General features: G+C 41.5%; 1 protein-coding gene across 1 annotated transcript; it reads left to right on the forward strand.

Annotated features, from left to right (window-relative positions):
* Positions 1-741: 741 nt before the first annotated feature.
* CPA6 (carboxypeptidase A6) lies at positions 742-91,701 on the forward strand. Its single transcript, XM_076328952.1, has 11 exons — positions 742-839; positions 40,206-40,281; positions 53,701-53,825; positions 57,344-57,458; positions 58,422-58,523; positions 59,325-59,429; positions 76,007-76,117; positions 76,365-76,455; positions 81,121-81,323; positions 89,761-89,845; positions 91,486-91,701. Exons 1-11 carry the CDS (start codon positions 742-744, stop codon positions 91,671-91,673), a joined length of 1,299 nt encoding a protein of 432 aa, XP_076185067.1. The 3' UTR covers positions 91,674-91,701.
* Positions 91,702-102,023: the final 10,322 nt, after the last annotated feature.

Genomic DNA, 102,023 nt, shown 5'->3' on the forward strand with positions numbered 1-102,023 from the left:
ATGTGGATCTTTCACCGTCACCAGTGTGGAAAAAGAGACTGCAAACCCCCGGTTTTCAAAAACAATGGTGAGGTTTTATTTTATGTTATTATGGCAGTCTCCCTTCCCCTTCCCACTACTCAGGCCCAAGATTTTTGGCAACGCTGGTAACTTGAAATCCCACTTTCTTCTCCCTTCGCGGTTCCTAATGGACTCCCCACCGCTTATGTTTTATGTACGCGTATCTCTGCCCTCCCACCAGACTCAACTCTTTTGCCCAACCGGGAAAATCGCGGCGATAGACCCCCCCGATGCCACTTGCTGCGCGTTAACCGGCCCTTGGCCGGCTGCCTTGGCGCAGCACCTGCAGGCGAAGCCCGCCCCGCGGCACCCCTCTTCCCGGCAGTCCCGACGGAGCCGCCGCCGCGCCCGCGGGGGGCTGCTCGCCGCCCCCCCCCCGGCCCTTGCCAGCCCCCGGCCCCCCCGGAGCAGAGCAGGGAAGCGGCGGGGGTGCGCACCCCCCGCACCCCTCAGCCCTCCCAGGCGGGCGGGCGCCTCCCCGCCCCGTCCCGTCGCCGTCCCCGTACCCAGGCGCGGCGGGGCTGCGGGCGACGTCCTCCCCCGACTTTCTCCCCTCGCCGCTGGCGACCAGCGACACCTCCGACCGCCCCGCTCCTCCCGGCCCCCGCCTCCGCGCCGGCTTTGTGTGCGCGGCAGCCGCCACCTGAGGCGGGCGCGGCGGCGGCGGCGCGGCTCCGCACCATGCCGCTCCGCGGGCGCCCCGCCGCGCTCCTGCCCCTTTGTCTGCTCTGCCTCCAGGCTGCGCTGCCGCTCCGCGGCCACCGCGGCCGCTACGCCGGGTAAGTCCGCCCGCCGCCCCTCTCCGCCCCGGCGGGGCAGCGCGGGGGCGCGGCGGCCGCAGCAGCACCGCGGCCGCGCTCCCTCCGCGAACCTTCCGCAACGCCGCTAGCAAGAACCGGCTTGTATGTACGCGTTCGGGCTTTTCTTCCCGCTGCTGAGCTGTTTGTTTGCTTGTCTCCATTCAGTTGTAGCATGCCCCGGCGCTTTCTTGCAATAGCTGCTGAAAGTCTCTGCTAGCAATAGGAAGGATGCTACATTGGGGGGGGGGGGGGGGGGTTAGTGTCCTTGTAGAAAGAGAAACTGCGATTATACAGGGGGAAAAAAGTTTTAGAGGCTTCACCGTGCTCTGAAATGAGTGAAGGTTTGTATTTTCCTTTAGGGGACAATTTTAATGGGACTTAAAACTGTTTTAAAAAAAAGTTGAACAATGTGCAGTCCTACTGAATGCATAAAAAGCTCAACCAATAAGGGAACTTGATTAACCTTACTGTAAGCAAGTGAAGACTTTTACATGTAGGGGTGGTTTTTTTTTTTCATTTGAAGTTCAAATTTGTGTTAGAAAGGGAAAGATTGAACTAAGTAGTAGTAAAAGGCAAACTGTGGTATCATTGCTAGGCTTTGCCTCCAAAGTGTATGTTCTTTTTGCCTGATTTAGAGACTTTGTTTTTAGCAAGTATTTACCAAAATAGATAGATTTATGATGCAGATGAAAAGACAGCCAAACATAGGAGCATTAGAAGCCAGTGGCATCTTTTCACATACAGTCTAAAATTCGTTCAAACTGACCAGCAAATTCCTCAGGATAAGCACACCTCCTTGTGGAAGTAGGAGCTGTATTATTCTTTTTATTTTATTAAAGTAGCCAAGCCAGGCATGTAAATTCCACTACTGAAATGAAATTTAAAAAAAAACATTCCCTGAGCTTCAAGGATCTGGTAACGTGATATGAAGCCATTCACCCCTGGGTCGCTATTAGTGATAGAAAGTAGTTAAACAATTGACAGCTGTTTCACCATCTCTGTTCAGTTATCGGGTCCCGGTATCTATCTGCACCGCGAAACCAAACCGGCCACCCCAGGCAGGAGCCCTCCTGGCAGTGCCAGAAAGGAACAGGACAGAAAACTAAACTGTTCTTTAAAGCCAGGGTCTTGTCATAAGTTTTGTGCAGCAGCGCTGTTCTCTCTGTCTGGAGCCCATTGCACAGTCATGGTCTCGGTAAGACCCAAGTTTTTTAAATTCAAGACTGTACTCAATTTGTTTGCAGACGACATTGAGATGAATAACACATTCCCAATGCTGGTACATAACTTTTTCTGAATATTGGTTACATGAGCTATCTATTGATCGATGTATGAGATGTCAAAATACACATTTTAATATCCTCTAGGTTTAAGTGAGATTGTCAATCTATAGTCAAGTTGGTTAAAATAGAAAAAAATGCACACAGATTCGAGTATTGTACCTCTGCTCATTTATGTGATTCACCAATTTTGTTAAAGTCTTAAAAACAAGTTTCTTGTTTAAGCATTTTATGTGCCCTGGTTGACGTGTGAAAGAACACCCAAACTCTCCCTGTTGATCCCTGTCCTAGAAGCTTTCGCACAGAGTCTAGTCCAGAAAAATGAGACTGCTCATCAGCTTCCAGAATTTGGGCAAGCACAACAAAAATCACTACTCAAAAAAAAGGCTAGAGTTCATTATAAAAACTCTTGGTCAATAGGCAATTGTAGTAGGGGGCCAAGATACATTTACAAGCCTTGCTGAAAATGTGGTCACATTTGTAACAGAAACCAGAATGCGTACCACATGTGCAATGCAAAGTGGAAAAACAACCTGATATTTTTCCCACTCTACTAATCTTTTCCATTTCTACTACCCTGGCATTATTTGTGTCAATAAAAGATGATGAAAAATAAGTTTGAAGCGGGATGAAGGTTTCTTCAGAATTACAAATGTATCTTGTCCTTCTGAGGCCCAGTGTCAGCCTGTGTCCTGGGCAGGATCATTTAATTTCCTCTGTGTGTGCAATTGATTAGAAACAGTTGAGCAGGTATTGCCATCTCTACTGAACCTGGTCATCACCCAAAGGGAAAAAAATTTTGGTAGGTTTTTTTTGAGAAAGGCAATCAGGAGGTGAATATAGTTTTCTAATGTTCATCGTTAAAAGGGGTGTCCCAACCACGTGACTTCATTTTGTGCTAAGAAATGCATGTCGATCCTAGTCATTTCTATCGTGTCAGAAGCTGTACCATATAGGGGAAAGACATAAATACAATTAGGGCAAAAGGATGAGAGAAAAAAAGAACAAAAAAGGCAATGGAAAACATTTCTCATAAACTCAGGCCAGCACTAGGAGGCACAGAGCAATTGTAGCTCTTTAGCTGAGGACTCGTGACCGAAGACAATTAATTGGTATTGCACATGTTTCCCCAAACTAACTTCTCCAAACTGTGTTCAGAGCAGGCCAGGTATGCCATATGGACGCACCTTTAAGCAAATGCATTCCAGATACCTTTGGGAAGTCAACAAACAGTTGGGAAGTCTCAGCAAAGAGGCAGCAAAGTTCACTGAGTTCTCGCAAAGACTGAGGAACAGGTGTATTTGCCTTCTGCTGCCTCACACAACACGCAGGAGCTCAGCCCGCCTTTGTGCTCTTGTGCCTGCAGGAACTCAAGAGGAGCTTGGAGCTACTGCCTTCGCCTCTCAGTGTCTTTTACACTGCTAATCAGCTACCCTACAGGAAACTCAAAACTGTACTCACACACACACATTTTTCCTTCTCCCATTTGCGTGCTCTGTCCGAAGGTTCCAGGGGAGATAGGCAAGAGGGGGGGACACATCAGGGTTTGGACAGAGTAGATGTGCTGTATTCAAGAGGATTTTCCAGGAGGCCATTACCAGAGGTTCAAACAGGGGCAACAAGGATAACCAAATGTGTGAAATGGTTTAAGTGCCTGAAATAACCACGTAATCTAGGACTCTCTGGTTTCTAATAGAAACAAGTTAGGGCCTAACAGATGTCTACAGGCTTTGAGTGACATGGAGGTGGTGGATAGAGATCAGTTGTTCACTGTTTCTTCCAGTTACAAGAAGTAGGAGGCATAAAACGAATCTAGTAGGAACCAGGTTGAAAATAAGCTTCTTCACCCCACAGGTGTGAGACTTGTGGAAATGCTTGCTGAAGGATGTGAAATGTTTACAAGGATTCAAGGGGGCTTGACAGGTCCATGGAAGGGCGAGTTACTAGGTATGCTACTGAAGTGACATCCAGCCCAGGAGATCACTGTGTTGAAAGTAACTGTAGGTTGGGAGGGTACTTAGTGGTAATATCATATACTTTTGCCTCGTTGTTACTCTTCCTTGGGTAGTTGTCTTTTGACAGTTTTCCAGAGTAGGGTACTGGAACACATGGACTTTTTGTGGGTTTTTTGACCAAATGCAGCAATCTTCATACTCTCAGGAATCCTATGAAGAAGGAGATGGCTTCCCATTAGCAGGTCAAGATTTCTTAGGACAAAAAGCATCTCTCTCATTTGTTCTTTAAAAATCACTACTAAGATCTTTTTACTCCAGCTCATCTACCTCCACCTGTACATGGCGGTTGGGCACGTTCCCTCCATTTTCTATCCCACCTCCTGTTCTTCCAAAGCCTTTTCAGAAGTGTGCTTCATCTCACCTCTTCTCTCACCTCAAATGACCAAATGCAGGCAAAGGCTGAAAAAACTTGGCCAGTTCTTCGCTAACGTTTTTGCTGGAGGTTTTGGAGTCTTTTTAAATATTGGATCGAGATGTTAGCTCCTCCAAAATGTCCTTCTGTGGATTGCAGTGCTGCAGATAATTGTCATTTCTCTTGGTCAGGTGAAGGCTACAGTACATGCTTACATTATTGTGTAACAACTGCATAAAATAATGTAGGAGTGATGTTGAGGTGGGTAACAAGGAAACTGAAAACAGTAAAGAAGTGTTCTGTAATCCAAGATATAATATGCTGCAGCTACTGGGACATCACATCCTGAAAATTGCATAAACCAACTGTTCATGTAGATAAGCACAGATATCAAATCTGAGAGCATTCAGCAAATTTCAAGTATGTTAATGCCCATTAATATCCCTACATACCATAGCTAAGTGCCTCTGATCCCACAATACCTTACACACAATAGCTGGCAATTGTTCTGTCTCATGGAAAAAACACATGGGAGTGTGACGAAAATGAGTTGCTGAGGGAATTGAGAAGTGGAAAGGAACTCCTTCTGTGCTACTCCCCTCTGCAGATTTTTTCCAAATGTTTTAATCAGGGACTAAAAGATCTGCTTTGCTGTGTAAAAAATGTCCTTTCTCTCTGCTGCTCAGCCCTCCTTCCCCACCCCCAAGTCAAAGTAAAATGTCATACACACAACTGGCAAAAAAAGCATTTGGAAAGCACACCGCCAGCATTAGCTGAAAGTTAATCATATTCATTCAGATGAAAACCACACCTAGTGCTTCTCTGGATGGTGTCAGGGAGCTTCTAAAAGGTGAAAAGCTGTGAGCTCTCTAGCACAAACAATTTTAAGTATTCTCTTTTCAAATAACCAATAATTCTGTAATCAAAGCACCACTGATTCATAAAAAGAGCACAGATCAGTGAAATCCACAACAACTCTGGGACCTCCATACCCATTCTTGTCCCAACACCACAACTCTAATTTTGTGCTTTCTCATCACGTGATACTCCCCCTGCACAATATCATTTATGTTCTCCTAGAGGAAAAAAAAAATACTGCCAAGTTTTGATTCTTCTGTAAGTCCAGGCATGATAAATTTACCTTTTAAAGCCTCTCTGCCCTCCTCATTATAAATGAGAAATACGAAGTGTTTCAGTTGCTCGCTCTTTCCCTTTTTTACCTTTTTTTTTTTTAATAATTGGAACAACAGTGCACATCCACATTACCCAGGTGAAGTGAATGCCAGGCAAGGAGGCTCCCAGTTCATTATGGCTGTGTCTAAACTGATCTCCAGGTTCATGTCACCATGTGAGCCTGGTCCCATACTTGTCCAAATTGGGACCCCATTGGGTGGTTTGTGGTTCCTGTCTGGCCTCTGCAGGTGGAAGAGAGGGGCAGAAAGCATGGGGAGTAAGGGAAGACATAAAAAATCAGGACATGGACAAAGCTTGCACCCATACTTGGGAGCTCTGAACCTTTCCTAGGTTTCCTTCATTAGATGCAACCTATGGTCTTCCCGTAAGAATGATTCTTTGGGACGTGTAAAACCAATTCCAGTAAACACTTACACTTTCCTCATTTTTAAAAGTATATATGTTACGAATGGGAATGTAGTATATTATTAAAGAAAATTCATGTTCAGGCTTGGGTTTTAGTCCAACAATTATGTTCTGCAAAAAACAGGATACATTTAAGGTGTACTTAGACCAAGATACTTACAAAAAAACAGAATTCACGTATCAAATCCATCTAGACCCACAGTCTAAAGCATCCACTTTGAATCCACCAGCTTCACTGTCTCATGGAAATAAGCAGGCAAAGAAATACAGCTTTTCCCAGAGCTTCTGGTACTAGTTGCAGGGAACTCCAAAGCTCCCACTTCTACGCTGTACCCACTTCCAGCTCCTGCTGCTGTGAATTCACTCTCCCGGAGTCACTCATGGGCTTTTGAAAATGAAGTTCTAAACTCTGAATATTTTGTACAGCACTTTAACAAGCACTTAACAGGGGACAGATACTATATAAATTACATACATACTGATTTTTTTATTTAAAAAATTGGAATCTAAAATATATGAGCAATTCACATGAAAGACGGTGGAACTTACTTTTAGTCCAGAAGGAAAATCACGGTTCTGGAAAGAGCAAATTTGAAAAAGGGAAGCTAAAAGTCTGCTTTTCTTGAATACATTGCTAATAATTTGTAGGGAACTCTAGTTTCATGCACTGCATAGGATTGTATCCCACACTGCACAATAAACGGGATCCCAAGGTCTCCTGAAATTCTAGTATCTGTAAAAATGTCATCCATATGTCTGAAATGGCCTTACATGGTCAAAATGCCATAGGAAACGTTTATTGCTCTATCCAGTTGAAGGTGAATGGCCACCATTAATAATTTCTCACTATCTCCAGGAGGTAAACTCTGTCATCTCTGTTTTGCAGAGCTGTCATTCACTTATCTTTTCTCCTTAATTTTACCCCTGAATACGTAACAGAAATTGTTCTCCCTCTTCTATTGTAGAACATAGTATTTAACAGTGCGCTGTGTGCATGATGTTCAGGCAAAAATGAAGAAAGAAACAGATACGTTGATCATATATTGGGCATCTGTTCAGTAGTCCTGTAAGCAAAACCTGCTGTGAGGATGCATATAGCAGTAAAAACTGAAAACAGGCAGTGTAGTTCACCATTCAGGTTTTTTTACTGTTCAAGCAGTATGATTTGTTTTGCTCCCAGGCAGGAGATAAGGAGAATTTTCCTGCAGTTTGACCCTCTACACAAAAAAAATAGCACTGTTACTGTCTCCTGGCCACCTAGCTTACATATTTATGCTATCAGTGTTATTTTTCATGCAGAAAACAACTTTCAGTGAATCCTGTACTCTCCATTCTATTTACAATGATAAGCAGGTTTGGTTGCAAAATGAGAACCAATAATTACAATTATACATTAGACCTCTCTCTGAAAACCCCGCAGGCAAAACTCCTTGCAGAACTTAACAGGACTTCTGCTGGTCTCAGATTTGCAGGAACAGACCTACAGTCAGCAAACTTCTGGAGACAATTAAGCCCAATCCTATTTTTTTTTTCAGTAAATTTTGATTCTGATTTAAAGGCTTTGTACACATGGTTGAGTACAAAGATGTGGTTCTGATTTGATACTGGTGTTATAGCAAAACATGCATGGATTTTAAGGGTGCTACTAATTTACACCTCAGTATATCAGATCAGAATCGGACCTTAAACAGACACTGACACAGACATCTGCAAAGAAAACTCTAAAACTGCTTTTTGTGCAAGGCACCTGAGGGTAGGTGAACCAAAGTACTCTGAATTGAAAAGTTATTCACACCAACAAATGGATGGGGCCAATATATTCCATTTTTTCTAATACTTTGCACCTTTTGAGCTTGCCAAATGAGGAGGAAGGCCAAGGACTTTCTTGTGAAACTAAAAGCCAGACATTGCGCATCACCCAGGAGGAGCAAGGACACCTGGCTTTGGGGTGGGTGCTGACACCGGCTGGCATACAGCAGCAGGCAGGGAGCACGAACCCGTTCCTTCTGCCTGTGCCTGCTCAGTGCAGGCTGAATGCTCTGGAGAACAAGGTTCTGCTGAGCCCTCTCTTCCCCTGGGGAACGATGAGACTTGCAAGTGTGCTTATATAAAGAGAAGCCACACCATAAAGTTACCAGGCAAAGCAATACACAGAACACCACTTGCTAAGGAGAAGATGTTCTAGACTTCTTAAATACAGCCATGAAAAAATGAGAAGTATCTTATCTAATCAAAACATTTTTTCTTTTCTTTATGTTCTGCAGCTCGGTTAAGGCCTTTATACAGGGAAGGCTACCAAAGCAGGACCTTGAAAATGAGTTTGTAGGGGGATTATTACAGTAAGGTTATTCTAAGAAAAACTTACTGTTTCTTATACCATACCGTATTTCAAATACCTTCAGGAGAGTAATGATACAGTTTGCAGCACCTCATGGTTGACTCAGAGAGAGAAAAAGAGGCTCTTTTTATTTTCAATTTAGATTTTTGTGTTGCATTTGGATAATAACTCATGGTTACAGTATCCTACAGGTTTGAAAGCCTCAGGTAAGCAGCATAAAAGGTGGTACATCTTAAATACAAGACAACATAACAGCTTGTTAGGCCAGAAGACTAGAATACTTTTTTTTCTTTCTTTTTTTTTTTTTTGAGGGACAGGTAGCATACATGATAAAACTGTAGTCTGTAGATTGATTTTAAATGTGAATGTTTTGGCCATTTTCATTTTTTTTCTCCCAAAGCACTGAAGGTGTTAACTTAGTTGAAATAAATTAACAGATTAATGCACTGAAGTCAGGCATTGGATTATATAAGTATGGGATAGGACCCTGAAAGAAAATCAAGCCTTGAGGACAGATGTGAGAAATTACTTTAGCAGGCCTGATGAAAAACTGGTGCACCCTTTGATTTACTCCACTGTATTCCTACCAAGATTACCACCAGATGCTACTCTTAAGGCTGCAGTGCAGTGATACAGCCAAACCCCGCCAACCCTCGCTAATGGCCGGCTGCTGCCAGGGCAGGTGGTTGTGCTCCCGCTGTTCCAGATGTGCAGTTGCTGCTCAGGGACTGGCACTCCTCTGCCTACAGCAAGCAAATTCCAGGAGGAAAGAGAGCAAAATGCACTTCTGCCCTTTATTTTCTCCCCCTTTTTTCCCCCCTGGACAACTTTCAGCTTGTCAGGCTGTGATCTGGCTGCTGCAGAGCCTCTGGGGTGTTCATTTTGGCACAGGCAAGGGGCGGAGTGGCTGGTTTTTCAGTATCTGCCTGCGTACCTCAAGCCTCTCAGTCTCCCTGTGCACATATGCACTGGAGAGGGTTGTGTGAAACCAGTTAATTCCAGGTCTGAACTCCAAGGAGCACACTGTGGTTTTACCTCAGCAGAATTTGGCTTCCTGATTAGTCCCAACTGCCAGATTCCTCTCCAGACCAATGTCAATGGAACAATCCCAAACGAGTGTTTCAGGCTCATGGAGAGAAGAGTGGGATGCTTATTTTCAAATAAGCACCTTCCTAAAAGTGCAAAACCAAAGAAAAAGTTAACCTTGGTACTACCCATCATCACATGTAGGTTTTTGAAGCAAAGGGACTTCATCGTTCCTATAGTCTGAAGAAGCTGTATGTCCTTCTTTACATAACAGACAAGACTGACATGATAGTGTCTACAGAAAAGTAACCTCTAAATTTATTAAATAGGTTGGTGTTAAGCAAACAATAGCTGTATTTGTCAAGGAAACAGGGAAGACATTTAAATAAGGATGTTTTATTAAGAGGTCTGCCTTTCTTGTCACAGTGCAGTTTCAACAGGGAAATAAACCTTGGCTTCCCTTGAACTGTATAGGACAGGCAGCCAAGAACATACTCTGCCTAAAATTTATACCAAATAACAAGAGTCGCCATGTAAGCACGCTGCCAAGTCTGGGCTAGTAAGCCCAGTATCTCAGCAGAACGAGCTCGTGTCTTTGCCGGCAGTACACAGTGTAAACATACCCCGTGGCACAAAGACAGCACGTCGTGTCTTTATTCCACTCCGTTATCAACAGGCTGGATCCCTGGTTTGTCTGCCCATGGTAGTGACAATGCTAAAAAATATATATGGAGATAGTTAATAGAACATGAAGTCTAAGTAATTTGCTTTCTTTGTGAAAAATTAAATAGCTTCATCTTTAGTCTGTTTAGCTGACATTCTTTTGTTTTGCTTTTACTAAAAGCAGTTATCTTAGTTTTGATACAGTCTTAAAGTCGTGGCCTATACAAAAAAGCTTCAGAGGAAATGAAAGCGTTGGAGTATAAAGGGTAAAAGCTTTTATATTCACTGTCCAACAGCATAAAAATAATTCCTGATGTATTTTCTGAGGCCTAGCCTAGAATTGTAACTGCAGTGAAATATGTAATAATGCAGGTTTTGATCCCTGCTGCAAGAGTTGTTTCTGTTCAAAGCTAAGTTGTCCTGAGGGAGAGTGGTGGTTCTCCCTCTGAAGCAGCTGCAAGGAGCGGGAAGCGCAGGAACCCAGGGCTTCTCTGCTCAGTAGAAGGGCAACCACGTCTTGTGAGGAACCCTGTCTGCTTGGCATGGACTATGCAGTGGCTGAGCACGTTTGGTGTATCGTATCTCTTAGAGGCCCCAGATAAAGAAACATCATCTGGTCAACATCGTCAACCTCTGTCAGACACAAGACGCTGATCTGCTCTTGCCGGACAGTTCTGGGCCAACGTGGAGACAGAAATGTGGGTATTTCAGGCTCAGATTTGGTGAGGGAGGACTCAGGGGCTTCAGCCTTTCCTCCCTTCTACGATGTATACTGTTTGTCACATGAGGTAGTTATGCCTTTCAAGGCCTTGCATCTAGCCTCACCTGCCAAAAATGTATATCAAATTAGGAACTAGGTGTCCAGTGAGTTCAAGTGCTTTTGCAGTTCAGAAGCAGGTTAGCAGGTGTCACAGACCTGGAGACTTTAGGACCATCAATGTCTCACCCTAATCCAGGCCCTCCATGTATGCTTAGTCCTTAGCCAGTGGGCGGCACGCAACCCATTGGTGTGTTATTTTTCCTATGTCCATCCCTCTTTCCTTGGACCTATCATCTCTTCTCCGTAAGATAACTGGCATTTTTTGGCTATATGATGAGTGATGGACAAAAAGGCACCCAAAAAGTCTGGTAGTCAGCACAGGCTGCCCCTGCCTGACCAAAGTGGAGAACAATTTGTAATGATTAGCATGTATCACCCACAAACAGATGGGAAAACAGTACAAAACCCTAGAAAGATTAATTAGCTTAAGCCTCTGCGAGATGATGGAAAAGTGAAGTAAAGCCAGTCTCCTACATGGTAAGGAGTCAGTATAGACTAGTGCTCAAGATGAGTTAAGCCTTACGTCTCCTTTTTATGAGGGGCGTCCTCTCCAAATGCTATAAAAGCTCCACCGAGGAGGGTGGGTGGAGGGGTCCAGGGACCAGGAAAACCTGATCTTTTGCTTCTGCTGAATGAAACTGTAAGAGTGAGGAGAAAACCTGCAGATTTTACCTTGTCAGACCAGATCAGTCATACCAATTTGCAGTCAGCGAGACAGTGCCATGAAACAGTTCAGAGTACAGAATTATAGAGAACAAGGGATCCACACTGTGGTCTGTGAAATCTGATCTTTCTGCATTGTTTTTCTTTAATCCAGCATCCATTATCTCTGCTGAAAAAATACACATGAGCTTTTATGTATGGCAACTGCACTGGGGGTGGTCTTTGAATTAGAAGGCATTTGTTCGCGGAGCCTGCAGCAAGTCACGCCGGCTGCAGGCTGCACAGTTAGACTGGAAAAAAAGAAGTAAACAGGAGACAGAAAGCATTCTCCTGGATGGTTAAAGAGGACAGGTCCGTGAAAACTAGGAGGTCTGAGGAAAGAGGTTTCTAATATTCAGGTGTATTTACTGTGAAGTGGCATTAACTGAGATACAACATTTTAAAGGTTTATTCTACGGGTAATGGATCTACCAGATTTCAGTTATCTTGTTAGAGCTAATTGAAATACAGTCTTAATGATGGAGTAGCTAATAGCTGGCCAATAAAAATGGTAAATAATCGTTCTGTTAAAACATATAAAATAAACAGAACAAAAAAAGGACTTTATGCAGAGGAAAATGCAGGGATCTCACTGGGAGGACCAGTTTCACAGCAGCCAATGGAAAACATAATTATTAGGGTGTATTTAGCAACTGACAGTCCCTCTGCCCCTCTGGAAAACATTACTTTCTTCAGGAGAAAAAATAACACAAACTTCAAGCAAACAAAGAAGGAATTTTTAAATTAGTTGTATAAAGAACTTTGCTGCTTACAAGAATAAATAAATGGGCGAATTTAAGGTAATGTTTTTAAAGTTATCAAATTGCATGCAGAGTATTTATTTTTAAACTGCATGGCTATAAAACACCAGATGTTGTACAATGAAGTAATGTCAGAAGAAGACTAGAATCTGTTGTCTATGAGGAGCAGGCAGATGCTCGCTTTTAGCAGCGACATCTTGCTCATAAAACTTGCTTTCAGTGCAAGGACACCAAACACTTTTCATTGCATTCAAGACTTGTGTCCCCATTGCCTGTGGGGTTTTGTTGTTTTAAGCTTAATTATTACTCATGTGAAACAGGGAAGGGGGAGTTTAAAATCAGAGTTTATGGTGGAAGAAGTAAGAGTTGTCTTATCTTACGGTAGGGATTAACCAAAGGAAACATTGCCTGTTGGATGGGCACTGCAGCCAAAGCTGAGAGGCCTTGCTGTTCTGGCCACACATTGTCTTGATGTATGGCTTAGGTCACTCCACTCTCTATTTTCCAAAAGAAAAATGGAAGTACAACAAAGAGAGAAATTTTTCATTTGTGATGGAAAAAACAAAATCCTGATAGAAACGCAAAGTATCACCTCATATATTGTGCTGCTTCTTGCATAATATAAGTTTTTGGCAGCTTATTCATAGCCATGTAGCATGCCAACTCCATTTTCTATGAAACTTTATGTAAGGATAGCTGGGCACAAAAAGAGTATAACAAGAAAGAAGCTGCAGAAATATGGAGCTGACAATTTAATGGTTTTGTACAGCTCTAAATTTGTGTGGTATTAATTCACATAACATATCAAGTGTAGCTCAGTGTGCACATATTTTGCACATCACAGCTTTATAGACTGAAGTAATTGCAAATGGAAATTAATTCACTTTATGAATTTATCTCAGTGTACAATGTAAAAAAGACAATTCAGAGTGTAAGTGTATATTCATATAAAAGCAGAGAATGTGATTTTAGCTGGATTTTAAAAAATTACCTAGCAGCAAAAATAAACACAGCTCTGTATCTGGGTTCTGATTTTAGTGTTTGATTTTAAGACATGTACTGTTGCTGCTAATTTCCAAAAAAACCCCTTCAGTTTATAATTTTGCTAAATCCCATTCCTTCAGGCATATCAAAGCAGCTGTCCTCTTCTAGGACAAAATACAGAGCAAGGCTGAGGTTCAATATTGATCACAGGTTTCAAAATTTGTGCACTCAAGATAGCGTAAGCCGATACAAACATTATATATTTCTCCATGTGAAATTTCATCTCACTCTTTTAGTCCATTTCAGCCAAATTGAGCTACATCCTATTTATCTACCAAAAACTCAGCAAAAGTAAATAGGCCAACCAAATCTTTCCCTTCCCTTCCTCCAGCATTTCACCTTTAGATGGGGAGCAAGTACATTAGAGGCTCTATCTGATAAAATCGCTGGGTGCTACGGCAGCAGAAGCAGATTTTTAGAGAAAATGCTTGGGGGACATATCTTGGGAAGCAACAGCTCCCTGATGCAAACAGCATTTGGCATCAAAAGTTCTTTCACAGAAGGCCTATGTACATAGTTTCTCAGTTGTTGTTTTCAAAGGACCTTTCCTTTTGCTGGCTGTGCAGGTGCTGAGCTGAGATTACAGCCTGCTGTGTAAAAACCTGCTCATTTTCCTCGTACCTGCCTCTGAGTTCTCACCCCCCTTCTACTTCATTGTCCTCATGTCTCGTCGTAAACAGCCTGCAGAACCGTTCTGGGTTGGGACTGGCATTTTACCACCTGCTGGATCAGCAGATAACTCCAGGTCTTTGTTGTCTTGTGTCTGCAGTATAATCAAGTAATAGCAGTTTCCGCTCTAACACAGGTCTTTTGGACAGTGGATCCAGCCAGTATGATAAACAGCGGTCTTATACTGGTGCAAGTAAGCTTAACAATTTTTTATTAATATGGATGCTTTCAGTTTAGGGATTTGTTTTCAGTTGGACAGAAGGCAACAAGTGCTGATGAGATGATTTGTTTAAGGAGCTAGCAACTCTCTTCAGCATTTTGTTAATTTTTGTGAATTATAATAGCAGGAAACAACCTAAATTGCATTTATGAAATAAACTGATCGTTTCCATCAAGTATTAACAGACAAAGCTCTGTTTCTTAACATGTTGACGTGAGCAAGCTTGAGAAATAGCTAATACCTGAGTGCAAGACTCTACTGACACCCTTTGAATTTGGTATCTTGTTCTCCTCGATCCCTTTGGGTTTTCTCGATTTATTTGCTTGGCTTTAGTAGTTTTCTGGATGTGAGAGTTGGAAATTGTGATCAATTAAGCGATGAGTGAGCAGGAGGTCATAAACAATAGCTCTAAGAGACATTATCTACCCTGTTTGTTTCAGCCCAAGGTAACTCTCACCCTGGATGAAGTTGATAGCAGTGTCCTTTTTCACTAAAAATTACATGTATTTTTATACATTCACACAACTATGTGCATCAACATTTCTGAAATGTGAAAGGCATCCATTATACGTCCAAACCTGTTAAGTCAAAGCAACACACACAAAGGTAACTGTCTTTCATACAGGAAGTATGAATAGCATGATGTCATTCAGTAAGGTAGACTAAACAATCTGTCTCTTTTAGATAAAAACTGTAAAACCTTTAGACACATTTACTGTATCAGGTATCTGATGAAAATTACAGTAATAAATCTGAGATGGTTTAGAAACCATATTCCCAGGACAATTACAGAATGCCCTAGGCTTTTGCTGTCTGCCTGCTGTTAGGCAGAACATGTTTGCACCATGTTTCATAAATTCAACTTTTGCAGCATGGAGTGTTTTCTTCTAAGGGCACAGCAGTGAATTGTCTAAACAAAATGAAATCAGAATCTAGCCAAAAATGAACGCTCCTTAATTTGAGGAAAAAGTGATTACCAGGCAAATAGGTGAGATTTTTACAAGTCACTTCAGAGTATTAAGCCTTTTGTAACCTGGGTGGAAACAAAAACCTTACCATCTAATAAAAACTCTGGCTTTTTCATTTAGCAGAGCTCCCCAAAAGTAGATTACGTTTCTTTTCTTGGTAGCATAAGGGAATCCCAAACCCTACTGCATTAATTCTCTGCTTAAAGAATGTTTTTCAAGTCACACTTCTTCTTCAAGCTTATAACTTTGTTGTTCCTTTAGATGACGTGAATAACACTGCCACCTTATCTTCTGATTTTTTATTTACCTATTGAATTGCTGGGGGAAAATGCAGACATTTATTCAGGAATCTGAACAATTCTGGGGAATATTGGCTCAGGAAGTTCATGGTTTGGACAGTTGGTAGTAAACAAGCTGTTTTCTCCAAAAGTTACAAAATTCTCCAAAGTGAAGGAAACTGTAATGCATTTTAATTCATGTTGTGACCAGAACTTCCCAACCTCACCCCACACCTCTACACAAATATTTATATTATCTAGCCATAAACTGACTTTATTAAATTAAATAAGAAACTCCATACTCCATTTTACAAACATTTCTCCATAAATTAAGTCGTATTGGTAACAGATTCTGAGCCCACAGAAGTCCAAAGCACTATTTGAAGTAGTAAGATGAACTATTTAAAGGGTCATTTTCATGTTTCTTAACAATTTTCTAATTGTTAAGAAAGATTTTCAACCTTTCGTTTAAAAAAAAAAAAAAAAGAAAAAGGAAGAGCTCTTAGGTGTGCCAGTGGCCACAGTACCTCACATCAGATTGGGAGTGGTTTATGCTGTCCTTTTGGTATATCAATCACAGGACCCATTAGCAAAGAGTCAGTAAAGGAAAGAGAGTCTTCCAGGCATGAGACATCTGGTTCTTTGGCAGCCTACGCGGACTTTATATTGCCAGCTTTAAATTGGGCCTTTGAGTTTGCCTCATGCTTTAACTGACGATGGGCTCTCTGGACTGCCACGTGTTCCTGGTTGCAGTAGCTTTAACATTTAATGTTTAGGCTTATTCCCCTCCCTTCTCTCTCTTGAGGATCTCTGCGTCGGTAAAGCTTCACGCTCAGCCCTAGTATTTAGGGCTTACAACATTGCTCTTCTAAACGTCTAAATATGCATTTCTAATTGGTTTTCTAAGGACTGGAACAAATTTGCAGTACTACAAGAATTACGATCCTGAATATTCCTGTGCATCATCTGAAGTTCTACACTTGCAGAAATTCAAAAGAAGTAATTAGAAGATTTCCCAACCACAAGACCATTAACACATCCATTGACTGGTCAGAAACTTCTCGGTCGCTTACTTTACTAAACTGAGTCTGAAGTATATATAATTGTTTGTAGCTTAGTGTCAGGCTCAATTATCCAAAATCTATTACTAGAGGAAGTCAGCTGGAGGAATTGTGTTTGTCAGTTATGAAAATGAGGTCTAGGATCAAACTGAGCATGTCATCTGAAACACAGGTTGTAAATAGTCCCATTTATCTATATCTTGATTTAAGGTATTCTGCAAAGAAGCCCCTTACTGCTTGTAGAAGTAGAAGAAGCTGCTGTTAGGGAGAAAAAGAATTCTGATAGTTATCTCTTGGATATAAAACCCTAATAAAAACATTAAATTGCTTAGAAGGAGCACCAGTAGTTTCCAGATGAAGTGAGCTAGGAAATAGAGGAATCGAGATAGTTCATTCTTAATCTATTCCATTTGTGTGTTGGTTACAGCGTCCTAGTACTCTTGCCCCTACATCTGACACTTCAAGCGTGTATATGACGTACCTGCTCTGCTGAATGGTTTAGGGCCATCGTATCGTTAGGCCTTCTGGAGTCACGGAGCCAGTTATATTCATGCTGATCTTAAGAATTAGTTGGGTTTTTTTGTTTTCTGCTCACATGATGCAATCAAGAGAATATCTAGTCATCTGAAATGTCATGGAAAATGGCTCTCCTCTGTGAACCTTTGTACTCAAACCCAGCAGATAAATAGCCTAATGCTCTTGTTTTCCTTTGCTCATAATTTTTTAAATTTCTTTTAGAGTCTGCACAAACTGTTTGAATACTCTAAGTCAGCAACAACTGGAAAGGGGAAGAGCATCAGGCCAGAGGATTGCAGTTAGCACTCCTCTCTGGCTCTGTGTGCTATTTATCGCAGGTATCACTGACTTCTCCTGTACCCCAGAAAATGATTAAATGCCAGTAAGTTATGCTGAGTGACAGTCAAGCGTTTTCGTACAAATGCCTTCTAACCTCTACAGACAGACCTTCTTCCCCAATTGTATATTCTATAAAGACATAAAACCTTCTGTCTTTATGCCAGTCCCTCTGTCTGTCTGCCCACCTCTTCATGTCCAGATTCCCATTTTCTACTTCTTCACTTCTGTTGCTGCTGAGCCCTGCCCCAGCCTCCATCTTTTGCAGTGCCCTCCCTGCTCTTGTGATAATGATGCCCCACTTCTCTTCAAGTTTAGTGCTCATTTAGAAATCGCTACTGCCCTCGAACCTTCGACCAGTGATGGGCCACACAATGGATTATGAATCTTTCATAATCTGATATAAAAAACATTGTAGTGTGATATTACTAAGCATGCTATTAAACTGATTTGAAAACCATTAAAATAGTTTCACTTATAATATTGGTATCAAAGGGAGCGTAAATAAAAGGGCTTCTGCGTCTTCCCTTGTTTTCACTGTGAACAACAGTGGGACAAGGGAAGTCAGCAGCTACTCTGCTCTTTAGAGGATGCCCAAAGGCAAGTTTTAAGTGTTGCTCATTAAGTGTGAGCATTAAGGAGACTTACAGCATCAGGAATCTCTTCACTTTCACATCCAAAGTGACAGCAAATGGCAAGCTAGCAGCCACCCTGCTCTGCTCCCTAAAACAGCCATGGTTCCGGTGCATTTCTGTGTTTTACTGTATTTATCTGGTCATGTGTGATAGCACGGTCATTTACAACAGTAATAACACAGCACCCGGATGCCACTTACTGCTGCGGCAAACTGTACCAAGCTCTAGCAGATTACCAGGCTTCCTGCGGACAAATAGCACCCAAATATTCATCTACCCAGGGAATTAGGCATCTGTTCACTTTACCTACCGAACTGATAGCCTCTTTGTTACACAGTTCATTCTCTTGGCAATTGACTTTCAGAATAAATGTGAAATGCAAACCTCGGAGCATATAAAGAGCCTCTAAAATCTATCAAATCACTTAGTAAAATCCATCACTTTTGGCTCAAAGTACTTCCTAATTTAAGGCTGACATTTATGTGTTACTCAAAAATAGCTAAACATGAATACTGAAAAGAGGAAGGAAGCTAGAAGCATCAGAATTAGTAGTTAAACTTTTACAGCACTTAATTTTAAAAGTTAGGCTAATGGCATGAGATTCTAAAATCTGTGAGAACAGAGGATTTATGGTTTTGCAAAAGACCTTTAGAAAGCTATGTTCGTGTGTAGCTGGATCATTAAAATATTTTATGGAGAAGTGTTGAAGAAGAGTGCTTCAGTTTCATTGGCACTTGCTTAAAACTGTAGTATTTCACATAACAGTCTAATATGGAACTGAGAAAGCTTATTTTACGCATTTAAGTATGTACCGACTTTGATAGCATTCAGATCTCAACACTTGTATAACGTAGTGCCCCTGTAGGCAGAAAACATCTGTCAAGTAGAGCTGGTAAAAACCAAAGTTGTTACTCTGGGTGTTTTTTGATGAAATTGGCCTTCCACAGAATAGAAATTTCTGTGAGAGTTTTTCCATGCTTTCACTGGCCCCAAAAAAGAGGCAGCAGAGGTATTTAAAATATAATTTAATAAAAATCTTCTGGAAGCTAAATAGATTGACTTCCTTCTTATTACTTCTCTGGAAATAAATAAATTTCCTGAGCAGTTATTGGCAAATCAGGATTTACCTCAATTATGACAATAGTCTGAGGGTGAAACTTCTCTCATCAGAAGGCGGGATGACTTGAAGCTCATGTGTTAATGACATGGATTTGAGTGGGGAAAAATGTTTTCCACAAGCAGTAGTGTAGGATGTACATCCACACTCTCAAACACAATCTTCTGTTGTAAAAAAATGCCCTCCAGTAATTATACTACCTTCGGTAAATTTAGAGTATGACTTTTGGTTAAATTTAAACCTGAGCAAAGATCTACTTATAAGTCTTGGCATATTGAGTCAAAATAACCATCCTTTCAGGTTATGTCTATGTTGGCGAGTAGTGCTATGTAGACACGCCGATGAGACTGGATCAGTTGGTGCTGAGGAGTAGACCTTCTCCACACTATATGAATCTGGTTGGGTTTTGCTTTGGACTGGCTGATCGGATCCCATGGGCTGAAAGCCCGTTCGTGGTTAGGGCACATTACATGCACCCCAAGTGCATCTCAGTTCATGTTCAGTCCAGTTCATGCACCTTGAGACCGGTCCATCGTGTGACATGCACCCAGAGGCTGCTTCGTAGTGCGAACCATGTGTTGGTAAGAACGGACACTCAGGCTCACTTCGGAAGTGCACATCTGATCTGAAATAAAATCATAGAATCATAGAATCATTAAGGTTGGAAAAGACCTCTAAGATCATCGAGTCCAACCGTCAACCCAACACCACCATGCCCACTAAACCATGTCTCTAAGCGATGTTTATGATATTTAAATGTTTATGTAGCTTCTGTCCCTCTCCCAGCACTAAGTCCTAAAGAATAAAATGTCTGAAACACTGCAGCTGTTAAATAGCATGCCTGCAGTGAAGGTTTCTTCCTCATCTCCATCATTTATCATTGATAGAGAGACTGAAATCTCTGAGTTGTCTTGGAGGAGGATACAAAATTGCTGTATTTGTGATTAGTTGTTTTTATAATTTGTGGGCATAATGGGGAACGATCCACGATTCCTTTCTTTGTACATTTTCTAAAAGCTTTACTCAACCGTTGGTTCCTTTTTCAGAAGAGTACTTTTCCATTATAATCAGATTTGTATTGCCTAAAAATGAAGTCATTGCCTGCTCTGTACCAGGAATGTATTTAAACTAGCAAAATTTTTCCTCTCCTTTGCTTTGTGGCCCAGACATGATAACTGCAGAAGCAAATGTAGTTACTATAAAACATTGCTATATACCGTCTGTTTGTTGGGACCTGTACACTGAAGGATGTCGTGTCGGTAATTATCTGGATTGCCTCAAATCACTGTCCTCAGAGATTAGAAATCAGCTGGCTGACGAACGACTGAAGCAGTTCAGGATCATCCATACCTTTTATTTTGTTAGCTGAGGACTGAAGTGAGTCATACTTAGTGAACAGTATTTGTCCTTCAGTAACAAATTGTATTGGGGGAAACAAAATGTTTACCTGTGTGTACCTGAGCCACCCATCTGAGTGGACTTTGAAGAAATGCCCCGTCAGCCTTGGCCTGTGCGGCAGGTCTCGCGTGGCTGGGGAGAGCTGCGCAGTGCGTTGGGGTCCGTGGCTGTGACCGCGCCACGGTGCCCACCTGGCACTGTCTCACTGGGTGCTCTCTGCCTTCTCAGCTCCTGCCATGCAACAGCTGTGCATCACCATAAACCAGCCTCATATATGTTAGCTATGTATACACCACACCCAACACAAAAATAGCAAAGCATGAACTCTCAGTATCCATTTTTTCCTTGAATTCACTTGCAGAAGGTGTCTTTTGAACCCCTCCTTTACGGAAACCAAGACACCAGTAACAAGAAATACAAATTCTCCAATAACAAAAGTGGTTAATACCAGGCTTTCGCTTTTGAAGTTACTATAAACGGAGTCGTATTACCATGAGCGGGCTTAAGAAATGTAGGGCAAGTCCCAACAGCCCTGGAGAGGGACTGAGGCTGGGCTGAAGATTTAAGAGAAGACACAAACTTGTCTGGCGTTGGCAGCTTCCCTTGTAGTAAACTGAGCACAACTGTTCACAGCTTCTCGCTTGAGGGCAGAGGGTGGAAAACTTCCCCTTACACACCACACGGTGTTATTCTCCACATTACTTTGGTTTTACGGTTTACTGAAAAAAACTGAACAGATTCTGCGAGGGCAATTCAAAGTGCTTCAGCATCGCACTGCTGTTCCTCACGCAGGTGACGCTGTACAACCGAGCGGTCAGCTGGCTGTCACCTACTGCAGGTACGTCCTGCTGACTCTGGGCTAGAAGGCTGGTCCAAAATAGAGAGCTCTTCGTGAGATGCTTTGGTAAAGATAACCACCTTTTGACCCATGCTAACGTTCAGAGAATCTCAAAGCAATTTTATATTGCGTATGCCTTCTGGAAGCACATCAAGAGGTATTTAAGGAAATTAAAGTACTTGAGGCATTAAGGAAAGGAAAAGGGAAGTGTCCTGCTGTAGGCACCATGGCAGAAACAGTTGCTGGAGGCAGGAAACTGGCTCTGATCAGGGCAAGTGGGATTACTGCGGATATCTGAGGCTCCTGCAGTATGGTCCTTCATACAGCGATGCTGGACGCTTCACTAGATCTGTACTGTGGCAGTCGATCATTTAATACTTATTTGTACATTCAGTCATTCACTATGTGTTTCTTAATGTTCAAGACTGTACTCCTTGAGCTAAAATGCTACCTCAGAGTTTTCTGTTTACAAAAAGAGACAAAAAAATTCACTGCTTTTCTCTTTTTTCTTTCACGTTTTTCAGCAGTTCCTTATTGTTGTGCTGAAACTGCTTTACCCAGCTTCTACTTGACATCATTTTGATGTGAACATTTTGATCTGCTACTTCCTTGCATTGTTCACTTTTACTGTGCACTATTTTCCAGTTGAGTGGTATTAAAAAGTTTGGAAATCTACTACTAAAAAAAATACTTTATTAATATTTATTAATTTTAACTTTATTAATTTTAATATTTGTTGGATCTATGTACAATATTAATAAGATTTAATAACATAATCTTTGCTGTTCCTGTAAAAAGATAATAAAAAACAGATGATCTAACATCCTTCTGTAATTTATTTTCCTGTACAGCTTGCAAAGGTTTGTCCTTACCAGAAAAGGATTTAGAAAAGACTAGCTTGACTTTTCACCATTTTCATAAAATCAAAATGCTAAACGTGATAGATGAGCTAAATGCGAACAATGAGGTCTAAAAGCAGACTTTTTTTTGCTCTGGCAAATGGGCAGATCTGAACGGCTTTATTGTAACACTCACTCGAAGCACTTTATGCCTGTATTAACAGACCACATAACATACGTAATTGCCATGTTAAGCACAGCTATATGGATCTGTTAGCAACAGGCTACAAAGTCATTTGCATTAGTCCAACATTCATAGTATAACCTAATCATTACTGATCTTGCTACAGCCTCTTTTATGAGAACTCAGAAGACTGTTACTCCTTATTTCATGCAGACTGCATTAGTATGGATGATTCCCAATCATAGAATAGTTTGGGTTGGAAGGGACCTCTAAAGGTCATCTAGTCCAAGCCCCCTGCCATGGGCAGGGGCATCTTCAACGAGATCAGGTTGCTCAGAGCCCTGTCCAACCTGACCTTGAACGTTTCCAGGGATGGGGCATCCACCACCTCTCTGGGCAACCTGTGCCCGTGTTTCACCACCCTCAGCGTAAAACATTTCTTCCTTATATCTAGTCTAAATCTACCCCCCTTTAGTTTAAAGCCATTCCCCCTTGTCCTGTCGCAACAGGCCCTGCTAAAAAGTTTGCCGCCATCTTTTTTATAAGCCCCCTTGAAGTACTGATAGGCTGCAGTAAGGTCTCCCTGAAGCCTTCTCTTCTCTAGGCTGGACAACCCCAACTCTCTCAGCCTTTCTTCATAGGAGAGGTGTTCCATCCCCCTGATCATTTTCGTGGCCCTCTTCTGGACCCGCTCCAACAGGTCCGTGTCTTTCCTGTGCTGAGGGCTCCAGAGCTGGACACAGTACTCCAGGTGGGGTCTCACCAGAGCAGAGTAGAGGGGCAGAATCCCCTCCCTCGACCTGCTGGCCACGCTTCTTTTGATGCAGCCCAGGATACGATTGGCCTTCTGGACTGCGACCGCACATTGCTGGCTCATGTCCATCTTTTCATCCACCAGTACTGTCAAGTCCTTCTTGGCAGAGCTGCTCTCAATCCCTTCATCCCCCAGCCTGTATTGATACTGGGGGTTGCCCCAATCCAGGTGCAGGACCTTGCATTTGGCCTTGTTAAACCTCATGAGGTTCACACAGGCCCACTTCTCAAGCTTATCCACGTCCCTCTGGATGGCATCCCGTCCCTCTGGCGTGTCAACCACACCATTCAGCTTGGTGTCATCTGCAAACTTGCTGAGGGTGCGCTCGATCCCACTGTCTATGTCACTGATGAAGATATTAAACAGTACTGGTCCCAATACGGACCCCTGTGGGACGCCACTCATCACCAATCTCCATCTGGACATTGAGCCATTGACCACTACCCTCTGGATGTGACCATCCAACCAATTCCTCACCCTTTACCGGACAGTCCACCCATCAAAGCCATACCTCTCCAGTTTAGAGAGAAGGATGTTGTGGGGGACTGTGTCAAAGGCCTTACAGAGGTCCAGATAGACGGCATCTGTAGCCCTTCCCTTGTCCACTGATGTAGTCACTCCATCATAGAAGGCCAGTAGGTTGGTCAGGCAGGACTTGCCCTTGGTGAAGCCATGCTGGCTGTCTCGAATCACCTCCCTGCCCTCCATGTGCCTTAGCATAGCTTCCAGGAGGATGTGTTCCATGATCTTCCCAGGCACAGATGTGAGACTGACTGGCCTGTAGCTCTCCAGGTCTTCCTTTTTTCCCTTTTTAAAAATGGGGGTTCTGTTTCCCCTTTTCCAGTCAGTGGGAACTTCACTGGACTGCCACGACCTCTCAAATACGATGGATAGTGGCTTAGCAACGTCATCTGCCAGTTCCCTCAGGACCCACAGATGGATCTCATTGGGTCCCATGGACTTGTGCACCTTCAGGTGCCTTAGATGGTCTCAAACCTGATGTTCTCCCACAGTGGGCAGCTCTTCATTCTCCCAGTCCCTGCCTTTGCCTTCTGCAGCTTGGGCGGTGAGGCTCGAGCACGGGCCAGTGAAGACCAAGGCAAAAAAGTCATTGAGTACCTCAGCCTTCTCTGTGTCCCTGGTAACCAGGTCTCCCGTTTCGTTCCAGAGAGGGCCCACATTTTCCCTTGTCTTCGTTTTATCCCCGACATACCTATAGAGTCTTTTCTTGTTGCCCTTGACGTCCCTGGCCAGATTTAATTCTATCAGGGCTTTAGCTTTCCTAACCTGATCCCTGGCTGCTCGGACAACTTCTCTGTATTCCTCCCAGGCTGCCTGTCCTTGCTTCCACCCTCTGTAGGCTTCCTTTTTGTGTTTGAGTTTGTCCAGGAGCTAATCTATTCCTAGAGCCCCTTTCTGCCACAGAGGACGAGAACAGCCTGTGAGAAGTTTCAAACTAAAACTGAACAGTGAAAACAAAAAAAATCCTTAAAATACACTGTACTTCGGATGTTCCTGTGATGTGGTAAACTCCCTTCACTATGTCATTAAGACCAGACACCTAAATAGGAGTTTTTACATGCTGCCTGATTTATATCCATGCTATTCTGGGCTACTAAGTCTTTCTGTTGGATTTAAAATAGAAAAGTTTTAATTCTCTCTCCATGCAGAATGGGAAGGTTTCTGGAATCTCCCATCGTTTCCCACTTACCCAAAATTGTCATCATTGTCAAATGGTGTTTCAGGTGTAGACTGTTACTCCAATGTGCTTCAGCTCAGTAAGCCTTCTGGTATCATGGGGAGAACCTCGGTGTTAGCAGCTTTGTTGGGTATTACATCTAACTCACCCTACAATCAGGACATTTTTAAACAGAAAAAAAAAAGGAAAGCCATCAGGATTGAAAATGTTGCTGTGAGGGCTGTACTGCAGAAGGATTTATTTGCCCATGCAAGGTAGGTATCTTTTAAATGAGTACCAATAATGAACTTACTTACAAATTGCAGGGCAATAAACATCCTGCAATAAACATTTTGCCCTAACATTTGCACATCACAGATGTCAGCAGATATGGAAACTCAAGACCAGATTCTCAGTTTATGCAAGCAGGCGTAACTCCATTGACTTGAGTAAAACAATGTATATTAACACCAACAAAAAAGAAAAGAATACCAAGTTCTTTTGGAAGATATTTTAAGAAACAGTTTATTATTTAAATATGCAGTATAAATCTTTCTCCTTACAGTCATAAACACAGATTGCCAAGAAGTTAAATATCAGCGTCACAACACAGCTATAATATATGGACTGCATTTATTCCTTGGTGAAGCATTCTACCTCACTTTGGTTAGGTAAATAACCTCACCAAGACCTGTTAATTGATTCATTGCCTGTTATTGCTTATTTGTCACCCTTGTTTTAAAAATATACATTTATCTTGTCCTAATGAGGAACAGGAATAAAAGCCATTCTCAGCTGATTCAAGGAAGCATGTCAGAATGTGCAGAGTGGTTAGGTTAGTGTGCAAAGCTCAAAATAAAATGCTCAAAGCAATCATATCCCTGGAATCAGAGAACAGCAAGTTTGGGTTCCTTAAAGGGAGGAAAAAGGCAATAAAACAGATAGCCCTAACGTAAAGCCGCCAGAGGAAGAGAATATAAAATAGCTTAAATATATTGTGCTCTATACTGTATTGGTTCTTCTGCAAGTATTTCACTGTGTAGATGATGGAGAGAGGACTTCCAGAGGGTGATTCGTATCTTTAGCAGCCTGAATAGTCTCGAGATGCCCGTCTCTCATTATGGGCTCTATAGGATCAGGTGGCCTAGCACAATGTGGAATGGACCTGGGCCTGCAACACAGGTGCTGCGAACACCTGCTAGAAGACAGCTGTTCAAGAGGTGCTTTGCCAAGATACCTGCCTAAGGTCTTTCTTTTTACAAAGTACTTCCTCTCAGCAATTCAGATTTCAGTTTTGTGGCTGGTCTATTCATGAACTTGTGTTGGTAGAAAGGGGCAACATTTTTAATATTAGATACCTACAAAGATCATCTCCCATGTATCTTCCGACTGTCACGATCTAACAAAATTATCCTGTCTATTCACAGCACTCTGCTGGAAGTTGAGGGAGTGTTACAGTACTGCTCAGGGAAGACCTGTAGAGTTGGCCTCATTTTCAGTTGTATTGAAATTACACGCAGCTAGATAGGTGCAGTTAAACTATCTTAACCACATTATCTTACTATCTTAACCACAAGCAGACTTACCACTTTTTTGCGTAGGGAAATCTTAGTACGGCATCCTCTAAGGTCAGGGTATTAGCAAACTGAGAGGCACAGAAGTTTCTGTAGGATTCCAAGTCGTCCCGCACAAACAACTATTAATACAATAAAGAAGTAAATCCCAAGATTTTACCTCCATAATTATGCAACATGTATCTCCAATATTCCCTTAAGTCAGAAGTGATTTTGTGAAGAACTGACACGGCATTAATCTAGTGGAGAAAAATTATTTCTCAAGCAGCTTATGAAAACGGCAAAATATAATTGCCTTAATGGCTGGTGCAGCTGCCTTACAGGAACTGTCTTCAGAGAATAAATAATTTCATTGCCACTAAAATATTTATTTCCCTCCCCAAGCCTTCAGTTTGATGTTGTTTTTTAAATAGTATTCCTCATTTGGTGTGCTTTGGTTTTCTTCAGCACTATAGGTTCCATTTTTCAATGATAGGATAGCAGATCAGTTCTTTGTAAGATACTCAGGACTGGTTTGTGCTATGAGGAAAAACAAGAAAAGAATTTGTTTTAGAAAATCCGGATCAAAGGAGAGTCAGATTGCGTATATGCATATCAAGACTAAGTTCAAAGATTCAGACCCATCAAATTATGCATCGCTATCTTGTTTGTGTGTGTGACTGTGTTATACACTTCCTTCCCATTCGTTGCCCGCTTATGTTAAGTGAGACTGCAAACTTGTGAACTACTATAAACATGTTTAAATTTAGCATCCTGAAGTCTTTTTTATCAAGACATATGATAAAGTTAAGTGTGTGCAAGAACTGTGATGTATGTATTACAACATCACTAGGGCTTAAGACTGTCTTATGGGCCTACACAGCGCCTCTCACAAGAAAATACTAAATACCACTTGAAGAAATGTACTGCCCTGAGAAGCAGCTGCAATCACATCATGAGCAGAGCTCGCTTGGGTCACCGTTCGTTTTCTGGGGAGCCTGGCTGGGAAACCCCTTTGCTCTAATTCTTCCCCACCACTTTCTCTACATTACTTATCAGTTTTGTTTGGTTTCTTTTTTAAGCTTTCACTTTTGACACTGAAAAACAAAACAGGTTGGATCTAGCTGAATGAACAATAAAATGTATGGCAGCCAATCTCAACAAGTAATTGGCCAGCACATACGTCAGTCCTACTCATCGCAATGTTGCATGGGTAGTCTGCCCCTGAGAAACCTTGTGCCAAGTTGGAACCTAAATTTATGGCTAAAAAAATGCATGAGAAGGATAAAATGTAGTATCCTGATCGGCTAGACAAATGCAAAGGTGTTAGGAGTCTTGCACAGCCTTTATGAAGGGAGCCCCATGTCCAGCAAAGTGAGTCTGGTTGGCTTCCACACCCCAACTCCTAAATACAGCTGACCTCAGGCTTTCCATGGGTGCATCTGAATGGCCCTTACCAATACTTAAAACCACTTTCCTTTTAAAACAAAAAAACCAACAAAAAACCCACTTTCCCCCTTCCTTAAAAAATAACCAAACAAAATCCAGTGTGTTCAAAATGGAGGTTATCAAAGCAATGGCTATTGTACTGATTTTCACAGCCTATAAAATAAGTAATGAAGAAGAAGATATTTATGATGATCACATTAAACACACTTTTTGGCTGTTGTTTTTTAATCCGCTGATATATACAAATACCTCCTAATGTTCAGATCCTGAAAGCAATTAGGTGTAGTATTAATTTTACTGATGTGTAAGGTGACGTGTATTTACACACAGGTCCTAGATTTGGTTCCAGTGAAATATCAACGTATATTTTCTGTCTTTATTCTTATCTTATTTATGCTTTTGACAAAATACTGATAGAAGTGCTGCAAGCATCATCTGAATAGCTGCTGGCCTGTGAGCAGTGAGTGTGGCAGGAAGGACTGCCTGCACGCACCCGGGCTGGCAGCACCGGCTCTCCAGAGTGGCCGGTTCCTCCCTTTGGGCAGATTATCACGCAACTCCTATGGTATGAGAAACAAATTGGGTAAGGTATAAAAGGATGTAAAACCCGTATTTCCAAACAAAAAGGCTCAGGCAATAAGTTACAGAGCCTGAAACTAGCTTAAATGTATGTATAAGCAAAAAGACTATATGCATCCGGAAAGCTGTGTGGAGCAGCTGGATAAGTGTTTTCTTGTTTGTGTGCTGAAAACGTCCCACCGTGGAAGGTTTCTAAACCTTGTCTATAAATTCATCACCGTGAAAAAGTGGTCCTCAGGAGAGGACATGCTGTGAGTCGTGAGGTTTCTCTTTGTAGTACTACATCTAGTTCCAAAATGTTGTTTTGAACTCTCACGTTAAAAAAAAATCTGACCTTTATCTGAAAATTATAAAAATGTGAACATTAAAAACCTGTTATAGTTAGTAAAATAACACTTCATACTGCAGGCAGATGCGTACTTAATTTGCCATCACAGGTAATTGGATTGATTTCAGTAAGGGAAGATGGTTCAGTAAATACACTGCAATTTGAAGTATATGTGGTGCAGAATTGGAGCTGCATTTTTCAGTGTATAGTTCTTTAAAGCTCTAGATTTCTGTGACATGACTGATTAGAAACCAAAAAATTTTCATCAAAATTACTTCTCTCTCCTCCTGCCTCACATTTGGTTTCCATGCTTACTGAAAATGTAATTAAACATTTTTATTTTCATATTTATTTCAAAAAATATTTTTGAAAGTTGATTTAAGGAAAACCCATTACGTAATTAAACATTCAAAAACACTTCCAAATTTTTCAAAACATTTTATTGCACAAAACCTGACAATGGTAAATGAAAAGCGCATTTGGTGGGATTTGTGTATATTGGTTCCCCGACGATGTAGGTTGCTTCCAGTGTATACGCAGGCTCCCATCGGTGACGTGCACCTTGCATCCTTTCGCAGGGAAACGATGGTTGAACGCAGTGCAGCGCAGTCACTCGGGATTCAGCTTGAAGCCGAGATACATCCAGGTTGTGCGTTAAACTGGGAAGTACTCCCAGGTATAGCTGTAGCTTTTGCAGGCAGCTCGAGTTACTGCTAGGTTTGTCTCATTGGTCTCTTTATTCAAGGCAGTTGGTAGAGAGCAAAAATGACACTATGTACCAGGGATCATGGAGAGCAACTGTTTGGCATTTTTATTTCAAAGACTCTGTCTTACATCTCTGCTTTATATATATTTAATCTGCTCCTTTCCTGCAGTATCATTTTCAGCTGATGGGACGATATTCTGCTGTACAGACTGTTCGAAGACAAATTTGCAAATACCATTTCACCTCGGTCTAGGTGTGCAAGATGTCCCCTTGCTGAGGGACTCTCCTCGTCCCCATTGTCAGAGACACTCCACCTGGGCACAAAGTATTGCCATCTCAGGTCAACATCGTCACCTTGTTCATGTCCCTGTGGGGAAAATACGAGGGCTCCCTGTGAGACTCTCGGTCGTCTGCTGTTGTAGGATTTAGCAGTTAACATCATGTATAGTAACATAAGCCCATGTTCCTGGGCTTAGTGCTTGCAGATTTACAATTTCTTCTTCAAAATAGCATACTAAGTTAATGAACAGTTCAGCACCCAGGTATCTGTTACCCTTATCTGAAACACAGGAATAACTGATTGTCCTGTCATGAAAAAAATGCCTGCTGCTTTTTTCTTGCTTAACCTAGCAAGAAGAGGTATATCCTTTGAAATCAATGGAATTACACCAGCCTACTGCAGTAACACCAGCAAAAAGAGAAGTAGACCCAGGATTTTCCTTACTACACTCAGTAAATTTGGTGTATTCCCCAGCTTTGAAATCTATGGATCCTGTCCTCCTGCGAAACTGTGGAGAGGCATGTCCTGTTTGTCCGTATTTGTACGGTGACATTAAAGGTGTCCTATCCGTTAATTTAAATACAAAATCACTCTGTGGAAGCAAACTAGGTAATAAGTCATGACAGAACAGTTTGGGGAAGCTTAACATGCTACAGACATCTCGATGCAACAGTATTTCAACGCCATAATATTTTTTTTTACTCCATAAATATTTTCATCTTTCTTGCTGTAACTTGCATAAATGAATAAATACATAGAAAACACTAATGATAAGTCCTAAATTAAAACTAAACTCACCATCTTGACATTTACTTTTTAAAATATGTATGAGACAATTCCTCTGATCTCTTTTTTATACACTTACAAACTCACAACTTACCAGTTATTTGTGTTTCTATGCCAGGTACAGTAATGAGTACAGAATTCCTCCTGCTAACGCTGAAAGCCTTTATACATTCATGAGAGCTTGAGGATCAAGATCTTAAATTGAGCTCAAGAGATTGCCTAGCAGGAATAACCAAATACTTCCAGACTTTGTCCCATTCAGCAACAGGAATTGCTTCATGCTTTTATCCCTCATTCTCTATGCCTTGAGTTATCATTACCCACAAAAATACAAAGAGTTTTTCTTTATCTCCAATTTATTTTCTCAAGTTATTTATGCAAGGAAGGTTCTAGACATGTGTTAGAAAAACTTGATGGACTTAATGACTGAATTAAAAGACCTAGGATGAAATTCAATAGTTCAAATTTAAAGATCATACATACAGGAATTTCTCCTATAACTGCAAATCCTTGGGTTGGATCAAGGAGAAAAAAAATAGCAATGTAGTTTTCAGCCATAGGATGACTGCGAGCTCCAGTGTGTTAGGACCATAAAATTGAGTTTGTAGGAGTGGAAACTTTTCAAAGGAGTAACAAAGTTTACACAGCACTTTTGGTCCATGTTCAAAAGCAGAAAACCAGGAACAGGTACAGAGAAGAGCTACAAGGGTATCTGATGGCATGATCTCCAGATATCCCATCAACCAAAATTATTCTGTTACTCTATGAAATTACTTCTCCAAAGATGGTAATAATTTTGGATTGAATTCATTACAAACAATGAGAGGAACAGACTACTAGAAAAGACCTGTTGGTCATAAGATCTTCCTGTTTGCTCTTAAAGGAAACTACGTGATAAATTATATGGGCCTCCTATAGAGATTCTGTTCAAATTATTAAAAAAAAAAATACACATTTAAGTGAAGAGCATGACTCATGAAAACAAAAATAACAATTTCTTCCTTTCTGTTTTTCAAAGATTGAAGTATTGTCTGGTCATCAAGGCAGATAAATTACATACCCCATTCAGTGGTTGTCACACAGTTGGAAACGTGCAGGTATTCGACTGAAAGGTTCCCTTCTTCAGTTGTGGCAGGTCAAGTAAAACCATAGCTCCTAAAAAGTGAAGTCCACATAGTTTCTATTCTATAAATTAAGGATTTTCTATGAACTTCAAACATTCTAAAGGAAGGTTTTAGACCTTACATTTCTGTGTGGTAAGTTACTTATTACTATCAGAAAAAATAGTTATTCTACTTACTTCTAGGTATATGAGAATTTTAATATAAACACTTTTTAAAACAGTATATGGCAAATCAATTTTACCATGTTTTTTTCATGGTAAAATATTAGGGTTTAGTATGCAGTAGTGACAACTTACGCAATTTTATCAGAAAGCCACCAGTCTTTAAAATTTTCTTTAAAGACTGTAGAAGACTGCTTTCACTGAAGATGTAGTACTTCATATTTTCCAGGTTTGTAGCTTCCCTGAACAATCAAAAATGGTGGTTATTTCCAACGTTTGAGCATATTTGACTATTTCATACCTGTCTCCTAAGCAAGAGAGCATGGACATCTCTTGTTTGGACTCTTTGCTGTTCGTTATTTTACAAATATCAATTATTGTCTGTGGAAAAGCATAAAAGGAAGGAAGTACAGCACCTATTAATTTTTCACTGAACTTTGAAAGTCAGGATCCTCTGCACACCCTCTTTGAATACAGACAAGACTTTGGCAAATTATCTATGTTATCAGGAGACTCGTATATGGAAAAAGCTCAAGACGTGGAAAATATTTGATTATTTGAAAAAAAGCTTTTACAGGATATTGAAAAAAGTATGAAGTTGAAAAAAGGATGCAAAGGAGTAGCACCAAATAACAAAGCATCACTACTAAATTTTTTAAAAGACATAAATTGTAGCTGAACATTGCTTACTTTCTTTGTGCAGATTAGTCTTGATTTTTTTTAGTCTCAAACAGATTTACTAGAAAAGCCAAAGCCATGTCCACGTGGTGTGATAGTACTTTGGCTTTAATAAAAGCAAAGTTGTCAAGGAATAGTGAGGTTTAAACTTCTGAGAAAGGATGTAGTTTTCAGGTGACCAGGCAGAAATGCTGATTTTTATTTCCCCACCATGAATGAATCATGAGCAATGGCATTTACTGTCTTTCTGAGGCATTATAAGACCTGCTGGGCAAATGATGCCTTTGCCCAGTTTCATGCAGTACAGTCTTTGATAACTAGGGGATAACTAGGGGAAAATATAACCATTAGAACAAATAAAATGCTGTTCTGCCTCTTGTGTGTGTGTGTGTGTCTGTAATAGAAAACAGGGCCTGAAGAAGCCTGGTCCTTTTCTCAGCATTGTACATGTCTGAGTGTATCTGCTTCTCTATTAAGATCAAAGGCAAGCAGAGGAAACTGAGAGCTGCATGGCAAGTCAGACCTATGGACCACTGGAGGTTTGATATTTTTCTAGGCTTAGAGGTGATCTCTTACAGTGCTTGTGACACCATTGAAGTCTATCGGGTAAATGCACAATGTTTCAAGACTTAAAAAGGGTTGCAGAATTTTGGTCCTTAGCTTCTGTAAAATGTGTATTTACTGCTTTCCGTCTGTGGTCCCTGCATTGCTCCCATTACCATAGCCATCTGGAAGCTTAAAAGTCACGAATTTGTTTATTGTCTTAATACCCCCACAAGTTTAAAAGATGCTATCATCCCCATTTATAGAGGTGGGGAGCTGAGCCAGGTTTATACTGGCAGCTAAGCATAGCTCTAAGCCTAAGCTTGTCCATCATGCTTTACAGGCAAGCGTGCACTCAGCTTACAGAGTCAGGCTGAATGCCACGCTTTTGCAAATACCCGTGCTTCAAGCACACCCACCAGGATAGAGCGCAGGCTCTCGCTCAGACCATTGGAATGGATGGGGCAGAGAGGGACCAAACAAACGGGTCCACCAGCAAATATCTCTAACCAAATACACAGTGTGTGGTTTTTACAACTGAATGACAGCCAGCAATGTGGATATAAAGCATATGGAGCTCAGTATAAGAAACCTTCTGCCAAGCCTGCACTTAACCTCACTTGTAGATGACCTGTGATGGTTTTCTCAAGGTCTTAAAGGAAGTTGTAGTGCAAGAAGTCTAATGTAGACCTCTAACAATGAACCATTTGCCCCTTCAGCCTTCTGCTCTCGATACCTAAATTCTGTAACAACCCTCTTTCAGACTTGGTGTTCTTTCTTTGATTTCAGTGAGGTCAAGAGCAAATCTGTTGCGCAGAGTCCCGAGATATTTAATTTGAAATAGTTGCTGCAGTTGTCTGAAAACATACGTGGGGCTTAGAATGGACTGAAGCAATTTTGAAGTTCAGAAAAGCATATGAGCTTCTGTGTGGACTTTTAGCTTGGAGGAGGGCTGGGGCTGCAGGCACGTGCAGGCTGTGGACTAGACCCTGGCCTGAGGTTAAGCTAACCGGTCAGGATGTGGATGAACTATGGGACATGCCATGAGAAATTGCTGGATATGACAATATGAGAAGCTGACAAAAATTTCAGATAGCACTGTGAAGGACAGATGGATCTTGCAGGAGGTAAAGGAGGACTTATGTGAGAAATGGTTGAATTTCACAGGTAAATGAAGGGGAGTACTGGGGACATTTTGCGGGCAACAATACCTAGGTAACCCTATCAGTAATACCATATGAGGCTGAGATTACCTAGAAATACCAAATTTGAGTACAGATGTAGCAAAGCTGGGACCAGTTGGGAAAAAGTAATTAGGGCTGAGTTGTTTATTTGAGAGGAAATGGACAGAGAAAGCAAGGTACAAGCATGGTGAAAGGGAGGGTCAAGAATGGGAAAAGGGATAAAAATATATGCAACTGATGTAATCAGGTCTGTCCAGGGGCACTGGCTGGGCAGCCCTGTGCTTGATTGCCACAACCTAATCAGGACAGTAAACCAAGCTTGTCTGGCCACACCACGCAAGTCCAACATGCCTCTGCAGTCAGGATGAAGACGGAGGATGGGGGGAAGCTTTCCTGTTTGGGCAGGGTAGCACCCAGATGGACAGATAAGCATCCTGGTACTGGCAGGCCCATGCCAGGCCCGACGGCATCGCCATCTACTCATCACTTCCTTACAAAGCACAGAGCAACTCACTGGAGAAATATATGAGCCATGGGAATAAAGAAGCAGATGGGGTTATAGCAGAAGCTCCTTTCAATAATCTCTGTTGCTGGAATGATGATGGTCCTTTCTTTAAAAGTAGCTGTGCTTGATATAATATGTAATTGGAAGGATTACATCCAAGCTGAACAATCATCAGCTGTTCCATGCAAAGATGTTACTACAATATGTTTCCTAGGAAGTGAATTCAAATGAGTATACATGCTTCATTCATGTTTCATTGAAGCAGACTACTGCAGCCTTGGGTCAAAATGGGCATCTCCCAAGTTTTTGCATACCTTAATCCTGCACAGTTAGCACCATATCTCCTTGTCGTCTACTTTCTTACTTTGGCCTGTTTGTTTCTCTTAAGTGTGTATTTGTCTTGTTACTTCTGATTTTATTTTCTGCCCTGAGTAACTGTCTTCTTTCTCTCTTACATTTGTATACGACTGGATGACACTTGGTGAAGCAAGGTGGTATCCATGACCGTACACACGCTTTTTTTTTTTCTGAGACAGACATGCATTGAAGCAACTGGTTCCCACTTTTTTAGTGTTTGAGCTAGATGGCTGTATATGCAATGTTCACGAGTCATTGGAGGCCAACTTTGCGTGGAAAAGCATTGTTCCTTAGCTGGAATGAAAACTGGAATTTCTGCTGACATTCAGTTTTCCAGACCATCTGTCTCTGGAATGAAGCTATTTAAAGGAGGAGTGCTAGTAATATAGCATTGGTTTAGTCCCTAAAGTTTCCTGCTTTGGTAAAGTAGGAAACTCTTTTTGCACCTGAAAGGCATCTATGAAATTCAGATATCCCATGACTGGGAATTAGTGGGCAACTTGCATAGAAATTCAGTTTTCAGAGAAGTCATCTGTGCTATACTGATAAATATCATGCAATAACATATTTTGCCTCCTCAGTATTTCTGCCTACATTACCCAAGCAAATCTTTTTCATTCAAAATTATAGATTAGCTATCTCTTCCTTATACCAGGAATAACAACAGTTTTCCTGCCTCAATAACTAAAAGGCAGAAAATATATATACTGCTATCTAGAAAATACAAATGGTGCTCTCTTCTGTTTGGATCAGCATCTGCTCTAATACAGAAAACCACAAAGAAGGGCTCAGGAAGTTTTGTAAAGTTCCCTTTCCAGATGTCCCCATCAGGTCTCAGGAAGGAGCCCAACCTTATTTGAGTAAGTAGTTTTTGTAACAATATTGAGTCCCTGGTTGAAACTCTTCATCCCAGTAATGAAGAGGGATAAAAAAATTACCGTTTGAATATTTCTTAACATTTTGACTAGCAGAAGAGTTTAGCAGAGAAAAGGGAATGAAGCAATCGATCTTTCATCACAAATGATATCTGATGGCATATTGGGAGCTGGCAAGAGGCTTTCACGCTGTAGCTTTTTTCAGATGTGTCTTTTGTTGTGTAACTAGTTCCCAAGCCTTAATGAACCACTTAAGTGCAGCAGCTATGGCAGCTTGTTCTCAAGAACTATAATCCCTCCTCTACCGTTAGGAATGGATGCTTGTAAGTGGGGATTTATTTTCTTTCCAATTTTTTCTATAGGTATTTGATTTATAACATATCGTTCCTCAAACTGTGTTTAAAACACTTGTAAAGCCTTTGTAAACATACTTTTATTGAATTCCATGGGAGAGGAGAGAGCTGATTAAGGTTCACATTAGTCAGGAAAATAAAACAATAAGAAAGATTTTCCTGAAGGAAATGAGGAATTTACATAAATGCAGTTCATGCCATGTGACTTCAGCAGGAAAGTTTCATGAGAGGGAACTACTACTTCCATCAGTAAAGAAGTTGTGCATGTGCTGCAGAATGGTTTCATTGAATCCATCTGGTCTGTTCATAGACACGCAAAACTATGAAGTCAATGAAAAAAAGTAAATTGAAAGAGCCAAAGAAATAAACCAATAGGTTTTAGTCCCCATTGGCGGCAGGGAATATCACGCTTCCCAGGACCACGTAGTATATTCTGTGTTTCAAAAGCAGCTGTGTCATTTTTCATGCTGTTCTTGAAAATATAAGGGGGTAATGAAGGAAAAAAAAAGTCATTGCATGTCAGTGCTAGCCAACAGCTGGTCACCCATTTTGCTCAGACACGAGGCTGTCCCTGGGGACACCAGCAGTCTGGCTTCTACTCTTTGCTCGCCACTCTCATCTGGTCAGTTTATTTCATAAAGCTTGTGTATTGCTCTTTGCAAAGGCTTTCAACTGTGTTTATACAAAATTCAAATGTTCTCACTAAGTCCTAGCTTTAAATACCATTAGTCTAGTTGCTGGGGTAAATTGCAACTGGTGGATGTAAAGTTCTATATTAATTTCTACAAAATATATCCCATCTTGCTGTTTGTTTAGAAATTTTAAAAAAATAGACTTTAAAAAAAAAGTTTAGAGACATTATGGTTAGAAAAACAACCTTGCCTGCATAAATCAGCAGAGTGCTGACATATGTCTGCAAGCAACACAACTTTCCCTGGATGTATACGTGATCGCTTGCTTCTTTCTTCTCAACAGCTAGACATGAGGGATGGCAGGGGACTTCACCAAGGGGTGGTTCTGAGTGTTTGGGTACAGCTGCCATTTATCAGCCACATTAGTCCCTGATCTGGTAGACTTTGTTGTTGGCTCTGGGTAGGCTGTTGGATTTCTACTCTAAATTCAATGGGTATTGCATAGTGTTTAAGGTATAATTTCTTTAGTGTGAAATGTAACTAGGAAAGCTGTAAAGCTAAAAAGTAACCTTAGGACTGTGTTCTTTGGTAGATATCAGGAGTAAAGCCGGATTTGGTATCTGTGCTTTTTTGAAGAACATATGATGATTATCCACCGGCTGGCTAGCCTACAGAAGTGGGTGTTAGCAGATAGTTCTCAGGAATTCAGTGTATTCCTGCATCTTGCATGCAAAACAATGAAACTGCCTTGTCATAATGGCTTAACCGTCTTTTCATAAAATACTAACGGTACCAGGTATGCTAAACTGCTTGCTATGAGCTCTCTAGCAGCAGACCTAGCCACAGCTTGAGGCATTTCCCAACAATGTGTCAAGTGATCAATCTGTCACAGCACCAATATTTTCCTCTTTAAGGCAGGTCTTTCATCACGTTGGAAATGACATTGTTGCTGAGCTAATCCAAGACAGATTAGAGTGATGTGTATTAATTCAAGACCGTACCTAAGTGATATCTGTTCCTTCGAAATTCCATTACAGCTGCGTAACACATGCTTAGCTACTTACTTCATTAAAATCTGGTTTTTATATGTCCGTTGTCCCAATCCTTCCAGAAATGTCCAATGAATCTTTATTAATTACTTCACCTTCACATGTCCTGGGCAATCATTACTTCTTTTTACCCATTTCCTTCTTAACAGCAAGTTAATACTCTGAAAGAAATGAGTAATGGGAAAGAATATTACTGTTGTATATATGATAAATTAAAAGCGTCTATTTTCCTTGAAAAGATGCAGCAGTTGTAGTACTCTAAGGGGCTTATTCGTTTCTGTGTAAGTTCCTATACAGGAGGTTAAACTTGGCTTGGAAGCATAGTAATTTCCTCTAAAATTTTAGAGCTGCCAAATTATAACAAGAGTGCTTTCAGAAATCTTCCTTCTTAGGCATAGACCATTTGTCAAGTAAGGTCAACAGCAGCCAAGCAGAATGGACTGAGGTCCACATCTCTGGGTACATCAGTGTTATTGCAGCCATAACCTGGAGTCTAACTGGACCAAAAGCTTTAAGGCCATGAAGCTGTTGGAAGACTTAGGAGTTTTAAGGCATGGGACCTGTCTACAGGGAAAGCTCAGCAGGAGTGAGAACCAAAACTGAAGAGCTCAGACAGAAAGAAGGATCAGAGGCTAACCAAGGGGAGCAGATGTTGACTGGAGAGAAAAGACTAAGGAAGAATGGGGGAAGGGAAAACAGCTGCCAGAAAGAGGCAGAGTAAGCCATTTCAGAATTCAGTATTTATTAGTAGTACTGAACCCAACAACCAGTGCATTCTTTGAAACCACTTACTGACAATATTTAATGCTTACCTATATATGCATTAAGGAATTATTGCAATAAAGGTGAGTCCTACCAGAGCTGTAGCTGCAGTACACCAAAGGCAAGACCTGGTGCCACCTTGCTGAGAACAGCAGCAGCTTGGGACCCTTCCTAAAACAATGAGGCTGGCAAATGCACACTCACCGGTGTTGCTTCTAGTTGGCCAAATACCTTCTGAGCAGACTCAGAAGCTTCAGGAAAGTAGAAGAGTTCACAATATATTTAAGGGACAAACTTCTCTCAATGTCAAGGGAAATTCTACTGCATAAAATTCCCAGATAATGACGAAACTGGAGATAAAGAAATTTTTTAAAAGGGGGTTCTGGCTAGTGGATGGAACTGTAGAAATAAAGATACGCATGACCTCCAAGGTCTCTTGGGAGAGGAGAAGTACTGATTATCAACAGTACAAATCCAAAAACTCAAAATGTAGGAAAGTGCCGGAATTAGCATTGGCCATGCAAATTTATTTCAGCCTTCTTGTGTATGAATTATGATGGTGATGTCTTAGTTACATGATCACCCCCTATATTTTCTATGGTCTCCAGCCTCCCATAGTTCATGACACGGATGGTGGTCATTGAATGGACAGCTATTCGGTTTCTTGTTTCCTATTTGCAAAGTTATGTTCATTGAGATCTGCTAAAGAAAGTGCATAAAATGAGCTGCTATTATCTAGAACCTTCTGAGCATGTATGAACAGCTATTTACTTCACAAAATTCGTGCAAGCTTTAATGGCTAAAGCAAAAGGCATGTCCCTGATATGAAGGTCACCTCTCTTCTAAAGTCAAGTCTCCTCTTTAACGCATGACAACACTGGACTCTTCAAAGCCCATTAAATGTTTAAACATACAAAAGCAATGGATCTTACCTAATCTTGTCCTCAGAAATAGATTATTTGTTTTGGCAAAAAAAATAATTGTTTTGATCTAAGGCAGATACTCAGTATGGAAGATGTCAGCCTGAATGGTTTAAATTAGAGGGAATGAACAAAAGCATTTACATAGATACGGAGGGTCAAGCTGACACCATGAGCTGTGAAGAGCAAATGATTTCTATGGAAGTGCACAATCCAGGGAGCAAGTTTAGAAGCAGAGCTCCAGTTCATCCGACATTTTGCAGATGCTGAAAAAGAGCACAAGTACGGTAGCTTTCTGAACCTATTTACTGTTGCATTGTGCTGCTGCAAAGATCCTTAAAGTGTCAATTCAATGTTCTGTTATTGGCAGTGATAAAGTCATACGAGTTGTTCCTGAGAGCGAGAGGGAAACACAGATCCTGAGGGCTGCATTTAACAGGCTTAAGGTGAGTTTGATTATTCTCATCTTCTTTTTCTGATCTTTGTTGAAGACTGTAGCGGGTTAACTGTCATGACTTTCATTTGGCACTTTACTTCAAGCTATTTTATAATCTGGAAAGCAGCCTTTGCCCATTAAATTCCTAATTTTCCAATAAAATAGCATAGGAATTATATTCATCATGCCTGACAATTTTAACAAGAAACACTTATTGCCTTAAAATAATATAGGTGCCACACTTGCAAATTTGCTTTTTTCACTTCTTGCTAGCATACATAGTTGCATGCTTCATTATCTGGCTGATGGTTTTATTTAAAACACTGAGTTAATTCAAGATGTGAACACACACAGGAATAGGAAAAAGGAAGTGCCTTCAGTTTGAGAATCTCTCTGGCAGAGTAATTTTCTAGAGGCAGTTGAGAGAGTGTCTACGAGACTCACTAGCAAGCCAAAAACTTTCTTCCCTGGCCTTTTCCTGCAGATATAAATGAAATGCAATGGTGCCACTGTAGCAGCGCAGCACAAGAGCACTCTGCAGCGCGCTGCTTTGCTGGCACAGCTAACGAAGGCACAGGCAGTCTTTCCACAGCAGTGTGGCCCATTATCTCAGAGGAGGATGGGCAGTACCTGTAAGCAAGGTCTCTGGCCCCTGCGACAGCATGGAAGGGACTGCACTATGCACAGGCGCTGCCCTCAGGCACTGGGGGAGGGACAAGCCTCATTAATAGTCTCCAAAACACAGCCTAACCAGAGCAGAACCAGGGAAGTAACAACTTGATCACTATGTTGAGTTTGTTCCAGGAGTTGAACGCGGGTCCCAGGCTCTGCCTCTTCCCCTGTGTTAGTTCATACTCTGCTTGAGCCCGGCGGGCAACAGTTGACTTCTCCCTGTACCTATGAAGGTAAAGGAGTTTGATGGGCAGCCTTACAGGCAGCACAGGCACAAGCTAATGTCATTTGGCACAGCAAATTCAAGCCTTCGTTTGTGTCTGGCTGAAAAAAGCTGTATGGACATAGACAAAGGAACACATTGGTAACTTTGGCAGTCCTGTGACATACAGTTTTGGGTCACAGCAGAACACCAGTGGTACCAAAGTGATGGGAGCATGTGCTAAACCTCTGGGTTGCCCACTGCCTTCAACTCCAGCAAACTATTAGGCAGTCTGTGATGTATCTCCGTCTCCGTTGTTGAAACCTCATGTAAATGATTGTGTTCTCACTGAGGCAAAGAATGAAGGTGCATATAATTTTCTAGTCCAATAGTTAACATCTGGGATACAAGTAAATCAAATCTCAGTCCACATACCAAATCAAGCAAAATGAAGATCTTAGAAGAGCTCTTACGCCCTCCTGAAAAGCATTCCATCTTCCAGTTATGACGAGGCTTTCTTGCTACCATTTTTTAAGAAAGTGGACAGAGCTGCCTTAGGTACCTCAGCCCAGGAGAAGGCTTACTGCTGCGAATACTCCAGCAGTCAAGACATTGATGCCTTACTAGCTTTAAGGAGGAAGGCTGAGGCTCTCTTCATCACCTCTGTGTTTTTTAACGATATGTTCAGTTAGTCCCCCACTCAAGATGCTATCTTTTGTAAATCCCATTCTCGAGACATCCAACCTGTGCGCATGTTCCATGAGGAATTTCAATGTTCAACAGAGGCAGTGTCGCAATGCTATGTATTATACCACTTTGTACTGTAATGCCCAACTCTCCTAAAGAATATTGTCTTATATTTGTTTCTGCAGTGCTTATTAAGGGCCTGACCCTCAACTGTGAATGTTACTGTAATACCCTAAAAAGGATAATTGTTTTACTCCCAATTAGGAAAAAAAATCTAACCATAAACCCAAGAAGTACATGTGGAAGCTGGTTTTTGCATTAATTTCTTCCCCCTGGATGCTGGAACATAAAGATGGAGCACATGTGTTTTTTCCTTTCTCCTCATATTGCAAACCCTGCGAAGCAAAAGGGTTACTCACCTTCCTGCAACTGTTTCTCATTACAGAGCTCCCTTAGGCTCCCAGAAAGAGATTCCTTCACCCAATCCCATCAAAATGGGAGCAGTAGAAACTTGAATAAATAATTGCATGCTATAACTCTGAGAGCAGGATAATAAAATTTTGGCAAACTGCATCAGAATCTGACTAGTTAATTAGAAAGTGATTGATTCTGATGAGGTAGTAAGCTGAGGAGGTTGAAGGGAAAATTCAAAAAAGAGAGTATTGACACCCAGTTTCATGAAAACAGGCTGGGTTTGGCTGCACTTCAGGTCTTGGGGCTCTCCCATCTGCAGCTGCTTCACTGCCCATCTACATGGGGACAGACAGAAAGAGACACCTGGGGGGCTAACAAGTAATGGGTATGTTTAACATTAACTTATCATTATCTTTTCTCACCCCCAAAAAAATCCCAAGTTACTCACTCATGAAAGAGTGGATCGACAACGACACTTCTTAGAAGTGCCAAGTACTCACAATACCAGCAAAAGTCAGTAGCGGCTGCAAGTCATCAGCCCCTCTGAAGAACCATGTATTGAGAGTTGTGCAATTTTTTAAGTCTCCATGTCAGTCTTCCCTGTCCTTCTCCTGCCCCCAGACTTCCAGAGTTGGAAACTCAATGGACAGTGGACTTACGTTCAATTTTTTAAATATGAGTCTTTAAGCACAATGCTGATAATGTGCTCAGGAGAAAATAGAAGACAGTGCACCAATAAAAATGCAATAGTGCAAAATAAGCTACAGACAAAGCCCAGATATAGTCCTGTTGCTGTCTTAACACAGTATGCCTGACAAACAACAGAGATATGAAAAAGGGGGTCAACAGAGATATACAAATTGCTACAATTACAAGTACCGCGCTTTGGATTTTTACCTTTTAGAGTCAGAAAACCAGAACTGCTTTAAGACACATTCCCTTTGAATCCATTTTGGTTTGAGCAGTAAATTAATACCAACGTGTCATATTACTCACATGTTCTGTTCCTCAAGGGAAGAATAAAGCTGGAACCAGGATCCTTCCAAGACACAACAGTTTTGTACCTAAATAACCATCAAATAGCACCAATTTCACTTTTTTTTCAGAGAAAGTATTTTGGGATTAACTGCAAGTAGTTGGTCTATTGAAGAACGTTAATATTTTATTTAAGGCCATTTGAAGACTTCAACCTGAGTTACGGTATGGCCTGATAGTATTCTCCACTATAGTCAGTATTAGAAGAACAAGAAAAGACAGTGAAAATAAAAGTTACATCACTTCGTTCTCAAAGTGAGATGTATACCTGCACTTGGGTTTAATTTCAGACATAAGTTTCTCTACCCTGGCAAGTTGGTCTATTAAAGATGAGGTATATTTCAAAGGTACCAGAAGTTATGCTCTCTAGTGATGTCAGGATGACTCCCCATTAGTCAACCCAAAGAAACACAGAAATTGCAGTGCAAAAGTCAAGTTTGGGTAGCCCAGTTCGTGCCCAGCGTGATCCATGCACAACTTAAATGTTTTGAATAAATTCCCAGGACAGTGCAAACACAGAGTAGATTCTGCACAAATGGATCATATTCTCATTGCAGGATTTCCTTGCATACAACCATCTATGCTAGCAAGGGAAAGAGAAGACAATCCCTCCTGTCCCAGGCTCCCTTCTCGCTGTGTCTGGTGGAGGGAGCTTTACTACAGAATTGTGGTGTTCTGTGTTTATTCCAGCCATTTCCTTCTGCCTTTAAAATCTACACTTGTAAGGCAGAGTCACTTAGCCTTTGCCTCTGGCCTATCTTTCATAATCCAAAGAATTAAAAGGAAAACTCATCTCTGTCCAGTTCAAATGAGTGTATCCTCCTGAAGGGCTTTATCACAAAGAAGTTTGAGAAAATTGTCCTGATGGTCCTATTACAAAGCAGTGTATTTCGGTGTCAGGCAGAGAATAAAGCAAATGCAAAGATTCCCCTTCTTATCGCCCACTGATTTGGACAAAAGGAAAACAATCAGGAAGAAAATAAACGGGCACTGGAAAGAGTGGCAATGTATCTTTTCACTCATTCTGTTTTATCTGCCTGTTTCTTAATGACTGCCCTTATCACTGATTTTTCTTGAGTAGATTTTGTCATTTACAGTCTGGTGTAGCTGCTTTCTTTCAAAAAGAAACACCAGGGCAGTGGGGAAAAAAGTGGGGAGAGCTTTGCCTTCTGCCACGCTGAAGCCAATGCCATAGAAGTCAGCAGGTTGCAAGATCCATCCCTTTTGGGAAGAGGATCAGACACACGTCCTTTCTTGAATGTGCATTTACAGAAACCTGCACTGAGACATACTTGAAGGATCATCTTGGAATTGGCTATATGTCTTGATGTATTTGAAGTATCTTAGAATATGCCTCCAGTAATTAACTTGGGCAGCAGTGGCAGTCTAGCCACAGCGTAAGCGACAAAACTCGCTGAAGAAGTTGGATGACTACTCGGGGGCTTTAGTCCACATGGAAACCTTTTGATCTCAAACAAGACTGCACTTCTACCAATACCTGAGCTGTAAGGTTAACTCATGCACTTTTACAGAAGGCGTAGTCCCTTCAGACTTTTTAAATTTAGCATCTGGAGCTCTTTAGGAGGTATATTTGCCCCTTTTTTTTTTAAGAAAAAAAAAGTCCATGTAATGCTTAGTGTAATAAACCCCTGAAACCTGCCTGAAGTGTATAGGCTCTGCTACAGTACAAATGCCATTGCCTATACTGAGTGAATAATGGATAATGAATGTTTCATTCCACACATTTAACTTTTGGTTCATGAATTGCCCAAAGGCAAATCGCATTAGTCATAATCACTTGCTGAGTAATTTCCACAAATTAGTTTTGGTCTGTAGCTCCATTGCCCACAGTGCTTTGTTATTAATCATTATTATAAATTGATTCCTTCATTGGCTGGTTCTATTAACTTGTAGGTGACAAAATATTGCTTTTTTCCCTGATAGGGTGAACATAGTGCATAGACCTGCACTGCCAGTAAAAATAGCCAGCCTTACAGATTAAAATTTGTCTGTTGTGAGTTCTGTAAAGTTGCTTAAACTTGCATGTATTCAACCAATACTCATCCACAGTAATGAAGCAAAAAGGAAGCCTAAATGTACTGAGTACAATCAGCCACCATCCCAGCCTGCAAAGCAGCAGGAGGTGGCTCTGGCCCTGACCGCTCTTGCCCCAGCCCAGCAGAGCAGGGTCCCCCGCACTCCCCCTGCCAGCCCCCCCCTCTAGGACCACAGGATCACCATCTCTCCAGAGCAAGTTCTCAGAAAGCTTTTACACGTCGTGCACTGCCGTGTATGCAACTGTTTCTTAGGGCAATACGTGTCTGAGGTCGTAAGAAATGAGGCAGGTGGGGAACAGGGAGTCATGCTCTTTTTCAAGGCAGGAGATGCCAGTTTCTGGTTTTCACTAAGTGCCAAAGGTAGTAGCAGCTGGGAGGTGCCATCAGTATGTACACAGCAGTATGTATCTCTTGTCTCCAGCATGTTCCTACATAAAGTTTCTTTCAGTTTCTGTGGGGAAGAAAAATAAGAGCCTGGTAACTGTTCTTCCCACCAGCAGCACCACCCCACACCCTTGAACACCTTTTGCACAGTCGCTGTGCCAAAGACCACTGGAGCAGATATGACGGCGAGTATGACAGAGGTAAATGATGGTGGAGCTCCTCCTCCAACTTTCATGTAAGATGACACATATGTTGCATAGCAGTGTTAAGGAACATTTTCATACGGTTGTGATTGGTAGACTAAAATGCAGCAAATTCCTTAGCAATTCAAGTACAAACTCATGGAGATACTTATTTTTCTAGCTATAGATCACTGTCACAGTTTTTGGATTGGCTGCTGCTCTGACGCAATCACAGGCACCTATCTTAAATTTTACATGTTCTGCTGCAGTCCTTTGCTTTTATAAATACTATCTCTTTTTATGGATATGGTACAAATCTTTGTTCCTGACCCAGTGTTTAAGACCAGAAATACCTTTTTGCAGGTTCACTGTTTCACACTAATCATTTGCAAATCATTACAGTAATCAACAAACGAAAGAGAAATATTTAGGATGATAGTACCACAATGACCTGAGTATTACAGAACTGCCCGCTCTCTGTCCCCCAGGGCTCCTCTTGTCCGTCCGTTGTCCCTCTGCCTCGTACACCTCTCCAATGATTGGCTATTGTCTCCTGCTCTTTCTTGTTTAGGAGACAATTTGAGGAGCCTGTTGCTGATTTATGAGCCTTTTCATGGTTTTAATTCTGTTGGACCTGACTGACAGAAACAAATGTCACATTCCCAAGTGCTTTGCAAAGAAACCGGGTTTTGCTCGGGTCCTCAGACCCAGCAGAGTCTGTTTATCTGCCCTGGAATTTTCCTTTGTAAGCATTATTTTTGAAGTGCTACTTCATTTGAGCCTTGACTGATAACTTCTACTCCATCGGTGGTCTACAAGCACTTTTTATCACATATGCCTGACTGGGACCGGGTCTGTTTGTATAGGTAGCAAAGAAGCTACTGCTCCGTGAACATTCCTGGCATAATAGAGTTAGACCACTCATTCTTCAGTAGTTTTTACAAAAGAAATTCCTGGGCACAGCCAGGCACTTCTTTAACTTTGGGAGGAGCCAGCCTAGCAGGCCTTGAAGCCACAACTCCATTCCCTTTTGTTTGTTTTCTAGCCCCTACAGCAGCTGCTTATCCATTGTAATCCCTGAATTGATCCTGTCATTGCAGTTCAGGGAATCAGAAAAATATCTCATAGGGGAAAAAGATCACTTGGCTATAAATCTGGTCATTTACAGCTCCATAGGCAAATGCTGAAAAAGGCTTCAGAGAACAAAAGCCCGTCTGAAAATGCAGTAAGAAAGCCTGTCAGCCCAAATGGAGCTATTCCTACTTTGCGGAAGGGAAGAATTAGCTCTGTAGCCAGGGCTGTGTGCATTTTACTTTGCACATACAGCAAATATATCTATATAGTCAGATGCTTTAGTCAACAGTCTAGATTTTACCCTAACTCATAGTTAGGGTTCCACTCACATAGGCGTAGAATATTTCAGATACACAGGGAACATCAGGTGACAACAGAGGTTATTCATCAATATATCAGAATACGTGTCTGTAAACCACTTGCCAGGCTCAGAAGGAAAATGTTGTTCCAGGAAAACTTTAGTAGGAAGACGCAGGATAGAACAGGAGAGCCCAGGTAGCGAGTGTATTGTTCTCAGAAGACACAGAAAGCCTGGACTTTCTGAGATGGGAGGGATCTGCTTCCTCTTTTACTGGTGAGGAAGCCTGAGTCTGAGCTCAACAAAGTCATCAGCACAGCCCCAGTGGGAACAGGATCAGACCCAGGGCTTACTATTCCATTTCTTATGCAGTGCAGCAACAACTACAAAATGAACCAAGCCATAAATAGTTTAATAAGAAACAAAATAGGGGTTTGGTTGGGTTTTTTTAATGAGTCTGTTAAAAACTGTTTCACGTCTTTCAAATATACTTAGCCCAGTGGCATCTGTACTTGTAAGAACGGATATTCAATTACCGTATAATTGTGTATGGGTTTTTCCTCAGTGACTCTCTTGAGGAATAGTCTACGAGTTCTTTTCTGCAGTATAGAGCCCTGTGTAAAATTACACCGGTGTAAGTAGAGTGGCAAGACCATTACTGTGTTACAGTTCCACAAAGATCTGCAAAACTCAAAACTTCAAGCTGTGCATTGTTTGCATTCTGTTCCTGTCAGTGTTATGGCTGCTGCAATCCTGTGAATCAATCCCGATTTATTGGCACAATTATTCTTACCAGCCTCACTGAAAAGCAAATAAATACTGAAAAGTTAAAGCCAATTAAATGTCTAGTGTGCTCAATCAGAAACTCAAATTACTTTGCACCAGCAACTAGGACTACCTTATAAGTCCTTCTAGAAAGTACAGGGAATCCCACACTTAATTGCCACTGGACCATTTTGCTGCACATAAAGGGCAGCTGAAGGAGATTTGCAGTCCGGACTGTCAATTAAGTTCCTTATTTGGCAGGAGCAAGTGAGGATGAAATCAGTCCTGATCCTGAAAATAATGTGCAAGGGTGAAGACATTGGAGAGGAGCAGTTCTACTCTTTCCAGGTGAACTACAGCACAGCTATAATTATCCGTCTATACATGAGCATATGGATGTAAATGGAAAACCCATACATCCTGAGAGAGCCCATGAAACGCTGATAGAGCCCATGAGCAAAGAGCATCACTGCTTGCATTACTGACTGCATATTCCCTTTTACAGGAGGAGTAGAAATGCCAAGCCATTTCTACTGATGGCATCATAACAATAATTATATTCTGAACTTTACAGTTGAGAGTATTTCTCAAAGAAATCTGTTCATAGTGATCTAAGGTCAAGGCCAGCTTTGGCACATGTATTGCTGTATACAAGTCAATAAGTATAAAGGATGCAATTGCTAGGTAATAAAGCATAACAAAATTACTGTCTTCATGGGGTATAACACAAATAAATCATATAAACATTTTTTTCCAGATACTAAATGTAAATTATGGCAGAGTTATTCTAGTTATTTTCAATGACAAGCATCAGTCATCTCTTTTGATCAATACACGATCGCAGACCTGATGAGAGCGCTAAGCATCTTCCTTTCAGGCTAAATGGAAGAAGAAATTAAATACCCGTTTACGAAAGAGTAGTGAGGAACAACTGGAGGCTACTGCCCAAGAAAATGGCTTTAATTACAAAGTATGAGCTGGACTAAGCCCTGTGGTCTAAAGAAGCTGGGGATTTCTTTCAGTGACTTGAATGGAAAAAAGGACTGTGGGATTTATGCAGCCATGAGTGTGTTTCTGGGGAAAAGCAAGGAGACTCCTTTCTTCTCCTCCTCCTTTTTAGCCTGGAGAAAAGGAGGCTGAGGGGAGACCTCATCGCTCTCTACAACTACCTGAAAGGAGGTTGTAGCGAGGTGGGTGTTGGTCTTTTCTCCGAAGTAACTAGCGATAGGACGAGAGGAAATGGCCTCAAGTTGCGGCAGGGGAGGTTTAGATTGGATGTAAGGAAAAATTTCTTTACTGAAAGAGTGGTGAAACATTGGAACAGGCTGCCCAGGGAAGTGGTTGAGTCCCCATCCCTGGAGGTTTTTAAAAGACGTGTAGATGAGGCGCTTAGGGACATGGTTTAGTGGGCATGGTGGTGTTGGGTTGACGGTTGGACTCGATGATCTTAGAGGTCTTTTCCAACCTCAATGATTCTATGATTCTATGATTCTCGGGCTCCCTTTCCACAGGCACAGAACAAGCTGGAGGAAAACCTGGAACTAGTGAAGAAAAAAACTCCCTGCTCTGGTTTCTGTCTTGGCAGGGCAACAGAGCTTTGTGTACACCATTTGTGATATGTAGGATTATACCAATGAAACATTTGGATTCTTGGAAAATTATTTGCATTATTTTTAATTCTGGAAGAAATTCTGAATTCTCTTAGCTCAGCACCCAAATCTTTTTAAAATATTTGTCCCTTTGCCTTGTGCTGAGTTTTCATCACCATACTGACCAAAAGCTAGAGATGTAACTGAGTTCAGGGTTGCTGTAGCTTGGAAGGTGTCCAGGTAAGAGCTGATACATTTATACTCTTGAGCTGTCTGTAACACCTCGGTTTAAAGAGAAACTGCCTACAAGGAAACTCAAGGAGCGTTGGCCTTCCTAAGCACAAGCTGAATCCCAGGAACTTTTATGGGACAAGTGAGGTTGAAAAAAGACTGTGCAGTTAAAAAAGAATACTTACTATGTAGTCAGGATTAATAATCTCTTATACGTTCTTTGTTAAATAAAGTAATAATGTGTTTAAATCCTCTGGGAAAAGGGAGCTGTCTGTATGCTTTTACATACCATTTCTTCTCATAGAAAGCAAGTCAGAATGCTTGTGCCTCCAGTGAGATTCTGGGAAAGAGCATTCACTGGGCATCTGTGGAGCCACCACTGTCCCTGAGAACAGGTACCCAGAGTCACACCTGAGTGCAGCAGCAGGTGCCGAGTAATTGGTCTCCAGGTCCCAAGTCTGAGTCTGCTGAAAAATCCTGCCTGGGCTCTGCTTATTGTCCAGAGGCTTAAAACATCCCAAGACCCTCTAAAGGCAACTTGCTGCCTGACAGATAGGGAGAGGCGTGCAAAGGAGACAGTTCTGCAAAGGAGATGAGAATATTTAGGCTTGCAGACATACTCTAAAGCATATCTCTTTTCCTCTAGCCTCAAGATACCAGGTGAATTTTGAGGTTCAAGTATTTGGCTGTGTGTTCAGGGGGTTCTGTAGGATTTCTGCATTTGTTCGTTTTGTAGCTGGAGAATCTTCCCCCCACCTAGCAAATCCCACCACCCACACAGCAAATAAATGTCTTTTGGCACTGACTGGTACACCATCCATAATACTATATAATAGCTAATGTGTAATGTGTGGGGATAGCAACACCCCATCGCAGATAGTAAAGAGGATAGGAGAACAATTAATAGCACTACCATTCGCCAGCCAGCGGAGCCCAGCGTGGAAATCAAGGCATGCTTGCCAGAGGAATGATGCTCAAAGAAGAGCGATGACTCCAATGGAGCCCTCAGTATCCATGGGAGATGCAATGGTGAAGTCTCCTAAAGTTGACAGCGAGTAACTGGACTTGCTCAGTTCAAACATGCCTGCTCTGAAATCCCTCTTCTATTTGTCAGTTTTCATGCACTGTCTCTATGTCATGCCAAGGACAGGCTGAAAGCTGCAATATAAATAAGATGTCTGTTGGAGAGATGTGGTTTTTGTTATATGCTTCATAAAGCAAAATCAAGTCAGCAGTTGAAGTGATGTTCTGGACAGCACAGGTAACATCTCCCAGATGGGCACTGAATGCTTCGTTTACATTGCAAAGGATGAGAAGTGGGAGTCAAATGACACCAAACTACCCAAACAGGGAACTGAGCTGAAGAGGAGTGGTTTGCATTCTAAAAATGGTGTCTCACTTCCAGGAGTGAAATACTGCATTTTCGCCAAAAGAGGATAGCGGTGTGCAGTATACTGCTGATTTCACTAGTGAAAGGAAGATTGCTTCTGCTTTTGATATTCCCTTGCAGCCAGTAATGTGAGGGACAATTAGAATACCTCAGAAATTAAAACACTTGATGTTGTAACCAATAGTGTGAATATTGGTTGGTTTATCCCCTCCACGATGATGGAGAAATTTGCCAAAATTAATCCTGAGTAACTATCAAGAACAAAGACAAGTTTCAGGTATATCTCAATTGTGAATTTTTTTTTTTCATTTTTGTAACTTCTATTTCCAGTTTTGTGTGCTTAGATATTGCAGTTGGCCAGGAGACACTTCATTTCAGTTGCTCTTGGCTTGTGTATAACAATTTGTTGTTATTTTTATAAAGATGGCTCAAGCTGAGCTTCATTGATACGCTGTTACTCCAAGAGCAACAAGTTTACCCTCTGTGATGTGTATTTCTAGGGATAAATCTTAAAAGTCAAATAAACATTTCTAATTAACCAGGTGTGAAATCAACTATGTTGAATTAGGGGGGGATTTCACTGGATGCCTATAATTAATCAAAATACAAAAGATAGATAAACTAACAAACATAAGGTGTTAGCACAGTGAGAGGATCTTGATTTATAAGCAGCATTTAGCACCATTTAATTCATGAGTTCAGTTTCTGCTGACCATCTGTCATAGCTGCTGTCAGCCTCACAAGCCTCATGAACTTTGCCAGTCCTGGTGTTAGGCTTCAAAAGATGCTGCGCCCACCCGCCACTATCACACGGATCCATAGACCATATTGTGGCAGCATGAAACAAAGAGTGGTTTTGGCAGGAATAGAAGAGGCTGCCCCTGTGTTTCAGTTTTTCTCCTTCCAAAGTAGCAGGTATTTAATTGGACTCCAATTGGATTCCAATTGGACTCCAACTGGACTGAAGTCACTACTGCTTGAGGAGGTAGCATCAGGGTCAGCATCAGATGCCTTCTTGGTAATCAGAATATTCTTACTCGGGGCCATTTGAGAAATGGTGGGAACTAAACCCCTGTTGCAAGATTGTACTCTCTTCTCAAACGAGGTTCATAGCAAGACCAGGTGAAGTGCATTAGATATCCCAAAATAGCTTGTATGGCATAGAAGAAGTCAGGAGCTTTCAAAACACAGATTTTAAAAACCTTCTTAGAATCCTGGAAAGAAAGTAAGGCAAGGGACACTCATGAGCTGTATCCATGACTTTCATCAATGCAGTCTAGCACAGCTGATTGCAATAAACTTAAAAAGACATTTATCAAGTATTAATTCTTTCTAAATTCTTTTTAAGAAATGTGGGGACAGGGTAGTCCCTATCAATTCCCCTCTTTATATTCAGCTCACAAACTTACATATTTTTAAGGCCTGTGGATCTTGACATGCATATTTGTCACATTGACACAGAGGTTGTTGCTGATACTCCTTTCCATAGTCTCCTGTGACTATCCAGCAGCTCTGGGAAGAGGTTCGTTAGCTTGTGTTCTCGCCGCTGTCCTCACACTGGCTGAGGAGGAACTGTTCTCACCTCTGTTGAAGAGTATGGGCATCTGTTGTTGGTATGGCTGAGCAGTACAACACCATTTTGCTACAGGGTGCAGAACACCGAGTTTCAAATCTCTGTTTGCAAACTTTCTTGCTTTCTTGAAAATTCATGTTCTAGGCTAAAATTTCCAAGTGTATTTTAGATTTGGCAACAAAAGACAGTAAAAGTGGACAAGAAGCATCCCTTAGGTATGTTCAGGTATAGATAGCACATTAATAATTGTGGTATCATTTGGTAGCTATCGTTTTTTACAAGATTGTAATCATTTGATTATCTTAATCCTGTTATTTTGACATTTCATATAAAATTATTGCGTAGATCACAGCTTCCTTCATAGTATTGGTGACCTTCTGTTACTGACCTCTGATCTGCTTATTATCAAGAATAAAACTTGGGTACACTTTGCAAACAACACTGGTATATGCTACGCTTTCTATCTCTCTTTAGCATTCTTTTCTTTTACTGTCCTAGTGAACATAGAAAATACCTTGTGAAATAAAAAAGACTCATGGACTCCGTAGGAGCTAATGCATAGGGAATGTATAGTAGTCTGAGGAGGCGCATGAAGTTGGAGGTAGCTTTTGTTTCGAGCTGTTTGAGGAGGCACATTCCTGAGACTGTTCTCTCTTCCCTTTGGCAAATTTCCCATGAGAGTTGTGGTAAGCTGGACGCAATCATTCCTCAAAATCTGCTCCATTAGCGTAGATGTCGGGCTGGGCCAGCCAATACAGTTTTATTGTCTATACCGTGCCTAGAGTGTTTGCCTACATAGCTTCAAGTGTGCCATCTCCTGGATTTCCCCACCTACACTGAATGCATGTGAATTACAGGTTGGTTCCTGCACTACAGGTGGACCTGTGGCAGCCCAGCAGCCCCTTCCACATCGTCGAAGGTACGGTTACCGACGTGCGAGTACCACAGAACACGTCCCGAAGTCTGCTGCCCTACCTCCAGCAAGCAAACATCCAGTACACGTAAGCCTGTGCTTCACTTTCTGTGCCTCGCTCCAGAGATCTGGCCTCCAAGGCAGGTCTGCGTCTACCACGCCAAGTGCGCTTGAAAATATGTTCCACATCATAGCAATTAGACTGGCAGACAGCTAGACATTGCCAAGAAAACAACCATTTTAATGGGAGAACAGAAAATCTCCCACAGGCAGGCAGTTTTAATGAAATGTCCTCCTTTGGAGTCAAGCTGAAGTATTTTCAGTGTATATGAAATCACATCTGTTAAGAGAGGGATGGTGATTACTAATTCTACAGCCTGCTTTGCCTCTCTCTGTATTTAACAGGAGCAAGGTTTGTTTACAAGTGTGCTGCAAATGTGGAGGCAAGCCTTCTTCATGAATTAGAAAGGAATGTACTAGTTCTGTTTTATAAGTCTCCATTCCTTGTGACCCAATGCAAGTCATACAGAACAAATACACGCTAAGGATCACACATCATTTATAGCGTTTCTTAAAAGCATTCAAGACAGTTTTGGAGTATACTTATCATTTCATATTTATCAATATGATATACTAGACAAGAGTAATGATCTTGTCATTAAAGCCTTTTCAGTGAGATGCTGAAGCATCTGAATAATCAACTGATGAGTTATTTGAATTCTCAAACATTTGCTGAATAAAGCCCTACGTGAGGCTATTTATACTTACTGAGAAAAGGATGGCACAAATCATATTGTATATTATATGTACTCTTATCAGAATTCCATTTTTATAACAACAATGGTCTCTTATGAATTTGTCGTTCTAAAAATACAAAAACAAACACAAGGAAATTAATGACGCAGGCCCGGTAGCTGAAGTTCAGAGTGACTTTCATGTGGGTTCAACACTGCTTCAGTTTTGTTTGTGTTTAAAAATGAGATGGGGATTTCTGTAATTGTTTTCCGGTGCTTATACAAAAATGTCCCCTAATTACTGTGCCCCGGCAGTTGTATTCACGTCTGCTGCTGTTCCTGCTCACAGTAATCACCTTTAATGAAATGACAGAAGGCCATTTTATATGTGTTATAAACACTCCCTGTACTTGAACCTTTACTTAGGTTGCAGAGCAGAGCATGCAAGGGCAAGAACTGTGAGAGCGAAGGGTCTCTGCAGTTTACCTGAAACAACGTGCTACAAATACTAGGGCAAAATTACATTAACTTTCCACAGGGAAAATTTCCCTCTCTGACATTTGGCGCGCAAGTTGTGCGTGCTTAGAAGGAAGCGGAGCAGCATTTTGTCAGCTCCAGACTGTTTCTTTGCTCTTCCTCTTCTTCTCCCCGCTGCCCATTTCAGACTCCTTGTCTGCTGGGTCCCAGCCATCAGAAGCAAAACCCTGCAAAGCCTCGGATGAGCATGCTTGTCCTGACAAGCCTCCTGAGATCTGTAACTCCACAAGAGCTGGCAGGATTCGCCATGAGAGCAGCAACAGATGTAATCGGGGAGCGGCAGGAGCGGGGCTGCCGGGGCAGCCGGGCAGAGCCATGCCCACAGCACAGCTGGGGTGGGGACCACAGCCCTGAGCTGAAGTGCAGCTCCACAGCCAAGGGGCTGAGGCGCCAGGCAAGGTTTCATACAGCTCCTTTTCCCATGGCTGTTTTTCACAATATTTTATTTTATTTTTGATACACTATTTGCAAAGGAGTTAAATTGCTACATCCCTTTTGGAACTGGAAAATCTGAGGCAAACACCATGTAAAACTTCAGCCTGGCGGAGTGACACTTGCCTAAATTATGACAAATTTCTAAAGACAGGAAGCATTAAGCAGCCCTAATAATGAAGAAGGTGACCAGGCTTATCTGCCCCAGTGTTTGACACTATGACAAGAAGACGGTCATGAAAACAAGCCAGGCATCAGATAAACTCTTACTGCACCTAGTTGCCTTGGTTGTAAGTTCTCTGTCAATGAAGTCGCTTAGGTTGTATTCAGACCTGAGGGACTTAAGAGCCTTTGTGTTATAAGCACACACAGTACACAGTTACTTAAGAGTAAAGAAAGATTATCAAGTCTCATTTGGAGTACAGACACATAAACAATCAGGAGTTGTGAAATTAAATCTATTATTGTAAAAGTGAACAAACAGAGCTTGATCCTGGTAGGTACTTACACTAATCAGAATTCAGCAAAGCAGGCAAGTAATTTTTTAACAGATTAGATGTCCTAATAACTTGAATAAAACCACTGCTTTACTCCAACTACAGGCTTAAATGCTTGACAGTACTGGTCTTAGAGCGTATAGCACTTTGCAAGTCAAGACTATAAGCTCTTAGTTTGCTTAATGAAAGTTGCTGATGTAGAACAATGTAATTCCTAATTATACAATTACTTCACTAATACATTTGAAGATGGGGATAACCTTTACTTTGATATTTTATGTAGGTAGACCTATTATCTTTGAGGTATCTGCTGCACAGTTGAGTTAGGATCAGAGCGAACGCAGTTTCTTTCCATCTTTTTCCAGTCATTTAAGCTAATGCCTATAAAACTTTAAAAGGTTGAATGTGACCATCGTTTTACAGGAATGATGAATTAGTGGTACGGTGATTACACATTGCCATGCTTTAGGAGAAGGTGGTATACAAGGATGATTCTCAGTTTTACAGTGATGTTGTTACTGATGTCAGTGATGATATTCCCAGCTCCTGCCCCTGTGTGATGGAAAGGATAGATGCTCCAACTTCTTCAATATAATTCTTTTTAGATGTTTTCCATATTATATTTTTATATTTGTATCATTATTTGGTTTTGCCATAAAATAGGAAAGTTTTCAGCTTATACCACTGTTTCTGCATTTTGCTCTTAATGCAAAGAACCTCTCACTTTTTATGCAAGCATATTTAATTTTCACTTAGTATTGTTTCATGTTTTTCGTGAGTTATTTTAAAATAACTGGCAAACAACTATTGCAGAGTAGATAATGTAAACAACAAACCACACAAGATTTTTTCTTTGCTTGTTTTTTGTTGTGTTTCAGACAGAATGATAATGCTGCCAAGTTCTTCTTTTTGTTGTTTTGCCTCTACAGCTTGTAGGTATATGTAATGTTCCATGCCAGTACAATAACTCCCTAGAGAAAGTATGTGCATGTTTTTCTAAGCCCCAAAAGATTTTTTTTTATGGTTTTGAAATCAATTTTTGAAGATCCATGATCACGGAGTAGTATAACTGGATTATAAAAGAAGACAGCAAATGCTGCTCCATAAACAAATGAAAGTGGCTGCTTCTTCACATTGGCTACGTTATTTACATCACTCTGTTTTATTTGCTTAACAAGCTCATTGTGTTTTTTGAAGGCACTGTTACATTTCGAAGCAGCTGGAGTATTTATTTGGCAGCATATATTCAAATAAGCCTGAAGCACTCTATTCTCAAAATATAACAGATGAAGTAACGTCAGGATGGTTTAACTCCTGCTGTATTTCTTCTAAATGTGATTGTTGTTCTGCTTTAGCCTGTGTGTTCTACTAGTTTTTCAGTAATACCGCTATCTTTTTTTACCCAGGATTCTTATATCAGACCTACAGAAGGCAATAGAAAACCAAACTGGACTGAGGTCATATAGGAATCGAAGGTCCCTCTCTGGGTATAACTATGAAGTGTATCACTCCCTGGAAGAAGTACGTGAAAATTTATAGTATTCCTCTTATCCGCTACACTGTTATTTTTAATAAGGCCAAGATTTCACTCTCTCTACAAGTTATGGTTACTTGTTCATCTTCAGAAGTGTTCTAAATGTTTCTTCTTCAAAAATAGGCACCTTCTTGAAAATATATATGGATTCAATACAAATACATAATATTTGTATTCAAGGCTTATCTTTACATGTAACTATCTTTGACAGCTTCTGAGTTTTGTTTTTAAAGTAGGTCTTTTTCTCTGATGGAATAAGAGATTTCAGTGAGTGATCAGTCTCACTGAGTCATTGAAGTAAGCAATATGAGCAAATGCTTAAGTATTTGCACAAGAGGCCCAAAAACTTAAAAACACTTAGATACAAATTCATGTATAAGGGATACTATCCTGGAAGATAGCTGGGTAAACAATTTCTGTTGACTTCAGTGTGCTCACATACACAGTTTCCATCTGCACCAAAACGAAGTCACTAGGGCTGAGCGTGGAGGGTGCTGCACCTCAACGAGATCTGGTGCCTGTGAAACAAATACTGCAGGTAGCACTGAATCCTGCAGGTCAATCCGTTCGCCATTCTGTGTCCTGGCAGGCAGACTCAGGGACCTTCTTTCTTCATTCCATTAATATTTAGTGGGAATGGTGGATTAGCCCCATCCCCAGATTTTCGATGGACAGCTAATGCATTCCAGTAATATCCAACAATAAAAATGGGAAAAAACATCCCATCTGGCTGAAGGCTGCATCCAGCCTCTGGCAGTAGAGCTATGAGAGGCCAATGATAGTTGAAGTGTGAAAACAAAAACAAACAAACAAACAAACAAAAAGACAAAAATAAAAACTACAGGAAAATCCAAAAACAGATGACTGAGAGCTGAGATTAATAAATGTGTTACAGTTGCTTCCCATGAAATGCAAAGATTGAAGCAGCAATTTTATTTCTGTATTTGCAGATCCAGGGTTGGATGCATCATCTGAACAAAACTCATTCAGATCTTGTTCACATGTTCTCTGTTGGAAAATCCTATGAAGGGAGACCACTGTTTGTACTCAAGGTAAAGGTTAAATAGTCATTAATCAGACTAAAATCTGGAATCAGGGACAGACACTTTGTTACTTATGTTACAGCGTGTACACCGGAGAGGCAGCTTTACAGTGTTTCCTAAGGATGAGTTGCTAAGATCTAAATATCTCTCTGAATGTCATCTTTGATGAACAAAAAATAAAAAGCTGGAAAACTAAAAGCCAAATCCTATCTACCTGGATTGGATATGCATGGAGATAGACTACAGGACAAGTTCAATTAGCAGGATTTGGATTTAAGGGAATTGGAAAGTTTTGTGTTTATAGACAACTTGGAAAGCAGTTATGGTGGAGAGGGACCCCAGAGGACTCTGGAGCCCTTCTCAGCACGTGCCACATATGCTTCTTCTTCAGCTACTGACAAGATTTCAGAGCTGTGTGCTCTCAACTCACATTATTAGGACCACAAATTAGAGGGTGTCAGCAAGACGCAAAAAAAATTTTACTTTCAGTGTACTTTCTTTTCATCTGCTGTTGCAGAGTTTTTCCTCACCCTGCTCCATGTGATATTTAAGGATATCATTCTTAATAAAAGAGGAATTGACAGATCTCACTTCTCCTGTAATTTTTTTTCCCGTGGATCAGCTTCATTATCTTGGCATACCTGCATGTCGTTATCTTGGCCATACCTTTGAAAACAATAAAATTGTGTTCCTTTACATGAGGAAATTCAAAATGGTTTAGTGTTTCTAGTATTCTAGTATTTTCTCATTATTGTGCCTCATTAATGTCATGAGATCTATTGATATTTCTATGAATATTCACACTTCAAGTTAGGTAAAAGATCACGGCCCTACAAGAAAGCTGTCTGGATAGACTGTGGGATTCATGCAAGAGAGTGGATTGGACCTGCCTTTTGCCAGTGGTTCGTGAAAGAAGTAAGTGTTTAATGATTTACAGTCATGCAGTTCCTTCAGTTCAAAAAACATTGTGCTTTTGCTATAATGGATATAACGTATTATGAATAAGAAAAATAACTACCTATTATACCGTTTTTTTTTTTTATTTGTAGAACACTTAAGTGCTTCATAAACAAAGCTGATAGCGACAGCCAGACACAGCTAGGCACAGGACAAAAATATGCCAGACACAAACTGGCAGAGATATGAAGTAGGATTTTATTCCAAGACCTAAAAATGTGAAGATTGTAATTCTGGTAAATCAGTGCCAGTGTGTACTGCTTCAGATCAGTTCAGCAATATCTTTGCTTTAAGGACTTAGATTAAGACAGACATTTCTCTTTTGTGTAATTTCATAGGAATAGGAAGCTAAAATCATAGAATCATAGAATCATAGAATTGTTTAGGTTGGAAAAGACCTTTAAGGTCATTGAGTCCAACTGTTAACCTGGCACTGCCAAGTCCACCACTAAACCATGTCCGGAAGCACCACATCTACATGTCTTTTAAATGCCTCCAGGGATGGGGACTCAACCACTTCCCTGGGCAGCCTGTTCCAATGCTTGACAACCCTTTCGGTGAAGAAATTTTTCCTCATATCCAATCTAAACCTCCCCTGGTGCAACTTGAGGCCGTTTCCTCTTGTCCTATCACTTGTTACTTGGGAGAAGAGACCGACACCCACCTCGCTACAACCTCCTTTCAGGTAGTTGTTGAGAGCGATAAGGCCTCCCCTGAGCCTGCTTTTCTCCAGGCTAAACAACCCCAGTTCCCTCAGCCACTCCTCATAAGACTTGTGCTCTAGACCCTTCACCAGCTTCGTTGCCCTTCTCTGGACACGCTCCAGGACCTCAATGTCTTTCTTGTAGTGAGGGGCCCAAAACTGAACGCAGTATTTGAGGTGCAGCCTCACCAGTGCTGAGTACAGGGGCACGATCACTTCCCTACTCCTGCTGGCCACACTGTTTCTGATACAAGCCAGGATGCCATTGGCCTTCTTGGCTACCTGGGCACACTGCCGGCTCATATTCAGCCGGCTGTCAACCAACACCCCCAGGTCCTTTTCCGCCAGGCAGCTTTCCAGCCACTCTTCCCCAAGCCTGTAGCGCTGCATGGGGTTGTTGTGACCCAAGTGCAGGACCTCACACTTGGCCTTGTTGAACCTCATACAATTGGCTTTGGCCCATCGATTCAGCCTGTCCAGATCCCTCTGCAGAGCCTTCCTACCCTCAAGCAGATCAACACTCCCACCCAGCTTGGTGTCATCTGCAAACTTACTGAGGGTGCACTCGATCCCCTCATCCAGATCATCGATAAAGATATTGAACAAGACCGGCCCCAATACTGAGCCCTGAGGAACACCACTTGTGACCAGCTGACAACTGGATTGAACTTCATTGACCACAACTCTTTGGGCTCAGCCATCCAGTTTTTTACCCAGCGAAGAGGATGCCTGTCCAAGCCATGAGCAGCCAGTTTCTCCAGGAGAATGCTGTGGGAAACGGTGTCAAAGGCTTCACTAAAGTCTAGGTAGACAACATCCACAGCCTTTCCCTCATCCACTAAGCAGGTCATTGTCATAGAAGGAGATCAGGTTAGTCAAGCAGGACCTGCCCTTCATAAACCCATGCTGACTGGACCTGATCACCTGGTTGTCCTGTACGTGCTGCGTGATGGCACTCAAGATGATCTGCTCCATAAAATTCCCCAGCACCGAGGTCAGACTGACAGGCCTGTAGTTCCCCGGATCCTCCTTCCAGCCCTTCTTGTAGATGGGCGTCACATTTGCTAACCTTCAGTCAACCAGGACCTCCCCAGATAGCCAGGACTCCTGATACATGATTGAAAGTGGCTTGAGAGTACTTCCACCAGCTCCCTCAGTACCATTTCGTGGATCCCATCTGGCCCCATAGACTTGTGCGTGTGTAAGCAGTGTAGCAGGTCACTAACCATTTCCCCTTGGATTACGGGGGCTTCATTCTGCTCCTTGTCCCTGTCTTCCAGCTTAGGGGGCTGGGTACCCAGAGAACAACTGGTCTTACTATTAAAGACTGAGGCAAAGAAGGCATTAAGTACCTCAGCCTTTTCCTCATCCTTTGTCACTATGTTTCCCCCTGCATACAGTAAAGGATGGAGATTCTCCTTAGCCCTCCTTTTGTTGCTAATGTACTTGTAGAAACATTTTTTATTGTCTTTTACAGCAGTAGCCAGATTAAGTTCTAGCTGGGCTTTGGCCCTTCTAATTTTACCCCTGCATAACCTCACGACATCCTTGTAGTCCTCCTGAGTGGCCTGCCCCTTCTTCCAAAGGTCATAAACTCACCTTTTTTTCCTGAGTTCCAGCCAAAGCTCTCTGTTCAGCCAGGCCGGTCTTCTTCCCTGCCAGCTTGTCTTTCGGCACATGGGGACAGCCTGCTCCTGCACCTTTAAGATTTTCTTCTTGAAGAATGTCCAGCCTTCCTGGACTCCTTTGCCCTTCAGGACTGCCTCCCAAGGGACTCTGTCAACCAGGCTCCTAAACAGGCCAAAGTCTGCCCTCCAGAAGTCCAAGGTAGCAGTTCTGCTGACCCCTCTCCTTACTTCTCCAAGAATCAAAAACTCTATCATTTCATGATCGCTATGCCCAAGACGGCCTCCAACCACCACATCACCCACAAGTCCTTCTCTGTTCGCAAACAACAGGTCCAGCGGGGCGCCTTCCCTAGTTGCCTCACTCACCAGCTGTGTCAGGAAGTTGTCTTTCACACACTCCAGGAACCTCCTAGACTGTTTCCTCTCTGCTGTATTGTATTTCCAGCAGACATCTGGTAAGTTGAAGTCCCCCACAAGAACAAGGGCTAGTGATTTTGAGACTTCTCCCAGCTGCTTATAGAATATTTCATCTGCCTCTTCATCCTGGTTGGGTGGTCTATAACAGACTCCCACCATATCTGCCTTGTTGGCCTTCCCCCTGATTCTTACCCATAAAGACTCAACCCTATCGTCACCATCATTAAGCTCTAGACAATCAAAACACTCCCAAACGTACAGGGCTACCCCACCACCTCTCCTTCCTTGCCTATCCCTTCTGAAGAGCTTATAGCCATCCATTGCAGCACTCCAGCTGTGCGAGTCATCCCACCATGTTTCCGTGATGGCAACTATATCATAGTTTTCCTGCTGCACAATGGCTTCCAGCTCCTCCTGTTTGTTGCCCATGCTGCGTGCATTGGTGTAGATGCACTTGAGCTGGGCTACTGATCCCACCACCTTTTTGGGGAAGAAGTCCTAATTCCTATGTGACCATTCTCAGGCACTTCGTGGTTTCTAACACATTAATAACCCTTGCGTCTCTGCTGCCTCATGGATCTCCATCCCCTACCTCCACTGAGATGGCAGATCGAAGGACCTTGCTAGCACATCGTCCCTCAAACATTGGTGTACCACCCCCAGGCTTATCTCTAGCGAGCCTGGTTTTCTCCCTTTCCTCCTCCAAATCTAGTTTAAAGCCCTTTCAATGAGCCCTGCTAACTCCTGTGAAAAGATCCTTTTCCCCCTTTGAGACAGGTGTACCCCATCTGTTGCCAGCAGGCCTGGTATCGTGTAAACCAACCCATGATCAAAAAACCCAAAATTCTGCCAGTGACACCAGGCTCAGAGCCAGGTATTGATCTGCTGGCTCTTCTTCTTCATAGACAGATTTCAGCCAAAATGATGGATTTCATATTCTCTGAATATCAAGTCATTTCTCCAATGTTTCTTTGATCCTATCTTATTGGATTTATGCTCCCTTTATCTTTGATATCTAGGGTTTAGCCTTCATATACATCCATTTGCTATTTTTCAAATGATCAGTGAAATCAAATGGAATTGGAATTTTGCTTTCCTCTTGTCCAGTACATCTTTTTTTTTTATATATCAGCACTTAATATCTTCTAATTTGGGATTCATTTCAGATGCATGATATGTTTGCAGGATTTTGACCTTTCCCCTTAGTCAACAGACTTTTGTTCAAGATGGGATATTAGCTGCACAGTGGAGACTATCTTGCAATGCAATTTACAGAAGTCAAAGAAGGCTTCAGAAAAAACAACAGATGTGCTTTGAGTATTTTGCATACCACTTTTTTCACAAAATAAGGGATGCAACGTTTTTTTTGCAAGGTTCTTCCTATAAACATACAATTTTCTCACTTCTCTTCCACCCCATCACTGTGGAATTCTACAATGTATTAATACCTCCTCTGATTTAAAGGAACTGCCTTTGATTTTCTGGGATCTCTCCACTCAGCAGAAAGATCCTGGCCCTATAAGTCACTTCATGAGAGTAAACTTCTGCATCATCAACACCCTAATGCGTTAGCTGAGATGATCATATAATCATGTGTGGCTTTCCCTCAGAAGTCACAGCAGCGTATAGGGCAAGTACAGAATAATGAGGCCACTACAATTTGGGTGAGCCTGTCAGCATGGCTGCTGATGCATGGATAGCTAAACCAGATCCAGAAGCTGATCTCCAAAGTTCAGTGCGCAATGATGGTGTGTCTTCTTACCAGGACTTCTGTTAGTGTAAAGATGAACAAACTTGCAACTATTTCTGAGCACCCAGGAGAACAGGCTGCAGTAAGGAGGGAAGATGTTTGGGACAGACAGGCACTGGTGAGAAAGCCTATTGCTCAAGTACATCTTCCTTACCAAGGTTTTCCCATAAAGCACTACAATGTGGCAGCAAGGTAAAAATCACAAGGTTTCTCTGTAGAGCTTATGGCAGAATATAGGCTGTGTATGTGTATACAAAAACCTTCTGGTTGTTATTTGAGATCCTCGGAGAGTAGCTTGCCAGTAAGACTGTTTCGCTAACTATGTAAAAGCGTTTTCCTAGATTAAAGAAAGTTTCTGCAGAGTTCCTCGAGGCTACAAGAATGTACCATCTTTGTCTGCCCATCTCGGTCATGCATTGCCTTTGTTTACAAATGACATATATTTTCTTCTTTCCTTAGAGCAATATTTCAATCCAGCATTAAAGCAAAAAGCATCAGGCTAAGAATACATTATGCTCACAGTCTCCATCATTACATTAAAAATTACTAGGAGGGGAGGAAAGACAAGATGATTAGATTGTTTGGTTTAGGATATTGCTTTTCTCATTAAATGAATTAGACATTTTTAGTAAGAACTCCAGGAAAACTGAAGGTCTCTCCATGCTTCAAACTCTGCAATTCTCTTTCGCTGGCAAACTCCTCCCTTAAGCACCTCAGCAGCCCACTTTCCGTCCTCCCTGGTGCTTACGGGCAGTTCTGAGAAAGGGCAGTCAGCTTGGAAACAGATTTTTCCTGGCATGTTTGTTGACTCTAAGGAATAGCACCACAAGCCCATTGATTTAAGGCAAGCAAAAGGAAATGCTGGATTTATGTGATGTTAGCTTCTTTTCTAGCAGGAACAGCATACGCGCATCCCTTTACCGTGCTGGCAGCCTGAAATATTTTATCGAGCTTTCTCTTCACCCTGTGATCTCTGTCACTTGTTTTTATTGAAGTATCCATGCTCCTGTGTACAACTAGGCTTTTCAAGTGATTTAGCTTAGAAAACAACCTCTATGTATGAATGTCACTTCACATTCAAGCTCAAGACTGGGTGCTGCAAACTTGACCAGATATTCCCATCCAGCTTGGGAACCGGTGTCTTGCTTGCACCTCTGGAAGTGGCAGCTTCTGAGTGCCAGTGAATTTGCTGCAAGCAATGGTAGAAACCACCTCCCGTAGGGTGGAGGTGCCACTGAGCAGCTGGCTGCTAGTGTGGCTTGCCAGGGTATGGGCAGCAGCTCCCCGCTTTCTACAAAGCATCTGGAGTTGTTCAGCTGAGCAGGAGCTGTCTCCCATCTATCTTGAAATGCAAAGCGGACTAAGGCAGATCAGACTTGGGAAGTGAGGATGTGAGGCTAGAGCATGGGAAGGCAAGAGGCTGCCTGCTACGCAGGCTTGTTCTGTATTCGGGCAAATACAATAGTTAGAGAAAAAGAACAGATGAACTAGAGAAAAAGGGAGAAAGATACAGAAGTAGAAGTTGAAGATTAAAAAGAGAAAGAGAACACACAGGAAAGAGTTTTGCATTATGTGATAATATAATTGAAAGTACAAAACCAGCCTACTCACATTTTGAAACAAACAAAAGGAGAGCGAAGACTATTGTTTGGTTTGGGAGTTTGGTTTTTTTGTTTGTTTTTTGTGTGTTTTGTTATTATAATCTACTCCAGCATGTGCTCTAGCCTTGGCTCTGTATTCCATAGGTCTGGTGTTAATAACAATGTCACTGTTTGTTTCTGTAGAAGGCGCCCCTGAATGCCCGTAGTCTCTCAGCTAAAGATAATCAGATGTTCTGCCAGGGTTAACGATACTAGTGGCCTCTGACAAACACTACCTCATGGTCATTGAATTTCAAGTCAAGAAAGGGGACACCCTGCGCACACAGGATCAGAGCTTTAGGTACCAGCTAACGAGCCACAGAGATGTGTACGCGCCTGTATTGTAGTAGAATACCGGTTGGGTTACAGTGGAGTCCCACCCAACTTCAAGCCTTACTCAGCTAGAAAGGGGTGGAAAAAAGGCCCCGATAGTGGAAATATTAAGAGACCTGTGGTGGAGTAGGGAAGCAAGAGGAACCGTAAAAGGAAACAGAACTGATTACTTGTGGACTACTTTGAAGGCAACCTGCAAAGATAAATGAATCTAATGTAACTCAGAATTTCTGTCCACAGCAAAAGATTTAGGAAAAAAAAAAAAGAAGAAAGGTTTCTTAGCCTAGATTTTTAAAAAGACTGCACAGGATCTAATCATACATTAAAATGTGTTAGTAAATATTACAAACTGGAAAGAAAGGGACTCTATTATGTGTTACTAGTTTGTAGAAAGCAGTAGACTTTAGAAACAAAATTTGTTTGTCAGACAGAACATGTATTTATCCAAAATCAAATAGCCCTCATAGAAACAAAGAAGCAAAACCTATAGACTTTTTGCAAAAGTACAATTATATATGTATATGTGTTAAATAAGAACATTTAACTCTTCATTGGGTGTGCAATTGTGAGAGGAGAAGCAGAATTCAGATATCAAATTATCCAGACCTCAAATTTAGGATTTTACCATTGTTTTAAATATCTGAAATATGGTTCACAGGCTGCTATTAAAATTAACATCAAAACTAGATTCTGTTTCAGTTTTAGTGGAAGCAGATGAGGATTCCCATGACATCTGGTTTGACTTTCTTCCCTCTAATAAATGCTGCCATTTGATCCATGTCAATGATGTATAACCTTGAAACATCATTCATACAACATTTTCAGAAAACAACATAGAAGAGTTGTGACTTTAAGATGCACTGTTCTTTGTTTCTGATGCAGGAATTTGTATTTCAAGATTAGAAAACTCAAGAAATGTAATTAAAAACCTTTAAGAAGCAAGCACTGGTTGTACTTCTTCTTGACAAAATGTTCTAAGAAGCCAATGGCAACTGTAAGGGAAACGTCTATTAAGATCAAGTGCATCCCCCTAAGGGAGTGGCTTCATCGGGGCCTCAAAGGAAGGTGCAAATAGCCTCACACTTTGAAAATGCAGTAACCTCCACCATCACCTTCTTCTCCCATCCTCAAAAGTGGGCCTTTTTAGGAAAAAAGGAAAACTAACACATGTTGACCAGATTCAGTATATCTGCATCTCAAATGTGAACTGTGGCATGCTCTTCCACAGACTCCCTAGGCTCTTATATTTTTCAAATGTTTAAATCTTGAGGACTTTCCTCAAAAAAAAATTATTATTATTATTATTCTTTGAATGTGGGTCAGCTTACATTGCTTTGCACATAGCCACTTTTCTTTAATGTGAGACTGTTGTGGGTTTTTTTCCTGGATGAGCAGTGCTACCACCTGCTTCTTCTGGGACAACCTAGCCAGTATCTAAGGTCTTTGCTGAAAAAATGTTCAGAACGACTTCTGAGCTTTCTGGATTTGATCAAGGTGACTTGATAAGTTTGGTTCAGGCATTGACCTTGCTAGACTACCCATGACAGTTCCCTCACCCCTATCCACAGGCCCACTGGAGAGGAGCTGTATAGTAGAGGAATCCAAATCCACACCTCTGAAGCCCTGCTCATCCTGCAGCACTGCATCATCCCTTAAAAATGGGCCATAATAGCTGTCTCATCTCAGAAGAATCCCAAATCCAAAAAGAATATCAGTATGCTCTGTATAATTTAGTTTGTGAGATGTGTGGCTGAAAGTCCAAATTCTGAAATGTGTGTCCTAGGATCCCAGTTATATGAGTTCCCAAATTATCCAAGATGATGTGCTTGTGCTTCATCATGCACCCAGGGAGCAGACAGGCAACCCTAGACAAAGAAGTTAAAGGCTGGGGGCAGATTTTTTTTTTTTTTAATGCTGACATTGGTATTGATTGCTGACAAAACCAGGCCTGAATCCCATCTTTTCACTCCATAATAATGAGTTAAGAGAGACACACAGACTGTCTAAGATGCAAAATGGCAACACCTGCCTCCACTATTCTAAGCCTGAGACTGATTTATGAGTCACCTTGTGGGATGCATATGGGATGCATACTGCCAATCAGCCAACCATTGGGCTTGCGGACCAGGCCCCAGAGACCAGTCTTTTCCAGGAATTTTGCAGAGTTCAAGACCTCAGATTCTTCCTCAGGAATGTTTATGAAGTGTTTTACTGTAAAGACAGGATACCTAAAATAACAGCACATACACATATACAGAACTGAATAAGGACAACTGTGAGATCAGATGCAGGTCCAAGCAGGAGACCCAGACAGCGTCAGTGTTAAAAGAGGTTGGCTCTTCTTCTGCGCCATGCAGGCCATGTGGTCAGAGGCCGTAAAGCTATAAGTATTCCTACTTTAAGATCTGCTGAAAGCCAATATAGCACTTATACTCATTCTGCAAAATTCCATAGTCTGTGTCCTGATGGACAAAACATCTGCAATATGCTGCATCAACAGTCAGAGCAGCACTCAGTCATTCATTTCAGTGCTGAAGTCCGCACTGTCAGGAAAACAGCTTCATATTCTGGATCATTTCTGGGTCTTGCTGAGCTCTATCAAAACTGGTGATCCTTTACGAGTGAGAAAATTTATTTCCCCTTGCTATCCATAACTACCAGAGCCTCAAAATACTGGCTGATTATGAAATTCAGATACCAATTTTTCACCCACTTCAGAAATAGTCTGATCTTGGGGGTGTGTAAGACAGTTACATGAAGCAACACACTAATGTTTGTTAAAGATTATACGCTTCACCTATCACTTGTCAACAGACTTAAGTCTTTTGAACAGGTACAGCTGAAAAGCCAGGTTCCCACAATCCAGGCTTTCAGACTAATATTAATTTAAAGGATGCTAATTACAGCTGCATTTAGTTATTCTTTGAGACAATGTAGTTAGTTCATCCCCTATGATATGCTTTCCATCCCCATTTTTTTGAGTTTTCCAAGCAGAAGCTTTGAACCATACAGGAAAGAAATCAAGGACCTGACTGCCTCTCCCTGTATGCCGTACATTTACGCCACTCCTGGTCCTGGGGACAGATACGCCACTGTTCTTAACATATCTTTGAGTGCTGGCTCTCAGAAACCTGAAGAGCTTTTGAAATCATTTGAAATATTCCGAAGTGAATCAGAAGCATGCAAGGCCAAAACAAGTACTGTACCTGTAGCTTTTTCCTTTCACCCTTTAGCTGGATACATTCCTTCTTTCCAAGGTCCGTTCCCTTCAGTTAAAGCTCTTCAGCTGATGTTGGTTGGACTTGAAATTTTTTGTTGCCCTTTAAACCATCACATCTTCTTGCTCTATGAAATCTTCCTATCTGGGTTTTCCTCCTGTTCATCAGTTTTTAGTTCACCCTTGTTTTAGGAAGGCTAGAAGCTTCTCAGGGCTGCATCTTGGCCCCCTGCAGCCTCCTTCACAGCTGCCAGTGATTATGGCACCATGAAGATTGGGCTCTTCTCACTTTGGAGGACCAGTCCCCTGGTGACTGATCTCTCCACAAACTCTGCAGCTCTTTCAGTAAATGCAATACAATCACTGGAGCTTAATTTTTATTGTTTGTCAGACTTTAGTCTCCCCAGCTGTATTTTTAGCTGCCTAACCTCAGAAAAAAATTGACTTCTCTGAGTGCTCCCTATATATCCATTATCTGGAGGAAAAATCCATCTGTTTCATCCTGCAGCATCTATATTTGAAACACTCAGCCTTACTTATCTTTAGCTAACTCATTCTTCTCTGTCAGGAGCTTCTGCCTGAAATGCTATTTGTTTTTTCTCCATCAGAGAGATCACCTCTTCCAGCCTCTTCATTCAGTACTTCATTCATCAGCCTTTCAACAGCAAGAGGCACTGGTGCAAATGTAGAATCTGCTTTATCCTCATGATTTTTTTCATCCTCCAAATGCTATTCCTGCCATTTGAAGTTTCTGTGCAGTAATCACACCTATGTGTATGTAGTTTCTGCTTCTACTCAACATCCCTCCTCTGCTCCACAGCTGGTTCAGTTCTGAATGAGTTATTTTGGCAGCCATCTTATATCCCACTTTGCTCCGAGTGTCTGCATCTCTCCAGCACATCCTTGCTACTGAAAACAGAGGTTACTAATGTGCACCACTTCTGAAGGGATAGAAAATAAAGTAGCAGTGAACACTACCAGTAAGAGTTTCCCAGACTGGGCCCTCAGCTGTGATGCTTTTTTTTTAATGGATAAAATCTAAGCCAATGCCGAAAAGATGGGGTGCAGTACCATGGTATCACCACAATGAGGCATGTGATGCATTGTTTTAAAAGCAGCTGTGGCAAACCATTTTTATACTGTGCAGTATTTCTTTCTCTTTTGGTCCATGATGGATTTTCCCAGGTTCTATTTAATGGTAAGACAGTTTAGAGAAGGTGCTCTCCTTTACTGTGACATCTTCACGATGGCAAAAAAACAGTTAAAATGGTTTCAGTTTTCCTCTTCCAAAAGGAAATAAGTACTGCATCATTTCTCTTGTGTACTTTCAACTACTCAGCTGCATCCTCCTGCCTACCCATGATCTTAAGGAGGTAAAAAATACTTTCATTTTGCTTGCAGCTATTCATTTTTCACAATGTGAAAAATTAATCTTGATAAAATAAAGGTAACCCTGCAGCTGTGTTGTGCCTGTAGTAGGAATTCTTCAATGATACTTGCTAGTGCAAACTCCTATGTCAGTATTAATCACTACCCTGTGAAGGTTTTTAAGCTGTTGGGTATGTTCTTCTTCAAGGCATGAAGAGAATTCACATTGTTGCTCCAACATATTACTTGCCCTAGGGAAGAAATTCTGCTTTATATTTTAATAGTCCACTCCTGTATGATGATGCTGAGTAATTAGGGCCTCAGTAAAATTACTGATATGCAGAAGCGCTATTGAGCACAAGAAAGGACTGTGAAAGAAAACTCTGTGTGTTGAACAATTTAGTTGTTCCAGAAGTGGAATTACAAGCAATAATTTGCATCTTAATTATTTAACTGTGTCTCAACAGTATAATTAAACAGTGTATTCAAGTGAGTTCGGTTGGGTTGCCCTCAATATGTACTACCCTGGACCAACATAACTAGGATGTAAAATTCAAGAATTACATTTTTCTGTGGTAGACATTTCAGGGGGTCTCCACCAACTTGGTGGGCTTTAGTTTCATACAATTACTAGTAGAGAAATTTGCGTTGCCCCTTTCAGAGTATTCACACTGCTTCAGAATAATTCGGGCCTTTCTTTTCCCTGCTAGGCAGTCCTTGACTTATTTGGAACCTATGAGGTTTTTTATGTACTACCTCTCAGAGCGGAACCAAGAAGTTGTGTCTCCTACTTCCACTAAGATCTGTGTAACTCTATCCAGCTTCTTCCCCACAAGGTCCTTCATTTGCTTGGGTGGTCCCAGCTTTCCACAAGCTTCCTGGAACTGCTGTTTGCTTCTCTAACATGTCAATCATGCCATCGTCCCTCTGCCTCTTCTCTGCTTCAGCATCTTCTCCATTCGTATCCTTAAGTACCAGTGTAAGCAAGCCTTTGGGATCCTGCAGGTCCTTCTTTTCAGACTCTTTTTATGCACTCTCTTGAGTGTTGCAGAGTAGTTGCAGCACACTGTCATCTTTCTCAGTTGTTGTTTCTGGGTTCCTCCTGTGGGAAATGCTCCCAAAGAGGAAGGAAAATTTTGCTTGGCGGAAAAAAAAATAATCAGATACAGTTCAAGCTTCAGCCTTGAAAATTTGACCCTTTGTTTTAAGCCCTTTGTTTGTAGACACTCAGTTGTATCTTACCTTTAATAACGGGCTTACCACTCTGCTTGTGATCTGAGTGTCAAAGCAGGACACTAGCAGTAAAAGGGAAAATGTGATAAAAAGATGTACTGCTTCTAAGCACAGAGACAGAGCTAACTACTAGCTTGCCAAACTGATAAAGTGGCAATGAAGGCCTGAATGGCAGATCATGGTGTCACCCTGTTAAAGTGTAAGATACACAGACAATAGTAAAACATTGTATGTTACCATCAGAAAGGATGCTTTAACTGATACCTTAATAATTGCATGGAAGAGCTAATCCTGTTTTGTCAGAAGCAGTTTTATGCCATTTCTGGAAGAACAGCAATGGAGTCAATTCCCTGTGCTAAAATAGTAACTGTTTAATTTAGTGTGATTGTTTAATTCAAAAACAGAAACAACAAAAGCTGATTGTTACCTTAAATTTGATAATAATTAATTGTGGGACAGCAAATCGTTATTAAGCTCAACTGCAATTTCAGAGTTTCTCTCAACCCTGTCTCCTTGCTTTGTCCTTCTCAGTCAATCCCCTTATTTTATAAAAAGCCCAACTGCATCCTAAATCTATTTTAAACTCTTGCTTTTTATTGCCTTGGCAGTTTACAATATAGCTCTTTCGCTCACTTCGTCCCCCAAATTAAATTTCCTATGGACCAGATCCTCAGCCAGCCTAAGCTGGCATACCTCTATCAACAACGACCACTCTGCTGATCCAGATGATCGAGCCCCCTCCTATTAATCATTGGTCCTTTCCCCCATCCCCCAGGCAGATTGCTTGCACGGTGTTGGCAGGGTTCCCGTATCATCTGTTCATTCACTAATAACACTATTCAGCATTTATTGGGCCAGTCTGGCTCTCTGCACATTCAGCAGCAAAGCTGCTATTGATTGCATGATGGGGAAGCAGAATCAAGCCGTATAAAGTCGCATCACTTTGTATTCTGAGAGCTCTGTGCAAACTACAATGCAGTTAATTCACTAATGGTTTATATTCATCTTGCTTGTGTCATAGTGAAGAGAAAATGTTTCAACGCTCCCGGCGGGGGGGGGGTGGTTCGCATGATAGTTGTTCGGAGGATTTGAGAGTCACGTCACAAAAGGCAAGTTGTGGGCTATGCTCCAGCAATGACACACCTTAGTAGCTGTAAGGCACATTGCCAAAGACCTCCCTGTTAAGGGAGGTAAGATTATACAGTCTCTGTTGCCCGATTACATATATCAAATAAAGTTGCCAGATAAAAACAGCATGAAGGACAAAATATTTTCAGCAGAAAGAGTGAATATGATCTCACTTACACCAGGTTACACCATCTACGCTTTTGCTTTCCGTGAAGAAAGCCGCGCCAGGTCCATTACATTTTTAATGAAATGCTGCTACTCTAAAAGGGTAACCAAATTATTAAGATAAACCATATATGCTTTAAAGAACAGAATTGAATGGTTGACATATTTGGCTCCAAATCAACTTTAAGACTTAAAATTTTGAAGAGTGTTACTGGGCACTATAATGCTTTCTAAAGTCTCTCCTAGTATTTTGTCAAAGACAGCGGGCATTAAAATAACACAGAGTAGCTTTAAAAAATGAAAGGGTGCTTGGCATTTTGCAGTCTATGTTTTGTTTCGGTTTTTAAATGGCGGTGCTTTTACCTAGCAAGAAAAATATATTCTTCACAGGATTTAAAACATATTGAACATTAAAAAGTCTTCATTCTAATATTTTCATTATGTCACTTTTTGCAATTTTGGAAAGGTTCTGAAAAATTTGCAAAGCTCATCCATGCAATTTTTAAGGAGTGTATTACCTTAAATTAATTAATTATCTGTAGTTATTTTAAGGAGATGATTTTAAAAGTGTTTTAAAGAGTTTAATCTTACAGCATTGTGGTTTAAAATACAGTATATAACACTATAGTGTACCAAAATGCATAATTACAGATGTAACTGACAGCAAAAGAATGGCATACGTAAATACAGATACAAGCAAATATGCCAATCTCATTATCACTGATATGTAAATACCCACCATGGAGACACAACCTGAGCTTAATTTGTTAATACTGTCTAAAAAGAGAAAAGCATTAAGAAGTCAAGGAAGTGGTGTGTGGTGCCTTATTTCCTCCCCAGCCAAATTACTCCTCCCTGAGGTAAGCATGATAAAAATGTTCATTTTCTTTGACTCACATTTTGGAGCATGACTTGGTTCTGTTTCCACTGTAAGAAGAGTCTTACAGATTTAACATCCATACGTACCATACAGGCTCTTAATTCTGTGAAGATTTAAGTGCAGGGCTAGCTTAATGCACAGAGTAGCCCTAGTTACTTCAGTATGTGTTTTCTGCATGTGGAACATCAATGAAACAGAGCCGTTGTTTTCACGGTCATTATTTTTGAGTAACCATTGCTTTCTGTTTTGACAAAATTACTTTCTACTATAGCTGCAGTTCCCTGAATACCAATGTTTTTATCCAAATGTATCTGTAGCCTTGACGTGGCTTCCTAATACAAGAAAATTGAATTTAAATGCGATACCATTCCAGCTAAGAGTCTGTGGGGAGTTTCTGGCATATGGGCCAGGGGACCTGTGACCTCTGCATTGGCCAGGGACTTTCTCCCAGGCAGCCCATGGCTCCACCAAGCTTCCCCTCAAAAGCCCATTGTCATCCTCTTCTCCCCTGTGATAACCCTACCCTCTTCCAGCATCTCGTCCCACCCTGCAGTGCTCCACGCCATGCTGTCCCAGCTGCTGCCTAAGTCTCATTTCATTCTGTGCTGTGCCCCCTTTGCCCTCTATTGCTCGCCTTCCCCTCCTCTTGCCTGGCTGAAGCGGAAGAGGAGCTCAGTGTGGAGTAGCACTGGGTGACTCGGTAGCTTTGCGCAGGGATGACATGCTGCCTTGGATCTTCAAGTGAGGCCGAAGGACCTGCACGTGCAGAGCACTGCTGGAAGGGAAGCTGAGGCTGGGTGAGGAGAAAGCACTGCACAACAGAGAGGTGGTTCATGAACAGCTTAGAAAAAATATTTGGAAGTCTCACCAGACCCTCAGTAAAGAAAAAAATGTTCAGACTCCTCCATGAGTAAATTTTAGCCCCAAACATGTCCAATTGTATGGGTATTTCTTACAGGTATTCCACAAAAAGCATCCGTAAGCTCCTGTGGCAGCTTCAATAATCCAAACAGCTGCATGGTTAGGAGCCCAGAAGTATCGAATTCCTGTACTTCACACTGTTCCCTGGCATTTGTCAACTGAAAAGCTTTTAGCTTAGTATATTTCAGAGCAAAAGTTTCCCTTTGTACCCCCAAATGCATGTTACTTCTTGGATCTGAAGGGCCAGAAATACTGCAGAGCAGAAGGCTGTAATCACAGCACCAGCAGGAGAGGGGCCAGCCTCAGGCATCCCTCTGAACCCAGCGTCAGTGTGATACACTTTCCGCCTGCCAGGTGAAGCATCTGATTCCTCACCTTACAGAATCAAGACTTAAACTCTGAAGGATGCAAGTTTGATGCCCAGCTATGACAAGTGACAGTTTTTGCTACAGCATGTGGAGTCCAAGCTTCCTGAAACTGGTGAAGGAGCATCTCTGGTACTAGCAAACAGAACTGCTGAGGAGCCTCTGGTTTGCTGCGTTTTTCTAAGATGTAGGATGGAAAAAAAATACTTTCCCTACCTAGACTTCCTCTACTAACCTTTATACTTGAGGTTCTCCAAAAGTAGAGAGTTTTCTAAATTATAAAGGAATAAGCTGCCTGTATTGATGATTATGTGTATAGTAAATTACTTTGAATACAACAAAAGCTTATGTAATGAGAGCCTTAAATGCTTTAAGACATGCTCTGACCTCGCCAAATCATCACCTGGTGAAAACAACAGCGCTCCATCATCTTACAGGAGCTAAACTCGTTTCCTCAGCTAAGACTTTCAGCTCCTACGTCAAGAAACATTTTGTATGCATTTGCTTCTCTGTAATGTGAGTTGTATTTTCTTGGCTATTGAAAGTAACTGAGAAGCAGAGAGAATAGGGTCTTCTGAACACCTTTTTTGCATGTTCACTTGCTGCCTTTAATCACGTTTGCAGGAAGATGTCAGCCTTTCAAGTACAGCTCTAAGGATGTCAGTGGTGCCGTGAGATCAGGTCTCTGTACTGCCAAAGGCCACGTGGCTGTCTCAGCCTGTCACAATACTTAATCGGGAAATTATTTTTATTATGGAAACTACTTTCTTTGGCTTTTCTGCTTTAGGCTCTTCAGACATACCAGACCGATCCTGCCATGAGAAAGATGCTAACTCAGCTGTATTTCTATATCATGCCTGTATTTAATGTGGATGGATATCATTTTAGCTGGACAAATGTAAGTAGTATCAGTAGTATTGCTCAAATTGTTCAGACAGGAAAGACCAAATGGTTGTTACATCATTCAAAGGTGACTTTCTGTATAATCTGGTCCATCACTTTGTGGCATGCAGAATGGAAGTAAATTACTCCAGTTAAAATATAATACTGAATATGTTTACCAAGGTTGGATTGTTATGTGTACAAATAGATTTTTGCCAACATATAGTAATATTGCTATTTAACTATTTTATAACTTATGTTAGGATCGATTTTGGAGAAAAACAAGATCAAAGAACACAAGGCTTCGGTGTCATGGTGTTGATGCTAATCGCAACTGGAAAGTGAAATGGTGTGGTAAGTCTGGAGATACTTTGGTCCACCAGTTCAGATTACCCTGTATTTAATTATCCAACAGAGTAAGTAGGTTAGGTCACATCCGTTGTGAAGTGTTCTCTTTTCCATAGTTAAAGTTGAAGCTACTTTCCCATAAAGCCACAAGCCAGCGCTCAAATCTTCCTTCTAGCTTCTAAAAAAATAAAAGTCCTGAACTTTGGAAAAACACATTTCATCACAAGTAAAAAGTTTTCATGGCGAGTGTGGCAAAAGTGAAAAACCGCACGTACAGCTATTCGGTATTTCTGCAGCCATGTAAATAATTTGAAGCACAGTATTGAGCCTGGCCCATCACATTTCAGAATGTACCTGACTACAGCTTTAGGAAACATTTCAAACTTCATTTTATTTAATTCATCATTTTTCTGAAACGGCTTTAGCTTCGGAAATGTCAGACTTGCTTTGTTGGCCTCACAGAGAAATGTCTGAGAATATTTTAAGGCCATTATTATTAGTGATTTAATAAAGAAAGAAGGTGCTTCTAAATGCATGGAGATCCAATTATAAACTCCCAGCACTTCTGTAAATACTTTCATAAAAATTGACCTCAATTTTGCATAGAGGATGCAGCAGTAATGAAATACTAGCAGAAGATTTGGAATGGGTCCACTGAAGAAGAAATGGTATTTTATTAAATCTTACAGCAAGACAGTGCAACCCACACAGGAAGCAGCCATACAAGTTCTGGTGCAGCAGAAAGTAATAGCGCTTTGTTGTGAAATACAGCGATATATACCTGGTTCTTCTGCTGACCTGCTCTCCCATCTTGAGCAACTTCCTTCACCTCTCTGTGCAGCTGTTTTCTCCTCCAGCATTTGTCCACCTTCATTATTTACATTACAAACTTGTAAAGACAGAAACTGCGTTTGCATAGCGCTAGCACAACATCCCTCCCTTCAGCCCATCCCTCTTCCACTGGAAGTCTCTAGATGTTTCCACAATAGTCCAATTACTTGCAGTAGGAGTAAGCACTGCACAGTCTCGCTTGCAGCGATTGGATTCTTTAAGCAGATTTTTGAGAACTGTAAGGATAAAAGTGAGTGTGAATAATCTGCCTGGGGAGATTACAAACGAGGTGAGAGTGAACAGAAGCATACATTCAATATAGTATGGACCTGTGAAATATGCTTCCAATTTTTTTTGACTCTACGTGCAGTAAGGAGAGGACTGACACAGAAGCAGCTACAGAAAGCCTATATTAGCTGAGAATCCCTCCACTACAGAAGACAGTCCCAGGGCTGCTATCACGATCTTTAAGGCAATTTTATGCTGCAAAAATAATGTAAAAATGAACCAAAGTCCTGTGTCGCCATTATGTTTTACTTAAGCGCGTACGTCACAACTGCAAGTATTTTGGGGACATACATTTACTGTTCAGAAGATAGCCACTGGCGTAGTTGGAATGAACAGTTCTCTTACACAGTCTTCAGAGCCATATTATAGGTACCTATCAGTGCAACATTAATACTCACACAGTGCACTTTCTTTCTAGTCCTAATTAATCTTCTTGGGTTCAGATCACCCTGCTCCTCCCTCTTCCGGCTCCCTAGCCACTGTATTAAAGCAGACTTTTTACTCAGTCCTGAAAGTGTTTGCTTAGTTTTCAGTAAAAAACATTTTTTCTAGGGTGAGTGAAACTGTAACAATACACACACATTGTGTGTTGTAATCCACTATTTGTTGCATTACTCCCCTGCACTGAACATGAAAGACAGGTCCACACACCGAGTTTAAAAAATAAAAATTCCTTCAAGGTTGCTCGTCATCCCACCAAGGACATGCTCTGCTTCCCTCACCGGACCCCAAACTCTGTCTGATTCTCTATTTTGCCAGAGAATAAAGAGCTCTTTCATGAACTGGGCTGGCTGGTACTCAGAAGATCCTCAGCTGGCACCCCATGTTCTCATTAATCTGACACTAAATGAGTCAGAGAAGAATCTGGATCATATCACACTTTGAGGCTTGTATAATCACGGTGTGTTTAACATATAGTACTGCGTATGCTTGTAAAAACCTTTTAATTCAGTTCAGTCACACTTACAGTTTGCAGACAGGCTTGAACTTCGCTGTGGGGCTTCCAGGCAGGTGTGTTGTGGCAGAATCTAGCCCCAGCAAAGCTGCTGAATGCTAGCGGCAGTGAGCTAGTTGGTAAAGATAACACAGCATCCCTTCTGCTTTCCTCTTCCCTTCTAGCGTAGGACTTTGATGTAAGCTTTATGATGTTGCTTCTGTATTCTCTAGGGACCGAGAAAAAGGCCATATCACTGATTGTAGTAGATTGCACTTTGCAGCGCCCTGTACCCAAAATAGAGCACAGAAATTGCACACAGACCCAGGTGAATACTGACAGCAAGATCTCTGGGTAGAAATTCTCCTTGCAATATATATATATATGTGCAATAACTAGCACAATGGTTTAATGTTCATGAAATAAATAGCGACTTTAAAGCCAATAACGAGGTACTTAGAACTAAATAATGTCATAGGGCAAACCCAGTTAAAGGGGTTGCATCCGAAGCCCCCAAGAGAGCAGCAGTGGGAGTTAAAATTTCCAGTGTATCCCAGTTTTCAGTGCACCCCATTGCTCACTGAGGACAGTACCCCATACTGGCAGAAGAAGCGGCTGCAAGGAAGTTTGAGAATCATGCTCCAGCTCATCCATCCTCCCAGTCTTCCTTCTGTACCAAAGCATTGGTTTTATCAGTTTCTGCACACATTTCCTTTGTACATTTGATCTCATGATGGATGTTGGAGGATACTTGTCCTCCTCCGGTATGCTAACAGGTACAAAAATAAGGCAGCATGGTAACATTTTATGCAATTCCAGTTTCTTCTCATGACTGTAACTCAGAAATTTCACAGGAGTTGATACGTACCGTATCGGTTTATTCCTTCTTGTGTTACTTCAAAAGAACTTCCAGTATGAAAATTGAGGATATCGTTACATTATCCAAGGCCACCATGGAAACCCTCTCTTTTTACTACCAGCCAGCTTCACTTCAGGAAAAGCATTGACTACGGCTGGTATTGCAAATGGCTTACAATAGTAGGCTGGACAGTTTAGAGAGTTTTTTCTTCACTGAAAGTCACTAAACTGAATCATATTTTACCATTGGGTCATTTTACCATCAGCTTGTAGGATTCTGCTGTTTATTAACAGTGATGTCCATTTTCATGATTCAGTATACAACACTGTTACAGGAGATGAAGTATCTGTAAAAAAAAAAGCAAAGGCTCCAGAGGCTCTGTTAAATAGCTCCCCTTTAGCTATATTATCTGACAAGACATCGAGGCAGACTGCTTTTGGGATTTGGATGACTTGGTGGCCATCTGTTCTGCAGGGAGGAGACCATCTGCCCTCTGTATAACTCTTCCATATCCACTGCAATCTAAGCACTAATACCTTTTGAAATGCCCACCTGTGGCCATTGAATGGTAGCCTCAATTTTCATATTACAAATGAAGCTGCAGCATGAAATTCTTCCACTTTTTTTTTTTTTTTTGGCATTAGGTTGATTGCATAACCCTGTTTTGATTCATATTATTATGCCTTCTCATGCACTGCTCTTTTCTTACTATTTGAAGATGGCAGTACTTACTATACAAAGGAAAGCTAATAAAACACTGCTTTTGTAAGTCCCTGATGACACCAAGGAATATCGCAAACAAACTATTATTATTCTGCGGGTCAGTGTAAAACGTGGCATTTTGAAATCGCAGTGGATAAAAGAGTGGACTGGATTTGCATAAATATTGTTCTTCTAGGCCCAGGCCCTAAGCTGTAAATGAGATGTTGGCTTAGATCCAGAATTCCTAAATGATAAAGGAGCCACTGCCACATCTCCTTTTCTGAGTTTCATCTTTCAGTACCTCATGGGATATTACAGGCAGGCTACGCTTCTTCAGCTTACTGCCACCTGAGGAGGTTGACGTGGTGAAAGATATCCTCACAACTGAACCCCTGCCCCAAACTTGAAGGAAAATTAAGCCCTGTGCAAACTGAGACGATTTCTATTTTAGCTAACTGAGCAATCATCCCATGTGGCTTGTCATTTTTTTCCCATAAGGTTTGCAAGAGTGAAAACAGGCAGTAGTCAGGAATTATTCTCATGTTTTAAACCAGTCTCTAAGATAATGCCTGTTGAAGTTATCTACCTACCATTGTAACCACCACTGTAGTAGCTAGTACCTTAAAATGCTCTTAAAGGCTAGATTTGTCTTGGCAGTGACTAGTGAAAGAGGTATAGCTCTCTGATTTCAAATAGACCAACTGAGACCCTTCAATAGTTTTAATACTGGAATGCTATCCTAAAATGTGCCACTCGTATGGAAAGCCAGGGAAGAAAATACAATGAAGTCAGGCTCTCCTTTTTCTGTTGGGTTAAAAGTATGTCCTCTGGGGAGAACTGCGTGTAGTTGGGCAATTGGCAACTTGGTGTGGCTACTAAATGAACAAGTAGATTGCTGTACTGAGGTGCCAGTGGCTCATACCCATCAGTCACAAGAAAGCAATTTGGTTATTGCTTTTCACACTTTTGCACGCAGGCCCACACAGGCTGAGCCAGAAGTTGACCCTTGGAAATTCTCTATGATCGTTCACCATCAACTTTCTCATTCAATCTCTAGATGAAGGTGCTTCATTTCACCCATGCGATGACACCTACTGTGGTCCCTTTCCTGAGTCTGAGCCTGAAGTAAAGGCTGTTGCTCATTTTCTCCGCAAACATCGGAAACAAATAAAAGCCTATTTGTCCTTCCATGCATATGCACAGATGCTGCTGTACCCTTACTCTTACAAATATGCAACTATTCCAAACTTCAGCTGCGTGGTAAGTACATTAAAACTTGGGAGAATATGTTTCCCTATATAATATTTTTGGTATGTTTTGTTTTGAGAGGAGACTTGTTTCTTCAATACTTTGCACATATTTAATATTGAGCAGTATTTATTCTGGATCCGCTTGCAATCGCATTTCTGGTTATATAACCTTCACTCAAAGTGAGTCAGTGGTAATTTGATTAAAATGGTATAGTGCCTTCCATCCATCAGTCCCTTTAAATTACATTATAGGATAAATCCCTGGGTTTTAATTATAGTTATTATCATTTTATTTAATTAACTGTAATGGGAATTATGTAGTTAAGTCCCTGAGCATCTAGCTCAAATTCTGTCTCTTCATGCTCAGAACTTAAACACTAGGAGCACAAAGAAGATCATCTTCAATGTTATGAACAAAATAAAATTGAAATAGTTTACGTTCATCAATTAGAGGAGAAATCTCATAGATTTCACCAAAAGTAAAGCTTCGATTGCTGTATGTATCATCCTCCTCAGACATAGTGCTTTTAACTCTTTAAGACAAGCAGTTAATTAAGATCAGGGGCTTTTGTCTATTAATAAATTAAGAATAAATTAATAAGAATATGTTTTTTGATGCAAGCCTATCGATTTAGATATGTACATTTCAGGTATTCCATGCTCATCCAAACACAGAAGAACTATTCCCTCTGCTCGCAGTCTGAGGTCTGTTTTTAGCCAGCCTCCTGTACATAAAAGCCTCCTTATGGCTTATTCTCTTAGGGTAATGGGGCTAAGCTTTACTTTCTGTTTGCTCCTGCTCACAGACACACATTGCACCAACCAGTTGCAAGCCTCTTTCTTTCTCCCTCAGTCCCCAGTAAAATTACATTGTCCATATCGTCTGAGGACTATCAAGAAGGACTACAGAGCCCTGGGAGTGGCGGTAAGGGACTCGGGAGCGCAGGTAGCTTTTTCATCAATCCTGCCAGTCAAAGGGAAGGGGTTTGAAAGGGCCGGTCGAATCTGGCGAGTCAACAAACGGTTACGGGACTGGTGCCACAGTCAGGGGTTTGGCTACTTAGACCATGGGACTCGCTTTGAGAAACCTGGTCTACTGGGGGCTGATGGGGTCCATCTGTCAGAGAAGAGGAAGAGCATCTTCAGCCATAGGCTTGCCAAGCTGGTGAAGAGGGCTTTAAACTAGACATGCCGGGGGAGGGGAACCTCCTACCAGTTTGATGCCAGGGCCAGCAATAGATGCCCAGAGCCTGGAGAAGGAACACAGGTCAGCAGGAGAGCGCCTGAAGAGCAGCACAATGGAACCCCAACGAGTAAGGCAGCTTCATCGGGGGCCCAACTTAAATGCCTCTATGCAAAAGCACGTAGCATAGGGAATAGACGAGAGGAGTTAGAGACGTGCACACGCCTGCAGGGCTACGACCTTATTGGCATCAGGGAGACGTGGTGGGATGACTCCTATGATTGGAGTGTTGGGATGGAGGGACACAGGCTCTTTCGGAAGGACAGGCAGGGCAGATGAGGAGGGGGTGTCGCCCTCTATGTCAATGAACAGCTGGAGTACATGGAGCTCTGCCTGGGGATGGATGAGGAGCCGACCGAGAGCTTATGGGTCAGGATTAAAGGGAAGGCAGGGACAGGTGACATTACAGTGGGGGTCTGCTACAGGCCACCCGACTAGGAAGACCAAGCAGATGAGGCCCTCTATAGACAGATAGGAGTAGCCTCACACTCACAAGCCCGGGTCCTCATGGGGGACTTCAACCACCCCGACATCTGTTGGAGGGACAACACGGCAGGGCATAAGCAATCCGGGAGGTTCCTGGAATGCGTCAATGATAACTTCCCTCTCCAAGTGGTAGAGGAGCCAACGAGGAGAGGTGCTAAGTTGGACCTTGTTCTCACCAACAAGGAGGGGCTGGTAGGGAATGTGAAGCTCAAGGGCAGCCTGGGCTGCAGTGACCACGAAATGGTGGCGTTCAAGATCCTTAGGGCACCGAGGTAGGGTGCACAGCAAGCTCACTACCCTGGACTTCAGGAGAGCAGACTTTGGCCTCTTCAGGGATCTCCTTGGTAGAGTGCCATGGGACAAAGCCCTGGAAGGAAGAGGGGCCCAAGAAAGCTGGTTTGTATTCAAGGATCACCTCCTCCAAGCTCAGCAGCGATGCATCCCAACAAAGAGGAAGTCAGGCAAAAACACCAGGAGGCCTGCATGGATGAACAAGGAGCTCCTGGACAAACTCAAACACAAAAAGGAAGCCTACAGAGGGTGGAAGCAAGGACAGGTAGCCTGGGAGGAATACAGAGAAGTTGTCCGAGCAGCCAGGGATCAGGTTAGGAAAGCTAAAGCCCTGATAGAATTAAATCTGGCCAGGGACGTCAAGGGCAACAAGAAAAGACTCTATAGGTATGTCGGGGATAAAACGAAGATGAGGGAAAATGTGGGCCCTCTCTGGAACAAAACGGGAGACCTGGTTACCAGGGACACAGAGAAGGCTGAGGTACTCAATGACTTTTTTGCTTTGGTCTTCACTGGCCAGTACTCAAGCCTCACCGCCCAAGCTGCAGAAGGCAAAGGCAGGGACTGGGAGAATGAAGAGCCGCCCACTGTGGGAGAACATCAGGTTTGAGACCATCTAAGGCACCTGAAGGTGCACAAGTCCATGGGACGCAATGAGATCCATCTGCGGGTCCTGAGGGAACTGGCAGATGAAGTTGCTAAGCCACTATCCATCGTATTTGAGAGGTCGTGGCAGTCCAGTGAAGTTCCCACTGACTGGAAAAGGGAAAACATAACCCCCATTTTTAAAAAGGGAAAAAAGGAAGACCCGGGGAACTACAGGCCAGTCAGTCTCACATCTGTGCCTGGGAAGATGATGGAACAGATCCTCCTGGAAGCTATGCTAAGGCACATGGAGGGCAGGGAGGTGATTCGAGACAGCCAGCATGGCTTCACCAGGGGCAAGTCCTGCCTGACCAACCTAGTGGCCTTCTATGATGGAGTGACTACATCAGTGGACAAGGGAAGGGCTACAGATGTCGTCTATCTGGACCTCTGTAAGGCCTTTGACACAGTCCCCAACATCCTTCTCTCTAAACTGGAGAGGTATGGCTTTGATGGGTGGACTGTCCGGTAAAGGGTGAGGAATTGGTTGGATGGTCACATCCAGAGGGTAGTGGTCAACGGCTCAATGTCCAGATGGAGATTGGTGATGAGCGGCATCCTGCAGGGGTCCGTATTGGGACCGGTACTGTTTAATATCTTCATCAATGACATAGACAGTGGGATCGAGCGCACCCTCAGCAAGTTTGCAGGTGACACCAAGCTGAGTGGTGCGGTTGACATGCCAGAGGGACGGGATGCCATCCAGAGGGACGTGGACAAGCTCAAGAAGTGGGCCTGTGTGAACCTCATGAAGTTCAACAAGGCCAAATGCAAGGTCCTGCACCTGGATTGGGGCAACCCCCAGTATCAATACAGGCTGGGGGATGAAGGGATTGAGAGCAGCCCTGCCGAGAAGGACTTGGCGGTACTGGTGGATGAAAAGATGGACATGAGCCAGCAATGTGCGCTCGCAGCCCAGAAGGCCAATCGTATCCTGGTCTGCATCAAAAGAAGCATGGCCAGCAGGTCGAGGGAGGGGATTCTGCCCCTCTACTCTGCTCTGGTGAGACCCCACCTGGAGTACTGTGCCCAGCTCTGGAGCCCTCAGCACAGGAAAGACACGGACCTGTTGGAGCGGGTCCAGAAGAGGGCCACGAAAATGATCAGGGGGATGGAACACCTCTCCTATGAAGAAAGGCTGAGAGAGTTGGGGTTATTCAGCCTGGAGAGGAGAAGGCTCTGGGGAGACCTTATTGCAGCCTATCAGTACTATACAGGGGGCTTATAAAAAAGATGGCGGCAAACTTTTTAGCAGGGCCTGTTGCAACAGGACAAGGGGAAATGGCTTCAAACTAAAGGGGAGTAGATTTAGACTAGATATAAGGAAGAAATGTTTTACGCTGAGGGTGGTGAAACACTGGCACAGGTTGCCCAGAGAGGTGGTGGATGCCCCATCCCTGGAAACATTCAAGGTCAGGTTGGACGGGGCTCTGAGCAGCCTGATCTAGGTGAAGATGTCCCTGCCCATGGCAAGGGAGTTGGACCAGATGACCTTTAGAGGTCCCTTCCAACCCAAACTATTCTATGATTCTATGAATCTATGTATCTCCCATTTTGGCCTTGAAAGTTGCAGTGACTTTTAACTTACTAGTTTAAGCTAGTTTACTCCAAAGGAGCTTAACTGCACCTTAGATTTATCCTGTGCAGAATAAATGATGTTGTCAGTCCCTGGAGCTTCGCTGAAGTTTCACTCAGCTGCCCTCTCAGGAGGCTGAGTAGCCAGCACTCCACAAACTAAACTCTCTTTGTGGGTTTATTTCTGTTAAGACACTTAATTTCAGCAGCTACTAAAAATTCTCCTGTCTGATGTCATTCCTGTGAAATAGAGCAAATTAGAAGTTAACTAAACAGCTAAAAAATGAGACTTGTGGGGACTGACCACCCAGCCCTGTACTGACTGTGAATAAATCCATGAATCTTTTTATTCTACCTTCTGCACCCTCTTTTGGGGAGTGGCAAAGAGAAAGGAGCTCCCCAAGTGAATTGGTGACTATTACTTACCAAAAAACATAGACTGGGAATTTAATAACACAGGATCTCATTCCTTTGAAGACCAGCAGGTGCAAGAATAGTTTTTTAAGAACAGACAACACAGCAAAAGGTAAAGACATGGTGTTTGGAAGAATCAGCATCTCCTCTGCAAGTAGGTGATTATTGGGTATCTGATGAAAATATCCAGAGTAACATAAGGCAATAGCAGACACTGTGTCAGGAAATTCATTGTAAGAAAAAGGAGTTTCTAACTGAGAGTTTTCACACATACCAGTAAATGTTCAGTACATGTTGTTCTTGTTGTTCAAGGGCTATTTCCATTCTGAGACAGGGAGTAACTGCCCCTCAGCACACACACTCTATCTTTTCATCCACAGCTTTCAGACCAAAGGAACCCAGGTTTTGATGTGTAGTAGATGTTCCCCAGGTTTATGAGACCTTGGATCACGTTTCTCACCAGAAGGAGTGGAGCACAGACCTAAGGGGACAAAGAAAGACACTATTTTTGACAACAGTCCTGGACAAATGGAAGCCAAATCCCAATTCTAAATATTTTGCCAGTATTTGGACTCTATACTTCTTTTTATTGCAGTGGGTCAAAAAGAACAGGGAGGTTGGAATAAGAAACTGAAGTAATTTCCTGTTATTTATAGAGCTCGTTATGGGGATCATAGTGAAAATGAATGGAATACTGTTGCTTATTTATTTGTGTGTTTTAATATTTGCCTACAGCCAAAGGCTCTGCCACCTGGTGGCTCCTAAATGTATAGTCTTTAATATTTGAAGTGTCTAAAATGGTGACTTAGGCTGAGGTTTCAGATTCTCCAGTTCTCTTGGAAATTACCGTGAGCTGGAAAGCGGCAGATCTCTGTTTCCTGCTGCTGATGGAACAGGTTTTGTGGGTCTACACGGACAGTGTACAGCAGACAACTGTAGGACTCCACATGCATAGCAGATAAAAAACATTTGGTGCTAACAGGGGGCCACAATTAATCCTGAGCAGAAGAAAGGATGTTTCTGTCTGGGTCATATCATTCTAGTGAGCTGTCAGTTACCATTTCAATTAAAGTGTTCAATTATTCAGAGTTGCTTTGAAACTGGAGAGCTGTGTACTGGTCACAACATGCATATTCTGTTCTAATTTAGGCACAACTCTCTTATTAACACTCTCCTGAAATCTGTTCTTTTAAGATACTTAAAATGAAAGTGCACTTTCAGATTGAAAAAAACAGCAGAAACATTCATCCATCTTGAGAGTTTTAAATTTCACCTATTTTTCATCCCTCTTCCTTCTTCCTGTACAGTCGTTTGCCTTAGTGTTTGCAGTGAAGTTATATGGTATGACTGAGTTTGTGTATGTCTTTGTAAAAATCTGGTAATTTTATGTGAAGCTTTCTACTTGAGGGTGTTCAAAGACTGGTTGCCCGGATTTATTCAGGATCCAACCTGCACAGTATCCAAGCAGCAACCCTCAAGGCTAAGAGCATCAAGTTCATAGTGCCCAGGGACACTTGCCTACATGGTGGACATGGACTTGGGTCACTCCTGGTCTGGCCTCCAGATGGTTGCTGCCTCTACACAGAACCCAGTACTGTTGCGCTAGTTTTAAATGGGCATTGCCAAACTATTTCTTCAGAAAGATTTCAACAGGGCTTGCTTCTATTGTCTCATTGCTGTACAATGCGTAACTCATGCACAGGGAGTCTCCTCCTCCTGTTCTGGCTACGTTCTCCTTTCCATGGCGTGTTTACCAGGGCATTGCTCTCCACCCATCTCAGCTCCGTCAGCTGAGCCCTGCCTCCTGCTCCCTTGGCGTCAAGCCTGTTGTCAGGCCGTCCCAGCTCCACACCATGGCCCTGGGATGGTAAGCACAGCTGCTTGCCAAATTTCTGTTGAGCAACTCAGCCCGGTACTTGGAGCTTCAGTGCAGGCACCAGGCAACAGCCCCAGGCTGCAGCTGGAGCTCCCCACTCCCTGGAGCCCTGCGAGGCCCCACTGCCACCACCGTGGCCTCGCACTGCCACCCTGCCGCCCTCACAGGGTTCAACACCTCCAACCCCATCATGGGTCTTGTGTGTCATGACTCACAGAAGTTGAGGCATCTGTAAGAGGAGGAAGAGTCCCAAGTGACAGCACTTCCCCCTTCCTCAGATGTCCTCCCACCTCCTCAGCTGGTGTTAGGGTGAGTCAGAGGTTACCCCTCACACTGGCCGGCGACCACATCCCAACCTGGCAGAAGTTCCCAGCAGCATTGACTTCAGCGGTCCCTACCTCCACGCACTCTCTCGTGGAGGTGGCAAGAGGAAGAGAAGGGGCAAGCTGAAAATGTCAGTGTCTCCGGCACTATCATCCCTGTGCTGAGAAACAAATAAACAAAAAATCTAGTTGTGCCTGATGTATTTTTATAGTGGAGTAAAAAAGTGCTCTTCCATTTGCTAAGAGCAGTTCTCAGTGTAAAATAAACTCTCCAAAGCCCTACTTGCTGGCCAGTAAGTGACAATGAGCTTCTTTTTTTTTTTCTCTGGAATAACATTTTAAAGGAGTTTTCTCTGGCTTCTCTGCTTGGGTGGACAAAGACCCACAGCAGGAATGCCTGCATGGGTGAGACTGAGGATTAAGCCAGAATCCCGATTCCTGACAATGGCAAACAAGTGGAAGGCTAGGGAAAACATATAAACGGAAAAGCAAGTATAGAGTAATCCTTCCCCAGTGCATTCATCTACTGCCTGATGAATAACAAGGTAGGGACCAAGTTAATGAAGACTTGCATAAACTGAAACCTACAGCTCTTCAGTTCACGGCAATAAAACAACTAAAACAACCATTGCAGCTTTATCCAGTGGTTCGAAGTCCAGCAGTTTCTAGCTCCAAAGATGTTCATTTCCTGCTCTCTATAGGGAGATGGCTCTGTGTTTTCCTAGATGTTCCCAGCCTTCGCTGTACATTCTCCAGGATCCTTTTCTTTGGTATCATAATATTCCTTTTTCTTTTGAATATGTGTGTCCTTTCTTTGTGTTTGGATGCACTATCCACATGTGACCCTCAGAATTTGCCATGGGCCAGGCCTTCTGCACCCAGTTTCACAGGATGCCATGAACCTCCTAAACCGACTGCATCCATATGGATGTTGAAATGTAGGTGCTGATTTTCCCCATACAGTACTGAAATCACATTTCTGCAATAGTGGAAAGAGTTCTCCAAGCCTACATCATCTGGCCCCAGAGAAAGTTAGACCAGCAGTGAACACTCACCTGTCCGTCAGAGATTCAGGAGTGGAATTTGCCTCCTTCCTTCTTACCACTCTGCTCACTGAACCACTGTGCAGTGTCACCAAGAGATCATTTCTCCTTCACAAGCCCAGCAGAGATGAGGTTTAGAGGACTGGGAAATGCATCCACAGGTACTGGCAGAAAATGCATGCATGGCTTTTAAACTGCATAAAAAAGAGATTATTTCATCTCATGGTCTCACATGTTGCCTAAATTTGTTGTGTCACTAAATTGGTATATATACCTATAACTACAAATACTTAATGGCCGATCATTCACAGTGCAGTGAGCTGCTTTATGCCATGAAAATATCAAACCAAGTTTTTCAGGGAATTAGGGAATTGCTGTCAATAAAAATAAATAATGCGTTTATCCTTTAAAATAATTTTAAATTAGCTGCCACGGACTCACAGAACACAGCACTGCACCCGGAAGTCAATGATCTATAGCTCAGGTTCCAATCCCATTACAGTATTTAATTCAAAGTCTAATTTATGTATTTGGTTTTCTCCCACACACAGGAATCAGCAGCCTATAATGCTGTTAATGCTCTTCAGTCAGCCTATGGTATAAGATACAGATATGGACCTGCATCTAGCACTTTGTGTAAGTTTTCCTCTGGCACAGCTTTGTGACTTTGACCTACCTATAGTAAGAAGGAGATTACCCTTATTATAACAAAGAAAGCAAACGCTGTTTAAAGTGAACTTTGTTCCAGTTGTGAATGGTGAGGAAGGCAGAAGATGAAGTTTTGTAACCGATTCAGTCAGTTGATTGCAGTAAGATTAACTCAAATGATGCAATAAAAGAGATTAAAATGTAATGCATTTGAGAAGCGAAAGCCAGCAAATAACATGTTCAGAACATATAAAACCAGATTTTTAAAAACAGAAAGATAAAACAACATCTTAAAAAGCCTATCTTTATCAGATACTGTAAATGCACTACTAAGTTATAAAATATTTCGGAGGAAATAATTCGAAGTAGGTTTTATTTTTCACCATTACTTTGCCTCTCCTGTGCAATTGTGATAGATACAGCTATTCATAGAGCTCATTCTAAAATTTAGGGTGATGTCTTTAAAAGCTAGGTTTCAAATGTCTCTGTGTCTAGATGATGATAAATTATAGCAACAGTATCTTTATTTGGACATCTTCCATTTTTCAGAGAGCGATTTCAAATGCATTTTTCCCTATAACAAAATATCTTTAAAATATGCCTTTTAAATATGTAACAATATTTGTCAGGCAAGCCCTCCACATGGACAGGTAAGAGAAAAAGAAGTTCAATAGGTTTCAATGAGACTTTTTTTTTTTTTTACTGAAACTATGAGGCCTGAATGCTCGCAGTAATGATAACAGACATCATTGAAAAAGTGAGAAGCTTAAGTAAATAGCAAGATTTTTCACAAGTAACCTCCTGCATCTCCTCTGCTGTTGCTGTGTTTTAGCTAGAGCTCCACTTTATTGTGGGCCTCCATCTCACAGCACGGTTGTCATCTTATGCTCATTACAGTGCAGTCAGTCACTATGTCAAAGGAAGAGCAGTGTGAATTAATGCTAGAATTGCACAGAAGACAGCAGGCCACATGAGAGATGGATCTTTATATAAATATAAGTGTCTTGGGTAATCAACATATGGAGATAACGAAAGCATAAGAAGCACACTTCCTCGGGAAGGTTTGTTAATATTAGACACCACCTATGCAAATGCTCTCATGCTGTAAGGAAATGGTGAGAAAACAAGACAGAAATTAAGAGAAAAGAATTTTAAAAGCACTTTGAAAAGAAGGTAGATTACTTTATCAACTTTCTCCCTTCTCCATGCAAAGGAATTGCCTAAAAAGCCCAAGTTAAACCTCGGAGCGTGCAGAGTTTCAGTCCAGCTTGGAGATCTTTGTGGAAGCAAAGCTTTTAGACTGCACTCGCCTGGGGACAAGAACAGTTTGAGGCTTTATTCTAAATGTTCTCTTTTATTAAAGTTTTGCTTTACACAAAGAAGTCAGTTATTAATTTTTTTCCTGTGAAAACCAAGGGTCTAATCCGTATTGTGCTGAGCACCTTTCACCAGGTGCTGGGTGCCCATGCCCTTCTCTGAAGGGTCTTCAGGATCAGGGCAAGCAACAGCTGGAGCTGCAAGTATATTCACTGAGTCTTGGAGACAAAATGCCACAAGAACCCTCTGGTGCTTTCAACATGACCTACATTTAACATTTTTTAAAATTTTCTCTGAATTCCCTCTTTCAGATGTGAGTTCTGGTAGCTCTATGGACTGGGCCTACAAAAATGGCATCCCCTACGCGTTTGCATTTGAGCTGCGTGACACCGGCCATTTTGGATTTTTACTTCCCGAGACGCTGATCAAACCAACCTGCACAGAGACCATGCTTGCAGTTAAAAATATAACTCTTCATCTGCTGAAGAAATGTCATTGAGAGCTATTTCTAGGAGCTGGAAGTGAGCGTTTTACTCCCAGTGCTGATGCCTTTCAGTGTGTTCAGTTGCCATTCTAAGCTTGGCCACTTTGAAATTACAGAAGCTAATGGGAAATATCATATTGTTTCTACCAGATTTACTCGGTGGGAAATGGAAAAAATCATTTAATATCTGCTCTACAAAAGTCCATAAAGTTGATATACTAACTTAGTTACCAGTTTGGTGTAAAATAGTCTGTTCTTTTTGCAATAAAGCTTTGATTCTGCAACTTCAGTGGGGCAGGTCCAGGTCCACATACAGGTGCCTGAAATAAAACTCCACTTCCAGACAGTCCCTGCCCTTACTCCTTTCCCTAACAGGAAAGCTTCCCTTAGTGGGGTCTCTCGAACCAAGGGATAAAGTTTACATTCACATATATGTACTCTGTGACCCAACACAGGCCTGTGTCTACAGCAGTAAATGGCATATAGTTGCAGCTGCCTGTGCTTGCAAGCAGCAATGTGGCTTTCTTCTGCATGTATACATACATATGTATATGCACTTTTGTGATTTTTTTTTTTCATGTAACGCAAGAATTTGACCAAGGTTTCCTTTAACTGTTCAGAGAAACCTATTTTCAAATGTATATATTGGGGTGGACTCAAAATCAACATATTGCCTTTGAAAATGTAACTTTCCTAGAGATGTGTAAGAATTATAATGAAATATTGTTGAGATATACAATACTCTGCTTTATGGAGAGACAAAGCAACTTGCCATGACTTGGAACTTGGAAGCTGGCAGTTGACCGGTGCATCTGGGTTCTGCTGTGGTCAGTGTCTGCCCGTTTCCATCAGCTAAGGATCTAGCCTTAAACTGTAATTAACTGATGTTAACTGATGTTTTATTTATCAGTATTCTTGCAGTGAGTTCTGTAGCTCTATGGCTATGTGGCTGTTCTTCTTGGAAGTCATCTTTTTTGCATGTTTTAAACAAATTAATAATAGATTCTTAAGTGAGCTGGAGGTGAAAACAGAAGCTTTACAGCTGAAATACAGTGAATAAGCACCATGTTTGAAAGAATAATAATGAAAGCACAGAGAATATAACAACTTGTTGAGGGGGTTTTGGTACTTTTAAAACACTATTTTTTTGATCTTCTTATACCTGCAAAAGCATATATTTTACTTTATTAATTTTGAGCTTAATCTTATGCCATAACATGTTAAATAAAACATTTGTTAATAAAATCATCAAAGGCTTTTGAAGTATTCTTCGTATTTCATTTAATTGTTAAAGCTTTAGTTCAAGGATGTGACAATTTTACCTATCTGTAAAACATTACTGACACCAAGAATGCGATATTTTAAAAAACCTACATCCTGTCTAAATAAATACTTGGACTTAGCAAATGGGCAACCTTTATGAGACTAGGGAGCACTGTATTTAATTAGGAATACCATTGTTCTCAGGACTGCAAAAGGCAATCAGTGAGCAAAGATGACAGAATTGCATTCTATTTGTTTAACATTTTGTTAATAAAAATATTTATTTTAAACAAGCTTTCTGAAAGCCTGTTCAGATTTGATTAGTTCAGACTTGCTTGAGTAATGCAAGTTTCTATGCTGGTTTAATAAAAATCTAGGGGACAGAAGCTCTCAAAATATCTGTCAGCAAAATTTCCAATTGCTTATGACCATAATCATTAAATATTTTAAAGACAGCAATAACTGTCTGTTGCTATGCACAGATTCTTGACCAACAGTGTTGATAGTGGTGTAAATTAAATATTAGCACCAATTGTTGTGAGTTATTCTGGATTTAGATGATAAGATTGAACTACTACAAGGACATAAGAGACTGAAGTGAAGGACAGAAGGCATGAGAGATGCCTAATCAGCATGAGGCAAATTTACCTCTGGATTGCTACAGTACAAACCTTTCCAAGTATGGGCCAGGAGAAACCAGATTCAGATGTGATGGTTTGATTCCTGGTCATAGTCCAGCAGTTCGTCACATGAAACATTTCAGCTTTATCTTTGTACCATCACAACTCCACTGGTACTGAAAAGTAACTGAACTCTTGGAGCAAGAAAGGGAAAAACAAAACAAAACAAAACAAAAAACCTCTTTTAGTTACCAAAAGGACCTAACATCGTAGATCTAGTTGACCTTCTTGGACAGGAATAATTGCAAGTATTCTTACATTTATCTAAGAAGCTTTGACATTTAGAAGTACTTGATATCAAAAACAGTCCATGAATAAAGCTACATCCTGGTATCTGGATGGACTCCGCCTGAATACTATGTATTATGTGCAGCTGAAAACTCTGAGCTGAGCTTTGAAGACCTGTGCAGGGCAATTTAGTGCCCCATAGCTGAATACAAGTGTAAACAGTCTCTGAGCCCTTTAATTTCAGGGTCACTAAAGCTGATCACAAAGACAGTCACTAGAAAAGAACAAACCCTATTTCCTGAATTAAGAATTTGTAAGACAATTTATCAGCAAGAGTGATTCTAAACAAAGTCGTTTACCCTAAGGAAAGAACTACTAGAAATCAGCTATTTGGATATGGAACGACAGAATTTGTGACTTACAAATGTTACTTCTCTGAACAGCTCTTTTTATCTCCCTAATTGCTTACTTCTCTTCCCTTTGTACTTCTCTTCAGCAGTCTTTATTGCCTACAGGACAACTGAATCGATAACTGGTCTTGAGAAAAGTGAACTTATTTTATGATCGTAGGTATAGTTTATCATTCAACACAATGAAAAGTACATGAACAGCAAAACACTGGTTATTAACCCAGCAGTCAAAATCACATATATAATGATTATGTGAAATCCAGGAGTTACACTTCCATTGATTATTGACAGAATAATTATAACCACTTCTGCAACTTGGAAAAAGTGCTCAGACAAGCTTTTGTGAACATCTGTTCTTTTTTTTTTTTAATAGCTTTTATTTTTTATAAACAAAACCCTGAGATTAATTAATGTGAAGGAAACAGGCCTATGCCTCTTCAAGTCACCCTCCCCAATAACAAAACAATTATCCTAAATTACCTTGAATCATCATTTATAAATTGATAAAAAATTGGCCTTTAGAGGTCAAAACAGGTATTGAGTTTGGTTGCAAACCTTGAAGAAAGAGCACAGCTGATGGGTGAAGTTCTCCATGTGTTTTTCAGAAGTTGCTTCAAAAAGGCCAATGTATTTGGTCACTCATGTAACACGTAAAGCCTATGGAAAACTGCAATCCTTTTTTGAAATTTCTGGGGTTTGAATAGAAAGAGTCCAAATGACCTTGAATGCCAACATGCATTTACTTCAAAACATCCAGTGCCAGTCTGCTTGTTTATAACAAACGACAGTGTGCGGACTGCACTACCTACTCGAGGACTGCACAAAATAACTGTTCATTGAAAAGACTGCATCTAATTCTTAAGGTTGGGAAGAAAGCATTATATTTTCTACCAAAAATAAGTTACTATTCAACTATTCTAGTTTATTCATGTTAAACAATCCCTTCCCTTTTTATGTTCACATTCAATTTAATGGTACCACTCAAAGAATAAGCTATTCGATAGCATGAGTAGAGTGTAAGTATTTTTGTAAGCCCTTTGACCTTTCCTTTGGCTGTGCAAACCTACTGTATCATTTCCATAGTTCACTGTTATACAGCAGTCACATTCATTGTTAAAAAATGTTAGTCTCACACATAATGACTTCATGTTTTTGACTTCTGTGCCTAAAAGCCAGATGTTACCATTTTTGTGCAGTACTTAGGTGATGGTAAAACACCAGAATAATATCTCAGATGCATAGAGATACAACTACCCCTCTGCTGTAGAAAACAGGACAAGAGAACAGAAGTTCAAATAAATTACTGAGAGACTTTTTAAATATAAACCCCGTGACATTAGCTATACTTCTTTAAAAACATTTTTAAACGCTCACCACACAAAATACCTTTTCTGAGTTGTAAATTTAAATGTCTTCTGTCCACGGAAAACATAGGCCATTTGGCATGCTTAATGTGTGCCTGATTCTCATACTCATTCAGGATAAAATATTAAGGTTCAAACAGCTGTACTTGCTTCCTCCTTCACTGTGTAGGAGGAAAGCTGGGTGCGGAGAGAGCTGCCTTCTGGCTGACTGCATCGATAGGCTTTCAAACCCTACCAGCACCACGAAGTCAGGAGTACTGATGCTGTTGGCGGCTCTGTCTTGGAGGAAGGTGAACAACTCCAGAGTGGTTTTCACAGTCCTCGGCTGAACGTGCCTGTCGCCCTAAGCGCGATGCACTGGTTGAGCAGCTTGTCGGAAATTCACAGCCTTAGGCTGCATGTGGTGACAAAAGGGCCTGCCTTAACAACAAGGTCTTCTGTTAATATCTGCAAATTTGGGGTAACTAGAGTCACTCCAGAGCAGTGAGCTAACACATGGCTCTCCTTAGCAAATGATGTCTGGGGCAAGGACATTTAGAATAGGCAAATCTTTAGCCCCTGAATGCTTGTCCTTGCCAGACAGGCAGGAGTGGTCAAGCAGAGTCTCGTCTCTCTCCCTTTGCAGATCCTTTCCAGCCCTCTCCTGAGAGACCGAGTCAAGCACGGCAGGGCTTGCCCTTGGATTTAGACATCAGGGAATGCACTCATAAATAATAGATTCAAATGTTAATTAAAAAAACCTGCCACTGTCCCCAGCCATGCAGCAAGTGCACTTTGCCTGCAACAAAGAAAATCCATCCATTGCCATAAAGACATGGGGTAATATATTTCATCCGTCCTGCCTGCTCTTAAGAGTTCAGCCACCTTAGCACTGCTCAGCGTTATTGAAAAAGACATGCAGCAGAATAGCCATAACAATGAAATATTTTAATCTACCCTCAGGTCTATAGGAGCATATACTTTATCTCAAATAATAGGTAACCGCTTCTGAAATAAATATTGTGGTACGACTGCGAGCAGGTGTTTTAGTCTTTCGTACTGACTACTATGTGCCAGGCTATTCCTCTGCATACCAGGATGGCTCGATGCTGGGAGGGCTGTCTCTTTTTTTAACCAAATAATGAACCCTTTTTTTTTTTTTTTACCAATTCTGAACAGAATATCAAGTTAGGTCTGAAGATATATACACACAAAAGAGTCTGAGAAAGTTTCATTTTAAGAATTTTCAATTTTCTTGAAAATAATGCATCTGTTAAAATCACAGCTAGAGTTTTCAGGTGGCTTATTGTTTTCAGCATGTCATAACTGAAAAAAACAGTATAGCAGCCTGAAAAGCTGAGCAGAAATTACTGATATACTTACTGTTTCATTTCCCTTGTTTCATTTCACTGTTTCTAGATTGAGAAAATCTGGGTTGATTGGGCTGAATTGAAGGAGTGCAGTCAAAAAGCTGAGCGTAAAGGCTTCTTCTGTGCTTAATGAGCTAGAAATAGCTACTTTAAAAAAAAAAAGGCAACTTGTTATATTTTAAGTTCTTTATACAGACTAATTGCTTTACTCTGTTTGAATTAAATTATCACATTCACAGAACATAGTGTGGTTTGGAATGATGTATTGTTATTTTCCTGGGAGCCAGCCAGTTTTCTAAGGGTTAAATGAGTGAAATGCCTGCTAGTGTGGTAGGAGAACCAGAGCTGCTCTTTGGCCTTGTTAGCACAGAATCTGTCAAAAAGGCAAAATACACTTGAGCCTTATCTAACAGGATAAATTTGCTGTATCATGCTGCATGCGTCTCCATTTCTCTTCCTCCATCTCAAAAAAGAAGTGAATACTGTCTGTCGGTGACGACTTCAGGCTATAAAAGTGCCTAACTTTTGGTACTAAATTTAAATCATGAACCTGTTAAAATGTGTGAACTTCCCCACATACCTACGCAGATCCATTCACGCACAAACAAGATGTCTGTCTGCACAATGTGTACTGTGTGATGGTTTATGTAATGGTGTAGCTGCAATTCTTGGCAACCACAGGGCTGCTGATAGCAGGCAGCATGTGTTCAGCATCTCTCCTCTGCCTGCTGGAAGCACACAAGTTCAGCTCGTTTGGCCAGTTCCCTAAAAGCCCCCAACACTACTTCACTGGTGCAACACAAGAAGTTCTCCTCCTGGGGTTGCTGCAGCGTATTTCCGTGGGTTATCCACTACTACCATTAACACACCACCTACAAGCTCAGATCATGGGCCAAGCCCTTCATGTGTTGCACCGTACAGAGCTAAGAGGTTGGGTTTTGCTATTGCGAATGCTTAGGGCAGAGGCTGTAAGAAGGTGTTACGCTCTCAACTCCCAATGTGGACTGCACCCCAGAAAGCCTTCGTTACCTCGTGGGTTATGAAGAAGGCCCTATACCATTGCCCATAGTGACCAAAGGGTTGTCTAAGGCTGTTCCCGTAAAGTCTGGAAACACTGAGGAGAGCACTGGAGGGCCTACAGGCCCATACCAGCTGCCACCAGGATTTCTGGACTGCTTCAGCCCATGAACAATTCTTCCATATATGAGCCATTTGCAGGAATACATTTGTAAAACAATAATTTTAGACAAAAAAAAACCCTTTTCTTACACATTTTAAAGATTTTCTATTAAAGCTATTGTGACTATTTTAATGAGGTTTCTTTTCTGAGAAATGAGGTCCCTTTTCCGAGAAGCTGAGGTAGAAATAACCTGAAGTTGCTGTCATGCTGAAGGCTGTTTAGGGAGTCAGTGGATGCAGTCCACTACCTGTCAAACACACACCTACCAACACTGCGATAACAAGTGCAACCTTCAGGAGATGTCTCAGCAGAGACCTCACAGCAAACATTTCTGAACACCGGGCTACTCTTCAGAGAGCAGTTTTGGTGCAGACTGGCTAATGAATGTTGGGAAGCTTATCTACAACTGTCTTCTTTTGAGCTGAGAGTAGGAACATCACGTTTCCACAGCTGTCAGGACTGCACTTTTCAAAAAAACATTAAAGACTGTATCAGAGTTTTCACAGAGAAAGGAAGGTCCCTGCTCATTTCACACTCCTCTGCATGGCACCAGGGGAAGGGCTCCTTCGCTGGTGTGCCTGGTTGCAGATCCGCTGGCACCCAGACCATCAGAAACAGCGTTCTTTAAAATCGCTGGAATCACCTTCCTGTTTTTCGCTTTTGCCTCTTTGAGAATCTTAAGCAATCCATCAGTGCTAAAGCCTGAATATGCGCAAGAATAACTCTCCCCCATTTAGGTGTCTACTGAAGGACACACAAAAAGCTGATTTCTTAAAAATTCCTTTTTGGATTCAGTGATTTCCGTTCTGCTGAAAACTAAGAGTTTGCATGTACAGGCGGTGGTGGTGGGAAATAATCCCAGAAGACAAATGATTTATGAAAAGTTTTGTCCAAAACCATACTAAGTTCAGTATGTATCATCTTCATACTCTAATTCTGAATGCACAGACCAAAGGTGGAACATTTGGAGCATGTTTTCCATTTTCACTCGGTATCAGGACTAAAAATAAAGGCAAAGGACAGAAGTCTGATATGGAGTAGAGGAAAAAGTCCAAATTACAGAGCGAGACTCTAGGCCCCAAGAGCAGCAGAGATTACTTGGACTAGTATAAAAAGGCATTTTTATTTTTAACCAGGAATAAAATCACTGAAGCACCGACACTTAAGAAAGATGAAAGGAAATAATGTTGAATAATGTTAATGTGTTGAATAATTGGAGGACTGCTGGGTCAGATGGCCTACTGGGAGAGCAAACAGCTATCTGTGACTAAACAAACAGTTGGAAGAACAAAAGTTAGAAAAAAATTGGCAAACAAGGAGAGACTAATCATTTTAGATTGAATGACACTCTGTGAGAAGTATAAAAATATCTTCATCCTGAGTAAGTAAAGTAAACAGATACTGCTGGGATTATTTCTAACAGTAACAAGCAGAGAAGACCAAAGGGACACTAAAATCAAGAGAATCACTTCTGCGTTCATCTGATGGTGTCAGAGCCCACAATCAAGCTTCTCTTACCTAAAAAATTACCTGCCTTTGGACTACTCCCATGGGGACAACGTTAATTAATATTCAGGAACCCTGTGACATAATTAATTTTTAGTGTATGTGGATATTAGCAAAGAGGTAAAGGTATCTAGTAATGCTCACTACCTTCCCTGGCAATTACAGTGTTTCCCACGCCATGCAAGTTGGCACCTTTATCTCCACCTCTCCAGCTGTACGTGTGGATAAAGCTTAACAGAGCAAAACTGGATGGGTATTTGCTGTGTGAAGAAGCAGAGCAGTGGATTCCATACAGAGGTAGCAGAAGTCGTCTGCATTATATTTGAGCCGTATTTCCGCTGGGAATGTGTATAAGTGTAAAAAGCGCCATATATCTGCTGCAACATACTGGAGACCAAAAGGTAAAGAGACTTAAGATTAGCTTCCTTTATGGAAAGCCTCACTTGTCATAAAATTCATCAAAATATTGATCCCATTGCATGGTAGAAGTGCATTTCTTCTTCCGCTTTTCATTAGACATTCATAAAGCCATGCAATGATGATTTTTCTCTATTCTTCTGCATTGCAATGCATTTCGTAAGTACACAGCTTTTCAAGAATAGATTGATACCATAGCTGAAAAGGATAACGTTGCAGTATCACCAATAAACAGTATGAAATTAAAGACATGTAATAAATTCCAAGCAAAAAGCAGTACTGGAACCCAGGAGATGAGACTCATATGGGAATGTTTCCAAGGAAGGCTCCCCTAGGCTTCACTAAATCTTGACAATGTGTATCTATTTAAACCACACTTTATACTCAAGTTCACTTAAGTATAGAAGTCAAGGCTGCAATGAAAGGGAAAACTATTGGATATGTATCATTTTACTTGCCATTCAGTGTGGGAAATTGTTTTAACACAGCCAGAGTCAGTCTATTTGCCTAGTATAGATCTTTTTAAAAAGGAACAATAAATAAACAATAATCTTTAAACTCTGCAAATTTCTTTGTTATACAAAAGAGTATTACTTATCAAGGCTCACACACATCCATTACAAATCTCTCTGTGCTTCACCTTAGGTATTCCCTGACAATCATATACACCACCACAAAAAAGATTCAAACCTTTAACAGCCCAATCACTATTATTCAGCATATTGACAACAACCGGTGATAATCCTACAGCCAAAAGCGTTACTTGAGATTTCAGAGATATCCCAGTAAATCCTCCCATTCCTTCATGTCTGGAAAAAAAACGGGCAGCCCTTGTACCTCCTCCTGGGGAACAGTAATGCAGGGTACTAAAGAGCAAGGAGGTGTTAAGAGTTACAGGCTTACCGATGCTGCCATTCACCTTCTGTTTTTTCTGTATTCATCCCCTGGGGTGGAAGGCCTCAGCTTTCACCTGTCTGGGAGGAGAATTTCACAGTCCTTCTGCTCTGAAGGTGAGATTTAACTCATCTGACTTCAACTATATGAAAGCTATTCATCTAAACTAAATTGACTTGGTTCCCTCTGTAGTCAGTAGAGAAAAATAAAGGATGTAGAGGATGACAGGTCACATCTATCTTAGACTTGGTACCATCGGTACTACATGAGTTACTCATCAGATGTTAGTCTTTTTGCATAGCAAGAGTCCAGATGACTGTTTAGACTAGGTCCCTAGTTTTTATAACTGATAAAATTAATTAAGACAAATTCCACCCTAGGATGAGACATATCCTTTAACTTCCAGTACATCAACCATGCTTACATACCAGCTCTGGCTGAATTCAGATGCCTGAAGTTCTTTCTCTCAGGGTTGCCCATGGCATGTGGGACATTCAGGGAACAAACAGCCTTCTTAAAAATAAATGTTATTTATTTTAGTTGTAAACATTTGTCGAATAGAAAATAATGTACACATAATCAGCAAACTCTCTACATATATTTCTGTCATGTAACTTCAACTATAATTCAGGCAGACCTAATTTCTTCAGCCACCACAAGTGAAGCCTGGCGTCTTTCAGGTGCTGTGGACCATGAATGCTTCTCCTTTTCTGTCCCTCTCTCTCATGTCTCTTTTAATTCCACCAGTTATTTTTGTTACTCTACATTCACATTTCATTTCTTGTCCTTGTAGTTTGCTGGAGAGGGAGCCAAAAATGTAAGAGCCCCCATAAATAACAATTAGCCATCTAACTTTCAGTTAGCTGCTTGATGCATTCTTTTTCTTCTTTTTTCCTGGACAGATTTTTTACAAGTTAAATAAATGCTACTATACAGCATACAGAAAATACCAAAGACACACGACATACCAGTACATGAATAATCAAGCAATGTAGAGTATTCAAAATCTATCATAGGGCAGTTCCAAATCTGTCACCGAAAATAGCAAATTCCAGGGCTGGTGAGACCCTGTGG

Source organism: Aptenodytes patagonicus, chromosome 2 (assembly GCF_965638725.1).
Source record: "Aptenodytes patagonicus chromosome 2, bAptPat1.pri.cur, whole genome shotgun sequence".
In the NCBI taxonomy this organism is placed as follows: Eukaryota; Metazoa; Chordata; class Aves; order Sphenisciformes; family Spheniscidae; genus Aptenodytes; species Aptenodytes patagonicus.

Coding starts and splice junctions, on each gene's coding strand:
- CPA6 (XM_076328952.1), top strand. CDS start 742: ATGCCGCTCCGCGGGCGCCCCGCCGCGCTCCTGCCCCTTTGTCTGCTC. Junction 57,459..58,421: donor TGTATCACTCCCTGGAAGAA/GTACGTGAAAAT, acceptor CTGTATTTGCAG/ATCCAGGGTTGGATGCATCA. Junction 81,324..89,760: donor TTCCAAACTTCAGCTGCGTG/GTAAGTACATTA, acceptor TCCCACACACAG/GAATCAGCAGCCTATAATGC.